This window comes from Nicotiana tomentosiformis, chromosome 5 (genome assembly GCF_000390325.3).
Source record: "Nicotiana tomentosiformis chromosome 5, ASM39032v3, whole genome shotgun sequence".
NCBI classification, from domain to species: Eukaryota; Viridiplantae; Streptophyta; class Magnoliopsida; order Solanales; family Solanaceae; genus Nicotiana; species Nicotiana tomentosiformis.
The window spans coordinates 22,649,696-22,793,874 of record NC_090816.1 but is presented as its reverse complement, the minus strand read 5'-3'; the positions used below and the strand labels follow the sequence as shown (position 1 = coordinate 22,793,874).

At 36.9% G+C, this 144,179-nt stretch overlaps 5 protein-coding genes across 13 annotated transcripts; 4 read left to right on the top strand and 1 right to left on the bottom strand.

The window, feature by feature from the left end:
* Positions 1-29,454: 29,454 nt before the first annotated feature.
* Positions 29,455-38,760, top strand: LOC104106837 (probable polygalacturonase). Of its 3 annotated transcripts, none has more exons than XR_011415969.1 (9): positions 29,455-29,665; positions 29,786-29,822; positions 32,019-32,120; positions 32,837-33,752; positions 34,805-34,925; positions 36,700-36,874; positions 37,316-37,386; positions 37,699-38,495; positions 38,626-38,760. XR_011415969.1 is itself a non-coding variant. In XM_009615480.4 (9 exons), the coding sequence occupies exons 5-9, from the start codon at positions 33,297-33,299 to the stop codon at positions 38,331-38,333; spliced, it is 1,458 nt and encodes a 485-aa protein (XP_009613775.1). In that variant the 5' UTR covers positions 29,455-29,665; positions 29,786-29,822; positions 29,941-30,011; positions 32,019-32,120; positions 32,837-33,296; the 3' UTR covers positions 38,334-38,760. The 3 variants fall into 3 exon arrangements, 2 of the variants coding, with proteins under 2 accessions (XP_009613775.1, XP_009613774.1); XM_009615480.4 differs by adding an exon at positions 29,941-30,011 and having other exon boundaries at positions 37,699-38,760; XM_009615479.4 differs by having other exon boundaries at positions 37,699-38,760.
* A 15,633-nt stretch (positions 38,761-54,393) lies between these two features.
* On the top strand, positions 54,394-59,763 carry LOC104106838 (uncharacterized). Of its 2 annotated transcripts, none has more exons than XM_033658812.2 (5): positions 54,394-54,707; positions 55,659-55,839; positions 58,410-59,002; positions 59,188-59,273; positions 59,367-59,763. In XM_033658812.2, exons 1-3 carry the CDS (start codon positions 54,501-54,503, stop codon positions 58,559-58,561), a joined length of 540 nt encoding a protein of 179 aa, XP_033514703.1. In that variant the 5' UTR covers positions 54,394-54,500; the 3' UTR covers positions 58,562-59,002; positions 59,188-59,273; positions 59,367-59,763. The 2 variants fall into 2 exon arrangements, with proteins under 2 accessions (XP_033514703.1, XP_070058176.1); XM_070202075.1 differs by having other exon boundaries at positions 55,659-55,844; positions 58,418-59,002.
* Positions 59,764-87,490: 27,727 nt separating this feature from the next.
* On the bottom strand, positions 87,491-95,769 carry LOC104094395 (cysteine desulfurase 1, chloroplastic). Its single transcript, XM_009600324.4, has 10 exons — positions 95,477-95,769; positions 94,398-94,531; positions 93,945-94,104; positions 93,498-93,684; positions 91,672-91,817; positions 91,526-91,598; positions 91,266-91,329; positions 90,411-90,510; positions 88,195-88,353; positions 87,491-88,020 (listed from the first exon to the last, which is right to left on the bottom strand). The coding sequence occupies exons 1-10, from the start codon at positions 95,711-95,713 to the stop codon at positions 87,850-87,852; spliced, it is 1,431 nt and encodes a 476-aa protein (XP_009598619.1). The 5' UTR covers positions 95,714-95,769; the 3' UTR covers positions 87,491-87,849.
* A 20,838-nt stretch (positions 95,770-116,607) lies between these two features.
* LOC104094394 (small ribosomal subunit protein bS6m) lies at positions 116,608-122,313 on the top strand. Of its 3 annotated transcripts, none has more exons than XM_009600321.4 (3): positions 116,608-116,786; positions 120,314-120,544; positions 121,866-122,313. In XM_009600321.4, exons 2-3 carry the CDS (start codon positions 120,362-120,364, stop codon positions 122,115-122,117), a joined length of 435 nt encoding a protein of 144 aa, XP_009598616.1. In that variant the 5' UTR covers positions 116,608-116,786; positions 120,314-120,361; the 3' UTR covers positions 122,118-122,313. The 3 variants fall into 3 exon arrangements, with proteins under 3 accessions (XP_009598616.1, XP_009598617.1, XP_070058174.1); XM_009600322.4 differs by having other exon boundaries at positions 116,652-116,786; positions 120,336-120,544; XM_070202073.1 differs by having other exon boundaries at positions 116,655-116,786; positions 120,333-120,544.
* Positions 122,314-132,185: 9,872 nt separating this feature from the next.
* LOC104094393 (serine/threonine protein phosphatase 2A regulatory subunit B''beta-like) lies at positions 132,186-143,526 on the top strand. 4 transcript variants are annotated; one of them, XM_009600319.4, is made up of 13 exons: positions 132,186-132,725; positions 134,033-134,275; positions 134,394-134,499; positions 136,945-137,044; positions 137,646-137,751; positions 137,958-138,048; positions 138,775-138,916; positions 139,426-139,573; positions 139,773-139,882; positions 140,847-141,003; positions 141,667-141,792; positions 141,895-142,057; positions 142,972-143,526. In XM_009600319.4, exons 1-12 carry the CDS (start codon positions 132,579-132,581, stop codon positions 142,033-142,035), a joined length of 1,617 nt encoding a protein of 538 aa, XP_009598614.1. In that variant the 5' UTR covers positions 132,186-132,578; the 3' UTR covers positions 142,036-142,057; positions 142,972-143,526. The 4 variants fall into 4 exon arrangements, with proteins under 4 accessions (XP_009598614.1, XP_009598612.1, XP_009598613.1 ...); XM_009600317.4 differs by having other exon boundaries at positions 134,391-134,499; XM_009600318.4 differs by having other exon boundaries at positions 134,391-134,499; positions 142,979-143,107.
* The last annotated feature ends 653 nt before the right edge of the window (positions 143,527-144,179 follow it).

The window sequence follows — 144,179 nt, the reverse complement described above, 5'->3', positions numbered from 1 at the left end:
AAGACTCCAAAGGACTGCGACGGCCAAGCAGCTCTACCTTGAACCTTTACGATCATGCTTTAACTCTGCTCAAGTCTTATATCTCTAATAACTGGCTCTGCACAAAAATGTGCAGAAGTGTAGAGCTAGCACGCCATAGCGGTGCCCAGTAAGTATCAAGACTAATCTCAATGGAGTAGAGACGGGGTACAGTCAAGACACTCACTAGTCTAATAACATGTGCGATATAATATACAAAATAATAGGAAACAAATAACAACAGAGCAACATGAAACAACCATTGATATGCACAACTGACAACAAGAATACCATTAATATCACTCAACTATTAATAATTATAATTACACCCAATTAAATCAAGTACTTCAAATAAATGTCTTTCACATATAATTCTTCCAAATAATTCTCTTTCAAATATAATTCTTTCAATAAATCTTTTCAAGTAAAATTTCCTCAAATAAATATCTTTCAAATACAATTCTTTCATATAATATTTTCTAAGTAAAATCCTTCCAAATAAATATTTTGAATATAATTCTTTCAATTAAAAAGTCACCATGTGACACCTCATTTCAAAATCATAAAAAAATACGGCTCTCAGCCTATTTTCATATTTTTCATAAACACGGGTCTCAGCCCATTTTTCATATCTCCACGGCATTTCATGCCCATAATTAAATCATCATATTTTTCCGTCACCTCGTGTCCTCATTTCATATCTCAACTGCACGGACAACTCACGTGCCAATATCCTCAATGTATATAAGATCCACGTGATCAATTTATTTTCAATAAAGTAAGGTTAAAATTATTTAAATCAAGTAAGAAATCAACAAAAGGATAAGTTTATTTTAGAAATCGTTTAAGAGAGGAAAAATGTCATTTCCTTTAAAATAAAGCATTAGATAAATTACTGATTTGGATATAAAATTTATTAAATTAAACATACTGGAAATTTTCTTTTATTTAAAATAACTCAATGATCAAAGACAAGTACAACCCAAAATATACAAATCCTCAAAATCTCGTACAAAATAAATCAAGGTCAACACAATACATCAAGAAATATAAAATACTTAGTATTAAGTCAAATAATACATCACGAAAAACATAAGAATTTATAAATTACGAAAAAATAAAATAACCAAGGGCAAGTGCAAACATAGTCCCGAAGTAAATGCTCAACAAGGGATCTCCCGAGGTACCGCCTCGTAGTCCCAAAATAAATATGCAACAACAATAATGCCTCCAGGCCATCACAAATCAATCCCCGACATAGCCCCCTTGTCTCGCCACGTGTACAATAGTAAAGTAAATGCCCGCTTTGTCTCGCCACACGTGCATAATAATATTCTCACCTTTTCTCGTCACATGCGCAAACCCACACATATATATAAATAACCCGCCTTGTCACACCGCATGTGCATAAATCAATAGTAATAATAGCACGGTAGAAATCTCGTGCAAACACCCGAACATAACTTCCACAATATAATGTGCCAATATCACATCTCATAAACTGCACCTCAAGTGTTCAATATTACAACATAGCATAGATTGCACATCAAATGCTTAATTATTACAACTTATCACAGTTTGCACATCAAGTGCTCAAATATTATAAATTATCACAGATTGCACATCAAGTGCTCAAATATTACAACTTGCCACAAAAATCAACAATACCTTATTTTCCACAATAAGGAGCCCATGGCTCGACCATAATGCGCACAAAGAATCTTAACAAAATATCCGGAAGTGAACAACTCAACAAAATAATATTTCACATAAGAATCAAGGTGGCAATCACACCAAATCATCATGTAAAAATAATTTCAACAAACAAGGATCTAGGCATGACAAATAGAGGATTTAATGAGTGCCAATAATTTTTAATTTAATACATAAGGGCGTCTAAGGATTTTTAATCAATGAAATTTGCACATATAAACCAAGTACGTACTCGTCACCTCGCGTACATGATTTTCAATTACACAAATTACACATAAGACTCAATGCCTAAGGGGAAATTCCCCCACTCGAGGTTAAGCAAGACACTTACCTCTTTGAAGTTAGGCCGATATTCCAAAATAGCCTTCTTGCTTGAATTGGCCTCCGGACAGCTCAAATCTAGCCAAATTAATTGTATAACTTTATTAAAATTCATCGAAAATAATTCCGCATAATAATACGTTGACTTAAAATTTTATTCCAAAAAGTCAACAAAAGTCAACGCGGGACCCACCCCTCGGAACCCAGCAAATTTTTCATGAAATCTAAAGACCCATTCCGATACGAGTTCAACCATACCAATTTTATCGAATTCCAATAACAACTCGACTTCCAAATCTTAAATTTTCGTTTTTGAAAGATTTTACAAAAATCTTGATTTTTTCTCCATTAAATCCGAATTAAATGATGGATTCAAAGACATAATCATGAAAATTAATCAAAACTGGATAAGAATCAGTTACCCCAAACACCCACATAAGAATATCTCCAAAAATCGCCTTCTACCGAGCTCCAAATTTGATTTTGAGTTATGAACTCAAACCCCCATTTTTGGGACTTTTAATTCTGCCTAGATAGGCCTTCTTCGCGTTCGCGAAGCACAAAAAAAATGTGCTGCCCAGATTCTTCTTCGCGTTCGCGATATCCTCATCGCGTTCGCGATGCATTCCGACCTCTGCCCTTCGCGTTCGCGAGACACGAGTCGCGTTCGCGAAGGCTTAACGCCAGGCATGCCCCCAACTCCCTTTCCTCTTCGCGTTCGCGTCTGCCCACTCGTGTTCGCGTAGGCTTTCCTTATCTATTTCTTCGCGTTCGCGGCTTCTTCATCGCGTTTGCGATGGGCAAATCCCAGCCGTCCAAAATCCTTCTTCGCGAACGCGTGAGACCCTCCACGTTCGCGAAGAACAATACCAGATATCAGTTCCAACAGTTGCAAAACAAGGAGAAATGATCTGAAACCATCCCGGAACTCACCCGAGCCCCCCGGGACCTCAAGAAAACATACCATCAAGTCCCAAAATATAACACGGACCTGCTCGAGGCCTCAAATCATATCGAACAATATTAAAACGACGAATCATACCTCAAATCAAAATCTATGAATTTTGAACTTTCAAATTCTATGTCTTGTGCCGAAACACATCAAATCAATTCGGAATGACTTCAAATTTTGCACAAAAATTATAATTGACATAACGAAACTATTCAAATTTTCAGAATCGGATTCCGACCTCGATATCAAAAAGTCAACCCCCCGGTCAAACTTTCCAAAAATTCGACTTTCGCCATTTCAAGCTTAATTCCACTATGGACCTCCAAATAATTTTTCGGACACGCTCCTAAGTCCAAAATCACCTAACGGAGCTAACGGAACCGACGGAACTCTATTCCGGAGTCGTCTTCACACATTCCCGATTATGGTCAAAATCCTAAGATTTAAGCTTTCGTTTTAGGGACCGAGTATCCCAAATCACCCCGAATCATTCGGTAACTGAATTCAACCACGCACGCAAGTCAATACACATAATACGAAGCTGCTCAAGACCTTAAGTCACTGAACGAGGCGTAATTTCTTAAAACGACAAGTCGGATCGTTACAATAAATTGAAAATCAAGTTTTATAAATACATTTACTCTTCTAACAGAGGTAATCAATTTTGTAAGCTCAAGGGTGTACTGGTTTAGCAAAACAGAAACCAGACCTCCATTAGTTTGGCGACTAGAAAAAGAAGGGTCCAGTTTTAAAACCAGAGAAATTTTTTCACATACCGTATTTTGTCAAATCTAATAAATAAATGACATATCTATACATAATAATTGTTTCTCCACTTAACCAAGGTTAAATAATACACTCGGTGTCACCCCTCTATTTTTTAGTTGTGACCATGATACAAAAATGCAGTTTGACGTAAACGCCAATGTAAGTAAGCTTTTTCGATCCCATCTTTTTTGCATTTTTGGTTCCTACATTTTCCAGCATTTTTTAATTATTTTGCTTATTTAATTAATTAGACTTCTTTATAACAATCATACTTATATAATTAATTAGACTTCTTTACAACAATCATACTCTGTAATAACATTTTATTATAACAGACAAGTTTTCTTCAATATTCTTCTTAATGTTACCAGAAGACTGAAATTGGATCCCTCCTCAAAGTATTGTGAACCTGAAGCTTTTTCATGGCCTCAATCTCGTGAGATTAGCTTCTCAAATAGCATCATCAACTAGATCAGAAATACCTTTGTGATGACATTAAAAAATATAACTCAATTGTATCTTTTATTCCAAATGAGTGGTTAGTTCATGTTTTCATTAAAATTGCCAGTTAATTGTTGTTGATGTATACTATGCAATCGATCGGTTGGTTTAATTTGACGCGAGGTTATTCAAGATCATAATTGGAATTTGGAAAGATCACATATTTACTGCAAACTTTAAGGGTCTGTTTAGAAAGCTATGTGTAATTACCTGGCTGTGTAATTACTAGGATAATAATTACACTCTAGTAATTGTATAGTATAATAATTACAATGACATGTTTGTTTATCAAATTGTAATTACAGTGTAATTCTCACTGTCATGTTTGGTTGGACAAGTTGTTTGACCCAAAATCTAGATCCGGGTTCAAGCAATTAGATTTAAATAAAGTACAGTCAATCTTAGCCAATATTAATATCCAAAAAATAACATAATTGATTTTGTAGTAGATAATGTGTAAGTTTGACCGAATGACAGTAAATGTGGACAACACTAACAATATTCAATGACCCCAAAGGTAGAGATAGTATTAAATAATAATAATAAATAGCAATGAATGGTATTTGTGTAAATAAGAGCGTGCGAGTCATCCCGTAAAAGGGGTGAGGTTTGTGGATATTACTTCTGACAATGATGAATGATTGATGAGCCTTCGAATGTTCAAGTAGTTCTTGGATCCAGTGGAAAACCTATGCAAGAATCTTAGTGAAAAGGTATTTCTCGTGTGCTTGCAATAAAGCCAGATTCTCTCTATAAAGTCAATGTGTTTTCTTACAAGTGAATATCTTGTGCCCCCTATCATTGTGTCTCTTTATATTTATAGGGAACACATAACTAAAAACCCTAATATTACAAGTATAGAGAATATTCACTAGAATATTCTCCTTTGTGTCTTGTCCTGAAACTAGTCGTTATAACTTTGTCTAAGATGCTCGACCTCGATCTTGATCTACGATGACTTCTCGACCTTGGTCTTCACTGATTCTTCAACCGCACCCTTCATCTTTTAAGGGATCACTTCGACCTTGGGCAGGTCTTTATCGAAGTCGTAATAGTGACACGTAGCAGTCCGGGAGTGCCTCCTCAATATTAACATGCTTTCATTATATCAAAGGTGACTTTTTGACCTATACAGTTAGTCCATAAGCTTATTGAGGTCGTCCACGCAAGTGATTTCAATGAGCGGATAATGTCGTTTGTGGTCGAACTTATCAAGTAGACTGCAAGATTCGTAGTTGTCGTGGCGAATAGGCAACGTGGCCTTTTGCGGGCCGCATATTTCAAATACTTCAGGTTTCCCGGGCAATTTGCCGGAGTTATCTTGTCCAAGGGTTAAAGTGACGTCATGACATCGTGCATCATTATGACTCGTATTCCCGATGTGTTGCTTAGAATCGTGCATGACCCTTAATTGGATCTGCCTTTTCGATATTGGTGTCAATTATGACGAGCCGTTTTTGGGTTTAGTGCCATGATCTTTATAAATAGAGGTCTTGGACCCGTATTTGAAGTTTGTTTCTTCTAACTTTTCGGAGCACTAAACTTCTTCTCTTCATTCTTCTTCTTTGAACTTCCTTTCCTTGTTTTGTTGCCTTACATCATTTCCCATTCTTTCCCGTTTGTATTCTTCTTTATCACCTTCAATCATGTCAAACTTGCCCTCAGATGCTGGTGAAGGGAGTCGTGTTTCTCTTTTGGCAGTTGTGTTTCCCTCCCATGGGAGAGCATTTCTACCATTGCTGAAGATGAAGCTTTTCCGTTGGTGGAGAAAATAATCCCCAGTTTCCCCGACGTCAGGTCTGATCTCACCCGATCACCGGACGCTGCACACGGGATTTTTCTGTCGACGATAACGTGCAAAGAGTTGGCAGAATTTATGGCCAAGTTCAGTCTTCCGAGTCACGTCGAATTAATCTCGGCCGAAGGGGACGTGGTGCAGGTTCATCGCCCTGGATACTCTGATCTATATGCCTATCTATTCCTCATCGGTTGTTCGTTCCCCCTTCTTCCATTGGTGAAAGCATGTTGTCGTCAATACGACGACTGCCTTGCTCATCTTGCGCCATACGTCTACAAGATTATTAGAATGCTGACCAAGTTTGCCGAGCTGGCCGGAGTCAAACTGACGCTGCAATATTTGGTGCATCTATTCGCCCCTAGCTTCTATTAGGGAACAATACTGAACGTTCTCCATCGTGGAGGCAAATGCTTGGTGGTGAAGACGGACGACAAGGCCAGTCGTCAGTTCTGGCTCAACTTCTTCTATATCAGAACTGAGGACGTTGTGGCTAACTTTGATGGCTTTCCTAAGGCTTGGAACTATACACGTAAGTGCCCGGTTTCTATTTTTATTGTTATTATTTTTTATTTTTATTTTTTGCTTACCCAGAATTAGTCGAAGGATTTTCCTTTTCTTGCAGCTAACAACTAGCCCCCTTTTTTAGTCATGTATATTTCTAATTGGGTCGAGCAAATCCTCCCTCATATCGTAGGAATCCGCGACTGACCGAGCTTTTTCAATAAGTTCAGACCGCCTTTTTTTTTACAGGTAAATCCTACTCTTTGGCCGTGGTCGTTTCACTTTCCTTGTCGATTCGTTCGACTAATTTGGCGTTGTCTCTTTCCCAGGAAGGGGGTTTTCTGGGAGGAGCCGAGCGCCGGTGCCTCTTTTCAGAGGAAGGATGATGCGCCTTCAGCTTTTGCCCCTGTTACGACTGCTGCTCCATTCGTACCGGCCCCTACCTTGGTTGTCGCAGCCCGAGGTCCTGTCTTCGTTCTGTCTGTTACTTCTGCTTCTCAAATCTTTTTGCTGATTGATGAAGATGGCGACGTCTCCCCTGATGATGGTGGTCTAATACCCCATAAGAGGAGAGCATAGACGGGGGGAAGAAAGGCCGATAGCCATCGACTTAGAAGGGGGAGGCTTTACTCTTCGAGCGACGGCTGTAGTGCATGTTGGAGAGAGCACTGGGTGGACTCCGAGACCCCGTACTTATAGGAGATGAACGTGGATGCATCAGCGTGTCCCGCGGGGGATACGGTCGAAGTGGGGATGCCTGACGACGGCCTCGCACTTCATAGACAAGAGGAGGCTTTGTCCTCTAAGGCTGTAGTGTATGTCCCATCATCTGCTAGGGAGAGAGGAAAGACCGTTGCTAAGGAGGACACCGGGTCTGATAAATCTGATATGGACCTGGACGAGTTGAAGATGATCGATGAGGGGCTTGCTCGACTTGAGGTGAGGTTGGAAGGGGGCTCCAGGACTATTACGATCCCAATGGATCGTAATCTACTTGTAAATACCGAGGAGGTAGTCCCTGCCCTCGGGCCTCTTTGTTCTGATATTGAGTGTATGACCCTCGAGACGATAAACGATAGTACTCTATCGAATAATATTGTTGGTCTCTCTCTTAGGGTAAGTACGGCTATCGTCTGTTCGTATCCTTATTCCTTAGTTTCTTTGCAAGTTCTAACACTTTTTCTTCATTTTGTAGATGGTTATTCTGGAGATTGAAAGTGCTAGGCAGGAGAGGGGACGTAAGGAAATTTACGTGAAGCTAAAAGATAAGTATACAACGTGCTTTAGAAAGTACCGGGAGCTCCGATGTCGGTTTCGTGAAGGCGGCGATGTAGGTGTCCTGAGAGAGGACTTGAAGAAGAGGGACGAAGAGCTAATGCAGGTCGTGGAGAATATAGTGTCCTTGAAGGGATGTTGAGGAGCAAAGAGGATGAGCTTGAGCTTAATAGGGGCGTAGAGGCCCAATGCAGCGATCTCCAAGCCCAAGTGGTTCAACTATGAGGCAAACTTGAAGAGTGCCATTTCAAGGCAGAGGCTCTTAGTGGCGAGGTCGCCGAGAAGCACGTGGAGCTTGATAAAGCAAAGTCTACTCAGTCGGAGGCTCGGAGGAGGGTAGAGTTCCTTAAGTTGGCGAACAAAAACCTTCATTCTGAGCGAGATAATGACATGTCGACGGTGAGGGACAAAGAGGAACGACTTGATCAGAGGATTAGGGAGTTAGAAAAAGAAACCTCTTATCTTTATGATCGAGTTGTTGCTTTGGGGGCCAAGAAGGCCCAGCTTCTTACACGAGCTTCTTCGTCTACTGCTTCTGGCTTCCCCAACGTCCTCGGTAAGTTGTATGAAGAATGTATTCATGCCGAGGCCCGACTGGATGTGCTTCGTGCGTTGCATGCGGCGGGCTCCATTTCCGGGGATGCCTTTGAGGATGCTCGGATTAAGGCTCGCGAGGCTCATATTGCTTGTGGCTACGACCCTACTACGCCTCGTCTTGGCGAAGAAGAGTAGAACGGGAAGGATGCCATGGATTATCTTGAGGAGGATGCATGGTACGATGATATTTACCCTTAGGGAGAGGATGGAAAGGATGCTGAAGGTCGGGACGGTGATGGTATCGACAGTCAAGGAGGCGACGTTGATGAGGATCGGGCTGGTGAGGACGTTGTGGGCAGTGATGGCAGTGGCCAGTAGTTCCTTAGCATTTTTTGTGTATTTTTACCGGCGTCTTCAAGAGCCTTTGTAAAAAACTTGTCTATGAATATCAAAGTTGATTTTTGCTTTCATCTATGCTTTTCTTATTTGCCGTGATTTGTTTTTGTACTTGTATGTTTTGCTCCTTCATATTTTTGTTGTTGTCCTTTAGCTGATCGTAGTCCTTGGGTTGAATAGCCATAAGCCAAATTATCCCTTTGTCTATATAGATCGAGTATTTCCTTAGTTGAGGATTAATAGGTTAAGTTTGAACTTGGTCGGACTTAGCCTTTTGTTTGGCTGAATTTGACCTTCTATCGAGACGTGGCCGAGGGCCGGTAGGTAGGACTGTTCAAATTTGAACTGAAATTGTTAACCGAACTGAACCAATCTGATGGTTTATTGGCTTATTGGTATCAGATTATCAGGGTAATAGACGGTGAACGGATTGAGATTTTATTAGTTACGGCTTAACGGTTTGGGGACGGATTACTCAATTTTCTTATTGAATAAACCGTTAACCCATTAAGAATTTTTATATTTACACCTTCCTATAGATCTTGAAGTAGCAAGAACTCTTAAGATTCGATGTCTATTCCAATTTATAAATTTCTCACCTGAATTTTCAATTCTATTGAGCTCATCAGGTTTGTTAGGATGCGTACATGAATTTAGTCAACAAAATCACCCATAAAAAAGAATCCATTTCATTATTATACCAAAAAAAATTTAGTTGGTTTAGCTGATAAACCGCCCGATAAACGTTAATCCGATACCAATCCCCTCGTTGTCTTATTGGATGGCTAATGGATTACTACATTTATAATTCGATAACCGATAAGCTGAACCGTTAAGCGTAATTATCCGCCCGATCCACCCTATAAGCACCCCTACCGGTAGGTGTTGTTTGAACTTGGTCAAACTTTAACCTTTAACTAGATCACGGCCGTGGGCCGATAGATGTTGTTCGAACTCGGTCGAACTTAACCTTTAATTAAATTGCGGCCGAGGGCCGGTAGGTATTTTTCAAACTTGGTCAACTTAACCTTTAATTAAATCGCGGCCGAGGGCCGGTAGGTGTTGCTCGAACTTGGTCGAACTTAACCTTAAATTAAATCGCGGTTGAGGGCTTATAAGTGGGGATTTTGACTACTTATTAGCGCCATTTTGCTTTTGTTAGTCTAAAAGTATTGAATTGTGTTCCCGAAAATAATGAAATGTGCAAAATTGCAGGAATGCTAGATGTTGGACTCCCGAGATGAAATCCGACTCAAAAAGAAGTAGTCTAAACACAAGGCAATAAAAGGCACAGAAGCTTACAATGTGCGGTCTGCAGAATTCCATCTGCGGCCGCAATCAAAGAACGAAAACTCAGCAGACTTTTGAGCAAATTGCGAACCGCACATGAATTGTGCAGCCACAAAAGCTGGGCTAGGTTCCAAGATTAGAGAGATGAGAAAAAAGTCAATTCCAGAGCTTTCTCTAATTGCGGTCCGCACAAGATTTGTGCGGTCGCAATCATACTATTGCAGAATGCAAAATAGTGCCTTGTGGCTGCCGTTCAGAATTATGCGGCCACAGAATCCCAGCTCCTTCCAGATGAATAATTCTACGGAATGCATATGGAATTGTGCGGCCGCAGAACCTCCCGAAGGGCATTTTTGTCTGAAATTTTCAGTCTTGTATAAATAGACGAGTTTCACAAAATTAGGTCAAGTTTTGACATCAGCAAGTACTGTAGCCATTTTTCTTGGCCTCTTTTGAAAGTTTACTATATTTTGGTGTATTTTACAATAAATTTTATTATTTTAAGCTTACATTATGATTTTAATTAGTCTTTCTTCTTCTTTTTCTTCAACCTCAAGCATGAGTAGCTAGATTTTTACTAGGGTTGTGACCCAACTCTAGTGTGCAAATCTTATGGGTATCTAATTTAGTGCTTGTTTATGATTGGGTATTTATTATTTAGCCTAGTTCATATTTTTTTTATTTTTGGAATTAATGGTTATAAATATTAATTCATGCCTATTTAACTTAGTCTCTTCTTTAGAAAGAGAGACTTAGTCTAGAAAAATTTGGCTAATAAGGAATTGGGTCAATCGAGAGATTGATTAACCCAATTAAAGGGTTCAACCTGGAGATAATAATAACCCGACTTGAGCTTTTATCAACCGTTTTGTGTGATACCCATTTGGTCTTGAGTAAGCCAAATTGGGCAAAATCACTCTCTGGCCGAGAGGTATTGAGTGTTTAATTAAGAGTTGATAGTTATAATACACCCTGATCAACAAAACAAGCATTAAAGTTTGTATTCCATTAGGCAAACACCTAGGTAATGGTCACATCCATAGGCTTTTTATCAATTTGAAAAATATCAAAAACAATTATTCCTAGTTTGCTTTCTTTATTCTGCAAATTTTAGTATAAAATTAGAAATAGAAACAAAACCTTTTGGTGGAAGTGCAAATTAAGATACTTCAATCACGCATATTAGAATATATACTCCTAACTCCCATCTTAACTTCTTGTGGATTCGATACCGACTCTTCTTTGGGTTACTATAATTACAATCAGTCGTTTCATACCTTGTTTAGAGGTGTGCATTTGGACGAGATCAATTTTTGGCCCCGTTGTCGGGGTGTTAAAAACGGCGCTAGCTATATATTTTGGTGTGTTTTTCGGAATATCCTCTTTTTCTTTCGTATTACTAATGTGTTTGAGAAATCGTAGGTACAACCATGGCAAACAATAAGCTCGGATATATTGCTTTGGGGGATATGGACATTGAGGATGACCAAGTGGATGAGGTTTCTCTTGAACCTCAAGCCAATAGAAGAGGCTGAATGCCTCATGACAATGTGTCTGTTCCACCCCCTCCTCCTACACGAGCGGCTCCACACCGGGTATTGCCCAATGAAGGATATGCAAGTGCAATAGTCCTTCCCCGTATTAGGGTGGGTAACTTTCAAATAACCAATGTGATGCTCACTTTGCTAGAGCAACATGGCTTCTTCACCGGTGCTCCAAGTCAAAATGCATACAAACATTTAAAGGGATTTGTGGATACGTGTTGGGGGAGTAAACAAACAAATGTCTCCGAGGATGCTTTGAGGCTAAGGCTTTTTCCCTTCTCTCTATGAGGGAAAACTTTAGATTGGTTGGAACGTTTGTCGAACCATTCCATTCACACATGGGATGAATTAGCGGAAAAATTTATTTCAAAGTATTTCTCTCCGGGGCACATGGTTGCACATAGGGATGAGATTCTAGCATTCAAACAAGAGCCCAATGAACCACTATACGAGATATGGGAGCGATATAGAACAATGGTTAAAGAATGTCCCAACAACGATGTGACGGAAAACATGATTCAACAAACATTCTATCGTGGGATCAACACAACCAACCAATGTGTAGTGAATCAACTTGATGGTGGGAACTTCATGACTATGCCTTATGCGAAAGCATGTGAGATTTTAGATGAAATGGAGGACACATCATCGGCATGGCAATCCCGGACTAATGTTCCACTAGGTGATCCCAACGTGATTCACCTCCACAAAGAGTTGCATGACCATGGGCAAGCCATAGCCGAATTAACTACCACCATGAATCAACTAGCAAAGGCTCAACTTCAACAAGTGCAAAATCCTATGCAAGTCAATGTCATGGAGGGAGTAAACATGATGGTGAACAAACGGAAAACCAAGGGTCCCCAAGTGCAACAACGGGTGGACCATTTTGTGCAAGTTGATAGTGGGTTTGATCAAGATGATTCTTACAATGACCAAGAAGAGGAGGTGCAATATATGAAAAACTTTCAAGGGCAATGAAATAATTTCCAAGGCCCAAATCAACAACAATGGCGACCTCAAAACAATCAAGGCAATTGGAATTCTAACAACCAAGGTAATTGGAGTGGTGGAAACAATCAAGCGAATTGCCATAACAACAACAATCAAGGAAATTGGAATGGCAATAATCAAGGTAATTGGGGAGGTAACAATCAACGTGGATGGAACAATAATCAAGGTAACTGGGGGTCGGGTTTTCAAAGTCCCCCGATGTATCAACAACCGAGCAACCCGCCTCCTTATCCTTCCCATGGTCCTAGTTCTTCCAACAATGAAATGGGGTGTATTGAGAACATGTTCAAGCAAATGATGGAAAAGAATGCCGATTCCGATGCCCGACTTGCCTCACACAACACATTGATCCGCAACTTAGAAGTTCAAATGGGAAAAATCTCTCAAGCTCTAAATTCTCGTCCTAAGGGGGTACTACCAAGTGACACGATGGTAAACCCAAAGGGTGGGAACAACACGGGGCATGCCATGGCCGTTACTATAAGAAGTGGAAGAAGTGGGAATGCACCTACCTCAAGTCAAAGGCAACTTGTGGATGATGAGAAAGTGGTACAAGAAGAAAAGGTCCCGAGCAATGTGATGCAATCAAATGATGAAGTTCGGATTGATATTGATGACAATGTGGAAGAGACTCAAGAGGAGGTGAACCTGTCTAGGGATCACATTATTGACATACCGTAGCCGGTATTGCAAAAGGCTAAGGCACCATTGCCTAAGCCTCCACCTCATTACCCTTAAAGTCTTGACAAGCAAAATGGCGAGAATCAATTCAAAAAGTTCATTCAAATGATGAAGAGTCTCTCAATCAATGTGCCAATAGTGGAAGATTTGTAACAAATGCCCGGCTATGCAAAGTTTATGAAGGATCTTGTGACAAAGCTGTGGTCAATGGATTTTGAAACTATTAAGGTCACCCATCAAGTGAGTGCAATTGTGCACTCAATGGCTCCTAAATTGGAAGATCCCGACGCTTTCACAATTCCTTGTACAATTGGAAGTGCCGAGTTTGCTAAATCTCTTTGTGATCTTGGGGCAAGTATCAATTTAATGCCCTATTTTGTTTTCAAGACATTGGAAATTGGGAAACCACGGCCCACCTCTATGAGGTTACAAATGATTGATCGTACCATGAAGAGACCGTTGGGAGTTATTAAAGATATATTGGTTCGTGTTGATAAATTCATTCTTCCGGCGAATTTTGTCATTCTTGATTGTGAAGTGGATTATGAGGTGCCGATTATTCTTGGAAGACCTTTCCTTGCTATGGGGAAGGCTCTTTGTGATATGGAAGCCGAAGAATTCTCTTTCTGGGTGGGTGATGAAAAAGTAGTATTCCATGTGTGCAAATATATGCAGCAACCAAATAGCAACGAAGTGTGCTCTTTTGTGGACTTGGTGACCGATGTGATTGTTGATGATACAAGTGCCACGATCAATGTGGGTGATATATTGGAGGCCGTCTTGCTCAACTTTGATGATGACGAGATGGATGGCTTCATGGAATATTTGAATTCTTTGCAAGGAACGGGGTCGTACAACTATGCACCCCGGAAACTATCCTTGGATCTTGAAAATAGGAAAACACCTCCTACAAAACCTTCCATTGAAGAGACTCCTACTTTGGAGTTGAAGCCATTGCATCCACATCTTTGGTATGAATATCTTGGCCCTTGTTCTACTTTACCGATTATTCTTTCCTTTTGTTTGACTAACGTGCAGGTAGACTCTACATTGGCGGTGCTACATAAGTGGAAGAAGTCTATTGTATGGACATTAGCGGATATTCGGGGAATAAACCCCGCATTTTGCATGCACAAGATCAACTTGGAGGAGGACGCCAAACCATCTATTGAACATCAAATGAGACTCAATGAGGCTCTGTAAGAAGTGTTCAAGAAGGAGATTATCAAGTGGTTAGATGTAGTGGTTTTCTACCCCATTTATGATAGTTCGTGGACTTCTCTGGTACAATGTGTCCCAAAGATTAAATGCCGGGGTTGTCTACCCCATTTCCGATAGTTCGCGGACTTCTCTGATGCAATGTGTCCCAAAGAAGGGGGCATGATGGTGGTCACCAATGACAAGAATGAGTTGATTCCCACAAGAACGGTAACCGGGTGGAGAGTGTGTATGGACTATCGCAAGCTTAACAAAGTCACAAGGAAGGATCATTTTCCACTTCCCTTCCTTGACCAAATGCTTGATAGGTTGGTCGGTCGTGCTTTCTATTGCTTTCTAGATGGATGTTCGGTCTACATCCAAATCCTTATTGCTCTGGAGGATCAAAAGAAAACAACTTTTGCATGTCCCTATGGTACTTTCGTCTTCAAGCGGATGCCATTTAGGTTATGTAATGCACCGGTGACTTTTCAAAGGTGTATGCTGGCTATCTTCACGGACATGGTGGAGGACTACCTTGAAGTTTTCATGGATGACTTCTCGGTGGTTGGGGATTCCTTTGATGATTGCTTGGCAAATTTGGATAAAGTATTGGCAAGATGTGAAGAAATGAATTTGGTGCTAAATTGGGAGAAATGTCATTTCATAGTCGATGAAGGTATTGTCCTTGGCCACAATATCTCAAAGAATGGCATTGACGTCGACAAGGCAAAGATTGAGGTGATTTTAAACTTCGACCTCCAACTTTGGTGAAAGGCGTGGATAGTTTCTTAGGCCACACGGGGTTTTACTGGCGCTTCATCAAGGATTTCTCTAAAGTGGTGAACCCGTTGTGCAAGCTTTTAGAGAAATATGCTAAGTTTCACTTTAATGATGATTGCATGAGAGCCTTCGAATTGTTAAAGTTCAAATTGACAACCACTCCCATTATCACAGCTCTTAATTGGGGTATTCCTTTTGAGCTCATGTGCGATGCTAGTGATGTAGATTGGGGCTGTTTTAGGGCAACGCATCAACAAGATTTTTCATCTGGTCTACTATGCTAGTAAGACCATGAATGGTTCCCAAGTCAACTATACCGTTACGGAGAAAGAGCTCATTTCCATTATGTTTTAAATTGAGAAGTTTCGCCCGTACTTGATGGGTGCGAAAGTTATTGTCCACACGGATCATGTGACACTTTGTTATCTTATGAGCAAGAAAGATTCTAAAGCTAGGTTGATGAGATGGGTGCTTTTGTTGCAAGAGTTTGATATTGACATCCAAGATAGAAAAGGGAGTGAAAATCAAGTGGCGAACCACTTGTCTCGTTTGGAGGAGGAGGGGAGACTACATGATGTCCTTGAAATCAATGACTCCTTCCCCGATGAGCAACTCTTGGCTATTTCAATGAAGGAGGTGCCATGGTTCGCGGATCTAGCAAATTTTCTTGTGTGTGGAATCATTCCGGATGAGTTCTCTTCAAACCAAAGGAAGAATCTCAACCGGGATTGTCAAGATTTTATTGGGATAAACCATACCTTTTCCAGATTTGCACAGATGGGGTGATTAGAAGATTTGTACCGGAAGAAGAACAAGGTGAAATTCTTAGGGCTTGTCATTCTTCGCCATATAGTGGTCACCATAGTGGAGCAAGAACGGCGGCCAAAGTGCTAAGTTGCAGTTTTTATTGGCCCACTCTTTACAAGGATGCAAGTGAGTTAGTGAAAAGATGTGATGAATGTCAAAGGGCCGGTGGAATCTCAAAGAAGAATGAAATGCCTCTCACTACTATTTTGGAGATTGATATCTTTGATGTGTGGGGTATTGACTTCATGGGTCCTTTTGTGAGTTCTTGTGGAAACACCTACATCTTGGTCGTGGTTGATTATGTGTTTAAATGGGTTGAGTCCACTGCTCTACCCAATAATGAGGCGAGAAGTGTGGCGGCGTGCTTGAAGAAGAATAGTTTCACAAGGTTTGGTACTCTGAGGGATATCATAAGCGATGAGGGGTCACATTTTTGCAACAAGGCTTTCGATACTTTACTTAGCAAGTATTATGTTACTCATAAAGTCACGACTCCTTATCATCCACAAGCTAGCGGTCAAGTGGAAGTCTCCAACCGAGAGATAGAGAGTACTTTTTCCAAAATAATGAATGCTAACCAGGCGAATTGGTCAAATAAGCTTGATGATGCATTATTGGCTTACCAGACGGCTTACAAAACATCTATTGGAATGTCGCCATACCGGTTGGTGTTCAGAAAAGCTTGTCATCTTCTGGTGGAACTTGAGCACAAAGCCGTGTGAGCTCTAAAGAAGTTGAATCTTGATTGGGATGTAGCCGCTAATTTGAGGGTTGCACATTTGAATGAATTGGATGAGTTCCGGTATCATACTTATGCAAGTTTGTCCTTGTACAAAGAAAATATGAAATATCTTCATGGCAAATACATTTGGAACAAAGATTTCAAGATGGGCGATCTTATGTTATTGTTCAACTCACGGTTGAGGATGTTTCCCGGAAAGCTAAAGTCTAAATAGAGTGGTCCCTTTGAAATTGTAGGTGTGACGCCTTTTGGTGCATTGGAATTGAAGAACAAAAACAATAAGGTATTCCAAGACAATGGTCACCGAGTGAAACACTATTTGAGAAAAGTTGGTGCTGGCGATTAATTTCAAATGATGGTAATTTGCGTCGTGTCGCGACGTTAAATCAGGCGCTTCTTGGGAGGAAATCTATGTGTTTTTTTATTTTCTTTATTTCTTTTGTAGTTACGAGTCATTTTTGTGCTAACTTGATTTGAAATGTGTTGCAGGAATGAGTATGCCTTATAGGAATGGTGGACAGAAATCTGGCTAAGTGTGCAAAATTGTGCGGACCGCACATTTCCAGTTGCTGCAGCAAAAGTGCTCTGCAGTCGCACAATAATCTTACGGACCACAGAACTGGAAAGTGAAAAATGCCAACTCTCTGAAGTTGGTCCGTCAGAAAAAGGGTCAATTTGCGGCCGCAGCAACAAATTTGCGGTCCGCATCAAGGATCTGCGATCACACACATAATTCTGCGGACCGCAAAACAAAAGGGCAACTAAGCCCCTAGGTAACAGCGTGCGGACGACAATTGGAATTCTGCGGCCGCACTCACTTCTCCTTCCCTTGGCAAAAATCTATAAGTATAAATAGAGGGGTTGGGGTTATTGTTACCCTTCTCTAAGAACAAAACTTACACCAATTTGAAATCTCTTCTTAAATCAACTGCCCACACGCCTAGCAACTGTTGATCACTCATTTCTTGCACTCATTCATATCTGGTATGCTTCAATTACTTGTTAGATTTATTAACTTTTTGTTTGATTCATAGCTTTTTAATTAATTTTAGGCCAGTTATCTATTGAATCTAATTGTACATACTTGTGGGGGTAAATCTGTAGTGGGTCAAATAGTACTTAATAATTGGGGGCTGGGTAACTAGATTTTCATGCTTGTATGCTGTTTCCATGTCAATTTTTTGCAAAAATTACAAGCCCTAGATAAAAATGCTTTCTTGTTTGTAATTGTTTGAAATCTGCGACCGAACAAGAAATTGTGCGATCCGCATAAGTTAGGTCTAGGGAACCTGTAGTCAAGCATGAGTCTGCGGCCGCAAGAAAAATTATGTGGACCGCAGAATTTCCATTGCGGCCGCAAAATAGCTATTTTACTGTCTTCAGAGAGTGTGCATGTTAGTACTTCAATATGCGATCGCAAGACCAAAATGTGCGGTCTACAGAAAACATGTTGCGGACGCACATCATCCAATTCTTTGTCATCATAGAGTTGGCATAATTTAGGTCTTTGCTTTGCGGCCGCAACAGAAAATGTGCGGACCACATTCCTCATCTACGACCATAAGAGAATATTTTGTGGTCTGCAAGGACCATTCTGCGGCTACAATGAAATATGTGCGGACCGCAGTTTCAACTGTGTTTCCTCACCATGTCTTCTGATGTGTCCTTACATATCTCATTGCATGTTTGAACTTGAACTGCAACTAACAATCACCTTTTCTTGGTACAGAAAATGGTGCAATCTAGAGGCAGAGGCGCCACTTCGAAAGGGAGGGGTGACCCTTCTCGGGGACGAGGGAAGAGACCCTTACCTAGTGCCCAACAACATGAAATCAGAAAGAAAATAGTAGTCGGTAGAGGGAGAGGTGCAAACCTTTCAGACACCAGTTCTTATGCCCCATCTAGGGACGCATCAGAGGGAAACTCAGCCTTTGTACATGAGTAGTCGGTTGTCCAGTCAAAGCCGCCAGAGAGGTATCTGCTCAGGGACGAGTCGTCCATATCTCATAGCACTTCTGAGGGCTCAGAAAGTGCTAGTCAGGCTTCTAAGCCATCTACTACACCTGCCCCTGAGGCACTAGAGACATCAGTGCAGGACATCCCCGATAATGGTAGAAGGGGAGATGCTACTGTTACCGGCCTCGAGAGGTCGAAGAAGAAAGATATATGGGAGGACTATTTTTTCAGTTTGGCCGCCTTCACCAGCTTTCGTGAATGGTGGCCAGTGAGGTCACTCGCTCTTGAGTGGTAATTTCAGTTGAAAGATCTTGAGAGGTATAACCAGGCAGTGTTGAGACAGTTAAGATAACGTAAAAGATGGATGTGGTTTGCAGAGTGTGGTGGATGCTAAGGAGTACCTTGTCCGGGAATTCTATGCCAATATGGTGCATATTAAGAAAAGGACAACGGTGACAAAAGTGAGAAACCTCAAGGTGAAATTGATCAGCACACATTGAACACCTACTTGGGATTTGATGATGTCGAGCCCACGAAGTACTTACAGAAGTATGCACTTGGGGATGCAGCTCGTCTGTGGCTAGCAGAGATCCTAGCAGCTCCTGGGCCACCACCACCATGGATCACAGCTAAGGTTTCTATTCACAGGAGCACTCTGAGCTTTGAGTCAAAGGGGTGGTAAACCTTTGTATGCAACAGACTAGACCCATGCCAGAATGAGACATATCTTCCGATCCCTCGGGCAGTTCTAGTTGCTTCTATCATGGTCGGGTACCCAATAATTGTGGGTGCTGTGATGTCGGCAAACATCTTTGTGGTTGGTCGGCAAGCTGACACGTCCTACCCGTATCCAGACACCATTACAGAGTATCTCATGAATGAGAGGGTAGAGCCGAGGGACTTTGATACAAAGGTGCGGCCGAAGAAGCTTTTCTTATGGTACTCACTGATGGATGCACACAACCCTAAGAAAAAGGGTCAGCCATCTACCACTACAGGCCAGTTTGATGAACCATCGGTGGTAGTTATAGAGGCCGTTGATGTTCCATCCACCTCGATCGAACCTTTATCAAGTGCCGCAGTTTTGCCTCCACCACCATCCTCGATTCATACAACAGTTCCTGTCACAGATTCTACCTCGGCTTTGAAGCCGATGCCCATGCCTACTACTCCACTTTCTGCGTTGTGAGTCTCCCATGCATTGGCAAGCCTCAACAGATTGATGTCGACAATCACTGTAAATCTGTATGATTGACCCACACCATCCAGGACCAGATCCTATAGCACCGGTGGCACCAGCTGGCCAGTTTAAGGAGCCATACTTTGCTGCTGACACTGTCGAGGCAGTGCGTCAGATGTTCACCAACCCAGTCACTGCCAGAGTTGAGGATGATGAGATCCAGTTGGATGAGTCTGAGGTTAGTGACATTGCTGTGGACACAGAGATGTCCAAGGAGCCATTGGGAGTTCTTCTTCACTCTTACCCTTCCTTTACTCTTATTTTGTTAAGCATTGGGAATAATTCTTATTTTTATTCATGGGGTGGAGTTTATTTGATCTTATTTATTGATTCTAAGACATTTGGCTTGTAATAACTTGATACTATTTTCTTCTTCTTCTCTCATTATGTATATATCTTCTTCTTCTCCCTCATTATGTATATTCGTTATGCTTTCGATAGTTTTTTGCTTTGTAGCTTCTTTATGTTTATTTCTTATTGGTTAGTGTTTAATTTAGTAGCTTCTTTTTGAATTAGTAGTTTCGTTTTGATTTAGTAGCTTCTTTTTATGTTTTAGTAGATAATAAACCTTTGGTTTTCTTAATGCCACGGTTCTTTCCAAGGGTAGGTTTTGAGTGAACCGTGTGACTCTTCCCAACGATGGATAGTGTGACAACCTTCTTAAGGGACTGAATTTTTGTTGTTTAAGTAATAACAGTAGTAGTAATGAATAAAAAGACCTAATTAAGTCATGCTCGAAGAGTCAAACATGCTTCACTTGGTTCCAACATACTTAACTACGTGCTTATGGTTAGAAACAAAGTTTTAGAAAGATATAGTGCTAGTTAGTGACTTTGTGACTCTAGTGTTGACTTAGGCAATCATCAAGTGGTTTAATCGAACCATATTGACATTAAATCTTGAATGTGGTCATTATGAGCCCGCGACTCCATCCTCTTTAACAATCCAGTTGCGTTAGGGGTGAGATGCTTTGTTGCTAGTCCAAGTACCCGTGCGAATGGTCTAGAACTTGCCCAAAATGTGTTTTAAGGCGAAATCTTAAGTTTTTCTTGGCTTGAGAAGTGATTGTAGGCTTTCCTTGCCCCGTTTGAATTTTTCATTGCCTACCAATATTGTTATCTCTAGTCAACCCATTTGAGCCTCGTACCTTTCTCATTTGATAAGCATGTTACAAGCCTTTACCCATTTTGTCGTGACCCTCTCTTGGCATCCGAGGTTTCCTTAACACTCTTGTGAAACAATTGGCTAAAATGCAAGTTTGGGGGAGAGACGAGGAACTTGAAAGAGGTATCAAGGCACAAAAAGAGAAAAATAAATTATGAGAAGGAAAGACAAGAAGAGAAAAAAACAAAAACAAAAATGCAAAAAAATGAATAAGTGGAAGAGTTGAAGGGATTCAAAGAGAGGTAATGATCCAAAACATGGAAAAATCAAAGAGGGCAAAAATGAATGTCATGATCAAGAAATAGTGATGTTAAGTCTCTCTAGTTCCCCAAGAAAAAGAAGGTGCCTCAAATAATTGGCAAAGTGTGAGTCGAGAGTAAAAAGAATTGAGTGCTTAAGGAAAGGTGAACCCACTAAACTGTAGTGTATCCAACCCTAATCCAAAAGCCTTCATTACATCCCAAAAGAAGCCCTACTTGATTTCAAGCCGAGTGAGTTTACATTAGTGGCGATCTACATGAGGGGCCATTAAATGGTACTTGAAGCCGCACTTGCGACATTCACTTGAGAGAGATGAGTGAACCTTTCATAAATCCTTTGGACTGAGTGCTAAAATTCTTAAGTGAGACATGCAAACGGAGAGTAGAGGAGGACTTTGGGATCCACAATGTCCTACATGAGAGAGAGAGCTTCCGTGATGAATAAAGTCAACTCTTTATGCTCAAGTGTCATATTAGAACTATATGTGCATGAATGTTTAACTTGTCGCCTTGTTGATAATACATAAGTAGTGTGGATAATTGCTAGTCCCAACTGATGTGTGAATGGCTCACCTTTGACTGGCTGAAATGACCCTTAACTTGTGGAGGTGGGAACTACTTTGTTTGCTTGAGGACAAGCAAAGACTTAAGTTTGGGGGAGTTGATAAGTGGGGATTTTGACTATTTATTAGCACCTTTTAGCTTCTGTTTTAGTCAAAAAGCATTGAATTGTGTTCTTGAAACTAATAAAATGTGCAAAATTGCAGGAATGCTGGATATTGGACTCCCGAGGTTAAATCTAACTTAAAAATGAGTAGTCTAAACACAAGGCAGTAAAAGGCACAGAAGCTTACAATGTGCGGTCCGCAGAATTCCATCTGCGGCTGCACTCAAAGAAGGAAAACTCAGCAAACTTTTGTGCAAATTGTGGACCGCACATGAATTTTGCGGCCACAAAAGCTAGGCTAGAATCCAATATCAGAGAGATGACAAAAAAGCTAAGTCGAGAGCTTCCTCGAATTGCGGTCCGCACAAGATTTGTGCGGCCGCAGAAGATTATCTTGCGGCCGCAATCATATTATTGCGAACCGCAAAACAGTGTCTTGCGGCTGCAGTACTAAATCTACGGACCTCAGAAATATTGCCTCGCGGCCGCAGTTCAGAATTATGCGGCCGTAAAATTCCAGCTCCTATCAGATGGAGAGTTCTGCGGAGCGCACATGGAATTGTACGGCCGCAGAACCTCCCGAATGGCACTTTTGTCCGAAATTTCCAGCCTTGTATAAATAGACGAGTTTCATAAAATTAGGTCAAGTTTTTATATCAGCAAGTACTGTAGCCGTTTTTCTTTGCCTCTTTTAGAAGTTTACTATATTTTGGTGTATTTTACAATAGATTTTATTATTTTAATCTTACATTATGAGTTTAATTAGTCTTTATTCTTCTTTTTCTTCAACCCCAAGCATGAGTAGCTAGATTGTTATTAGGGTTGTGACCCAACCCTAGTGTGTAAACCTTATGGATATCTAATTTAGTGCTTGTTTATGATTGGGTGTTTATTATTTAGCCTAGTTCATGTTTTAATTTGTGGAATTAATGGTTGCAAACATTAATTCATACCTATTTGACTTAGTCTCTTCTTAAGAAAGAGAGACTTAGTCTAGGAAAACTTGGCTAACAAGGAATTGGGTCAATTGAGAGATTGATTAACCCAATTAAAGGGTTCAACCTAGAGATAGTAATAACCCGACTTGAGCTTTTATCAACTATTTTGTGTGATACCCATTTGGTCTTGAGAAAGCCAAATTGGGCAAAACCACTCTCTGACCGAGAGGTATTTAGTGGGTATTTGAGAGTTGATATCTATAATACACCCCGATAAACAAAACAAGAATTAAAGTTTTTATTCCATTAGTCAAACACCTACGTAATGGTCACAGCCCTAGGCTTTTTATCAATTTGAAAAACATCAAAACAACTATTCCTAGTCTGCTTTCTTTATTCTGCAAACTTTAGTATAAAATTAGAAACAGAAACAAAACCTTTTTGTGGAAGTACAAATTAAGATAATTCAATCACGCACTTTAGAATATATGCTCATAACTCTCATCTTAGCTCCATGTGGATTCGACCCTGACTCTTCATTGGGTTACTATAATTGCAATCGACCATTTCATACCATATTTAGAGGCGTGCATTTGGACGTGATCAAGGGCCGATAGGTGTTGTTCGAACTTAGTCTAACTTAACCTTTAATTAAATCGCAATCGAGGGCCGGTAGGTGTTGTTCGAACTTGGTCGAACTTAACCTTTAATTAAATCGCGGCCGAGGGCCGATAGGTGTTGTTCGAACTTGGTCGAACTTAACCTTTAATTAAATCACAGCCGAGGCCCGGTAGGTGTTGTTCGAGCTTGGTCGAACTTACAGATTTGCTAAGGCGGTTTTGATAATCATAAATTTCTATTACTTTGACATTGTTGCATTGATTACATAATTAGAGAAAGTTACAACTTTGGGCATTGGCTAGCATTTTAGTCCCACTACTGGTATATCTATTCCCTTCATTGTTCGACTTGGAGAGTATTGAGGAGTCGGGCAATGAAAAGAAACCAGTCCGTTCTACACATACTTTGACTCGAAGTGTCCTTTTTGTCGCCTCATTATAAACCTCCTTGAGAAAACCCTAATGGGACAAAACTCAAGTGAGGTAAAAAGAGTACGACTCGGGGGTGCTTTTTCCTTTTTAGAAGGTGAAGTATTTGAGTTGGCTGATGTTCCAAATGTTTGGCAGTTGTTTTTCTTCCATTATCTCTAGTTGGAATGAACCCTTATTTGCTTTGGATGTAATTTTGTACGGACAATACCAGTTTGTACCCAGTTTGCCTTCTCGTGGATCTCTACTTGCTTGGGTTTTGGCTTTGAGTACGTAGTCTCCGACTTTGAGCGGCCGGACCTTTGACTTCTTGTTGTAGCAACATTCCACTTGCTGCTTTTAGGTGACCATCCTTATGTACGACATATATCTTCATTCGTCGATCTCATCAAGCTCTTGCCTTCTACTCTCGCCATTGCTAGTGCCGCTTTCATGGAAGTACCTTAGGTTGGGTTCTCCGACTTCGACCGGTATGACTGTTTCAGTTCCGTAGACCATAGGATATGGCATCTCTCCTGGGCTTGTCTTCGGGGTAGTTCTATATGCCCCTAATACTTCTGGGAGTATTTCTAGTTATAGTCCCTTGGCGTCTTCGAGTTTTTTCTTCATGATGTTTACTATGGACTTGTTGGAGGATTCTGTCTGCCCGTTACCCACTGGATAATAGGGGGTTGATAGTATCCTCTTAATATTATATTTTTCGAAGTATTCAGCGGTTTTCTTTCCCGTAAATTGGGGTCCGTTGTCGTAGTTGATCTCTTTGGGTAGGCCTAATCGGCAGATGATGTTTTTCCATATGAAGGCGATTAGCTCTTGTTCGCATATTTATGCGAACGCTCCTGCTTCCACCCATTTAGAGAAATAGTCAATTAAAACTAAAAGAAATCGTACATTACCTTGCCCTGCCGGGAGGGGGGCCATGATATCCATCCCCCACTTGATGAACGACCATGGAGAGGTGAGTGAGTGCAGATGTTCGCCTACTTGGTGAATTATTGTGGCGTATTTCTGGCATTATTCATATTTCTTCACAAATTCTAAGGCGTCTTTATTCATGGTGGGCCAGTAGTATCCTGCATGTATGAGACACCTAGCGAGCGCTCGATAGCCGAATGAGCATCGTAATGGCCTTCATGAACTTCTTCGAGAACGCGTTGGGTTTGGTTTGGACCCAAACACTTCGCCAGTGGGCCACCGTATGTTCTCTGGTATAATTCGTTATGGAGAAGGTTATATCTGGTTGGCTGCATCTCAGTTTTTTGGCTTCATTTTGGTCGTTTCGGAGCGTGTCGTCCTACAAGTAGGTGACAATACAATTGCACCAATCCCAAGTTAAACTTATAGATCTTACCTCGATTTGGTCCAATGATAAGTTGAGGAGGTGGACTATACTTTTATCCCTGGTCGTGATGCTTTTGGTGGCTGCGGCCAATTTGGCGAGGCCGTCGGCTTCGACATTCTAGACACGCGGGATCTGGTTGAGCTGGAATTTGTCGAACTTGGGTAGCAGTATACAGATCTCGATCTGATATTTTTTGCAACCTTTGTTACTTAATTAGGAAAGTCCATGTGACTTGGTTGACTACGAGCTATGAATCACAGTGGGGCTTCAACCGCTTCACCCCATATTTGAGACGCTCAATCCTGCAATTACGGCCCCATACTCAACCTTGTTGTTAGTCATATCTGGGCATCATATGGACTGTTGAATTACTTCTCTGGTAGGGACCTCGAGTAAAAGCCCCAATCAAGATCCGGAAGCATTGGATGCCTCATCGTAGTGTATAGGACCCAGAGGTCTTGTGTTTGGAGAGAAGCTTGAACAACTTCATTCTCGACCTCGGGAATTATCTTTGCGCTAAAGTCTGCGACGAAGTCGGCGAGCACTTGCAACTTTATTGATGTTCACGACTGATATATGATATCGTGCTCGCTCAGTTTGATGGCCTACTGGGTCAGCCTCCCTGACAATTCGGATCTATGTAAAATTCTTCTTAGAGGGAATGTGGTAACGACCGAGATAGGGTGGAACTTGAAATAAGGTCTAAGCTTTCGTGAAGCTACGATCGGTGCCAGGGCCAGTTTTTCGAGGTATGGGTACCTCATCTCAGTGACGATAAGTGTTTTGCTAATGTAATAAATGGGAGATTGCGTACCTTTACTTTTTCGGATTGGGACTGCACTTACTTCCACTTCAGAGATAGTGAGGTAGACGAGGAGGTATTCCCCGAGTTCGGGCTTCGAGAGCAGAGGTGGTGACGACAGATACACCTTCAGCTCTCGCAGAGCTTGTACGCAATTGGGCATCCACTCGAGGTTGTTATCCTTTTTTAGTATGCCAAAATATCTGTGACATCTATCAGATGAACACGAGATGAATCTCGATTTCGACCAGTCAACCTTTGGACTTGCTTCTTAGTAGTTAGGATCTCCGATATCCATATGATAAATTTAATTTGGTCTGAATTGACTTCGTTCCCCTGTTGTGACACTAAGAAACCCAAAAACTTCCCTGAGGCTACGCCAAACGCGCATTTCTCTAGGTTTAGTTTCATTCCGTATCGTCTTAGTATGTCGAAAGCTTCCCTCAAATAGTCGTTAAGGTCCTCCGCCCTTATGAATTTGACTAGCATGTCGTCGATATATACCTTCATGGTCTTGCCAAGATGATCCTTGAACATTTTTGTGACCAATCTTTGGTAGGTGGCTCCTGCGTTTTTCAACCCGAACATCATGACCTTGTAACAGTATGTTCCCCGGTGGGTGATGAGCGTAGTTTTCTCCTGGTCCTCTTCTTCCATAAGTATCTGGTTATAGCCCGAGTATGCGTCCAAGAAACTCATCAGCTCGTGCCCGGCTGTCGTGTAGATGAGTTGATCGATATGTGGCAATGAGAATGAATCCTTCGGGCATGCTTTGCTTAAGTCTGTGAAGTCTCTACACATCTTCCATTTTTCGTTTTTAGTTTTGACCATCACTACGTTGGCCATCCACTTTAGGTATTTCGACTCCTTGATGGAGCCATTTTCTAATAGCTTCTCCACCTCCTCATGGACGGCATCATTAATGGCGGGGTTGAATTTTCGTCTAACCTACCTTACCAGGGTATAGAATGGATCGACGTTCATTTTGTGAGTGGCGATATCCTTGGGGATGCCCGACATATCTGCATGGCTGAAGGTGAATAAATCTGCGTTAGTTATTAAAAATTGGCTAAATTTACCTGGTTCTTGGAGTTTGCAGCCCATGTAGGCCTTTTTGCTGGGGTTGTTGGAATCTAATTAAACGGGGTCGAGGTCCTTTATAGTTGAGTCTGCGGCTTCGATGGTTTTAGGGTCAATGATGACGTCTCTGGTCTCTTCTGGCATCGACCTCGACCCTGTTGATTGCTATGCCTCTTTTTCCTTGTCTTTCTTTTGTTGGGTTGTCGCGTTATCCAAGGCGATGCGGTAGCATTCTCGGGACATGCGTTGCATACCTCGTATACTGAATATTCCCCAAGGTGTTGAGAACTTGAGTACTTGGTACAGGCTGTAGGGGACGACTCTCATGGTATATATCCATGATCGTCCTACTATGGCATTGTAGACGGTGTCCTGGTCCTTGATGTGGAATGTTGTCTCCAAAGTTATGCTGTCGGCCAAGACGGGGAGTGTGATTTCACTTGATGTACATTCAACTACATTATTAAAATCGGTTAGTGTGATGCAATGTTGTACTATCTTATCCTCGAGTCTCATCTGGCCGAGGAATCGAGGATGGATAATGCATGCTCCACTCCCATCATCTACCATACATTTGACATCAGTACCTAAAATTTGTAAAGTAATGACGAGAGCATCGTTGTGCAGGAAAGTCAAACCGTCTACATGTGACTCGTCAAAGATAATACTTTCTTCGAGTTTGTCACATCGTTCGTGGGTGATGGATCTTTTGAGCTTGTGAGGGGCGGTGAACGTAATGCCGATAATGGAGGCATCGTTGCTTCAGCCGATAATCGTGTTGATGGTACGAGCTGGTGATGACGGCTTCGGTGGACCTTGGAGTTCATGACCCCTGGCGAAGTTATTCCTCCACCTGTCGCTCAACAGCTCTTTGAAGTGTCCTTGCTGCAACATGTTCACAACCTCTTGCCTTACGGCAATGCAATCTTCTGTCTTGTGTCTGTGTTCTTGGTGGAATTCGCACAGACCGTCGAACTTTCTGGTGCTTGGGTCGGAACTCATCTTTGGTGGCCACTTCACCTTCATTCCAAGTTTCTTAAGGCATAGACTATTTTTGTAGGTGACACACAAAAATTATGGGTAGATAACAAGGGGGCATACCACTCTCATTCCTATGAGTCCCCATTTTCTGCCTAGATGGGCCATCATGATAGCGGAGGGCAGGAAGGGACAGGGGCCCTGACGTATGGCTGATGTCGTTCCCTGTTTCGCCGTGAAACTGGGTGATCCCTCCTTATGTTATCTCTTTGTTCTCTCCTTGGCTCGTCTTGTACTTAGATGAGTCGTCAACTTGAGGTCATCATTGTCTGCTCGGACTTCAGTGCAGTAAGCATTATGGATATCTTCCTAAGTGGTCGGGGTGCTTCATCGGTCGGCTCAGCAAAGTGCGTAATACTATGTGCCCCTGCTTATCTCATAAAATTTTCAAGTACATGCAAAGATCACACTTATCTAAATAATAGTCAAAGCAAATTGGTCACGAATTCCTGAATTAGTTATTGAATTATTCCATTGCTATCTTCCACACAGAGACGTTAGTTGCAAAAGAGAGACAAAAAATCAAGTCACGCCAAACAAGTGATTTGCAACCAATCAAGAAACGAGCGAACCGAAAATGTTCAAGCAAATATATATCGGCATAATTTGATTTAACAGTTGCAATAAATAAAAATGGTATAATTAGAATTTTACGGTGTATATTAATTCAGCTATTAATACCAATTTTTCATAGATGTCGTACACCAAAAAAATAGACTATAATTTTTCCAATACAAATGATATAAAATAGTTAATTTCATATTCATAATACTAAAATATTATCTTTTCAATTATAATTTCAATATCAATATTGTTAACTGTAATAATATTTCATATCATAAATAAAATCGTATTGCTAAAAGAACAGCCATATGAAGCGCAGAGTAACGCGTAGTATCTATATAATTACGGTAATATAACAGTAAGGTGCCACGTCTCTTAATATTTATCTATTTCCTCATTTTTGTTGGTATTTTAAAACTATTAATTCATCAGTTCCGTTATAAAAATTTTAAAAAATAAAATAAAAAACCTCAAAATTCACTATAAGGAGTCGTTTGGTTCAGTTAAACAAATCACAAAAGACGCTTATGTGTCGTGTTAAAAGAAAACTCTAAAGTTGTCTTCCTTTCTTCATCTTCTTTCACTCATTTTTCTCCGTCTTTTTCGGATCCTAAATCAGGTCATCAGTAATCTGGGCCAGGCGGAAATCCACTAGTTGCAAAAAAATTCTTTTCTTTTGTTCTTTTTTGATTTTTTGTGTTAATAACGAAAACGATCTTCAAAAGTGGTAAAATTTCTCGTTATTATATATATAATTGGGATTATTATTGTTGGTGTTAAATTTTATAACATTCTCCCTATTTGTCAGATTATAATTCAATTTGATTCTTCGTTTTTTTGTTTCCAGTTGTTGCTCTGCTCCAAGTTCAGGTTCTCACCGCCAGGTAATGGAGATTATTTGCTCATTGTTTCTAATTTCTTACCACTGAATTTAGATAGTTTTGTTTTTGGTGTTTTTTGTTATCATTATTTTTGCTTTAGAGTTTGTGTTTCTTTTGTAAGTAATCACATAACGGGGCGGAGCTAGAAGCCGGCTACGGGATCGGCGAAACCCATTAGCTTTTGTTCAAACGGTACATTTTGTGTTAAGAATTTTATTAAATATGTACAAATATTAAATTTAAAATTCAGTTATTAGCACTTAAGTCGTCGTTCTAAGATTCAGAACTCATAAAGTTGAAATTCTGGCTCCGCATCTGAAAATATTTTGTAATGGATGCATGATAAGCAGGGGCGGATGCACGTGGAACAAAGCAATGTCACGTGACACCGCTTCATCGGAAAATTATACTAGATGTATGTAGTAATACGGTGAGGAAATAATAAGATAAAGGAAATGACAATATATTGTTGCTTAGCACACTGGTTAAGTTCCTAATTTTGCTCTAAGAGGTTCGAACCTCAACTAGATCATCTTTTTGGCAAATATTTGAGAGAGCCTCTATTGTCAAAAATTGTAGATAGGTAGAACTGAACTCACGACCTCTTCTAACATAAACCTCAAAAAACTCCAATGGACTAAGGCCAGGGCGACTCAAGCTCATATGTGGCCTAAAGCCAAAGTTTAATATGAGGCCTAAATTTTTTTTAAAAGATTATAATATATATTTTTATTTGAAGTCTATTCTTCTAACTTTTTGAGATGCAAAGTTGTTAATAATTTTTTTATAATCGATTTCTTCCAATAATTCCTTTTCAATTGATATTATAGCCAACCCATTTAATCTTTCTTGAGATATTATTTATCTTAACTAAGATTTATCAATTTTAATTTTGAAAAACTTGTTATCACTTAGGAAACTGTTATTAAAACTAATAACACTATTCTATAAGCAATATAAACATTTGAAAAAGAATCAAGCCGTTTTATTTGATTGAGTGTATAGTATCTTCTATTTGTACTATTTTTTCTTGTCAAATCACACGTTAGAAAATATTTTCATACTACCCATTTTTAAGTAAGCCAAATGATTACTTTATTTACATATCTAGAAAATTTTCTTTTGTTTTATATGAAAAAGTCTGCTTTTGTACTAAAAACTCTAAATTTTATTTTATTTAAATTATTATATACCAATTATTTCTAAAAAATGGGGCCCCCCAAATTTGGGGGCCTTAGGCACACGCCTTATTAGACAAGGCATTAGAGCCGGCCCTGACTAAGGCTATTTCTTCTTAGGTAATGTGATAATTAATATTATTTATTCTCCACTCTTCTGTAAATATTGACACCGCTTACGAAAAATCATGCGTATGCCCCTGGTGATAAGAGTCAAGAGTGTTGTTAAGAACATGAATTGTACAATGGTTAATCTTTTTCAAAAGTCAAAACTATAGCTTTCTTTTTTAGTACAGGAAAAAGGGCTTTTGAAAGTGAATTCCAGAAATTTTTTTCGCTTTTTTGCTTTAGTCCAAGAGTGTTAAAATACAACTCCACTTATTTTGATTCTTTTCTCCAAAATGAAGAGATCCAAAGCAATTAGGACCGATTGGCAGTTTTGAGGCAAGTCGTGACGGGATCAAGACTGTTAATATTTTCTAGAAAGCCTATGAGTTATTATGGATTTCTGATATTTGTGTTTGTTTCGTCACTTAGAATGTGAATGGGCAGGTAATTTAGGGAAAACATGTTTAGACGATCCTGACCTGCCGGTTGAAAATTTTTGTGGGTTTCAGATGAGTCCTTTTTCTTGGATAAAAGGTCGTCCATATAGAGCATGGGCCAAAGATCTTATGAATATTCGGCTATTTTTGCATTTACTGATTGATGTGGTTACTTCTCTCTATCTGTAGATCCTTCTAACTTTTTGCATACCAGGATGTTCTTGATCATGCACTTCCTTGGTAACCATCTTTTATAAGATTCTCTTTTACCAAAAGGGCTATGCAAATGAACTTACTTAGAGTTTGTCGTGTCATCTCTTATCTTTATTTTCATCCGTTTTATGATGTCTAATTTGTAATTTATCCACTTAAAAAAAGATGACGCTTAATTGGTGTCCTTATCGTACCCAATTGAAATTCTCTTGCTTTGGTGTTTTGCTATTATTTCATATCTTGTTACACTTTCATTTGTATAGGTTATATTTAATGAGCTCTGCAAGATATTAGACTGTGGGAAGCCTTCCTTTACACCAAACAAAAGGAAAAACTAGTGATGATGTGTTTGTAGATTTATAGAGGTGCGTTCATTCAAATTTCTACTTTAGGTTTATTTTATATTTTAACGTGCTAATACATGAGCAATCTTTGTTGGTTTGCAAGTTGAATTTGTTGAAGTTTCTAATTTATGATTGTGTTTTATAGTATTTTAGCGAGTTAATATAAATATTATTGCTGCTCGAAGGTAAACAACGGTTGCATTACTTTTTGCACCTTTTGTGAGTTACACGAAGGAAACTTCATTGAAAGGTAGTTGTATCAAAGATACAACTTCCTATGAGACATCTTTTTTGAGTTCCAGTTGTTGCATCTTCATTTGTTACATTTAAGGTATTTCTTAGACTAAAATTTATGTTAAGGAGTCGATATTGAAAGGCATGTGAATCGATAGAGGAAGCATTCATCATACAGAGTTAGGAGTTTTGTGTGCCGTTTTAGATTTTCATAAATTTTCGTAATGATCTTCTGGAATCAAGAAGTTGAAGAGTAGTTACGGGTGTAAGCATTTGTCGTTCCTTTTTTCATATTTGTGAGAATTTCGTGTTTAATTTGGATCTTTTTTCATCATGTGAAAATTGTAATTATGCATTGCTCCTGTTCTTTATTATTATAATTATCTTGAGCTCTCGTGGTGACTTTCGTGGTGATTTTCGGGTGCTTTTTCTTTCTATCTTAATTAGTGTCCGTGGGTACATTATTTCAGTAGTTTACCCTTTGCTTTTGAATTTCTCTTCAGGATGTGAATAGTGGGATCGATCTCTCATTCTTGCTACTTATCCCATTCAAAAGTGTGAGGAAGATAGCAATGGAATTGAAGACAACAATTCAATAACTAATTCAGGAATTCGTGACCAATTTGCTTTGACTATTATTTAGATAAGTGTGATCTTTGCATGTACTTGAAAATTTTTTGAGATAAGCAGGGGCACATAGTATTACGCACTTTGGGCGAAATGCCACCATCCTCCAACCTCTACTCCAAAATTTCATCAATAAGACAAAGACAAAGACAAAACCCCAACCACCCTCAAACCCCCTTATTCTCTACAAGTTTTTCATGCATGAATGAATAGCCCAGTTTGTTGACTCAAATCAAAGAAACCTAGTAGGAATCTATCTCTCTGTTTGTGATAGGAGAGTTTATTTCTCTTTTTCTCTGCATGTAGACATAGATTGTGTCTACATGCAGAGAAAGTATGGAAGGACAAAACCAGATATTGATCAACAGAATCAAGGGAAACTTAAGAAGGCCTTCATGGGCATCTCTGCTGCTTCTATTCACAGTCATCGCTCTAATTAGCCTCCTACAGATCAACAGGGAATATTCAATCAGCTTGTTGATCCCCTTGGATTTCGGATTAATCTCGGGCTCTCGGTCCGGCCCTCAGATGAGCAGCAGCTGCTCTGACTTCTTCAAGCAGGTACCGGCAAGGAAGGTGGTGAAGTCGATCAGGGATTTCGGCGGGATTGGGGATGGCAAAACCTCAAACACGGATGCATTTCAACGGGCCATGGAATTTATGGCACGTTTCACGGATAGTGGTGGGTCCCAGCTAGTTGTTCCCAAAGGCAGGTGGCTTACGGGAAGTTTCAATCTCACTAGCAATTTCACCCTCTTCCTCGAACAAGGCGCTAGCATCTTGGGCTCTCAGGTCATTCTACTTCTTCTACTAATCTCTTTTAATACTTCTCAATCTTCTCTTTATTTTTCCCATTTACTACGTAGTGCCAGGGTCAAAACTCTGGAGTACTTCAAAAAAAATTAGATTAAAATTTACTCATTTGAAAATTACTCATATGATGATTCAAAATATTTGAAAAGAGTTTGAGAAATTGGTAATCAAAGAAAAAACCTGTTTTACTTTCCAAATGGTAATACTGTTTATGGAACAGAGGGAGGTATCTGTTATTAATCTGTGCATCCATGTTGTGATGTGCTCTAATAAATAGCTCAAAGTTTTACTTTTTATATGTTCATTACATCTTCGTTTTACTCATCTATCACTACTACTCCTAATATAAAAACCATGTAGAAAATATTACTCCACTACTTGATGGTGGATTTTAACTATCTTTTGGGGTGGGAAAGAGGAATCTTGGTGTTTCTTACTGCCAGAAAGTGGTTGGAGGGATATTCCCAAATTTTGTTTTGCTACTTTCTTTTAATTAACTGGGATAAAAGATGGTGAATTTCAGTACTATAATGGGGTGAGTAAAGTGGACAAAGAACATACAGGGAAGAAAATTACTTTCCAGCATAAAGATGTAACTGTTACCTTAAGACTGCAAAAGAAGGGATTGGATTCTTTGTAGAGCAAATTATGTTGGGATTAACAAAGAAATTATCTTGCCCATTTTAATCAATTAAATAGATGTTTGCCAGTGTCTGTCTATTTGGTAGTATCAATAAAGCTAAGTGTTAATTTTACAATTTCTGTCCAGTGGATCTGATCCCCAAGTGCTGGCCTAGATCCAGTTACTAGTCAAAGAACTCGTGTTATTTTATCCCCTGATGACTAAGGGCAGCCCCTCCTTTGTTTAATTTAGGGTCTAAGGTCTTACTTTGTCTCACATGGCATTCCAGTCCAAACACATGTTTATTTTACTACTCTTTTCTTTCTTTGGGAAGGTGAAAGTTACTGTGGTTTTCTTGTATAGTTTCATATTTCACAAAATTCTGAATTTCTTTTCTGTTTGTTAAAAGGATCCAAAGGAATGGCCATTAATCAATGCTCTGCCTTCATATGGAAGAGGGAGAGAAAGGCTGGGAGCGAGACATATTAGCCTCATCCATGGAAATGGTCTCACCAATGTTGTAATTACAGGTAATTAATTACCCCATACGTTCACAAGTCATTATTGATCTTGCTAAGTAAGTAACAACTTGATAGTTGTGCTTAAAACTTATAAAGGATACTGTAATGACAAAATATGTATTGATTAAAAGCACTCAAGATGTTCAGCATTAATAATTAACTGTTTGTTTTAGTACCTTGTAGAAAAGATTTTAGTGCTCGTCTTTATCGACAACAAAAATTAAAACATAATAATCTGTGGTGCTTGCTTTTTTTGCTGATGTCCTTTAATTGAAAATATATAGGTTCTGAGATTTAAAGTATTCATTTCGCAGCTGGAAATGCTTAGCCTCAATTTTCTTTCTGCCGACACTATAGGCAACGTACACATCTACAGGAATGTGTGTTTAGAATATAGTGTGCTAAACTAAACATGCTAGGAGGGACCATAACAAAAGGTGGAATTCTATTCTAGTGTTGAAGTTCCTTGAATATTATGTCTGTAAGGTCTAATACGTTGGAAAGTTCAAGTTGTTAAGATTTGTTGCATTTTGGTTTTTAGGCATGTGATGGTGACAGAATGTAGAGAACCTAACTCTAGTTCCTACTGGGTTGTTACATTGGAACTGCTACTCTAACATGTAATTAGTTGATAGATTATGTCAATTGAGGATTTAGTGTTGAAGCTGATAGTCAGAATTAGTGAATGAGAACACAAAGAAATAGAATGGAAAAGGGGGAATAACTAAGAAAATAGACGCCAAGATGATTATTATCCATGTTTTCATTTGGATCATGACGAAATCATAAATGTTTAGATGGATGTTAACCGTTAAGGTTAGCTAGTACCTGTCAAGAACTCTAGCTCCACTTGAAGCAACAACAACTTCAGAGTGTATTGAATTACACGATGTATAACTAGTAACTTATTTTTAGGATTAGAAATATCTGCCCATGCTCGAAATTCTAAGGCATTTGTTTTTAAATCGGTATAAGCTCTTTAAACTGATCCTTGGTATTCTTAGAGGTGATAACATGGAGAAGGGATTCAGATTTTGTTTCAAGTGTTTCCTACACCCCCCCCCCCCTACCTGTGTTAGAGCTGCTAACATGCGACTTAAAAGATTGAGTAGAGTTATTGAAGAATATATATATGCTCAAATTTGCCAGTAAACAATGTGTCATATGCATTAAATGCTGAAGGTCCTTTGCTGGATAATTTTGGTGGATCAACACAATTTGGAATATGGTGCTTAGATTAAAGATCTCAACACAAAAGCCACAAAAGTAGTCTCCACTCTCCAAAAGTAGTCGAAAGATTTGTTTAGGGGATAAATTGATTCAATAATTACTTTATTTGTCACATTTAGAATTTTCTTCTATTTTCTTATGTTAGCAGAAAACTTAATCCTTAGAATTAGAAATAGAAGTTTTGCTTTCATTCATTTCTTTCATATGACGATTGTGTACACACTTGCAAACAATGACCATTCTACTACTAAGGATATAAATTGAATATTAAGTACTATTGCCTCATAAATAATGGTAGCTAAACTTTTTAACCACTTCACCTGTATCGTAATTTGTTAACCTGCTCATAGTATATAGTTTTAGAAGTAAGAGTTCTATTAGTCTACTAACTTAAAAGACAGACTCTAATGAGTTTGCAATATTATATGCCTTTATAGTTATATTTATCTCAGTGATCATTCCTTTCTTTTCCTTTTGATAAGTTCATCTCAGTGATCATTGTTTCCTGCTATTCCCCTATTTCCTTTCTTCAATTTTCTCAGCTTAATTTCAGGGGAAAATGGAACTGTAGATGGTCAGGGAAAGATGTGGTGGGAGCTTTGGTGGAATAGAACACTGGTCCACACCAGAGGCCATCTCGTTGAGCTGATTAACTCCCAGAACATCCTGATCCATAATCTTACATTCCTCAACTCCCCGTTTTGGACAATTCATCCTGTCTATTGCAGGTCCCTACTCTCTTGATAATTGCTTTATCAAATTTTGGATGATACTACTTGCCTCTACTTGTTTGGTTCCCGGTCTTTAGGCAGCTAATGAATGGAGAAGTAATTAGTTTTACTCGTGGAAATTGCTACTCATTGCTGCATAGTATTTTCTGAAAAGTTGATATTATGATTCAATTAATCAATCAAATAACTAGACGTCTATAATTAACCAGTATATTTAAAGGATCCATTGTTGCCAAAGTAATCCTTCTTGCTAGTCTTGAATGTTGAGGGCAAGAAAGAATCTTTAAAGATGTAGAGTTCTATCATAAAACTTTGTTAAATAAACATGTTCTCTCCTCCTTTCATTGGCTTTCCAGTTTCCTCAAGATAACTACTTTTATTCACCAAATTATCCCATATTAGCTGGTAAAGTGACACTTGATGTTGCATTTGCTTCAGGAATATTGTAATCAGAAATATGACTATTTTGGCTCCTTGGAATGCCCCTAACACAGATGGCATAGACCCAGGTATATCCTCTGTATGTAATACTTGAAATTTGCCACTAGGAGAAAGAAGAATGATCTTGAAATTTCTATATTGTAGTTTATCTCCTGTACTCTAAATTTTTAGCTAACTAGAACGGAGGGAAGAATAATCACCTCTGTTTCATTCCCACTTTCGATTTGAACCAGAGAAACTTATATCTCCTTCCATCTTACCAATGGTATCTCAGGCATACAGAGTTGCCCACTCTATTTTATACCTTATGTCAAACTAGATTGTCTGATTAAGAGTATTAACAACTTTTTATTTTATTCGCATAATTGTTTTGTTAGCAGACTCCAGCGTGAATGTGTGCATCGAAGATTGTTACATCGAAAGTGGTGATGACCTTGTAGCAGTGAAAAGTGGTTGGGACCAGTACGGCGTGAAAATGGCTCGCCCAAGCTCAAATGTCATTGTAAGGAGAGTGACTGGCACAACTCCAACATGTTCAGGAGTTGGTATTGGCAGTGAGATGTCTGGAGGTGTTTCTAATGTCATCATAGAAGACTTATATGTTAGAGATTCAGCAGCTGGCGTGCGGATTAAAACTGATAGAGGAAGAGGTGGATACATTACCAACATTACGATAAATAACATGAAAATGGAAAGAGTGAAAGTGCCGATTAGGTTTAGCAGGGGAGCGAATGACCACCCCGACGAGAGATGGGATCCGAAAGCAGTACCTAAAGTAAGAGGTATTCGTATCAGTAACGTGGTCAGTCTGGAATCAAAGAGACCGCCCTTGCTAGAGGGCATTGAGGAAGCACCATTTTTGGACATACACATGGAAAACATAAGTATATTTGGGCTAGCCCCAACTATGAGGTGGAACTGTGAATTTATCTCTGGTTCTAGCTGCAGTATTTTCCCTGCACCCTGTTCCCAATTGCTGAAGAATGAATCCACATTTCAGTGTTCAATTCATTAGACTTGGTGTTCCTTTGGTCATTTTATACGAGTTATACTTTGGCAAAATTCAAAATGTGAACTTTTATCCCTTGAAACTTGAAAGTAGTCATATTCTGGTTTTAGAGTTTTAGGTAAGGTGACCTCTCATACATATACCACGCCAAATAGGAAACTGGTGAAAGTCCTTTCTTTTTACTGTGGTTTTCACAGTCTCAATTTTCTTCAGACTAGATTGAGCTACATTATTGTACCTTAGGAAAGCTTTTACACATTTTTTATACCACGCCAAATAGGAAACTGGTGAAAGAAAGTCCTTTCTTTTTTACTGTGGTTTTCAGTTTCAATTTTCTTCAGACTAGATTGAGCTACATTATTGTACCTTATGAAAGTTTTTACACACATTTTTTATTGACCAATTGAATAAAAATTTACTCTCAATGCTAGAATAGCTTGGCATGCTAGAATAAAAAATAAAGGATATTATATTATGTACAGAAATGCTCATAGTTTCAAATATATGTTGTCTTTAAAATGAAACATGCATGATAGAACGTACGAACTACACAAATTAATGTAATGGTATGAAATTGGTGAAAATTATTCACTCTCTGTAAAATTTGGGACCAAGGTTAAGTTGAGTTGGACTAAAAGCATGAAAATTGCGATCGCGAAAAGCTGGTATCCTTAGACAGCCTAAGAAACTTTTAAACTGCTAATTCACCTTTTAGTAACTAGAAATGGACTAGCTTATTCATTAACATTAGAGATCTTTCTTGCATTCAATCACTTGTCAAGGTCGATGAAAAAAGTGAATTCATCAGATGCTCTTTATGAATGTCAATCAAGTAGCGCAAGTAAATTGCTCTCGATTGTTAATCACTTGATTCAGTAAAATTTACAAACTATATGATAGAAAAGAAATATATCAATCCCAAGGATCTGACGTAATTTAAGATCTCCAAGCTTTGATCAATAGACGTATTCTCTTCCTTGAGGTTTTGGATTATTTTAAACAGAATTCATTATAATTTTTTTTTAAAATTATTTGTTCGATTCCTTTCTTTTTTTCTTTGCATTCTTTTTAATTAGTAGTTCTAGTAAAGAGTTAATTTCAGGTATGGTTACTGAAATTTATCTGTTATAGTAGTAAAGTTTTTTTTTTTTAATCAATATTAAGTAACTGAATTTGTACGCACTATAACAATAAATTAAGTAACTAAACTTTACATACTATAATAATAAATTACAAAACTATTTTACCTTATTAAAACTAAATTTTACTCGCCATAATAGTAAAGTCATTAAACTTTACCCAATAAAATTGTAAAATCACTTTGATGACCAGGTTTTGTCGTTATAGTGACCGGTAATGTTTATTGGCTTTACTATTATCTATATTATATTAAAAGCACGAAGACCCTTAGCAAAATGTTGTTAGCCTTTTTTACCCATTGTAAGTGGATTTTAAGTTGGATAATATTGTAAATATCAATAAAGTATTTTTGGGAGAAAAAATGGAACTAACGTATGACAAAAAAAAGGAGAAAGAAGAAGAGAATAAGTGAAAAACAACTTCTTCAATTAATATCCATCACAAAATATTATATTAAAAGCACGAAGACTCTTAGCAAAATGTTGTTCGCATTTTTTACCCATTGTAAGTGGATTTTAAGTTGGATAAAATTGTAAATATCAATAAAGTATTTTTGGGAGAAAAAAATGAAACTAACGTATGACAAAAAAAAAGGAGAAAGAAGAAGAGAATAAGTGAAAAACAACTTCTTCAATTAATATCCATCACAAAATGTGATTTTCCTAGGTTAAAAAAGGAAAATAGAACTTAAAGGAGAATAAGTAGGAAACATTTAATATCCTTATTAAAGAAAAGTCAAATTTTCGGTGGGTTCAAAAGGAAAACATTTAAGAGAATAAATAGAAAACTTATTATTGGGCATTAGAAATGTATACCAATTTTCATGACTCTAGGGTTTAGTTTCTGCGTCGGTTAAAAATTTTATTATTGCTTTAAGAGTTAATTTTGTTGTCTGTCTTTCATTTTTGATTGTTGCTTTAACTTGGAAAGACTCTTGCTTTGAATTCTATTTTATGTTCTTTTTAGTTTGCCCTATGCGAAGTTTGATATTTTTATTAGGGTTGTTTAAGTGTTAACCGTTGATTGTGATTCAAACTCCTTTATTACTTATTAGTGCTTTTGCTTCGGTTTATCATCTCTTTTTATGTTCTTAATTTGGTATTGTCTAACTTTTGTGCTTTCTTTGTCCCAATTTAAATTGCCGGTTCTAGATCATAGAAGCTTTTGGATCCTTTGAATTAACACAACAAAGTATATCGAGGTAAATTATTATTTATTTTGTTCCTCATCGAATGAGATATGAATTATGCTGCATGTGAGTCCCTTAATTTTTTTTTATTTTTTCATTTTATAGAATATTATTGTAACCTTTGGCAGTTTTTCTTAGTTTAATTTGTTGTTACTTTTGTTTTTAATTCTTCTATAGGATTTTGGAAGAGATATTTTCCGTTTAAATCTTTTTCTTTTCACCATCCAATTCAATTTTTTAGGATAAAAGATTATGTTGGTTAATACTTTGGGTTAAAAGAGGGTTTATGTTTTAAAAAATATCTAAAAACTAACGTCGCATCAATATGAAATTTTGCTACTAATATTCAAGTTTTCTTTCTTAGCAATAACTCCTATCAAAATCTTTAAGGCTAACGTTTTTTTCTTTTTTATTCCCGATCCAGTTTAATTTTCTTTTATGAATCACACTTAATTTTTACACAAAAATAATAAATTTTATTACATATAATTTAGTACACCATCTTTTATATGAAACAAAAAATACAGCATAAAAAATATATTTATAGAATAATGAAGGTGACAAACATCTCTTAGATTAAAATTGTGATTGATTGTCTATAAATGAAGTCAATCTGTTTAGAAAAAAGATTACTAACTTTTACTTACATCTAAAGTAATTATTCTCTAATTTCTTTCTTTTTTTCTTTAAATTTTATTTTAAAACTCAAATATACTATTTAATATTATAGTTGAATAATTTTAAAATTTATATATTCATTAAATTAAGGTTCGCGCGCAAAGCGCGTACCCAAAGACTAGCTATATTAAAAGGACGAAGCCTCTTAGCGAAATGGTGTTTGCCTTTTTTATCCTTCGTAAATGCATTTTAAGTTGGACAAAATTGTAAATATAAATAAAATTTATTTTTACAAAATTAAAAATTGAGTATGGCAAAAAAGAAAAAAGAAGAGAACAAGTGAGAAACTCCTTTTTCAATTAATATATCCCTAACAAACATGATTGTCGTTGGTTTAAAAAGGAAAAAAGAATCAAAAATTTTAATATTTAATATACCCTATTAAAGTCAAGTCAAAATTATCGTAGGTTCAAATAGAAAAAATAAGAAGAGATAATAAGCAGGAAACTATTATTTGATATCATCCATTAACCTAATTCGTATTTTGGTGAAGTTCTTAAATTAGAATTTCAAAACCAAAATTACAAATCTCTTAATTTTATGTGTGAATATTGAAACTGGGAAGCAAGAATGATAATTTTTGAATTTGGAGTGATAGAAATTATCAAACTAAAATAAGTTTATTATTGAATATATATCAACAGATGATTGAAAATTTTTATGTGGTGATTTTTTTTTTATTGAGTAAGTACACAAGATCAACATTTATCATTTTCACAAACATATACTTTTATTTTATAAATCAAATGTAATATTTTAATATGATATTTATATATTATTTTAATATTTTTTTCCATTGAGATAGTGTACACGCGCAACGCGCGTATCATAAGACTAGTAATAAAAAAGTTCGACTACTTCGGTGCGATAAAAAATAATTTTGTGACTTTATTTTTATGATGAATAAAGTGGAGTGACCATACATAAAATTAACCACTCATTAAAATGCATCAGAATGAAAATTCCCATGAATCAAGTATTAGAGTACTGTTGAATTCAATTAATATACAATATCGCATTCAGTATTTAGTATTTTCATTTGCACAAACTACACCAAATTTACGTTGTAATTAATTCAGTCCTTTTTGTTTTCTCTATAAATAATTAAATTTGAAAAAGATAAAATTGGACTCTATCAACCGCCTACCAACTACTATTTTCTGTATTTATAATTTATGATGGTTATAGAATTCTCACCGCGTTAGTTCATCACTGCATCCTTAACTTAATCAATTTTGTTATGTTGAAGTCTAATACAGTTTGAGAAGTATTTATATTCTTTCAAAGATTGAACTTTATCAATTGATCGTGTACAAAAAATAAAATAAAAATAGAATTGACTTTATGAATTCTCTATAATAAAAATAATGTTATGGTGATGGTTATATATAATTTTCTTTTAAAAATCTCTGAACGACGGTTGGATGGGGAGGGTCCTTTTAAGTAGATGACTCGTCGGGCTGTTGGAGCAGGACTTCTTTGGAAAAAAGAACTTGAATAAGTTTATTTTTCTGAAGGAGTCGTCATTTTCTATCATGAACGCTATGTCATTTTCAATCCCGACGTATTTCGGATGCTTGAAGGCCCCGCTGACACGAAATGATTTAGAAAGATTCTTCTTTGTCGGTGGTGATCAAACATAGCCAAGGTTCTATAAAGCCCATGCTCGTCGTTACATTGACATACAAAACCTAACTAAAAGATTCATAGTAAATCCCGAATGTATTATAAGTGTATGATCGATATTACTCAATTGCTTCCATTGCGTTTTGGTTTTCAGCTGAATAATTGTTTAAAATATTGTAATTCTTTTGAGACAATTTTATCTGTTAATTTACTTTGTATCGTTTCAGTTTTAGTAAGGTGAAGTACACAAATAGCCTCAAAGCAGATCTTAATGAAATGACACCTAGCCACTTTAAAGGGTTGCTATTTAGGATTTAGCTAATGTATCCTGAATTTCAGTTTTTCAACTTATTTTTCTAGGACAAAAATATCTCGCATTATCCTGAAATTAAGATTCTTAGTTTAGACTTTTTAGACAAAATTACTGTAACGACCCGACTTGTCGTTTTAAGAATTTACGACCCTTTCAACGACTTAAGGTCCCGGACAACTTCATAATATGTATTATGACCCGTGGGTGTGATCGAGTTTGATTTTCGGAAGATTTAGAATTTAATTGAAAGAGAAATTCTCATTTAAAGCTTAAATGGAAAGAGTTGACCAAAGAGTTGACTTTTGAGCAAACGATCTCGGAATAGAATTTTGATGATATCAATAGTTTCGTATAGTGATTTTGGACCTAGGCGCGTGTTCGGATTTGAATTTGGAAGTCCGTAGGACAATTCGACGCATTTTGGCAAAAGTTGGAAAATAGACGATTTTCGGAAAGTTCGATGGAAGGTTGAATTTTTGATAACGAGGTAGGAATCCGATTCTGAAAATTGAAATAGGTCTGTTATGTCGCTTATAACTTGTATGCAAAATTTGAGATTAATCGGACTTGTTTCGATAGGTTTCGGCATCGAATGTTGAAGTTGAAAATTTCATAATAGACTAAAGTTTCATGTGAGTTCACACAAGACCTAACTTCAAATGAGCATACCTCTCTTAATATGAAGAGTTATATGGTGTGTTACCTATCAAAAGAAAGGTCTATGTGTCTAGTTTCCAACGCTTCAAACCGTTCGTCATTTGAATACTCCTACAAGAAGTTATGATCAAATTACCAAAGGCTGGAAAGAATGCGACTATGCGACCAATTATGCGATCGCAGAAGTAGTTATGCGACCGCAAAATGGTCGCAAACCTGTCCAGTGAAGGCCATTTCTGGGCATCGATTTTTGCGGTGCATTTTGCGGCCCGCATACCCATTCTTCGGTCCTTTATGCGACCGCAGACCTAAATTCGGAGGGTTAATTTTTCTATTTTCATAACCCAACCTCATTTTGATAAATAGGCTTTGGGGCTTATTTTGGGATGTTTTTCTGAGGGTCTTAGAGAGAGGTAAGAGCATTTTAGAGAGAGAAGGAGGGAACCTAACATTCTAATCATCCAATCTTCAAGAATCAAGGAAGCTAATTACAAGATCTTCATCAAAGAGGTAAGATTCAACCCCTAGTCTTCAATTTCGAGTTTGGGGTAAAAGATTGGTGATTGGGAGTATGATTCTTGGGTGTAAGAGTATTATGTATATATGCTTATACCAATAAGGTTTGTGGGAAAATTGTTGAGATCAAATAAGTAAAGATTGAATTTTGGAATGAAGGAAATCTTGTAAAAGAACCTTGTAACCAAATTTGCACACCGAGTGTTTGGTAAAATGCTCAAATGAGCTGAAACCATGAAAATCTTCCTAATTATGGTTCACTTTTGTTATGCTTCTAAATAGATTGAAGTTGCTAGAATTTTTGGAACCTCGTAGTAATGTAAGGAAGGCTCAAGAAAGATCGGAGTCGTCCGGAGGTCAATTCAAGCAAGAAGGCGATTTTGGAATATCGGCCTAACTTCAAAAAGGTAAGTGTCTTGCTTAACCTCGAGTGGGGGAATTTCCCCTTAGGCATTGAGTCTTATGTGCAAATTGTATAATTGAAAATTATGTATGCGAGGTGATGAGTACGTACTTGATTTATAGGTGCGAATTTCATTGATTAAAAATCTTTAGATGCCCTTATATATTAAATTAAAAATTATTGGCACTTATTAAATCCTCTATTTGTCATACCTAGATCCTTATTTGTTGAAATTATTTCTATATGATGATTTGGTGTGATTGCCACCTTGAATTTATGTGAAATATATTTTGTTAAGATTTTGTACACATTATGGTCGAGCCATGGGCTCCTTATTGTGGAAAATGATGTATTGTAAATTTCGGTGGCAAGTTGTGAGATGTGAGCACTTGATGTGCAGTTGTTAAAATTATATTTACTTTGGGACTAAGGAACGGTATTCCGGGAGATCCCCCTGCCCTGCACATTTACTTTGGGACTACGGAACGGTATTCTGGTAGATTCCCCTGCACATTTACTTTGGGACTACGGAACGGTATTTCGGGAGATTCCCTTGCACATTTACTTTGGGACTACGGAACGGTATTCCGATAGATTTCCCTGCATATTTACTTTGGGACTACAGAACGGTATTTCGGGAGATTCTCCTGCATATTTACTTTGGGACTACGGAATGGTATTCCAGGAGATTCCCCTGCACATTTACTTTGGGACTACGGAATGGTATTCCAGGAGATTCCCCTGCACATTTATTTTGGGACTACGGAACGGTATTTCGGGAGATCCCTTTCCTCTCTTGCATATTTACTTTTGGGACTACGAGGCGGTACTCGGGGAGTGCCCTTTTGTTGATATTTTCTATGGATGCACTTGCCTTTGGTTATTTTATTTTTTCGTAATTTGTAAATTCTTGTATTTTTCGTGATGTATTATTTGACTTAATATTAAGTATTTTGTATTTCTTGATGTATTGTGTTGACCTTGACTTTTTCGTACAAGACTTTGAGGATTTGTATTTTTCGATTGTACTTATTTTTTATGATTGAGTTGTTTTAAATAAAAGAAAAATTTCTAGTATGTTTAATATAATAAATTCTATATCCAAATCAATAGTTTAGCTGATGCTTTATTTTAATGGAAATATTATTTTTTCTCACTCAAACGATTTCTAAAATAAAGTTATCTTTTTGTTGATTTCTTACTTGATTTAAAGATTTTTAACATTACTTTATTGAAAATAAATTTATCATGTGGATCTTATATACATTGATATTTTGGTACGTGAGTTGTCCGTGAAGTTATGAAAATAATATGGGTATGAGGTGCCGGAGAAAAATATGATGATTTTATTATTGACACGTGAGTTGTCGGTGTGATGGTGATAGAAATATGGGCACGAGGTGCCGTAGAAAATATTAAAGTGGGTTGAGACCTGTAATTTTTATGATTGTAAAATGAGTTGTCACATGGTGAATTTTACTTGAAAATATATTTATTGAAAAGAATTATATTTGAAAGATAATTATTCAAAAGAAGTATATTCGAAAGATATTTATCCTAAAGAATAATATGTGAAGGATTTATATTTGAAGGACTTGACTTGTTGATTGTACTTGTGTTCCTTATTCGCCTGAGTAATAATTATGATGTTCTTATTGCCTTGTTGTTATATCACTGGTTGAGTTTGTTGTTATCATTGCTAGTTGTTTTCCAGTACTATTGTATACTACTATATTGTACAGGTTATTTGACTAGTGAGTGTCTTGACTGTACCTCGTCTCTACTCCACTGATGTTAGTCTTGATACTTACTGGGTACTGACCGTGGTGTACTCATACTACACTTCTGCATATTTTTGTGCAGAGCTAGGTATTGGAGGTATCGAACCTGGACAGAGTTAGAGTGTGATCGCAAGGATTCAAGGTAGAGCTGCTTGGTCGTCGCAGTCCCTTGGAGTCAGTTCATTTCATTGTACTGTTAATTTTTAATCAAACAGTATTGAGTATTAGATCATTGAGATCATTTCATGTATTATGTTAGAGTTCGTGACTCAGTACTACCAGTCTTGGGAGGTTGTTATAATTATTTCTATTGTTGGTTTCGTTTATAAAAAAACAAAAATGGCTTCGAAATGTAATAAAAATCGGCTTACCTAGTCTTAGAGACTAGGTGCCATCACGACGCTTGTGGTGGGATTTTGGGTCGTGACAATTACACCGATTAATCCCTAAATAATAGCCCTAAGAATGTTAGTTTGTGCATTTTTCCCATTTTTTTTCTCCGCTTCCCTATGGACAAATCTTCAAACTTACAAGTGTTGCCTCATGCTTATCCTACGGAAGCACTTTTAACTTTTGATATTAAAGTTCTACTCATAGCCTATAGGACAGGCAAGACTTAAAAATTAAAGATCACCCCAAAAGTGTTATATTTAGCACATCATCATCATCATCAACAATAACAACAACTAAGTGTATTCCTACAAGTGGGGTATTGAGAGGGTCACATGTACGCAACCTTACCCCTACCCTTGACGAGCATAGAGGTTGTTTCTGATAGACCCTCAGCTAAAGAAAAGATGAAAGAAGCACTGATATCAAGTAATAACAGTACAAGATATTTAGAAAACTAAGACTAAGATAGTAAGATACAAGATGAAAGAAGTATTGATAGCAACTAATACAATATAAGATATGTAGTAATAGTCATCTAAGGGTAAAATAATACCATACTAACACTAATACCACTGAAACTAGAAGACAAGGGAAATACTCGACTACCTACTAGCCTTCTACCCTAATCTTCAACCTCCACACTCTCATATCATGGGTCATGTCCTCGGTTAGCTCAAATTGCGCCATGTCCCGCGTGATCACCTCTCCCAAGACTTCTTTGGCCTACCTCTACCCCCTCTTCCCTCTCAAGGACAACATCTCACACCTTCTGACTTGGGCATATGTGCTTCTCCTTTTAACATGCCCGAACCATCGAAGCCTCGCCTCTCGCATCTTATCCTCCACGGGGGTCACTCCCACATTGTCCCTAATAATTTCATTCCTAATTCTATATAATTTAATATACCCACACATCCATCTCAACATCCTCATTTCAGCAACTTTCATCTTCTGGACATGAGAGTTCTTGACGGTTGAAATTAAAAAATAGTCAGTTTTATAAGTGGTAATTGAAAAATTGCTACAGTTTCAAAAGAAATCAAAAGTTAGCCACTTTTCATGTAAAGATAAATCTGAACGAAAATACTGTTCAAAATCCGAAAAATATTCTAGTATAATATATTGGAGTTCGAATTTTTTACATGTGAACTTCCAACATAATATACAGGTCCAACATAATATGCTGAAAATTCATACACAGGTGCTTCAATCTCCAGTATATTATGCTGGAACTTTCCGTATTGCAGTAAAATAGTGACTATTTCTCAATGACTGTACAAACGCTGGCTATTTCTCAATTACCAGTCCAAAAAATGGCTAGCTCGTGCTATTTTTACGTTCTTGACTGGCCAACACTCTGCCCCATATAACATAATCGTTCTAACCAAACTAATTCGGCCCAATTAGTATGGACTTTTAGCCCACTTCTCCACCTACATCCATATTCGTAATTTATTTCTTTTTTCTTTTTTTATTCCCTCAAATACATACACGTGTTTCTACTTTCTATAGTTCTCTCCTCTTTTCCATTTCTGGATTTCTCTTTTAAAAAGTATATTTCTAGAACTCTCCTGACTATCCGCGAATCATCTATTTATAAATAATTGTTGATTGTTATAAAATATAACTCAAAGTAATAATATGGAATAAGAAAAAACAAGCTAAGAGATATATGGAGAAAGATAGAAGAGATTCTTATCTCTTCTTCAAATGTGTGTATTTTTCTATCTATTACAAGGCCTTTATATAGGCATGAAAAGTGAAGAAAATATGTCATTAAACATAGAAAATATGTCATTAAGCATTTGAGATGAAGATCATGGAGGAAGAGTAGACATCCACCATAATTCGATATTTCTTATAACACTCCCCCTTGGATGTCCATAGATAATGTGTCTCGTTAAAACCTTATTAGGAAAAATAATTCTAGTGAAGGAAAAAGAGTACACATGTTTAGGAATATACTTTTTGGTTTTCTCATTAAAAATCTTGCAAGAAAAACTCAGTGGGACAAAATCTTGTAAGGAAAAAAGAGTACACCGCGTATTAACTCCCCCTGATGAGAGCATCAATTCACATCCTTGAGCCTTCGCATCCCAATCTTGTATACTAGTTTCTTAAAGGTTGACGTTGGTAGAGATTTGGTGAATAAATCAGCCATATTATCACTTGAACGGATCTGTTGCACATTGATATCACCATGCTTTTGAAGATCATGTGTGAAAAATAACTTTGGTGAAATGTGTTTTGTTTTATCTCCTTTTATGAATCCCCCATTTAATTGAGTTATGCATTCTGCATTGTCTTCATACAAAATTGTGGGTAGTTTGTCACACTTCAAACCATATTTGTCTCGAATTAGGTGTATTACAGACCTCAACCATACACATTCTCGACTTGCTTCATGAATAGCAATTATCTCAGCATGATTAGATGAAGTAGCCACGATTGATTGCTTAGTCGATCGCCAAGATATTGCAGTACCTCCACATGTAAACACATAGCATGTTTGAGATCGAGCTTTATGTGGGTCAGATAAATACCCAGCATCGGCATAACCAACAAGATCGGGACAGTAATCATTGCCATGAAATAAGCTCATATCGGTAGTCCCTTTTAGATACCGCAATATGTGTTTGATTCCATTCCAATGTCTCCTTGTAGGAACAGAGCTATATCTTGCTAAGACATTAACTGAAAAAGTTATGTCATGCCTTGTAGTATTAGCAAGATACATTAGTGCACCAATTGCACTAAGATATGGTACTTCAGGACCAAGAACCTCTTCATTCTTTTCTTGAGGTCGGAACGGGTCCTTATTCACATCAAATGATCGAACAACCATCGGAGTACTTAATGGATGTGCTCCATCCATGTAAAACCGTTTTAATACCTTTTCTATGTAGGCAGATTGATGAACAAAAATCTCATTTGCCAAATGTTCAATTTGCAAACCGAGACATAATTTTGTCTTTCTGAGATCTTTCATCTCGAATTCCTTCTTTAAATAATCAATTGCATTTTGGAGTTCTGTAGGAGTTCCAATAAGGTTTATGTCATCAACATATACGGCAAGTACAACAAACTTTGATGTTGTTTTCTTTATAAAAACACATGGACAAATGGCATCATTTATATAACCTTCCTTTAATAAATATTCACTAAGGCGGTTATACCACATTCTTCTTGATTGCTTTAGACCATATAAAGATCTTTGCAATTTGATTGAAAATATTTCCCTGGACTTTGAATTATGTGCGTCAGGCATTTTAAATCCATCAGGAATTTTCATGTATATCTCATTATCAAGTGAGTCGTAAATATAGGTTGTAACCACATCCATTAAATGCATGTCAAGCTTTTCATGGACAGCAAGATTAATGAGATAACAGAACGTTATAGCATCCATAACAGGAGAATACGTCTCTTCATAATCGACATCAGGCCTTTGTGAAAATCCTTGTGCAACAAGGCGTACCTTATATCTTTATACCTTATTTTTCTCATTCCTTTTACGTACAAAGACCCATTTATAGCCAACAGGTTTAACACCATTAGGTGTTTGGACTACAGACCCAAAAACTTCACGTTTCGCAAGTGAATCCAACTCAGATTGGATTGTTTCTTGCCATTTTGGCCAATCACGTCTTTGTCGACATTCTCCAACAGATTGAGGTTCAAGATCCCCATTATCTTGCATAATGCTAGATGCAACATTATATGCAAATACATAATCCATAATTATATTCAATCGATTCAAATCTGTCTCAATATCGATTGGGTTTATTGATAGTTCCTTATTTTCTTGAGTCTCAGGCTCATCGATATCCTCATGAATTTCAAGATTGGTTAAATCATGGGTTTCTTTATGAGACTCTTTCATAGTGTCATCTTGATCATTTATTTTCCTTTTTCTAGGATTTCGATCCTTAGAACCCAATGGTCTGCCACGCTTTAGGCATGTTTTTGAATCATTAGCTATGACACTAGAAGATTTTCCAATAGGGACATCAATACGGATTGGAACATTCTCTGCAGGGATATGTGATTTCGTTATCCTTTTTAGATCCGTAAATGCATCTGGCATTTGATTTGCTATTTTCTGCAAATGGATAATCTTTTGCACCTTTTTTTCACAAATAGAGGCACGTGGATCAAGATGAGATAAGAATAGATTTTTTCACGAAATTTCCCGTTTGATTTCACTAATTTCTCCCCCTAATTTTGGGAAAAATGCCTCATCGAATCGACAATCTGCAAATCGAGCAGTGAACAAATCTCTCGTTAATGTTTCGAGGTAGAGAATAATGGAGGGCGATTCAAACCCACACATATATTCCTAACCTTCTTTGGGGGACCCATCTTGGTGCGATATGGAGGTGCTACAGGCACATATACAGCGCATCCAAAAATTCTTAGATGTGATATATTAGGTTCATGACCCAAAACTAATTGCAATGGGGAATATTTATGATAATTTGTCGGTCTGAGACGAATTAGCATTGCTGCATGCAAAATGGCATGACCCCAAACAGAAGTGTATAATTTCGTTTTCATGAGTAACGGTCTTGTTATCAATTGCAAACGTTTAATCAAAGACTCTGCAGGGCCATTTTGAGTGTGAATATGAGCTACAGGATATTTCACTTTTATCCCAATTGATAAGTAATAATCATTAAATATTTGGGATGAAAACTCAGCAGCATTATCAAGTCGAATAGACTTAATTGGATTATCGAGAAACTATGCATGTAATCAAATTATTTGTGCCATTAATTTTGCAAACGCCAGGTTGCGATATGACAATAGGCACACATGAGACCATCTAGAAGATGCATCTATTAAGACCATAAAATATCTAAACGACCCACTAGGTGGGTGAATAGGTTCACAAATATCCCCTTGTATACGTTCCAAAAACGCAGGGGACTCAATCCCAACCTTTGCTGAAGATGGTCTAATAATCAACTTGCCTTGATAAGAAGAAGTGCAAGAAAACTCATTATTTAAAAGAATCTTTAAATTCTTTAATGGATGTCCATTTAAGTTCTCTATAATTCGTCTCATCATAATTGATCAAGGGTGTCCCAATCGATCATGCCAAAGTACAAAAGTATTGGAATTAGCAACCTTTTGGTTTACGATAGAATGTGCCTCAATTGCACTAATTCTTGTCCAATACAGGCCACAAGATAAAGATGGGAATTTCTCAATAACCATTTTCTGGCCAGAGACATTCTTGGTAACGATGAGATATTCTAGATTATTCTCATCTATTATCTCAATATGAAATTCATTTCGGCGAATATCTTTAAAACTCAACAAGTTCCTCTTGGACTTGGAGGAGAATATTGCATTCTCTATGATAAGTATTGTTCCCTTAGGTAGAGTTATATTAGCTCTTCCAAAGCCTTCAATTAGATTACTACTACCAGAAATTGTAGTAACATCTGCCTTACACATACTTAAATGAGAGAAATATTTCTTCTCTTTGAATATTGTATGTATTGTACATGAATCAATTAAGCAAATATTTTTACAATTGAACTTTGATCCAAGTTTGTTTTGAAAGATATCCATATTTGTTTTCCATGGTTTGACATACAAAAGAAGTATATGAATAAATATTAGTATTTTTAGAGAAAAAGAAAAAGAAATAAAATTAAACCAATAATTCAATAGTGACCTTTTAATACATTTTCTAGCAAATTCTAATTATTATATAAATAATTACGCAACAAAAATAATACAATTTTAAGTACATGAAAAAAAAATTAAGGGTGAAGTAACAAAAGTTGTTCCAGTATGCTTGGAAACCTCTTCTTAAAGAGAATTAAAGTAACGTAAAGGAAAATCAAAAGGAATTAAAAGATTAGTGAGACTAGGACACTAATTACTAAGATATTAATCCTTGTTTGTGAAATTTATGAAAATTAGGAAATACATATATTTTTAAAAATTACATAAGAAGTATTACTAAGTGTAATAAAAATTACAAGATGTTTATTCATTAAATACTACGAATAGGAAAACATAAAAATCAAAATGCTCAATCATCTTTAACAATAGATCCATCACCGATCGAGTGGTTTATTTTTCCATTAGGGTGCTCAAAAGATTTTGCCACATCCAAGTGGGTGATGTCAAATTCATTGTCATATACAAAATTAGTTTCAGGAGCTTTATCCTTTAGAGATACTTGATAAAGCTCAACCAAATATTTTGGTATGCGACAAATATTTGCTCAATGCCCTTTTTCCACCGCAACGATAACATTCAGTTTCTGAATCATTTGCCCTTGGCCCTTTCCACTTTTGGTGGTTATTTTTCTTTGGGGGTGATTAACACCAGGAAAATTTCTTCCTTGGCCACGACCACGAACAGGGCCATGACCTTTTTCACGCTTAGAATAATGGGAATACACCTCATTCACTACAGGCAATGGTGTAGACCCAGTGGGTCGATTTTCGTGATTTCTCATGAGCAAGTCATTATTTCGTTCAGCCACAAGGAGAAGAGAAATCAACTCAGAATACTTCTTGAAACCTTTCTCTCGGTACTGCTGTTGCAAGACCATATTGGAGGCATGAAACGTTGTGAACGTTTTATCAAGCATATCATAATCAGTGATAGTATCTCCACAGAGTTTTAATTTAGAAGTAATTCTGAACATCGCAGAATTATATTCAGAAACAGATTTAAAGACTGGGAGCCTCAGATGAGCCCAATCATATCGTGCTTGTGGAAGAGTGACCAACTTTAAGTTGTCATATCTTTCCTTTAAGTCATTCCACAAAATAAATGGATCTTTGACTGTGAGATATTCTATCTTCAACCCTTCATCAAGGTGATGGCGCAAGAAAATCAAGGCCTTAGCACAATCTTGGGTAGATGCTTTATTTTTGTCTTTAATGGCGTCTCCGAGACCCATTGCATCTAAATGGATTTTAGCATCCAACACCCATGTCATATAATTCTTGCCCGAAATTTCAAGGGCAACGAACTTTCTTTTCATAATATCAGTCATAATTAAAAGAAAAGAAAAGTTATACCTTAGTTTTCTCAAAGAGCTTCTTGAGACGGTAGAGTCTCGTGTTGATAACGTGTTATAAAATATAATTCAAAGTAATAATATGGAACAAAAAAAAACAAGCTAAGAGATATATGAAGAAAGATAGAAGAGATTCTTATTTCTTCTTCAAATGTGTGTATTTTCCTATCTATTACAAGGCCTTTATATAGGCATGAAAAATGAAGAAAATATGTCATTGAATATGTTATTAAACATAAAAAAATATGTCATTAAGCATTTGAGATGAAGATCATAAAGGAATAGTAAACATCCACCATAATTTGATATTTCTTATAACACTGATTGTTTAATCAGAATAATCATTTGAAAAATAGCACAAACAGACCTTAATTCACCGATCGGAAAATCTCCTCTCTCTGTTAACTACGTCCCCCGGTAATTGCTATGTCGACGGTGACATCAACGCCGGCCGCAGCCGCTTACTCTTCGTCGCAATACAATTACTTAAACGGCACATACTTTCCGACGCCGTTTCATCTCCAACAACAACCGTCTCAGCCCTACATTGGCCCTGCTCTTCCCGTTGTTCCTCGTGTCTATTCTGCCCCGGCGTCTGTTCCCAGCGTTTACACTTTACATCAATATCAACAAGTAAGCATTCCAACGATTGGAGCTTTTGTTTTTGGATTTTCTTTTATCATTGATAATGACTTCATTTTCAATTTGTACGTTTGGGCTGTGAAATTTGCTTTTGATGAACTGACTTGGATTTTGATAGGGAGGGAAAAAAATATAGCTAAATTGTGAGATGAATATTTTATTTATTAGTGGCTCGTATGTAAGAACCTTAAATGTGATCATGTGTACACATGAATATACAATAGATACATGACTTATGTGCACACGCATACACATGCATGCATGCCTAAATGTGCATGTTATGATATTTTACGCAGAGTTTAAGTAGACTGATAGTGTAACTGTATGTGACTTTTTTAAGTAATGGTTGTTAACCTAAAATAAATGGTAAGTAACCTGTGAGGCGGGGCAGGGCGGGGCGAAGCTACCTTGTCCACGGGGAGTCAATTGACATCATTACACCGTATAGATGTATCAATTTTTTAATGTATGCTATATGTTGAGTTCATTATTATATATGTGGTATGACCATGAGACATGAGCGGAGCTTAAATGAAAACTGAGGAGTGATATAGCCGATCGCGACTTATTTGGGGCCGAGGCGCATTAGTTGTTATAAACTATATGATGAATCACTTTGGCTTCTTGGTGAGTTTACTTCTTTATATTTGAATTCTCTTAGTAAATATTTTGGTTCCGCCATAGTAGGTTAAATTAGATTGATAGTGTAAAAATTATTTGAAGGGTCACTGTGTATAACTTTTAAATCCTTAAAAAAATTGCATGTTTCTTAGTTCCTGCTTCCCATTAACAAGCAAATGGAAAAGAACCCTCTTGAAAGTATTTGAAATAGAGCCTCTTTGCATCTTTATCGATGTTGTTTTAAGCTTGGAATTTATTCTCTCAAAAAAGAAGATTTATTTGATAATGTTACTAACGTACCTAATTGTTGTGGATGTATAGGCGCAGCAATTATTTCAAAGAGTTGCACAAACTATCACGCCCGAAGCAATTGAGAATGTGAAAGCTGCGCTTGCGAGCAGTGATATTGAGCAAAAAGCTGAGGCCAAAAAGAAAGCTGTGCCTCGAAAGGCAGCAGAGCAGACTTGGGAAGATCCTACCCTTGCAGAGTACTGGCCAGAGAGTAAGCTCATGCCCCATTTAATTTTTTCTTCCGATTTGGTTTTGCGTCGAATAGTTGATTCTATTTAGTTTATTCTTTTCATGCTCTGCGGTTGCTCCAGCTTGTTGTCCTTACTGTCCCAGATGGCTTTTGACATGAATTGAATTGGGTACAACCTTGTTTGAAGGGTTCTGGCAGTGTTTATAGGAAATGTCACGGTTGTGATGTCCTGGATAACCATGCAATTGTAGGGTCTAGAATTTGGGGAAGCAGTGATGAAAGTCAAATTATTTAGGCGCCATGCAATTGTGGGAGTTGGAATTTAAGGAAGTGTGAATTAGTCACATGTGCAATCATTTAGGAAATAAAAAATAATTTTCATCTTGTATTTTGGCTCAAATTTCCTTGAAAACTAGCTATATTTGGAGATTAGTGGCACAATATTTGGATTAAGGGGAGATGCTTGTCCAAAGATCAAAATTTATGCAATTTAACAGGCTTGAGGATTGAAAAATATTTTGCCACACACTGCAAGTGTTTAGAAAGTGGGAAGGACTGTGGTGTATGAGGTCCTCAAATAAGGCCAGCATGTTTATCCCACCCCCCCCCCCCCCCCCCAAAAAAAAAAAAAAACAGGAATAATGTAAGCTTTCATTTTGGTCGGTGAGGAAAAGAGAGCAGAAAAAAAACCTCTTTGAGGGAGTTGGTCTTCTTCATGATAATCTTTTTGTTTGAGGGAAATTTTTTGGTTGAAGGAAGTGAAGGTCTTCCTTGTAAGTAATGCATCAGTCTAAGTAACACCTATCATGGCTATCACCTTTATCTTATGTTTCCTCTTTTTGCAATTGGGAAAGGCTGGGGTAGTTAGAGCTGGTTTAAAGTAAAACAATTTGCCATAATGAATATGTAACTACTAAAAGTACAACCTGGAAGAAGCATAAATGGTCAGATAAAGGTGTTGAATTAGTTTGTGCCTGATAAGTTTTTTGTACTGTGTTTCTAGTCTTTCTGAATATTTTTGGTCCCCCCCCCCCTTCTGTGTGCAGGTCGGGGGTGGAAAAGGGATTTCAGGAGTCCTAGATTGTTGGTTAATATATCTTGTGTGTTTGACTATTATGCTTTACTGATCCTATTTAACATGAGCTACTGTCCTGCAAGTGGTTATGTCCAACTTTGATATGATTTTCTTATTTCTTCATCTTTTTCTATATGCTTACTTGACTCTTGGAGGCGACTCAGAGTATTTCCCGGTTGTTATGGGGTTACATCAAGGCTCTGCGCTTAGTCCGTTCTTATTTGCATTGGTGATGGATGCACTGACACACCATATTCAAGGGGATGTGCCATGGTGTTTGTTATTTGCTGATGAATAGTTCTAATTGATGAGATGCGGGACGGTGTTAACGAGCGGTTGGAGGTTTGGAGACAGGCTCTCAAGTCTAAGGGTTTCAAGTTGAGCAGGTCTAAGACAGAGTACTTGGAGTGCAAGTTCAGCGCTGAGTCGAGGGTAGTAGGCAGGGACGTGAGGCTTGGATCACAGGTCATCCCCAAAAGAGGTAATTTTAAGTACCTTGGGTCGGTTATTCAGGGGACGGAGGGATCGACGAGGACGTCACTAACCGTATAAAGGCGGGCTGGATGAAATGGAGGCTAGTATCTGGAGTCTTGTGTGACAAGAAAGTGTCACCGATACTCAAAGGTAAGTTTTATAGAGTTGTGGTTAGACCGGCCATGTTGTATGGGGCAGAGTGTTGGCCGGTTAAAAACTCTCATAACTAGAAGATAAAGGTCGCAGAGATGAGGATGTTGAGGTGGATGTGCGGGCACACTATGATGGATACGATTAGGAATGAAGTAATCCGGGAGAAGGTGGGCGTGGCCCTTGTGGATGACAAGATGCGGGAAGCAAGACTCAGATGGTTCGGGCACATGCGGAGGAGAAGCCTTGATGCTCCGGTGGGGAGGTGTGAGTGGTTGGCTGTGGTGGGCACGAGAAGAGGTAGAGGGCGGCCTAAAAAGTATTGGGGAGAGGTGATCAGGCAGGACACGGCACGACTGCGGATTTCCGAGGACATGGCCCTTGATAAGAAGGTCTGGAGGTCAAGCATTAGGATTGTAGGTTAGGGGGTAGTCGAGCTTTTCCTACTTCATACCGGAGGTGAGGCGGGATTGGATAGGGTTGATCTTAGACGACTTGTGGTTAATATTGAGCCCACACTATCCTTTCTGTTTTTCTTAGCCCCGGGCCTTAATTGTTGGTTACTGTTATTGCATGTCATCTATTTTTTGGTTTTAATGCTTCTGCTACTTTTTCTATGATTTCTGCTAACGTTACTGATGGATTGCCTCTTCTTGTTTTATTCCCGTCTTCCTGAGCCGATAGACTCCGAGGGTCTATCGGAAACATCATCTCTGCCCTATCGGGGTAGGGGTAAGGTCTGCGTACACACTACCATCCCTTCCCCAGACCTCACTTTGTGGGATTTTACTGGGTTGTTGTTGTTGTAGTACTTGACTCTGGGCTTTTTCTGTAAGATGAGTGGTAATTCTATTACAGTTGAATGATTAAGTCGGCTATTGGGATCTTGCAGATGATTACCGTATATTCTGTGGTAACCTTGGGAATGAGGTGAATGATGATGTTTTATCAAAAGCATTTTCAAGATTTCCTTCATTTAACATGGCCAGGGTAAGTTGTCTTGAAGCACTCATATTTTCTCTATACTTTAATTGTCATAGATGAACTTGTGTTCTGACATGAAGGGGCTGGGGTCTTTGTCTCTAGAACTTTACTTTCTTTTATATCTTATATTTCCATATCCTAAACATTTATGAAGTTGGGGAAAGCATTGATTAATTAAAAGAAAAAATGAGAAGATTTGGGAAAGGCTAGGAATTCTTCAATTATATTGCTCGGACTATCCGAATCCTTTTGTAAATCACCAGACCGGAATGGTATGGGGAGATAACTTTCATTTGGATCTGACATTTTACTTGTTATGCTGTTTGTTGATGCTTTATATGGGTTTCTGTCTTTCCCTTGTTTGATGTCAAAAGGTCAAAAGATCTGCCTTGCTTGGGAGAGTGTGTTATCTCAACACCCTTCCCACCCAGCGCCAGAAGACTAGCTGGATGATCCAGCAGCCCAACAACTAGAAGGATGGTGCTTTTGAAATCGAATTAGGTAAAGAAAAAAATAAGATACGGATACTTTAGCGAAAGGAGTTGAGCAGTGGTTCCGCTTAGGCTTTGTAAAATGAAGACTGGTCACTGCTGTTTGAAGTTGTTTTAGTTGTTTGACTGGATATCATATTTTTACTTGACTTTTGTGTCTTGAATTCCTGAGTTGACAAGGTACAATAATTTCAGGGAAATATGTTGGACACCGGCCAGTTCAACTTCGGAAGAGTAAGTGGCATGACAGGATTGATTATGAAGCTTTGGAAAAACAAAAGGTAATCATGCTTTCTGAATGATCAGCCCACATACGATTTCACATTCTAAAAGTGGACATTTCACTATATATTTCTTGTTGAATGTTTTGGCAGAATGTCTCTCTGAAGAAACCAAAGTTACCAAAGAAGAGTGTATTGCACAAGTGAGCATCAAATCATATGATTATGGATCAATGGTAAGATATTGTGGATCTATTTCTATGGCCATTTGGAAAAAGAGGAAAAAGTGGCAAAGTCATTGAATAGAGATGCTCCTATTCAACTTATGTAGTGCTTTATGTTTCAGTTGATGATAGTTCTTTTCTCCTGCCTTTTATGGCCAATAGAGCTACGATTTTCTCGGCAATAATAGATTGTCGAATGGAAGCCTAATTCTGTGAGATATTTGAATGTATTAATAAATTAGTCTAATTGAACGAACGATGAAAACTTGTTCCAGTGTTTAGTGTGATCAAAATAATCTTTATAGAACTAAACTATGGCTGCCCCATGTGAGTTACCTCCTCTTGCATTGACTTGCTCTTATATGTTGGTTAACAACAACAATAAACTCAGTGTAGTCCCACAAGTGAGGTCTGGGAAGGTTAGAGTGTACGCGGATCTTACCCTCCCTTTTAAGAAGGCTCTTATATGCTGGGGCTGAGTCGGGAATTTATGCAAGGGGATATGAATTCTTTATAGAAAAACTCATGTCTTGCTGATGGATTGGTGATATATAATTTCTCATTAAGAATCACTAATACGTAGTAAATTTCATATTTAACACTATATTCACTAGCATCGCCGCTCGTCAAACTCATCTACCGTAGACGGAGACCTTGTAACTCCATCTTGGTGCAAACTTCCGTCTCTCTGATCCTCTTTTCGGTATGCTACTCTCCTCTCTCTTCCTCCTTCCGTCTCTTTTGCTGCCATAAGATTTGGTCAAAACGCGACCCGTGACCCCCAAAAAAGCCAAAGTATCTTCCTCAGATTTCTCTGGACGAAGAGGATCAATGTTCAGAGATGTGATGTACTTTCTTTCTTCCAGGGGCGGATGTAATGTGGTAGATGCGGGTTCAATTAAATTCATAACTTTCGATGCGGAGCAGAATTTAATGTGTAAAATTCATTAAAATTGCAAAAATAATGGATATGAACTCATAACTTTAAAAATATAATGAGTTGAATGTTAAAAATCTTAAAAATTAAACTCATATAGTTTAAATTCTGGATCCGTCTTCACTTTCTTCGTGACATAAAAACTATGGCTGGAGGAAATCTTTTCTTTTGTTTTTACATGAGTTGAATGGGATACATGTGTGAAATGTCACTGTTTTAGATATTAAAGTTACTGATTAGTTTTTTTTTTTTAATCTCCAAGGATTACAACACACTGATATACATCCAACCGAGGTTGCTACATTAGTTTACGCCTCTATTAAAGTACAAGACATTTACTACTTAGCTAACAAAAAAATCTGCTTTGTCATATTTAAGCCTAACAGTAGGCATATGGTGTTTGTCAAGCACAAAAGAACCTTTAGTTCCTTTTGGGAGTTTAGATATTAAAGTTACTGATTAGTTCAAATATTAATTTAGAAGCGATGATGTCGGAGCATTCTTTCACGTTTGAAATACCATGCTCAAGTTAATTTATTTAGTTTTAATATTTGCCCTATGTGCTCATTTCTGGTTTGCTAAGTTTATGGTTTAAATGTGATCTTCTTCTCTGTTTCATGTTTTAAAGGTTATTAGTTAGTATTTTAAAGAGCCATTACAATAACTAACAGGAGATTACGCCGGATGAAACCTTTTTAAAATTACCGTTTTGTTATAAAATAAAAGCAACTTAGTAAAACATGAACAAAACATATTGTTATGAAATAAAAGCAATTTAGTAAAACATGAACAAGAAATGGAGATAGAGAGAAGAAAGAGATTTTTTTCTTCAATTGTGTGTATTTTCCTATCTATTATAAGGCCTTTATATAGGCATGAAAAGTGAAGAAAAATATGTCATTGAATATGTCATTAAGCATAGAAATATGTCATTGAATATGTCATTAAGCAATGGAGAAGATCATGGAGGAAGAGTAGACATCCACCATAATTTGATTTTTCTTATAACACTCCCCCTTGGATGTCCATAGATAATGTGTCTCGTTAAAACCTTATTAGGAAAAAAAAACCTATGGGAAAAAAAATCCTAGTGAAGGAAAAAGAGTACACATGTTTAGAAATACGCCTTTTGATTGCCTCGTTAAAAAAACCTTGTAAGGAAAATCCAGTGGGACAAAACCTTGTAAGGGAAAAAGAGTGCAACGCGTATTAATTCCCCCTGATGAGAGCATCAATTCACATCCTTGAGCTTTCGCATCCCAATCTTGTATACTAGTTTCTTGAAGGTTGACGTCGGTAGAGATTTGGTGAACAAATCAGCCATATTATCACTTGAACGGATCTGTTGCACATTGATATCACCATTCTTTTGAAGATCATGTGTGAAAAATAACGTTTGTGAAATGTGCTTTGTTCTATCCCCTTTTATGAATCCTCCTTTCAACTAGGCTATGCATGTTGTATTGTCTTCATACAAAATTGTGGGTAGTTTGTCACACTTCAAACCACATTTGTCTCGAATAAGGTGTATTATAGACCTCAACCATACACATTCTCGACTTGATTCATGAATAGCAATTATCTCAGCATGATTAGATGAAATAGCCACGATTGATTGCTTAGTCGATCGCCAAGATATGGCAGTGCCTCCATATGTAAACACATAGGCTGTTTGAGATCAAACCTTTTGTGGGTCATATAAATACCCAGTATCGGTATAACCAACAAGATCAGGACTGCAATCATTGCCATAAAATAATCTCATATCGGTAGTCCCTTTTAGATACCGCAATATGTGTTTGATTTCATTCCAATGTCTCTTTGTAGGAGCAGAGCTATATCTTGTTAAGACATTAACTGAAAAAGTTATGTCAGACCTTGTAATGTTAGAAAGATACATTAGTGCACCAATAGCACTAAGATATGGTACGTCGGGACCAAGAAGCTCTTCATTATTTTCATGAGGTCGAAAAGGATGTGCTTTATCCATATTTTAGTGTATGCTGATTGATGGACAAAAATTTTATCTTTCATATACTCAATTTGTAGACCAAGACAAAATTTTGTTTTTCCAAGATCTTTCATTTCAAATTCTTTCTTTAAATAGTCTACTACTTTAGGAAGCTCTACTGCTTTAGGAAGCTCCCTAGGAGTTCCAATGATATTTAAATCATCAACATACACGGTGATTATAAAAAAAAAATTAGATCCAGATCTTTTTTTTAAAGACACAAGGACAAATTGAATCATTCTGGTACCCTTCTTTCAACAGGTACTCACTCAGGCGATTATACCACATGCGCCCTGATTGTTTCAATCCGTATAAGAATTTTTGAAGCTCTATTTAATAAATTCCTTGGTAACCTTAATATGCTTCAGAACAATTTAAATCATTCAATGATTTCCATTATACGCATATCACGTTTTTCTTGTATTGCCAGATTAAAACATGAAATAGCGACATCCACCACAGGAGAACATGTCTCTATATAATCAATGCCAGGATATTTACAAATCTTCTTGTGACACAAGTCGTCTTTATGTCTATCGACTTGACCTTTTTTTCGCACAAGAACACATTTATACCTCCATTGGCTTTATACTTTCAGGTGTTGGGACTATCCATCCAACTTCATATTTTTCATGTGAAATCAATTTTCATTACGTATTTTTCATTTGGCCAATCAATTATCTGTCCAAATTTCATGACAGATTTGAGCTCAAGATCCTCGTCAATATTAATAATATTGAGCGCTACATTATATTAACAATATCGTCGACGATCATTTTATATCGGTTCTACTATTACCCAATAAAGACATAACTTATTGAGATCTCTTTATCTTATTATTTTCAGGTACCTGAGCCTCTCCCATGAGGTCTTATGAAGTGTTATGTCGTGGTGCTCTTCTAGAGCACTTGCCTCCTTATTATGACCATCTTGAAACATTTGCTCATCTCCTTCTTCAAGGAGTTTTATCTTTGGAACCGATTAGTCTATTGTGCTTTATGCATGCCATAGACTCTATTCATTATGAACTTTATTTTATTTGGAGCATTAGCAGCTGAATATGACATTTAGCTTTGGGTCAGCAAATACATCTGGCAATATTTTGCAAATGAATTATCACTTGAACTTCAAGTTCACATTTTCTCGTACGAGTATCTCGATGTACTCATAATAATTCATTACATTTTTCCTAGTCTTATTTGGGGATCCATCTTTATGCATTGTGGTGGAACAATTAAATTATATAGTACATTCATATTTCTAGATGGAAATTATTTGGTTCCTGACCCTGAACCGATTGTGATAGGGAGAACTTATCATAACTTGGTTAGATGTGTACAAGTGCTGTTGTATATTAAATAATACATCACATACCAAATTTTATTTTGGCAATTTTGTTCTCATAACCAATGGTTTAGATATAATTGGAGGCATACAATTTCTGCTAAACCAACTTGGATTTAAACCAGTATTATCAAGATAAATCATTATAATTTATTCTGGAACTGTGTTCTAATAATTTGAGTAATCAATCTTGCAAAAGTCAAACTACAAGTTGATAACAAATGCACATGTGACTATAGAATAGATGCATCTATTAAAATTATATAATAGTAAACGGTCCACATGGAAGCTGACTGGGCCCATATATTTATCACCTTTTACTCGTTCCAGAAATCAAGGGATTCAATCCCAACCTTAACTGGCATATCATGAAAATAAGCAGCACTAGAGAATTCTTGAAGAATCTTATATTTCTTCAATATATGCCAATGTAATTCTCAATTAATTTTTTTCGCATCATAATTGAACCGAGATGGTCAACCGGTCATGCCAACTAATATTTGTTTCAGTAAACCTCTAGTTTACTTGTGGTTTGTGATTGCATCATCATGTTTATACTTGTGTAGTACAAATAGAAGAAAAATCAGATAACCTTTCATATTTACCCGGTATGATTATAGTAATATAAAGATATTCAATCTTCTTTTCATTTATAGTCTCAATATGCCAACCACTTTGGCTAATATATTTGTAAATCAAAATATTTATTTTGAGACTTACTACAATATTAATGTCATGAACAATTTCATTCATTCGGGTAGTAACAAATTAGTTCTTTCAGAGCTCTTAACTGCTTTTGTACTACAAGATCTTTTGTCACATCATCCATATAATGAATGTCTCCTTCACAAAGAAAATCATATCATAATAATTGTCATGTTCAAAATCATCACAAGCAAAATAATTTATTTGCTTTAATTTTGCTTTTAATAACTTTCATAAGGCATGACAAAATATTTTTGGCGCATCACATGCATGCGACCAATGATATATTCATGTAACTACACAATAATATTCATTATCTTTCTTTGTCTCAAACCTCCCTTAGAGGTGAGTTGTAGTATTTATCCAACTATGCACAAATATATTATTATGCATAATCTTTATCATATATATATATTTTTACATTCACTTTTATAATCTTTATCATATATATATATTTTCACATTCACTTTCAGGAATGAGTATGCAATCTCAATGTTTATCACAAGTCATATTCTCTTCAAAGAATTTCTCCCTTTTTATAATTACCATAGTGATAACTATTATTATTTTGGCCTTTCGCACGCCCACATTCATTGGTCAACCACTTGTCTTTATTTAGACTTATCATGCACTGCTATCACATTCACTTCAAAAATAGAGCAATTCAAGTGGGACAAGCTTCATGTTTTTTCATGAAAATTACATTATTTTTTATTTAGTTATTATTATCGATATGGTGCATTAGGACTCAAACCCAATGTCTTACCCATATAAAGGCATGCTAGGCCATAATGCGTTGGAACTTGAATCCAACGTTTTTTCATCAACATAGTACGTTGGGACTTGAACCCATCGTCTTACCCTCAATCTTTGGCATAATAGGCCAAAATTCACTAGGACTCGCACTCGAACCTTTAAAATATTATTACTTCATAATTATAAGCATAAGTAAATTAACTTTCAAGAAGACATATATAACTATTTCAATCTTGAAACAATTCCTCTGCAACAAAAATACTAGTTAGGATATATGCCAATTTTGCTTTCAATGAAATACATCATGTTATGGTAAAAATATTATTACTAAATTACCTTAATAATTATCTATCATAGTATGTAAAAGGTCAGAATATATATATACGTTGAAATATTATCTTTGTCATATAAGAGATGTAGCAAATAAAGACATGCCTTTCCAGTTCTTTATTTTACTAGATACAATTGAAAAAAATATTTTTACTAAATACTGCACATAAAGTTAATGCAAAGATATGAAAGTATGAATAGGTTGCGTACATGTGATATGCTCAAATATTTCGCATACTAAAAGAAACCTATAAAATTAGTTGGTGAAAGAATAAATACAACCTCATATTACAAGTGCGAAGCACATGTATTTAATTACCATATGAATAATTCCGCGAGATGACATTAGCTCAAATAGAAATCAAATTACATGTGTTGCATTTTGATCGTTGTGTTTAATAAGTTTGGTAAAATAAAGTAATCCAATACTTTCTGCAGAGAAACCACCCAAACAATGAAAGCTATAGTTTTTATGTTAAATAGGTGCCTAACTTAACAAAACCTTTTAGAGAGGATCAATTTATCTAAACTATATAAAATTATAGAAAATACATTTAAATTATTACGAGGATATCATCATGTAAGCGACAACCTAACACACTTTCATGAATTAGTTTTAAAACACAAGCATGATTTTATAGTAAATATAGCTAGTCAATCAACTGATATTGTCCAATTGAAAAGTATTAATTCTAGAAAAATTACTTGGTATGTTGATCTTTCCACCATCATGTATCACCAAGTAACTAAAACGGGAGTTAAAGGTGAGAACATGACAGAAAGAGCATACTAATTATAAACCATAATTATAATTTATACTAGGTGTACATACCTCATCTGACTTATTTATTAGAAATGTGCATACCTTGTTTGTACGCTTAGAATGATCAGTAGAGAGCAATTCTTACTGTTTGATGGCCATATAAGTGTGGTATAAGAAAAGTCTCAAAACATGAAAACTATTGAAGGATGAACTCTATATAACACACTAACAAAAGTCAAGACCTCAACGAAGCTAAGTCTACAATTCTGTTATCTTTTGTAGGAAGTATAGATAAAATAGCAAATCGTGCTGATAACGTGTTATAAAATAAAAAGCAACTTAGTAAAACATGAACAAGACATGTTGTTATGAAATAAAAGCAATTTAGTAAAACATAAACAAGAAATGGAGATAGAGAGAAGAAAGAGATTTTCTTCTTCAATTGTGTGTATTTCCTATCTATTACAAGACCTTTATATAGGCATGAAAAGTGAAGAAAAATATGTCATTAAATATGTCATTAAGCATTTGAAAAAATCATGAAGGAAGAGTAGACATCCACCATAATTTGATTTTTCTTATAATACGTTTATATTTTAGTCTCGTTAAGAAAATTTTGGTGAGATAGCTCCCCCAAAATTTTAAAGTTCTCTGTCAGAATTGTTTAATGGGTTTGAAGCTGCACAAGATAATCGATGACGTGGACAGCACAAATGCAAGATTGAAGCAATCCACTGCATTGGTGAAGTGATGTGCTGTTATCACGGTATTATAAAAAATCTCAAGAAAGCAGTGAACTCAAAACTCCAAAAATGATTTTTGGAGTTTGAACTATGGCTGTCCAACGGGACGGGTCCCGTCCCGTCCTGGTCCCGTCCCGCGTCCTGTTCCGTCCCACTTAATTTTAAACGGGATGGCCCCATGTTAAACGGGATACGGGATGGGACGGGATGACCATTTCGTCCCGTTTATCCCGTCTCATTTCGTCCCGTCCCGTCCGTCCCGTCCCGCCCATCCCGTCTGTCCCGTCCCGCCCGTCCCGTCAGTCCCGTCCCGCGTCCCTTTTTTTATAATTATAGCCGTTGGACAACGGCAATTGCAAAAATAGCCGTTCCCAACGGCCAAAAACGGCCATATTTGGGCCCCACTCCCACCAAAACACCCCCTACCCCCAAACTTTTAATATAATCTCTAAATTTATTAAATTATACTTTGACCCTATTTTCTACTATAAATACCCCAATCCTTCTTCATTTCTTCCCACCAAAATAAATTATTCTCTCTCAAATCCCTTTCATTCTATCTATATTATTCTCTCAATTTTCTCGCAATCAAGTGATAAGTTTCAAGTATTTGGACAAATATTTGGAGTAACTTTCAAGCTTCAAATTAATTTATCAAGTATTTGGAGCAATAGTTTGGGCAATTTCTTCAAGTTTCAATATTTAATCACGGTGCACTCGTTCCATCTCCTAATTTTAATATATATTTTTTGCGCATTATTTTAGTGCTTAATTTTTGTGTTTACTTTACGTGTTCTATTTTCGTATTTCATTTGTGTTTTTAATTTTTGTGTTAACTTTTTAAATTTAATTTCGTATTTAAATTATGGCACCTAAAAATGTATTTGGCGTATTTAAAAAAACTAGTAAAAAAAGTAGTAAAGGTGAAAGTAGTAGTAATCCTAATCCTAGTCCTAATCCTAGCCCTTCTCCTATAATTAGAAAATATATAGATGAAATGACTCATGTTGATGAAACTTCATTTTTCCAACCCCCGCATGTTATAATATTAATTTCGGAGAACAACTAGATCATGAAACTTTACAAAGACAATTTGGCAAGGATATTTTTATTGAGGACGAAGAAAATGAGGATGAAGAAAATGAGGAAGAAGAATTAGATGAAACACCCACTAGTCCCGCAACACAAGCTCCAACTCAGAGTCAATCTCGATCTGGAGCTTTACCTCCTGTACCTCCTGTAAGGGGTAAGCTTAAGGGTGAACGTCCCAAAACATCACTTGTATGAAAATTTTTTAAACATGATAAAGTCAATCAACGTGCTACATGTGAAATATGTAAGCAACGATTTGTGCACACCAAAAGTGGTGGGACGGGGGGTTTATCTAGGCATTTAGGTAGGGACCACAAAGCTTTATGGATACAAGCTAAAATAGAAGCCGGGCAAATATCGGATCCTAGTACTGGTCGTAGATTGTAAAGTGCCTATCACATCTGATATAGGTCGTAGTCCTAATGGTTGTGATTATTTAACTGTTATATGTTATTGGGTTGATCATCACTTGAACATGCAAAAACGTATTATTGGTTATAAATTTGTTGATTCAAAACACACTGGAGCATATATTGCAACTACTGTTCTACAAATACTTGATTTTTATGGACTCATTGATAAAGTTTTAACTATCACCTTAGATAATGTTTCTGCTAACACAACTGCAGCAACTAGCTTAAGAACTAGATTTTGTCCAATTAATCCGGTAATTTTTCATGTTAGATGTGCATGCCATATTTTTAACTTGGTTGTAAAAGATGGTATTAATTTATTTTCTGATACTTGTAGTAAAGTACAACATGCTTGCGGCTATATTTTTCGGGCTAATAAAGCGAGTAGAATTTATGAATTTTCTCAACAATGTGCTAGTGCTAACCTTCCATATAGAAAAGTTCCAAAAGATGTTTATACCAGGTGGAATTCTACTTATGAAATGCTTAAAGTTGCTTATGATTATCGGGTGCCTATACAAAAGGTATTTAATATGCATAATGGTATCCCCGCTGATCAAATTGTTGATTCTGATTGGGATCAGATCAAAGAGCTTACTAAATTTTTAGAAAAATTTTATTATGCTACAAAATAATTTTCTGGTATATATTATCCTACTATTATACAAATATTATGGTATATTTGTGGAATTTCTGTTATATTTGGTAAGTATAAAACTAATCCAACTTATGCACCGGCCATTAATGAAATGATTACAAAATTTAAAAAGTATTTTTTCCCTATTCCCTAAGTTTATTTAATTTCTACTATACTTAACCCATCTTTAAAATTAAGAGGTGCAAAGGGACTTGTTCGTAAAATTTATGAGAATTTAGCAATTCAAGAAAATGAACAACCATCTCTCGAAGAATGCCAAGCAAACATATATTCTTATATTAGATCAATGTTTGATAAATATAAATCTATGAAAACAACAGGTGGTGAAACTGCTCCTTCTACTTCTAAGTCTAGAGTAGAAGTTCTATGGGAAGATATGGATGATATAACAGGTTTTGATTCCTCTATTGATGATGAACTTGATTCTTATCTTAATCAAGGATTGGAAAGTATTAAAGACGAAGAAGGCAACGAACAACTTTTGGCATGGTAGAGGGAGCGTGGCAAGGCTTTTCCAACACTTTCCATAATGACCCGAGATATCCTTGCTATTCAAGCATCATCAGTAGCATCGGAGAGTACTTTTAGCGCGGCAAGATTTCAAATCGGAGATCATAGATATTCATTAGCGGAGGACAGCCTAGAGTTTTTCGTATTATTCAGAGATTGGATTAATTCAGAAAGAAGAAATCTTAGTTTTGAAAAATTAACCACTAGGGAAGAAGAAGAATACAATGAAATACTTAGCACTGGGAGCGATGACGGCATGGAACTCATGGAACATCAATCAACATTGCCAATTCCAGAATAATGTCCGAGAGAAATTATAGATAAGTTACAACGAAGTTATATAGGAGCTTACAAATATTAGTATGATATTTTTTTATTGACTACTAAGAGGCCTAGTTCAAAGTTCAAACAGAACCCTTCCTAGAAGGTGGCTGCATAGATTAGGTGCTTTTCAAAAGAATTATATTTGTATGTGAGATTTGAAAGTTCTATTAATAAAATAAAAGGCTCTAAGCGTTGAATTTATTTTATGAATTCTCTTACACTCTTACTTAGTTACTTAATGGATTGAAATTATATTAAATAAATTATAACTCTATTATATATTTATAATTGCTAGAATATTTTATTACAAGTCTTTTATTTTAATATTTTATAATTCTTTACTTAGTTTCCTAATTTTTGTTTAATTTTTAAATTTATTGAATAAGTCAAAAAACTAGATGTTGCAAACTTTAAAAACTTAGTCATTGCCAAAAGAATATCCGTTGTCAAACTCAATGCTTAAATAATTTTTTTTAAAATGGTACTTAAGGCCCGCGAACCCGTCCCGTCCCGTCCCGTCCCATCTCGTTTGTTAGCGGGACGGGATGAGCCTATCGTCCGTTCCGTCCCGTTCCGTCCCGTCCCGTTTGTTAGCGGGACGGGATAGGCCTACCGTTTTGTCCCGTTTGTCCCGTCCCGCCACCGTCCTGGCTAAATGTTGTCCCGTCCCGTCCCGTTAATTTTGTCCCGTCCCGTCCCGTTGGACAGCCATAGTTTGAACTGTTAATGGTTTAAACTCCAATAACTCCAATAATCCTTTCAACTAGTAAAGGTTTAAACACTAAGAATCTTTTGGAGTTACAACTAGTAAAGGTTCAAACATTAGCAATCATTTTTGGAGTTTGAATTACAATACTTTTTCCGTTTCAATTTAGATGATGTAGTTTGATTTGGCATAAAATTTAAGAAGAAAAAAAAAGAAGATTTTTGCGGCATGTGGTCCCAAAAAAATTAAGGCATAAAAGCATTGTGGGGCCATAATATTTTTGTATTATGAAAGCTTATCACTAAGGGTAAAGTGGGTAAAATAAAAAATTTAAAGTTAAATTATTTTCAAAGATGTAAATGTGTCATTCTTTTTGGAACTGACTAATAAGGAAAGTGTGTCATTTAAATTGAAACAGATGGAGTATATTTTACTAGATTTTTACTTGTAAAAGTTTGATTGATGGAGTTGTTCCGTGTGTTAGTTTGGAGTTGTTTAGTGTGTTAGTTAGGGGCAAAAATGTTAATTATAACTGAATCAATGGCTACTTTGTTAATACATTCGAAAAACTTGCTAACCTCTAGTTGCCAGCCCAAAATGTGGCTAACTCAGTTTTGCTAATCCCAAAAGGGCCTTAGAATTTGGACCATCTGAAGCCCCAACCCATCAGCCATAAAAATATTGTCAAAATAGCTTTTCTCGATTGATAATAATTAAAGAATAGTCAGTATTTGTAAAGTTATTAAAAGATAGCAACTATTTACTGCGATTCTAGACAAAAATATTCTAGATGAAACACAAAAAAAGGTCCAATATAATACGTTGAATTATGGAACTTCCGCGTATTATACTTTATCATATTATATTGGAATTTCAACACATTATGAATTTCAGCATATTATATTAAAATTTCATACGTGAAAAATTCGAACTTCATTATATTATGCAAAATTTTAACTGGAAATTTTTTTGTTCGAATTTTATTTTTGCATGAAAAAGTAGTTACTAAGAATAGTTTCAGGTTAATCCTGAATTTCTTTCTAAAATATAACCAAACGGTCCAAAACATTCGGTGTTAAAAGGGGTGGCAAATGGGTTGTTTGAGCTGAAGTTGAGCGGGTCTAGATGGGCTGAGTAAATAAATGAGCTAATGCCCAACCCTGCCCAAAGTTTATTTGGATCAAGATGGGTTGGATCAAGATGGGTTAAACAATGGGTCGTAATTTAACCCCGCTCAATTTGATCCAAATCTTTCCAATATTCTCAACTTTTAAACAAATTAAAATTTAATTTTTTTAAAAAAATTAAAAATATATTCACAATAATTTTCTCTGACTCAAATAATGATATGTTGTGAATTATATTGTCGTACCTCAAAATAGCCTCGTGCTCGTCCTTTATTTTATTGATATAAATTTTATTTATTATTTTTTTGGTTACGTAAATGTATTTCTGCTTTATTTCCAGACTTATTTTATATTTGATGATTGTTTTTGTTGACAACAATTAGTTAAACAACCATTCGACGAATTCTTTTAGCAAGTTTGTGAGGAAGATTTGTACATGCGCCAACACCAGGAAGTAGCTAATCTCATTTATGGGACCCATCTAGTCGTGCTGTCACGCGCCTGCTGTTTGATTTGGTATTTCTCGCTTGTCTTCTTCTATTTGAAAGTTTTTCAGGTTCGTATATTCGTAGTCAATATTTGCATAGTAGAGTCTTTTTAGCAAATTGACTTGTGCGTTGTATAAATAATAAAAAATGTTAACAGAATAATTTAAATTTTGTGTGTCAATCATGGAGTGAAAGTTGAATATTTTTTATACGTTTCAAATAGAAAATATAATAATAATTTAAAATGAGAATACAAGATATAACATTTATAAATGTTTGTTCATCTAGTTACTCGTCCCTGGTTACTATGATAGTATATATGTATATAAGTTAATGCACTAGTCTTGCTTTTTTGGTGAATATAATAAAATAACATCTCATAAAAAATACGGAAAAGGGTCAAAAATGTCCTTGAACTATTTGAAATAGCTCAAAAATACTCTCCGTTTATTTTTGGTACCAAAAATATCTCTGTCGTCTATGTTTTGGACCACAAATGTCCCTTAAACCGTTAGTCTTGCCATTGAAGTTGACATGACAGTCCAACTGGGTTAAATTTGCTTATATGGCCATCCACCTAAGCAATCCAGCATGGCAAAATTATTTTTTCGGAAAAATTATTTTTTCGAAAATTTTTATTAAAATACAAAATCAACACTTATTCCGAAAAAAGTAAAAAAAATCTGAAAAACTTATTTATTTCGGAATTTTTTATTAAAATATAAAATCAACACTTATTCCAAAAAAAGTAAAAAAAATTCGAAAAATTATAAGATCTTCGGATGAACCAATTGATACTTACAGTAGAGGTGTACCTTTTGTGAAGCTATAACAGATAAACATCTAAAAATTTAGATCAAACTAATCATAAATTTACAAAAGAGAACAATGGAGTTTTTTAATCAAATCATAAATCCCAATCAAGAATTATTTTTTCGGATTTTTTTTTTACTTATTTCGGAATAAGTGTTGATTTTGTATTTTAATAAAAAATTTCGGAAAAATAATTTTTCGGAAAAAATAATTTTGCCATGCTGGATTGCTTAGGTGGATGGTCATGTAAGCAAATCTAACCCAGTTGGACTGCCATGTCAACTTCAATGGCAAGACTAACAGTTTAAGGGGCATTTGTGGTCCAAAACATAGACGGCAGGAATATTTTGGTACCAAAAATAAACAGAGGGTATTTTTGAGTTATTTCAAATAGTTCAAGGATATTTTTGGCCCTGTTTCCGTAATATATATATATATATATATATATATATATATATATATATATATATATATATATATATATATATATATATATATATATTTGGATAAACAAAAAAAAAATTACTAATTACCAAGTGGTTGAGAACGGAAAATGAATTATTGAACAAAAAATTGAAGCTATAATATGCATCAAGATAAAACTCTAAGATTGAGCATTTCTATGAGTCAATGTTGGGCATCATTATGGGTCCATTCGGTTTGGGCTGATGATTTGTGATGTGTTAATTTGGGCTAGCTCAAAATAGCCCATCTTTAAAATTGTTCCAGTCCAAACCCATTAAAACTTGGACGGGTTGGACGGGTCAAATGGATTAGTTTTGCCACTCCTAAATTGTAAATCTCTCTCTCACGTGACAATTGACCAAAACATGAGAATCTTTCCATTTTCACACTAGCTTCATCTTCGCCTTTATAATGAGCAAGAATGCTTTCGCCATTGGAGACACTGAAATTTTAACAGATCAAGATAAATCCTAAATTCAAGACGACTCTTGAAATATTAGGACTCTATTAGGCTTACTTGGTGGCTACTCCACACAAACTCTAGTTCATGCCTATAAATAAGGCTACATATGTCCTTCAAAGATGATCTCAACAATCCCATAGTGCACAAAGAGATCACATATACGATCTCGAAATCTAATGAATATTCATGGAATATTCATTAGAGATCAAAGACATGTCAAATATATCTTGCTCAAAGTTCTAGCAACATTCAAGATCAAAATGGAGGGTTGCTATATGCTTCTTGATCATCAAATATATCAAGGAGATGTCTATCATCCTATGTTCGAGAAATACGCCGCTAAGGCCCTCGAATCACGGATAACAAATCGGAAGGAAGAATCAAGGGATAAACAGAGTTGTAACCTGCAATGTTTATCAATAAAATCTTTTTCTTTATAGTTGTTTGTGATTGCAGTTTTATTTTTCTGCACAAATTTATTGTCTACAAATTCTGGCACGCTCAGTGGGACCATCTCTACCTCTCATCTCAACTTTTCAAATCACCAAAGTTCAAGAACGTTGAAATGGCTTCAAATAAAATTAACTCCATTTCAACTTCCACCAAGGCTTCTAATTTCGGGTTCTATGCTGATGTGGAAAGCATCAACGATGTTACTTTTGGAAGCTTTGGACCAGTTACGAGGAACAAAGCAAGCTCGTTAGGACAACAAGCACCCCATGTGTAGCCCGCATCAATCCCCATTTTCGGATCTTCATCCTCAAAAGGAGCAAGATCTTTCACAAACGCACCCGAAGGAGGAAGCAATGTTGCTAAAAAGATCAAGAAAACTCTTGCTCTGCTTGACCTCTCTGGATCCAAGCACTCTGCTGTGAAGGAAAATGATGATGCTTTAAGTGATGGATCCTCCCCACTTACACCACATAGCGTGAGCCAATCGAGGATCAATATGTGTGACAATCCATGCTACTCTCCATCGTCCACGACAATCATGTAAGCCATGGTGACAAACACTTTATCTGTGGAGGAGCAGTTGACAAACTTGACGGAAGAAAATGCTGGCTTGACCAAGTGCATGCAAAATCAAGATGCTAGAATCGACAGGCTAACAGATAGGGTGGGAATCTTGATGGAAGAAGAATCCACCTACGCACCTGGCAATCTCCCAGAAGTTCCATAGAATGATTCTCCCCCAAGACAAGTAGCATCCGCTAAGGCTATCCTTGTCTCATCTGAAGGGATGATTCCAATCTATCAACTGAAGGAGTTCATTGAAGGAACCATTAAGAACAAGTATGAAGTTGCTACCAAGTCCTCCCTTACATATGCAAAATCATACACTGCAAGGGTCGATATGTTGAATATGTCTGCTAGCTATCAACCTCCAAAGTTTCAACAGTTTGATGGTAAAGGTAATCCAAAGCAACATGTGGCGCACTTCGTTGAGACGTGCAACAATGCTGGGACTTATGGAGATTACCTCGTCAAGCAGTTTATCCACTCGTTAAAAGAAAATGCTTTTGACTGGTATACAGACCTCGAACCGGGATCTATTGATAGCTAGGATCAACTAGATCAAGAGTTACTCAATCGCTTTTATAGCACAAGGCGCACTGTGAGCATGGTGGAACTCACAAATACTCGTCAACGGAAGGGTGAACCAGTCATTGACTTTATCAATCGTTGGAAGAATGCAAGCCTCAACTGTAAAGACATGCTTAATGAAGCTTCCGGCATAGATATATGCATCCAAGGCATGCATTGGGGATTGCGCTACATCTTGCAAGGTATCAAGCCTAGCACATTTGAAGAACTTGCAACTCGTGCCCATGACATGGAATTGAGTATGGCCTCTGCTGAAAATGAAAGGCTGCCCATCTATGAACCTCATAAAGGGAACGACAAGCAAGAAGTCAGGAAGTGGGGCAATTTCGTACCCAAGTCTGAAAGCAAAGAAGCTATGAATATCAACACATCACCTGTAAAGTTCACGACGAAAGTGAGCAAGAAGCAGAGTATGAAATCCACTTCTTTTCAAGATAAGCCAAGTGGAAAGTTGACTCTAAAAGAAATGCAAGAGAAAGAGTACCCATTTCTGGATTCTGATGTGCTAGCTATTTTTAAAGAACTCCTCGAGTTAAATCTCATTGAGCTTCCGGAGATGAAGTGGCCAAATGAAGCTGGGAAAACAAATGACCCGAATTACTGCAAATACCATCGACTTGTGAGCCACCCTCTAGAGAAGTGCTTTGTCTTCAAGGACAAAGTTATGGACTTGGCTCGTAAAAAGAAGATCGTTCTTGAAGATGAGAAAGCAAGCGCAAACCAAGTCTCTATCACATTTGGCTCATTCAGTCCGGATGAATTATGTGGTTTTAAAGAAAGTAAAGATGAAGAATTACTAGAGAACGACAAAGCTGAAGTCAATCGACCTGATGATGATGAAGGTTGGACGTTGGTGACTCGTCGTAGGCACCATAGAAGGAGCCTACGAAAAGAATCAATAGAACAACCAACAAGAAAAATGATGGTAAAAAGACCAAGAAGATGGAATCCAGTTAATCACTAAAGAAAGCAAAAGTGGAGGTGCACCGCCCTCAAAAGCCACGACATCCAGTGACCTTGGAGGAGTTTTTACCAAGTTGGTTCCGCACGAAGATTTTCCATGGGGGTATTGATGCCTCTTGTTGCCATGCTGATGAAGGGGAAGAAAAGAGTGATGACCTACCATTGGCACCATCTTCGGAAAACCTCATCGAGTCCACTTCTCAAGAAGTTAATGCTTGTGAGGAAAAAGTCACATTCACAAATAACGATCTTCTACTAGGTGACGCTCTTCATAACCGCCCATTGTACCTAGTTAGCTATATGCGTGATGAAAGGGTAAATCAAATTTTGGTTGATGGAGGATCCTCAGTGAACATTTTTCCAATTCGTACTGTGAAAGAACTTGGTATTCCCATGAACAAACTCTCAGAAAATTGTGTGATGATCCAAGGATTCAACCAAGGGGGCAAATAGCCATAGGCGCGATCAGGCTGGGAATCACCATTGAAGATATGCAATCAAGTGCATGGCTGCATGTGATCGATGCAAAGACTTCATACAATGTCTTGCTTGGAAGGCCTTGGATACATGAGAATAGTGGTTCCATCTACCTACCATCAATGTTTGAAATACTATGAAGGTGAAGTCGAGAAGAAGATAATTGCTAATGACGAGCCATTCACCGAAGCTGAGTCACACTTCGCCGATGCAAAGTTCTACTTGAAGAACCACATTGTGAAGGAGCTAAAAGCTAATGATGTCATGAATGACAAGGATGACGAGTCCACGGCTAAGAGAGCTGAGGTGGTTGCCGACAAAACCAAAGTTGTTATTGAGAAGGTACACCCCAACCCAAATAAGTCTCATAAAGAGAACATTGTGTCTCACAGCAAGAAAGTAACTCTTCCACTCCAATATGTCCCTAAAAAGAAGAAAGATGAAGGTGAATCATCTAATCTCCAAACTAACATTCTAAAGGGGTTAACTCTTCCTGTCAAACGAATTGAGGCAGTAAAGTCGTCCTCAATACCGCTTGCAGGGTTTGTGGCACAAAATCATTTGCAGGATGTGGCACTCCCTACAAAGCGAACGGATGAAGGTTTTGATCCTAATGCTTACAGGCTATTTGCAAAAGCTGGATACAATCCTAATGAGCTGTCAAAGTTAGGGAAGCTACCATCAGAAGCTGCGACGAGACAACCACATGAAGGTTTGAGATACAAGCAATCGTCACCAGTGCGCATCTCCATAAGAAGGGCGAGCAACAATTATATCATTGTAGAAGATGAATCGGCTGCTTCTAATAAGCCTTCTGTCTTTGATCGACTTGGAAAATCAACTGTGAGGACTTCTGTGTTTGAGAGATTGGGTCCATTAAAGAAGGGGAATAAGTTCCAGGGAAATTTTCAAAGCATAAGAACACCCGCTTCGCCCAAAATCCAGAAGATCTCTAAGGATTTCCAAAGTTTGGTTCCTTCTAGAATGAGGTGACAAACAAAACTTGTGGTTTCATGCAAAGAAGTACTGAAGATAAAGCCATATACTGTGACTTACACTAAGGAACATGACGAAGATGAAAAAAGTGTGGGTTCTTCGTATCATGTTATTGTACAAGGCGAGAATGGTGTTCCATCTTTAATGGAGGATAATGCAGAATTGGAGGATGTTTCACCGTGTTATCACAGATCCTTCAACGATGGGGACTCTCAAGAAGATAAAGATGCGGAAGATGCTCCACCTGAACTTGAAGAAGGAGTGAAGACTACAGTTGATGCCTTAAAAGAAGTTAACCTTGGCACCGATGAAGAACCAAGACCCACCTACCTAAGTGCTTTACCAGAAGTTGATGAAGAAAGCACTTATATTGAGTTACTCAAGGAATTCAAGGATGTCTTTGCTTGGAGCTACAAAGAGATGCCTGGCTTGGACCCGAAAGTATCAGTCCATCACCTTGCCATCAAGAATGGTGCTCGCCCTGTTAAACAAGCCCAAAGGCGCTTTAGGCCGGACTTGGTTCCCTTGATTGAAACTGAAGTTAACAAACTCATCAAAGCTGGATTTATTCGTGAAGTTAAATACCCAACATGGGTTTCAAGTATTGTCCATGTAAGGAAGAAAAATAGCCAGATTCGAGTGTGCGTTGACTTCAGGGATCTCAACAATGCGTGCCCGAAAGATAAATTCTCGCTTCCTATTCCAGAGTTGATGATCGATGCTACTACTGGGTATGAGGCAATGTCGTTTATGGATGGTTCGTCATGCTATAACCAAATTCGCATGGCACCAAAAGATGAAGAACTTACTGCATTGCACACCCCCAAGGGTATTTATTGCTACAGGGTAATGCCTTTTGGCTTGAAGAACACTGGTGCTACTTACCAAAGGTCTATGTAGAATATTTTTGATGATTTTCTCCACAAGAATGTCGAATGTTATATTGGCGACTTGGTGGTAAAATCAAGAGAGAAGAGCGACCACTTGAAAAACTTGAGAATGGTGTTCGAGTTGCTCCGGAGGTACCAACTTAGGATGAATCCATTGAAATGTGCCTTTGGAGTTACTTCTAGAAAGTTCCTTAATTTCATTGTCCGACATAGAGGGATCGAAATTGATCAAGCCAAAGTGGATGCCATTTTGAAAATGCCTAAGCCTCGCGATATTCACGAATTGAAAAGTCTGCAAGGAAAGTTAGCGTACCTTAGGAGATTCATCTCAAACCTAGCTGGGAGGTGCCAACCATTCAGTCACCTTATGAAGAAAGGCGTCCCTTTCAAATGGGACCAAACATGTAGCAGTGCCTTTGAGAGCATTAAATCCTACTTGATGAAGCCTCTAGTTTTGGCAGCCCCTATACTTGGAAAGTAGCTGATACTATATATTTCAGCACAAGAAAGGTCTGTTGGAGCGTTGTTGGCCCAAGAAAATAGGGAAGGGAAAGAAAACTCTCTTTACTACTTGAGCAGGATGATGACACCAAATGAGCTAAATTATTCGCCAATTGAAAAGTTATGTTTGGCGCTAGTCTTCTTAATCCAAAAGTTGAAGCACTACTTTCAAGCTCATGTCGTTCGTTTGGTTTTTAGAGCAAATCCCATCAAATTCGTGATGTCAAAACCTATCCTTAGTGATTGACTAGCAAGGTGGTACCTCCAGTTTCAATAACTTGAAATCGTGTACATCCCTCAAAGGCTATAAAAGGACAAGCGTTAGCGAACTTCTTGGCACAGATCACCCTATACCTGATGATTGGGAGCTAACTGACGAACTACCTGATGAGGACGCAATGGTTATTGAAGTTCAGCCTCCATGGAAGATGTACTTTGATGGTGCTGCACATCGCGGGGGAGCTCGTGCTGGTGTAGTATTTGTCACTTCTCAAGATGAAGTTCTGCCCTACTCTTTTACGTTGACGCAACTCTCCTCTAACAACGTTGTTGAGTATCAAGCACTAATACTTGGGCTCGAAATGGCTGTCGAAATGAAGCGATTGCAATTGTAAGTCTTTGGTGACTCTCAGTTAGTGGTCAATCAGCTTCTAGGTAGTTACGAGGTCAAGAAGCCTGAACTATGCCCATATCATGATTACGCTAAAAATTTAATGGGCTGGCTTGGTGATGTGACTATTCAGCATGTGCCAGGGAAAGAAAATAAGAAGGCTGATGCTTTAGCTGCCCTAGCCTCGTCGTTAACCCTGCCTGATCAAGCGCAAGTTACTGTCAGCCAAAAATGGGTAGTACCGCCGCCAAATGAGGCTGAAGGTGAAGAAAATGAACTCAAGCATCTTGTCGCTGTTTCTGAAGTTGAGAAAGAAGAATGGCGATAACCCATTATCGACTACTTATGCTATGGGATACTTCCAGAAAATCCGAGGAGAAGGACTGGAATCCGTCGTCGTGCACCTCACTTCCTTTACTACAAAGATACTCTATACAGAAGGTCATTCGAGGGAGTACTCTTGCGATGCTTAGGGGAAGAAGAAGCACTCCAAGCTTTGCAAGAGGCACATTCTGGGGTATGTGGGTCACACCAGTCTGGACCAAAGTTCCACTTCCATATAAAAAGGATGGGATATTATTGGCCAACAATGGTAAAAGATTGCTTGGACTACGTTCGAAGATTCAAGGCTTGTCAATTCCATGCGAATTTTATTCATCAACCTCCTGAAGTGTTGCACCCGATTGTGGCATCTTGTCCGTTTGGCGCTTGGGGATTGGATGTTATTGGCCATTGCCAAAGTGCTCTGGTGGGCACCTATACATCTTGGCTACAACTGACTACTTCTCAAAATGGGCTGAAGTTGTTGCTCTTAAGGAGGTAAAAAGGAAAATGTTACAAGTTTCATCCGAGTAAATATAATCTATCGCTTTGGCATTCCTCGTTACATAATAACGGATAATGGAATGCCATTCGATAATAGGTTGATGAACAAGATTTGTGATCTCTTTGGCTTCAAACAATGTAACTCTTTGATGTACAATGCTGCCGCCAATGGTCTAGCTGAGGCATTCAACAAAACTCTATGCAACTTGTTAAAGAAAGTCGTCTCCAAATCCAAAGGAGATTGAAATGACCGTATGGAAGAAGCTCTATGGGCATATAGGATGACACACCGCACGCCAACACAAGCGACTCCTTATTCGCTCGTTTATGGAGTCGAAGCTGTCTTGCCACTCGAGCGTCAAATACCTTCATTATGATTGGCTATACAAGAAGGGATCACTGATGAAGAAAATGCTCGACTTCGATTAGTAGAGTTGGAGGCTCTTGATGAGAAGAGGTTGGAAGCTCAACAGAGTCTTGCATGTTATCAAGCTCGATTGTCTCGCGCCTTCAATAAAAGAATCTTATTCAAGTGGGGCTTACAAGCTAGTTGATGCAGATGGCATGAGAATCAGCCCTATCAATGGCAAGTTTTTGAAGAAATATTATCCTTGAAGTTGCAACGCTCCTTGACGCATGAGCCTAAACTGTGTACGGCCCACCTAAAAAAAAAGTCCGCTAAGTTAAAAACCTCGAAAGGGGCGGCCTAGTCAAAAGTTAGAACAAAAAAATAAAAAAAAAGTCTGCTAGGTTGAAAACCTCAAAAGGGGCGTACTAAGCAAAAGTTAGGACATAATAAAAAAAATTCACCAATTATGAACTACGGTATGACTTGGTTCTCTTCACCGAGGTACGTAGGCAGCTTAGAGTTTCATTCTGAGTTTAGTCGCATAAGTTCAAAAGATACATATTGCCCTAGTCGTTGTCCAAATGAAGTATGAACGAAATAATTCATTCAAACAACACTTGAAAATCAGGCTGAAATTTCATTCTTCTTTTGAACTTTGGATCTCATATGACTTAGAGGGGGCAAGCCTTCATGATAAACCAGTGTCTTCAATAGGGCGATTATAGTCTTTTAGGAGGCTACCAAGTATTTGCACTGAAGTTCAGGGATTTACTATGTCTTCATGTTCACCAAATCTTTAAGTCCTATGGTATTCAAGTTTGCTGCTCTTCAAGTTGAAATGTTTAAACCCTCCAAGTCTACAAGTTGAAGTCTTCAAGTCCGTCGATCTTCAAGTTGAAGTCTCCAAGTTGAAATCTTCAAGTCTGTCGGTCTTCAAGTTGAAGTCTGCAAAGTTCGCCAAATCTTCAAAGTTTCCAAATATTCAAGTCAATGTCGTCAAGTCCACGAAGTCTTCGAGTTGAAGCTTTATAATTTTTCAATCTTAAGGTGGGCATATAAGTCCCTTTGCACTTTAAGTTGGCTTCTGCGTGGGTTTTTTCTTAAAAGGAAACTATAACTTTCCAATCTTAAGGTGGACATATAAGTCCCTTTGCACCTTATGTTGGCCTCTTCGTGGGTTTGTCCTCAAATGGAAACTATATTTTCCAATCTTAATGTGGACATGTAAGTCTCTTGAGAGTAATATCTTCGATAGTCGGGTCATTTTGAGAGTAATCTCTCCGATAATCGAGTCACATTGAAAGTAATCTCTCCGATAGTCGGGTCATTTTGAGAGTAATCTCTCCGATAGTCGGGCCATTTTGAGAGTAATATTTTCGATAGTCGAGCCACATTGAGAGTAATCTCTCCGATAGTCGAGCCACATTGAGAGTAATCTCTCCGATAGTCGGGTCATTTTGAGAGTAATCTCTCCGATAGTCGAGCCACATTGAGAGTAATCTCTCCGATAGTCGGGTCATTTTGAGAGTAATCTCTCCGTAGTCGAGCCTCATTGAGAGTAATCTCTCCGATAGTCGGGTCATTTTGAGAGTAATCACTCCGATAGTCGGATCATTTTGAGAGTAATCTCTCCGATAATCGAGCCACATTGAGAGTAATATCTTCGATAGTCGGGTCATTTTGAGAGTAATCTCTCTGATAGTCGGGTCATTATGAGAGTAATCTCTCCGATAGTCGAGCCACATTGAGAGTAATCTCTCCGATAGTCGGGTCATTATGAGAGTAATCTCTCCGATAGTCGAGCCACATTGAGAGTAATCTCTCCAATAGTCGGGTCATTTTGAGAGTAATCTCTCCGATAGTCGAGCCACATTGAGAGTAATCTCTCCGATAGTCGGGTCATTTTGAGAGTAATCTCTCCGATAGTCGGGCCATTTTGAGATTAATCTCTCTGATAATCGAGCCACATTGAGAGTAATCTCTCTAATAGTCGGATCATTTTGAGAGTAATCTCTCCGATAGTTGAGCCACATTGAGAATAATCTCTCCGATATTCAGGTAAGAATGAGTACTCATCCCCTCACACCCCAAAATTATTTTCTTCATGCATGGATCATCTCGTTAAACAATAACACACCTTTCTTGCTTGACCTACAAAAAACCAAAAAGGATTACAAAGGAAGAAAAGCACAAGAAAAAAAAATTACCTTCGCGTCAATGCTTTCAAGTCTACAAAATTAGACTCAAATGGCTTGCAAAATACTGCGAATTGATACTCAACAAATACGAGCACGCGGGTTTATATAGATGGCAAAAGAGAACATTGAGAAGCCTGTTTCTCGATGTGGGAACGAGTACTAGGCGGCAGCAGCAATTTGACTCCAACATGGACTTGGATGAATGTCAGACTTCGAAACAGATTCAAATAGGAATGATTAGCTTCAAGTCTGTACGAAAAACATGGAATCCGATTTAATAGGGAACAACAAATACAAGGGAATGTCTCCAATTCCTACATGTACTATGATAAAGAAGTCGAGTACTTTGACTTCAATAACAACTCTAAGAAGATTTTCCTTTTTGAAAAGTGCTATGAAGTTATCTTACACTTTAACGTGTAGTAACAAGGAAAAAAGGCATACATGTCATCACTATCTTAGATGAATCATATGTAGTATTCAATACTCCAATCCATGAAGATCATTATTTAATAAGCCAATGCCAAACATTTTCATGGCCGTGGGGACTAATCCTTATGTTCCGAAAAGCCGGAGAAGTATTTTCTTACCATTACTTCAAAGTCTTGTCTTCAAAAGTTTAAAAGACGCTACAAGTCTTGAAGTAGGGGCATTTGTAAGCGTTTAAATTTTGTCGAATTTAAATCGATAAAATAACATGGACTATATTTTAATATATTAGTCCAAATAAATATTTTGGGCTAGTATAATTGGATTAATTATATAAGTCCAATATAATTGGGCTACAAATGATGAGCCCACTTCATTAGGCCCAAGATATTATCTTCCTAGAGGCCTAGTTTGGTGTCACACGTGAAATGACATGGCACGCCAAGTCAAACGGAAGAGCCAATAGGATCGGGCCACATGTCAAAATGACAAGGCATGCCAAGTCAAATTAAATGGCCAATGAAATTGCGCCACATGTACAAGTGACATGTTCTGGCCAATCAAATGAGGCCTTGTCACTCTTCAATTTGATTGGTCAGAAAAAGTTTGTTCTCATCACAAGTCTCTCCTCCCACAACTATAAATAGGGGTCTTCATAACCCAGAAAAGACATCAGAAGTTATAATAAGAAGCAAGAGAGGGCACGTGGATCAAACGCCGCAAATTTCTCTACAAGTTTCAAGCTTCAAACAATCAAGTTCAAGTTCAAGAAATCAAGTCCAAGCTCAAGAATGAAAAACAAGTCAAGATTCAAGGAGTACGAGTTTAAATCAAAGTTCGTGATAGTTGAATTCAAGATCATCGTTCGTGGAAACAAATATAGATTCAAGATCAAGCTCAAAGGCCCTTGAATTTATTTACTATTGGAAAGAATAATCAGAGGATTCATCGAGATTGTACACTCAAATATTTAAAATCAAATACTACGATTATTGCAATATTTTTCAGTCTCGATTATTTTCCTGACGCAAATTTATTGTCTACAAATTCTGGCAAATTTGTAAGCGTTTAAATTTTATCGAATTTAAATCGATAAAATAACATGGACTATATTTTAATATATTAGTCCAAATAAATATTTTGGGCTAGTATAATTGGATTAATTATATAAGTCCAATATAATTGGGCTACAAATGATGAGCCCACTTCATCAGGCCCAAGATATTATCTTCCTAGAGGCTCAGTTTGGTGTCACGCATGAAATGACGTGACACGCCAAGTCAAACGGAAGAGCCAATAGGATCGGGCCACATGTCAAAATGACAAGGCATGCCAAGTCAAATTAAATAGACAATGAAACTGCGCCACATGTACAAGTGACATGTTCTGGCCAATCAAATGCGGTCTTATCACTCTTCAATTTGATTGGTCGGAAAGAGTTTGTTCTCATCACACTCTCTCCTCCCACAACTATAAATATAGCTCTTCATAACCTAGAAAAGACACCATAAGTTATAACAAGAAGCAAAAGAGAGCTCGTGAATCAAATGCCGCAAATTTCTCTACAAGTTTCAAGCTTCAAGCAATCAAGTTCAAGTTCAAGAAATCAAGTTCAAGTTCAAGAAATCAAGTTCAAGCTCAAGAACGAACAACTTCAAGCTCAAGAAATCAAGTTCAAGCTCAAGAACGAAGAACAAGTCAAGATTCAAGGAGTACGAGTTCAAATCAAAGTTCGTACTAGTTGAATTCAAGATCATCGTTCGTGGAAATAAATATAGATTCAAGATCAAGCTCAAAGGCCCTTGAATTTATTTACTATTGAAAAGAAGAATCAGAGGATTCATAGAGATTGTACACTCAAATATTTGAAATCAAATACTACGATTGTTGCAATATTTTTCAGTCTCGATTATTTTTCTGACACAAACTTATTGTCTACAAAATTCTGGCACGCCTAGTGGGACAGTTCTTCCCTTCATCTCTTCCTCGTGTAAATCGAAAACTCCAAGTTTCAAAATCATCTGTTGCGATGGTCGAGTACTTCAAGTCTCGTCTTCAAGTTTCGGCAAGCCTACACCCCGACAAACCTTGAAGTAGGGGGCATTTGTAGACACTGAAATTTTAACAGATCAAAATAAATCCTAAATTCAAGACGACTCTTGAAATATTAGGACTCTATTAAGGTTACTTGGTGGCTACTCCACACAAACTCTAATTCATGACTATAAATAAGGTTACATATATCCTTCAAAGATGATCTCAGCAATCCCATAGTGCACAAAGAGATCACATATACAATCTCGAAATTCCATAAAGATTCATGGAATATTCATTAGAGATCAAAGACATGTCAAATATATCTTACTCAAAGTTCTAGCAACATTCAAGATCCAAATGGAATGTTGCTATATGCTTCTTGATCATCAAATACATCAAAGAGATGCATATCATCCTATGTTCGAGAAATACGCCGCTAAGGCCCTCGAATTACGGATAACAAATCGGAGGGAAGAATCAAGAGATAAAGAGAGCTGTAACATGCAATGTTTATCAATAAAATATTTTTCTTTATAGTTGTTTGTGATTGCAGTTTTATTTTTCTGCACAAATTTATTGCAAACAGCCATTTTTGTAAAAAGATCCTACCATGGTCCCGTGGCAAACTCAGAATTTTGTGCAAGCGTTCAATCTTAGAAGTACATAACTTTAGTCATAAAATAGTAGTTGTCAAGTGGGTTCAAATAAAATATTTATACAAAATTTACGCAATTTTAATCCTAATTTATACATATATACAGTATTATTTTTTGATGAAGCGGCCACCACGTGCGTCCGCCACTGCCATGGCCAGAGTAAGCTCAACTGCCCCCATATAATTCCTTTTTTCCAGTTTGGTTTTGTGTCAAATGATTTAATTCTATATAGTTTATTGTTTTGGTTTTTTCCCCTCTCACCTTTTCGTGCGAGGTGGGGGTTGGAAAATGGATTTCAAGAGACCTAATCTGCTGCTATACGTGTTTGAATATTATGCTTTAGTGATCCAATTTAACATGAATTATTTAGCATTTCAACATATGGAATTTGACATTCTTAGCGCTTTATATCAGTTGATGATGGTTTCTTTTCTCCTACCTTTTTATGGTCAATTGCAATAATAGATTGTCTAGTGAGATGCTTGAATGTATCAATAAATAAGTTTAATTAGAAGAACGATGAATTTTTCCCAATGTTTAGTATAGTCCAAAATAATCTTTATTGGTGGTTTCATGTGCTTTTTAGTTAAAACAACCAATAAGTGGCTAATTGTGGAAAGAAGAAAAAACAGCAGTGATAAAAGATGAGCTACGCAAAAGGCCACATAAAGTTTATAATCATTGGAAAATTGTGTATTATCCTTTACCCTAAGAACGGATTTTTATCACTCGGGAAGTCAAAGATTTGGTGGAAAATACTCTTTTAACGTATCAGCAAAAAGTAAAGCCAGATTTCTCTGGAAACAAGCAGCGAAAGCGAACACAATATATGAAAAAATTAAGACGTACCAATTTATATGAACTCGGTATTTAAAATATCAAACTGCGATTAAAGAAAATAGTTTCAGTGTCCAATACACAAAAACGGAGAATTATTATATCGACTTCTTTGCACCAACTAATATCAGCATTTGACATACAATAATGATGAAATTATTCAGCTTTTCGTTTGGATCACTTTGTGTGCCATTGTCAGAAGCGTACATTTCTCTAGAACACATGAAACAACAATACATCGATTCGCATGCTTCTCGTTCAAGTAACAAAAGCAATGGCTTCCAATAACATTACGGGTAACATCGAAAGCTTTAAAAGTAACTCATCAGCCACACAAGTTGAGATGTTTCTGCTTATATTACACATCCAGCTGGTCCTGCAGAAAGTACCCTCATTTGAAAGAAGTGAAAAAACTGATCGTGTCCTTGAGCGCCTCGATGAATCGATCAACATCATCTTTAGTATTGTAAAAGTGAAGGCTGGCACGTGCGCTTGAACTGATTCCCAAATGCCGATGGAGAGGCTGAGCGCAGTGGTGACCTGATCTAATAGCTACACCATGCTGCAGAAAACATTGTTATTAAGTAAAAACCTTCTCAATTTACGTGCTCTCTTAAACTGATTGTACGCATACCCTTGCTAGCTTACAACCGCACATAGTTACAGATCCCGCCCTCATTTTCGTAAGAGTAAAATCATATTATGCAAGAGCTAGCATGAAGTTTTATTTCCATACCTGCTGGTCAAGGAAAGTTGCAATATCTGTTGGGTGGACATCTTTCACATTGAAAGAACAAAGAGCTGCTCGCTTGACAGTTTGTGAAGGTGCAGGGCCATAAATACGGACATCAGATACAGAAGAGAGGCTATCATACAGGTAATTAGCCAGCTCCATCTGCGGAAGGATATGAAAATGGGAAGAGTCATTATATAATTAAGAGCATTCCCTTTATGAACGTATATTACGCAATTTTGTCGTTTCTTTCCTTGATGCATCAGAACAAACCATTTGTGTATAGTGAAAACACCTCTGCCTGCCAAAAACTTGAGATGAACTCAAATATCATAGTGACACAAAAGCCAAAGGAACATATATAGATATGATTGATTCATTTCACTTAAGTTCTAAATGATTCTAAAGATAGAGCACTAACCTACATGAAATGGCAACAGCCACCCCCCAAGGAAGTGAGCAGACCACCAAAGAGGTAGTGATTATATATACAGATCCAACTTCCACTCACGCGGAAGGTGCTAAACTAATGATACAACACTTAAACTAAAAAAACAAAGGCAGCCCGGTGCATTAAGCTTCCGCTATGCGCGGGTCCGGGGAAGGGCCGGACCACAAGGGTCTATGCATTTCCGCAAGAGGCTGTTTCCACGGCTCACACCCATGACCTCCTGATCACATGGCAACAACTTCACCAGTTACGCCAGGCTCCCCTTCAGCACTTCAACTAATTATGCCCAAATAAAGGTTTTGACTGTTCACGAAGAATAATTCAAAATCTTTCTCCTTCATAGCAAAGCATTTATCCTTGGTAGCAAATACACGGCCAAAAGCCCAGGAAGATTACTTCTCAATGCCTTCATTCAAGCTGGAACTTGAAAACTAAAAGAAGTGAAGAATAGTAAACAAAATCCTACTGCTACATTAGATCTCTTCAGTATAGTGCAAATGTGTATCATACATCTTTCTCCTAATTCAAATTTAGATGCTACCACATTTTTCTCCTTTGGGATGGGTAATTTAGATGCTACCATTTCTTAGAACAGTGCTATTGAGTATTAAGGTAAAGGGGTGTCCTCAGTATCAGCTAAGCACAATTCAGGAAATTAAGCAAAAGACAACCATCCGATTGGAGAAAGAAATATTGATTGGTTTTTCCGAAGAAGCAATCACAGAAAAGGATAATTGAATTTCATTGATAAGGCAAAACTAGAAACAGAAATAGATGTGATGCTTCTTAGCCTGTGTAGTAATGCAAGTCATATACTTTCTTCATTATTTAAACAGTTAGGCTGTAGAAGAGAGGGCTTCTGCTAATAAACTATCCAAGTCAAAGTCCTAGAACCATCAGTCAATAAAACAGGGCATGTCACGCAAATTATCTTTAATAGAAGAACTTAAGGGGAATGAATAAATATATCCAAAGCCTTTTATACTTCCAGTTGCCAACATCTTTTTCTTTCTTCATTGTGGTTTCAGTGTTTGGTAGGTTCTTGGGGGCAGGACAATAAGAAGCTTCAAAGTTGAACACCTAAGCTTTACAATACCTCAATTTGAATCCTTGGAAACACATAAAGAATGGTTGCAACAAAATGAAAAAAGAGACACAGATGCAACAAGGCGTTGCACAAATAATGGGGAAGTATATATACAAAAACTCAGAAATTGTTTGCAACCAAATGCGGACTTTTTTTTTTTGAATTATCAAAATGGGGAAATTGAAGGAAAGAAACCTCAATTAAACGCTGTGTGATGCCAAAATCATTTAGCCAAATGAAGAAACATGGACAGTGAGGATTCATAACCATCTCAATACTATGAATAAAAATAGCAGATCTTACCTTTTTTTTTTATAAGTAAAAAAATGAGTTCATAAATTTAGCCGAGGGTTCTAGAAGCAGATCTTACCTATTTACTGATCATACATTCTAATCTTTCTCTCTACCTCACCAATACAGTCACATAAAGTAATTAGTTGTCTTTTCTAACTCCCTCGCCTTTTTATTCATTTTGATACTACCTTTCCTAATACAAACAAGCCAGTAAACCTATTTAAGTTGGAAGCTTCTTCAACATCATCATGACCCAATCCCACGATGCAGGTAAATAAGTGTGTCCAACGAAAGAATTAATTAGCAAAACAGAAAGTGCAAACTTATCTCTTTCAATTTCCCAGAAAGTAGACTTCATGAATACAAGGTTAAGGGATATAAACTCACCTCATAATCATGAATCTGTTGCATGCCAATTTCAGACAGATAATCGATTGCAGCTCCAAGCCCAATTGCTTCTCCAATTGCTGGAGTCCCAGCCTCAAATCTGATCCCAATTACAAAAGAGAACTTAGAAGAGCACTTTGATTTAAAAATCAGATGCTTGACCATTAGTGAAAACATTGAAGTTCCAAACCTATGTATCACTTTTCTTTTTCAAACCTATGTATTATTTCCTGATCCAATATAAATTTTAAAGATACTTAAGATGAGAAGTTGTAATCAAATTCATTGACGTAGAACCTGCATTAATTATGAACGTCTCATATAGAATTCAAAACTCTTCAAAACCAAAAGGGACAAAATTATATAGGAGAAAACTAAGACGTAAAAGCATCATATAATGCTCAGAAATGATGAGGAGGAGAATGAATAGCTTTAGCTTTAGAAGTACGGGCATCTTTGCATAGATCTAAATCGCAGAATCAAGAAGTAAAACCAATCCCCAATGGTAATAAGAACCAATGACAATAAAGGCAAGATGGAGTTTCCAAATTGAACCATCTTGAAGATGGAAGCGACAAGTGCTATTATATTTAGAGGACGGTATTCTATTCAATACAAATGGAGCAAGAAAGGGGTCCAAGGAACACGGCCTGAGGTTAAAGGTAATGGTATTAATAACTAGAGATGATAAAAATGGACAAGTAGAGAAACTAAAATTATTACTGAATAAGACTTCGGGATCATGGTTAAAGGCACGCATTGGAAGCAGATAAAGCTTGAAATAAAAAAAAAGTTAAATAGTTGTCAAAGTATTGCCAGAAAATTCTAATAGGAACACGGGAAAAAGCAACAAACCTAGAAGGAGGTTCAGCATATGTGGAATGATCCAAATATACATCAGCTATCATTTCACCACCACCTGTAATTCAAGGAACAGGAACACAACCTTAAGAACCGGCTTGATTGAAACCACAGTTAAATATGTCAAATCCTTCTAACAGCATGAGATTTATCAGGCACAAGACCTCAGAGCTGAAGAAGCAGAATGTTAATCAAAGATACTTGGCTTTAATTTTCTTTTTCCTAATAAAGTTAAGAAAAAAAATATTACATACCAAGGAAAGGAGGCATGGCAGAAAGGATCTCGCTCTTGCCATACAAGAACCCGACGCCTGTAGGCCCACACATCTGAAGAATGTTTATCCTCAATTTCAAATACTCAATGGAGAACCAATTGTATACTACATGTCATTGTCCTCACCTTATGAGAGGAAGCAACAAGAAAATCAGCATCCAGATTCTTAACATCAACCACCATGTGTGGAACACTTTGACAAGCATCTACAAGCACTTTTGCTCCAACATCATGCGCCCAACTTATGACTTCATCCATTGGAAGAACAGAAGCTGCATGATATGGGGTACCACTAAGAAAAGACCAATGGACAGGAAATGGATAAATAGAAATATGGGAAAGTGAATGCACAAAGAGGAAGTGTATCTGGATTTGTAATCAAATAACAATGAGCAGGTCGAAATTTAAGCCACGAGATCTCCACAGTTGACCCCAAAAATAAAATCTAAAACATTGACCAAGAACAGTGACTGTTATCCACTAGGTTACATTGTCTAAGCATACTACATGGTTAGACATTAGGATCACAATAGTTTTTGATATCGTGGTGTCCGGGCCAGCTTGCACACACCTCGACTAATTCAATGGGATACCTGCTACATACCACTAGCACTAGTATCGGATAACTCTGTCCACCAGGCTTTGACATATGGGAAGAAATCACCGACTGATTTTGCCTCTAGCTGGGATCTGAACCTGAGACCTCATGATTCTCAACAAACTTCATTGACAACTAGGTCACACCCTTGGATGCTATCACAATAGTTAATATTTAGGGATGCATTATAATAATTCGACTCATCCGAATGTATGATACCGAAACTAAGCTCGTCCCCAATCGAGAGAATTAACCCTGGACAGACTCAAATTGAAGATCCACATGATAACATTCTCTAGTAAAGAAAGAAGCATCTGATTGGAAAGCAGGATTTGAGAGATCACTAAGACAGAATATATGTTTGGGCCGATGATCTCCAGTCCCCCCCACCCCCCACCCCAAGGTCAAGTTCTATCATGAAGTACTTGCTGGGTTCCATTTTCTTATTTCACAGGTCAAGTCTAAAGTATGACACTTATTTCCTTGCTTCTATTATTTTGTCACCAAGTTTTGCCCGGGGTAGGGGTAAGGTCTGCGTACACACTACCCTCCCCAGACCCCACTAGTGGGATTATACTGGGTTGTTGTTGTTTGTTGCAAGTTTTGCCAAAAGCAATAGAAAATGATAAGTAAAATGGAAATCCCTCCCAGAGTTTAGATATATATCAGAGAACTACTAGACTTTATCTTCCAGTTGCTCTGTTCCCAGTAAGCATTCAGTTGAGCAATAGAAAAAAGGAATGTCAAAATGAAAAATTCTTTTAAGAATATCATTGGAATCACACAGAGAAAAAAACTTGAAAATTCTCAAAAGCAGGTGTAGCCTGGACAAACCAGATATAGAATAGTTCCTGCAGATTTTACGCAATGATCAAATCCACATTTAAAAAGACCTCAATTTGTCAAAAAACAAATCTAGACAAATTTGGTTCATTTCTACTAAATTCTATCAATATAAGAAGTAGCGAGTAAGTCAATTACTCTGCAACAGTGACTAGCAGTGATGCATGCAATGGAAAGAGCAATATGATCACTTTTTCCTTTAAAGATCAATACAAATGCAGAGACAAGAGTGTTATTACAAGTTGGACTAAGAGCGTCATTTATATCTCTAGTGTTGCATCAAACTGAGATGAGATTGAATTGTGGGTCCACAAGGTTCTTCTATTATCTGGAAATCAAAATTAGTGGTGTTCCTCAAAAAGACGAACCTCTCTTGATAGAATAATTATTCACAACCTAAAGAAAAAATTGGATAAGGTACAGCGTCTACCTCAAATACACGAACCTCTCTTGATAGAATAATTATTCACAACCTAAAGAAAAAATTGGATAAGGTAAAGTGTCCACCAACCTAACATATTTGAGACATGATGAATGACCAGAAGTTTTGTCCTCCTTGAGATAAAGCCTCTTAATTGACCTACGTCTGGAACTTCATCCTCTGTCAAATTTACAAACCTCAGGACAGCACCAGTCTTTTGAGCGACAAGTTGCCAAGGAACAATTGCACTATGATGTTCAGCTATTGTGGTTATAATCTACAAATTAAGAAGACAGCAATTTTGTAATCAAGTACAAGCAGCACATCTAAGTACTTCAACGACAATTGCCAGAAAACTTTAAGAAAGTGTTAGAATAAGGATCGAAAGTTCAAAAATCTGATGGGGAGAAAAGGATAACAATAGATATGTGTTCGTTAAAGATATGTATAATTAACATAATTAAAAAATCCTCTCAAATAGCTATCTCCAGACATTAAAATGTCAAATAACAAACTCTAGGAAGAAAGAAAATATACCTCATCTCCTGGTTTCAAGTTTGAGAGTCCCCAAGAGTAAGCCACTAAGTTGATAGCTTCGGTAGCATTTCTTGTAAAAACAATCTCTCTAGCTCCGGCCGCATTAATGAAATTTGCCACCTTTTGCCTAGCTGACTCATACTCATCTGTCGCCTTTGCACTTGATTCGAAATTATAATACAAACTAGTCAATATAGGATATCTGAAAATCAATCAACCAACTACGCCTCAATCCTAATTTAGTGTGTTGGTTCTATGTATTATGTATCTATTCCGCAATGTTCAAGTTTACAGTGTACATAAAAATAATATGTAAAAGAAGTCCCTAACCACAAGCCTATGAAATTTGAAATGAATTTTTTTATTGATAGATAAAATTGCGACGAACTTCTAGATTTCATAACAATTGAAAGAAAAAAAAAAGCAGAGTATAAATCATTTTAAGATGAGTACCTCAAATAATGAATGCCCCGGTGGACGTTGGAATTGTAAGATTCATAATAATTCTGCAAAGCATTGATTACAGCTGTTGGCTTCTGGGACGTTGCAGCATTGTCCAAATATACAAGCTTTGAGCCATTTATCTCCTGCAAATATCACTATGATATCATTCCAAGTAATATCAATTCTACACCGCTAATGCCACCCCCAACCCAACATTAAGGGAACATTTGGCAGGGTGTATTAGAAGAAATAATCATGGTATAAAGTTTTCTACTTAGTTATTCAGTGTCTGCTATTCTTTTTCAATTTCTGTATAATTTAATCTTTATACAACCTATACATCAATTTATGTCATTGTTTTTTACTAAGACCAATGTGGTATAATCGATCATATCGATTATATATGGACAAAACACTCAAAATGGCAAAACTACCCCTCAGGCCTCCTCAAACCCTTTTTCAAACCATTATACAATTTTAAACCAAACAAAAGTTTAAGTTATACACCGTATTATCAAAATTTTAATACAATGAACCAAATGGCCAATAAAAGATAATCCTGCATTATTGATCATGTATTACAATCACTGCATGACTTGTTTCTAAACCAGCGACCCCAAAGAGTTATCAGATTATTCCACTTAGCTCGTTATGTCACTCAAAAATCAATATTTCAGCTAGCATTTCCATAAGAACTTAACTCTACTATGTGCAAAGCACAACCGGTCCCAGATTCGGATAAAGAAGAATGGATGCAGTTAGCTAACAGCGAGCAGTATAGTTAGATTACAATAAACCCTCAAATAATACATAGAATTCATCCGTATAATCTACTTCGGTTATTAGCGAAAACAGTTCTGGCAAAACTGAGTTTTTGAGTTTTTAGAAAAGAGAAGATTTTGCGCAAAAATAAAAATACGAGGAACTTTTTTTGAAAAGTTTGAAGATTTCAAAAGGTCAGCTTACTTTTCAAACAATTTATCCAAAGACAAAAAAATACTGTTTTGTGAAAAGTCAAACAAACGCATAGAATCTTCCACGCCGCCAAAAAAACTTAATCAAAATTTACAAGTAGCAAGAGGAAGGACCTGGTGAAGTATTGGGAAGTCGGACCGGGTGATATGCCCGAGCGAACCGGGTCCAATTTTCGTGTCGTTTATTAATGGAGGAGAAGAAGCTGCTGAAGCTGAAACATGTAACGGCCGGGACCGCCACCGGAGAGAACCGGAGCTCCGATTGGTGATATTAGGGTTCCGGCTTACCGTTCGGAGACACGGCAGTTTCAGAATTGCGCCTTCCATCGTCGTCGACGTCGTTGTTATCATCGTCGGCTGCGTCAACTGCAACTACTACAAACCGTATCTTTTCCTTTTTCATATTTATATATTTTTTTTTCCCTGTTAATTTGTACGTATTTGGTAGTTGTACCATACTTCTTATTGAAATTACATTGAACACCTTGTTCACATGGCAATGTTCGAGTCTTCGAGATTCGATCCCATGTGCTTTCTTACCAGTTTCAAAGGGCGTGCGCATCTTAATAATTTTAATTTGAGCCTTAGTTGGTAGTAATATTTTCCCAGTATTGATCAAAATACTATTTGTGCAAAAATTATTGTAAAAAAATACAATAATGCAAAAGTGTAATACTAAAATAAAGAATTACCTTTACTAATTCGTATTCATGTGAAAATTTAGTTTTAAAGCAAAATTTAAAGTATTATGCATTATTACCGAATATGAGAGGCGTTTATTTTATTCTTTAATAAAAATGTATTCATACCAAAGTAACACTAGCTTATGTTCTGACCCGAATAGCATGGGGCATGCGCAATCCCGTGTGAATCAGCAAAGTCCACCTTGCAAGGATAAATACTCATGGATGACCGATAGTGAAATAGAGGAAACGGTGAAAAGAACCCCCATCGTGGAGTGAAATAGAACATGAAACTGTAAGCTCTCAAGTTGTGGGAGGAGTCAAGGCTTTGATCGCATGCCTGTTAAAGAATGAGCTGTAATTGACAATTCGAAGTTGCACATTGTCCCTTTCCTGTAATGGATCCGGTGGAAAAAAAATTGATAAATTTATACCGTGCGTTATTGCGCCTTGATTTATAGTTATTAAGAAATAAATGCCTTTAACATGTTCCATATCACTACATACCTATTTTTTCATATTTTCATTTCACACCAAATAATAAACATGCTTTTCGCATAAGTTAACCCATATTTTATTATTATATTAACAACTCATTCAGTACAAATAGGATGAGTCGAAAGAAGATAATGATATCGAGATGACTATAAGTGAAAAAATCAAATTCTCTCACAACCTTGCAGTTATCCAAGTTAATTGTACAAGTTAACAGAAATTTGTTAAAATTAATGCGTACCTCAGCTTATCATATCAACCATGATGAGAAAGAAAATGTTGAGATTTTTACTATCTTGTGTTTGATTTCAATATAACAGTCATGTTCAAAGGTTCAAACTAAATTGCTAATCTTGTTTAGATCACAACCAAGTTAATTGATAAATAAGTGTTTACCCGTAAAATTGTACAGTTGAATTTATACGTGGTTTCTAGACAAGTAAACTAATTTGATCCTGAAATAATATGATAATCGAAGAAATACGTAGTACTTAGCCTTGTGTAGATGAAATAGCATAGATAGTGATTCCGTGAACACGGTTTCCGAACACAGCAATGATAGGATCAAAAGGCAAGAGAGTGAATTGTATAAAGTTTTGTATAGAATATAATATATGTTTTTGCCAGAAATTTCATATCATTTATAATGGTAACTGAGCTCACTATTTATAGCTATGCCTAGGGAAAAAAGTTCTATGAGCATGCCCTCCTTTAATGTTAATTATGAGGGTCATTGATTGAGATGTAACGTTGAGTATAAATGCCAAATTATCTGTAACAGACCGTCGCTCTTAATATTGTAGAATATTCCTTAGTAAATGCCACCGGGCGTAGAGCTTTTAATATACTTTTATGAACATTATACATTCTGGTGACAAGCGTAATTGCTGCGTTCGGTCCTCAACCATCCCATATTGGATTCCACGTGTCCTCATTTTAGTCAGCCACGTGTCATATCATATTTTACCCTATACAAATAGTCCATCTGCTTTCCTGTGACATAACTTTGTATTATCGGAAAGTTGGTAGAAACACTTTTTGGGCGAGAATTACTATAACTCCATCTGAATGTCTCTGACAGCTGATTAGATGCACGTCTCTCCGCATTTAATGCCCCAAACACGCATCATCCCATGATTCAGTACAGCTTTTGCCGATTATCGAGGTAATTATGGCCATGAATTTAACCTCCAGAATTTTGCTTATACGCAACTTTCTTTTCCTTTACGCTTCACAATTGCTTGAGTTTCTGATTTGCATTTTTCCATCCTTTTCCTAATTTTCTTCAAACACAAACTCTTTACCTTCTTATTTTCCAATGGCTTCTTCTTCCAAACGTGGTGGTTCTTCAAAGAATAAAAATGAAACCGAGGATTTCGTTCCTCCAACAGTGGATTTCATCATCCCAAGAAGGCTTAGTACTTCGAAGGATTTTGAAGAGAAAGTTCCTACCGCTAACCCTCGTACATGGGTTGTTAGTAGGTACCCTTCTTCCATTCGTCCTTCCAGTATTCCTGTTGTGAAGGAGGATTGCCGCTGCAATGAGTTGGAAATCATCGCTCCTGATCTATCGGAGCGAGTGACCCTTCCCAAGGAAGGTTTCACATACTTTTTCATGTATCCATTTACTTCGGGTGCATTTTCTTTGAGCGGAGAGCTTGATACTGTGATTGCGGAGTTTTTCCTTCACTACCAGGTATGTTTGGCAAATGTAAGTCCTTCAGTGTGGAGGACGATCGCCTGCCTCCGACGCTTGTGCCAAGAAACTGGAGAGGAGCTAACCTTAGCTCATGTGATGAATATTTATTCCCCCAAAATCTTCCGTAGGGGAACGATAAACCTTTTACAAGCGTGGCCACCATGATCTATTGTCTAGCATGGATGATGACAACGACCGTGGGAGGATGGAGCGGTTCATTGCAGTTTCCACCAACGACATCATTCCAACAACATCTTCATCCTTTCCGGTTGCTTGGAACCGCACTCGTAAGCTCTTTGTATAATATTCCTCTTACTAGATGTTACAACCTATGTTTCTGTACGTACGAGTACATCGCAAGTCAATTGATGTAATCTCATAAATGAAATCATATTTGAAAAGTTTACAAAGTAAGTTAATCATATTACCTTGGAGTTTACAAATATTGAAGATCATAAACAACACGTACAAAGAGGGTTGGAAGGTTCAGAAGCTAAAGTAATTGAAGAAAATAATGTTTCGTCGAAAGTCGACAAGTTGGGAATATTATAGTATGTACTTTTAGGGTGAGACCAGAGTATTTAACATGATAAGGAGGTTATGTTATGAGTCATGTTAGTCGTATGATAGTTGTGTGTTATATTTTGAAGTCAAGCGAGTGGTGGAACAAAAGTCGATAAGAGTCATCAGAAGTTACGTCCATAAGTTTTACTGAAACTTTGGGTCAAATGTAACTGCCATTTTCTCCCAATATACTTAGAGTTATGGGGTGTTCTACACATCAAATTAAATATCTATGAGTCTAGTTTCTAACGCATTAAACCGTTTTGTCAATACGATATAGGAGTAGAGAGATATGAGCGTTTTTGCGAGACTGCGCAGACTGTCACCTACTTGCTTAAACGAGAATCCAAAAATAGGCCAGTTCGGGTCGTCCAAAAATGGGCCAGTTCGGGTCGTCCAAAGAGGTATTTTTAAAGGCATATCCTCTTCATATATTAGACTGATAATAGGGCAAAATAACCAGACATAATCTCTGCAAAAATTCTCCCAAAAATTGCCCACAAACCCCAATTGATTTTCTCTCCCTTTCAAGTCCTAATTGGAGGTAAAGCCTAGAGTTTGAAGAACCAAGATAGGAGCTGAGTTATCCAACAAATAAGGTAAGTTTAATGATCTCTTTCATCTATTTTTTTCTATTGTAGATGCATAGTAAGTCGTTCTATATTTGTAAGAACTCACGGGATGGTGATCGAAAGCCGTGAGTTCGAGTTATTCACTTGTAGCGGACTGTTTTGTAGACTGTTTTGTAGTGCTGTTGGGCTGCATGTTTTACTACTATTTTATGGAGTTTTGGAGGGGGGAAGGGTGTGGAGAAACACCACATAAATGCAGGGTGGTGGGCTGGTCATTCGTCGTAACATTTTTGGGTTATTTGACACTACTACGGTGGTCGTTTTGTGTATGAAAAGATTGGGGTGTGTTGGGCTGTTTTGTAGTATTTTGTGGTGTATATAAGGTTGGAAAATAATATATTCATATTGATATTGTTGTATTCTTGTATTGTTGGTGTTATCTTGAATTTGGAGGAAGTAAGGATTATAGGGGAGATGCTGCCCGTTTTAATACAAAATAAGCTTGTCGTTCATTGTGCGATAGTTGTACCTTTCGTAACTTAATGATAGTATTATTATTGTTATTGTGGATTAAGGTACGAAGAGGCGAGTTCAACTTGGTGATTGTAAAGATTATGATAAGGTATGTTAAGGCTAAACTTTTTCATCATTTTAGCATGATCATGTAACTACATATGTTTGATAATGAGACATAAAGAGAAGTTCGTATTCATGAATTTATTCACATTATTCTAGTCTCACAAGTTACAGTATTATCCCTTATCGAGACTTTTATGTTCAATTGAGTATTGTCTTCTTTCAGTCAAGAGAGCAGAGGGTATATATATATATATATATATATATATATATATATATATATATATATATATATATATATATATATATATACAGTATTACAGTATTTTCACCACCATCGAGCTATAATCGGTGGGCAGGCCCCTATTGGGCAACCTCTGATCAGATGGTAAGTTATATACCGAGCCTACTATGGCCGAGCGCCTATGAGCGAGCCCAGAATGGCCGAGACACAGAGCCTAGTATGGCCAAGCACCTATGAGCGAGCCTACTACGGCAGGGCAGTTACACATACCGAGCCTTATAGGACCGGACAACTATTTTACATACTATATGGAGAGAGTTGAGTCAGTATCAACAGGTAAGCATATCTTAAGATTATTTTTGACTCCTAGTTACATTCAGTTATTATATCATCAGTTCAGTTTCAGCCTTCAGTTATTCTGTTGCCTTACATACTCAGTACATTATTTTGTACTGACGTCCCTTTGCTGGGGACACTGCATTTTATGTCTGCAGGTCCTGATAGACAGCTGGGTAGACCCTCCCAGTAGACAAAGCCAAATATCAACTTGGTTGGTAAGCTTTACTTCCCCGGAGTTACCAGGTCTATACCTTGGAGTCCGTTTTATATATACAGGTTTGATGGGTAGGTCGGGGCCCTATCCCGACTATGATACAATTCAACTATCTCTAGAGGCTTGTAGACAAGTCATGTATAGTTTGTATATCAGTAGATGTTCATGTCGGCCTCGTCAGTCTGCACATTTTATATATATATATATATATATATATATATATATATATATATATATGAGTATTTGGGTATGTTTACCCCTTAGATGAGAGAGACGATTTTTTCAGGTGATTCAGAATATGGCCTCATCGGCCTAGGTTGAAGGTTACCCCTCTAGAGTTCACAGTTACAGAGTGGTACACTCGGGCCGAGTATGGTACCGGGTGTCGGCCACGCCTCTTCAGGTTTGGGGCGTGACTAAATTGGTATCAGAGCAGTTCTATCCTAGGGAGTCTACAAGCCGTGTCTAGTAGAGTCTTGTTTATGGGTGTGTTGTGCACCACACTTATAAGCAGGAGGCTACAAGGCATTTAGGAGTCTGTTACCCTTTATTCAAATCCAAATCGTGCTATAGAGCCGAATCATAAGAGTTCGAGCCAAAGCTTATGTTTGCTAATGATATAGAGATTCTTTCAATTAGAAAAATTATAGCTAGCTAGAGGGCTAATACAACAGCATGTAAGGGCATTAGTAGAGAGATAATTTGTGACTACGTGGCCCGTTTGAGACCCTATTAGATCGTGCTTACCATATGTGTGAATTTCCCATTTACCCTAAGACGGGAATATTCTAACATACCCCGTGAATAGCAGGCCATGGGAGTATCAGAAGGTAAAAGTATATGTTTCAACAGGTAACAGAAGCAAGGTGAAGAAGGGTACGAGGTACCTAGTTAATGAAGATTATCTGATTTCCACGTCAGGTAGAGAAATAAAAGGATTTTAAGTTACCTTCAACAGAAATAGAGCACCCATCTCAGTTATGCCCTATGAGAGCTAACATATATAGTTTAAGAGAAGGATGGGATATCAAGATCCATCTTGGGTTAGAGTAACCCGAAATGGTGGATTGAGCCAAGGGAGCTAAAAGCGAAACAATATTTTGTTGAAGTTTTCAGAATAATGCGATAGACAGAAGTATTAGCAGGAGAATAAGAAGAGAGTAAACGAAGTATATGAGAAAGATGTGACAAATGGGTGATAACGGTAAATCAAAATATGATATGATGACAGAGTCTATAGTCAAGTGAAAGAAAAGACAAGAGGTGACATGCCTTGAGACAATAAAAGAGTATAGGCCAAAAGTCATATCCTTATTTCGAGAAATGAGTTGGTGCGTCCAATGTGATTACCAAAACAAAAAAATTAGACCCCCTGAGTAATAGAAACCAGCATGGGCTAGTAAACAAGATAAACTGAATATCAATTAGGAATCGAATGAGGTTATGATAGTAGACATCAAGAGAATTTCAAAGATCGCATTCCAGCAATAATACAATCAACAACAGAAGAATAACCTTTAAAGGTCACTCAGGAAGACGCTTCCCTAAAGCAAGCACTTTGAGCAAAGTTAAGCTTAAGGGACTAAGTGTTTCAGTTATACTAGGTATCTGATACCATCGTGTGTAAGATATTCAATTATCCTTGGTACATAAGGGTTACTGCAAGACGAGTAAGAGTCAATAAAGACGTGAAAAGACGTCGAAGATGAAGAGGTAAAATATTTACAAGTAAGTCTTCATAGCATTAAATGTTAATACCCCCTAAAGGGGGGAAGATGGTGTAATATGGTATTAAGTTGGAGCTAAGTGGTTCAGGTAACTATGGAATAATAAAGGAAGAATGCAGTAAATGGTGAAAGGAATGATATTGCATTTATTCAAATCCTACATACATGATACGACTCCAGAATATTATGCAAGCACGATGCCGGGGAGAGGCAGTAAGGGTTCCCACACCAGATGTTATTGATAAATAAGTGCGTATGAACACTTGATACATTAGGAGCCAGTGCAAAAGTTAAGTTAAGACAGAATACATAACTTAAGAGAGGTTACCCAGAATGTAAATATGAGCATGGACTGACGAGTAGTTAGTAGTTCATTCAGGAATTCAAGAAGAGCCTAGTCGTGGCTAGACAGGAAGTCTCGGATAAATTAGTAGATCATGCAAGATAAACAAAGTGAAACCCAGCATAGGAAATTCGGTCTCGTAGATACGACATTGTAATCCTTGAAAAATATTCTGATAGGAGTTAGGGTAGTAAAAGGTACCGTATAAGTGTTATGGAAATAAAATAGAGAGTGCCACTAAGGAGATAATAAAAAATTGAGTGCAGAAGTAACCCTACGAGCATAAGGGCGCAGAGATAAGTAACTAAGGATAATTATTGGTGAGTCAGTACATCAAAATTTTCGTCGGGTATACGATGTAAAAAACTCCCTGCTTTACAAAAGTCAGAGGGTCTTCCCTAAGTGCTACAACAAAAGACTAGCTGAGGAAATAAGGAAGAAGGCTTCAACATAAGCATAGTGACCTAAAGAAGAAATGATCTTGTAACAATAGTCTCACTACAATATTGTATACACTCCATAAAAAAGTGGCACCTATCGTGGCTAATGAATGGGAAGTAAAGATCAAAAGTAATATTTGAGATCATATGAGTTGCAGGAAATTCCAATAGGTGTGGGCACAAAGATAAACCAAGTATTCATGCAACAAGTGGCAGGACGACCAGGAGAAGTAATTGCGCACTTTTAAAGAAAACTGAGAAAGCACGAAAGGAATTATTCAATCAATGACCAGAGTTAGTTACGTTATGACCGCACTTAACATTTCAGAGTATTATCCATGCAACATATATGTTGACATTCCTACAGCTATAGGAGACTCAGGTATAAAGTTAAAAGAAAGAATTGAGTCCACCTCACAGACAAAAGCTTGAATTGTTAGAAGATTATATTATGGATGTTCCATGGCGTCCACCAAAGGCGAAAGTAACAATACCCTGAGCAACAGATCAGAAGATAGTTTAAGCCTACTTAAAGGCTGGGAGAGAAGAGGAAACTAACAAGTTACATCAGGTAAGTGAATTCAGGAGTCTGATTATTAGACCAATATAATTATAGAAATCATGATTCTTAACATTAGAGGGACAAGAAAGATAGTAAAGCAGCCATATTCTATAACGGCTCTACAATAAAGGCAGGAAAAAAAAAGTGCCAGCCTCATAAGGAGTAAGTATGAAGCTCCCACCCGATTGTGTACGCACTAGAGGTGCAAGTTTATAGTAGAGCTTCAAGTTGTGGATGTGAATTCTACCTATGTGGAAGGGAGGTTATGAAAGAGGCAGAAGATACAATGTGATATTTAAAGCTAAGTAAGGTAAAGGTTAAGAAGGTATGAGATGCTCAAGTGTAAAAGGTTGTGAATAGTCCATACATCAGATAGAGGGCTAGAAGTGTCATGATTCAGTATCCACAAATGATAGTGGTGTTGTCAGTGACATATCTTCTAGCCTATAGTTTCCAAGTACCGAGAGGTTTAGCTAAGAGAGTAAATAAGAGTTAGAGACGATTTGATGTCTCGCTCGAAGTTCCAAAATAATATAAGAAAATATATGGTGCTAGAAAGTTAAAGGAAGGTTGAGAGTACTATAAATATATATGTGTAGGTCGCAAGCTAAAGTATGGTAGAGCAACAAGGTTTTAGGTGGACAGGAGTAAGAATAAGCAGAGGTGATTGAGAAGGTGACGAGAATAGGTAAGGCCTCAGAATTAAGCCCATCAAAACAAGAGAGCTGATGGTTTCCGTAAGTTATAAAAAAAACTCAGTATAGCCTGAATGAACTCAGAGGAGTCTAAGACTATGAGCAATTTGAAGAGATGAAATATTGCCCTGGTAGTAGAATAAGGGTGTAATTGTGATAGATAAAAGGATAACGTTAAGGCCATTGATTGATTAATGATTCAAAGAGAAGGGATTTCATGAATTGCATGAGATTAGAATACCCCTCAAAAGATGAATCACATTGGGATGCCATGAAATATGTATAGTATCAACCCTAAGTGGATCAAGCAAATAACTTCATATGTTCCCTAATGAGACGTGATCCTTAAGGACAATGTATTACGTAAGAGGTTTCAAGTTATCAATCGTAGATTATAGATCAACATTAAGGTGAATCAACAATAGGTAGATAAAAGTGTCAAAGTATGAGATGATATTAGGCTGTCATTCTTAAGATGAACAGTAATGAGGAACAACTAAAGGACTTAGATTTATACATATAGGATAAGCAGCGAGAGGGTAACATGGAGTTGGGTAGGAAACCTTGGCAATAATAAACCGAAGTAAGTGTGATGGTGTAGTATAACCTACCTAGATGTAGTAAAGCCATAAGGATATATTTACAAGGCTACGAAACAAGATATCGCAACAATCGTAAGTTTGACAAAGTACCGAGCGAAGAACTTCACTATACCTATAATACACTGGGAGGAACAACTTGTCATAATTCTGTATATGCTCCCAAACTGAGGCCTAGAGATTGGCTAAAAGCTGGAGGAAAAGGAACAAAAGGTTCGCATAGGCGCACATACAAGTACAAAGTTGAACATGCTGCATGGCAGAAGGTCGCAATAATTACGAGGTTGGAAGGATTCCGACCACAAGTCATGGTGTGACAAAAGAGGCCTAAATGGGAGAATGACTTGGCCTATGGATTTATTCATAGAACAATTACCTATATGGAAAGGCCATCAATAAAGTATTTATAAGAGCTATAGGTTATGAGACTGATAAGTGCACCAGTCAACATTCGAGAACGAATGTTCCAATGGGGGGAATGATGTTACAACCCATGTTTTCGTACGTACGAGTACGTCGTAAGTCAATTGATGTAAGCTCATAAATGAAATCTTATTTGAAATATTTATAACTTAAGTTGATCATATTACCTCGGAGTTTACAAATAGTGAAGATCATGAACAACAAGTACAAAGAGGGTTGGAAGGTTCAGAAGCTAAAGCAATTGAAGAAAATAATGTTTCGTCGAAAGTCGAAAAGTTGGAAATGTTATAGCATGTACTTTTGGGGTGAGACCAGGGTGTTTAATATGATAAGGAGGTTATGTTATGATTTATGTTAGTCATATGATAGTCGTGTGTTATGTTTTGAAGTCAAGCGAGTGGTAGAACAAAAGTCGATGAAAGTCATCACAAGTTACGTTCATAACTTTTACTGAAACTTTAGGTCAAATGTAACTGCTATTTTCTCCCAATATACTAAGAATTATGGGGTGTTCCACCCATAAAATTAAAGATCTATGAGTCTCGTTTTTAACTCATTAAACCGTTTATCAATACGATATAGGAGTAGAGAGATATGAGCATTTTTGCGAGAACGCGCAGACTATCACCTACTTGCTTAAACGAGAATCCAAAAATGGGCCAGTTCAAGTCGTCCAAAAATGGGCCAGTTCGGGTCGTCCAAAGAGGCATTTTTAAAGGCATATCCTCTTCATATATTAGACTGATAATAGGGTAAAATAACCAGACATAATCTCTGCAAAAACTCTCCCAAAAATTGCCCACAAACCCCAATTGATTTTCTCTCCCTTTCAAGTTCTAATTGGAGGTAAAGCCTAGAGTTTGAAGAACCAAGATAGGAGATGAGTTATCCAACAAATAAGGTAAGTTTAATGATCTCTTTCATCTATTTTTTTCTGTTGTAGATGCATAGTAAGTCGTTCTATATTTGTAAGAACTCACGGGACGGTGATCGGAAGCCGTGAGTTCGAGTTATTCACTTGTAGCGGACTATTTTGTGGACTGTTTTGTGGTGTTGTTGGGCTGCATGTTTTACTACTGTTTTGTGAAGTTTTGGAGAAGGAAGGGTGTGGATAAATACCACATAAATGCAGGGTGGTGAGCTGGTCGTTCGTCATAACATTTTTGGGTTGTTTGACACTACTACGGTGGTCGTTTTGTGTATGAAGAGATTGGGGTATGTTGGGCTATTTTGTAGTATTTTGTGGTGTATATAAGGTTGGAAAATAATGTATTCATGTTGATATTGTTGTATTCTTGTATTTTTGGTGTTATCTTGAATTTGGAGGAAGTAAGGATTATAGGGGAGATGCTGCCCGTTTTAATACAAAATAAGCTTGTCGTTCATTGTGCGATAGTTGTACCTTTCGTAACTTAATGATAGTATTATTATTGTTGTTGTGGATTAAGGTACGAAGAGGCGAGTTCAACTTGGTGATTGTAAAGATTATGATAAGGTATGTTAAGGCTAAACTTTTCCTTCATTTTGGCGTGATCCCGTAACTACATATGTTTGATAACGAGACATAAAGAGAAGTTCATATTCATGAATTTATTCACATTATTCTAGTCTCATAAGTTACAGTATTATCCCTTCTCGAGACTTTATATTAAATTGAATATTGTCTTCTTTCAGTCAAGAGAGCAGATGGTGTATATATATATATATATATATATATATATATATATATATATATATATATATATATATATATATATATATATACAGTATTACAGTATTTTTACCACCATCGAGCTATAATAGGTGGGCAGGCCCCTATTGGGCAACCTCTTATCAGATGGTAAGTTATATACTGAGCCTACTATGGCCGAGAGCCTATGAGCGAGCCCAGAATGGCCGAGATACAGAGCTTAGTATGGCCAAATGCCTATGAGCGAGCCTACTACAGCAGGGCAGTTACACATACCGAGCCTTATAGGGCCGGACATCTATTTTACATACTATACGGAGAGAGTTGAGTCAGTATCAATAGGTAAGCATATCTTAAGATTATTTTTGACTCCTAGTTACATTCAGTTATTATATCATCATTTCAGTTTCAACTTTCAGTTATTTTGTTGCCTTACATACTTAGTACATTATTTTGTACTGACGTCCCTTTGCTTGGGATGCTGCATTTCATGCCTGCAGGTCCTGATAGACAACTGGGTATACTCATATATATATATATATATATATATATATATATATATATATATATATATATGAGTATTTGGGTATGTTTACCCCTCAGATGAGAGAGACGATTTTTTCAGATGATTTAGAATATGGCCTCATCGACCTAGGTTGAGGGTTACCCCTCTAGAGTTCACAGTTACAGAGTGGTACACTCGGGCCGAATATGGTACTAGGTGCCGGCCACGCCTCTTTAGGTTTGGGGCATGACATAGATATACTTCTATGGTTGTATCATCTCTTTACCCTTCGCATATTTCAGCAACTCGGTGGCTCCCACCGGTGGTGGAAGGCTTGAACCGGCTGGTTCGAAAGATTTTGGACGTCACAATGGCCGAAACTCGTTCGTGTAAAGAACTAGTCGTTAAATATGGATGGAAGGCAAAAAATAATGGTAACTCTAATTTACCTCGCTTTCATTTTTGTATATGAAGAACTCGGTTGAACCCTTCTGACTTTGTTCATGGAATTAGGTCTACCTTCGGGCTCTGTTGCTGTCCTAGAGGAGGACGTTCTGGCTGATCTTGTTAATGCGACGAGGCTGCTTCAGGAAGCACTTACTCGAACATGTATCTTTGGGCCTGTTTCGGGAGCAAATATTTCTTTACGGAGCCCCTAGATGGAGGATAAACAAGCAAAGAGAAGACACTCATCCATGACCGGGGAAAAGAATACAAGGGCAAAGGTTGATGCCCCCGAATCATCTCCGGTGATGATGATGACTGGTACTCCTTCTGGTCCGGTCGTAGATACCGTGATGATTGATGATGATGATGAAGCTATTGATGAGGGAGCTTCTTTACACAGAAGGAGACAATCCTCATCACCTCAACCAGATGCTCGACCTGTTGAGACAGTTACACCGACGGAAGAAGAAATCTCGGCACTTTGGGGAGAGTCTGATTTGGTAGAATATGCCAACTCCCATTTTCGGGCCCCAATTGATGCAACCGGTGTTGCGGGGCTGAGTACCAGGTCTTTGTCGTCTTTGGTTTGTGAGCATCAAACAATCAGCACTGCATTTGATCCAACTGCTTCTCACTCTTCAACTCTATCAGCTTCATCTTCACCTTCACCAACACCAACAATTGCTACATCATTTCCATCTTCGTCTACTCTTCCACCAGCGGTTGCTACATCATCTCTATCGCCCGCACCTGGCCATGAAGAAGGTGTTCCTCTTCCACGGTCCGTAGTTCATGGGAACTTAGGGCAAAATTATGATGCTCCTTCTGAAGATCCACAAAGGATGAGGAATACTACTCTTTCGGTCTCTACCGAGTGCAATATGCTATCACGGTCAGTGGAGCTTGCTAATTACCTGAAGCCTTTGGCTTCAGAAAAAGATTGGGAAAAGATTCAGACACTCTAAGGCGAGTGTTTGTTGAACAATGCTATGCATAACGCCGAGGCGGTACATGCCTTCTGTCCTCTGTTATTTATTCTACTTTGGAACGAATGTATTCTAAGTTTTTCCTCTTATTATTTTATAGGACAACTTTCTTGCCTCCGAGGGCCTTCAAAGTTTGATTCGTGAGAAGGAAGAGCTTACTTTTGAATGGGATCAACTTTTGGCGGAACGGGACCAGACTGTTCTCTGCCTTTTGCAACTGGAAACTAGATCTACCGAGGTCGTTGTTTTGGAGGCTCGTTTGCAGCAAAGTGAGCAAGAAGTGATAACCCTCAGTCAAGAAATTGGGCCACTAAGGGTTAATTTTGATGAGGCCAAAGCCAAATGGGCAGAAGTCCAAAATGTCGTTCTTGCTACAACCGACCGTGAGGCTGCCTCTGCTGAAAGAGTGATTAGCTTGGAGGCAGCCTTGAACAACAAAAGTCAAGAGCTTGCTGTTGGGGAGGCGAAACATGCCAAGCTAGAAGAAGTACAGGAAAACTATCGAGCATAATAGGCTATTTAGTTCAACTGTCCGCTAGCTTGACATCAGCCTTAAATCTGCTAGATCCGCCGGGGAAAACCTTTCCGCCGAGGTTATTCAACTAAAAGAAGAACTCAAGCGTTGATCGGCTTCCCTCATTGTTGAAAAAGTTTATTCCATGTATAGCATGGGGAGGAAAACCTTGGAAGAGGCCAAAGCTGGTATAATTGATGTTGATGCCAAAATTGCTAAGGCCCGAGAGCTTGAGTTGACTGCAAAAAATTGACTCCTAGCGCAGTCTGATGCTCCATGTTCTTCTAATTCCGGTTCTGAGTTTTCGAAAACTGAAGAAGGTTCGGAAGGCGATGAAGTCAAAGACCAAACTGGGGAAAGTGTTGAGCCATCGGCGGAACCACCTACTCTTTCCGGCAATGCGGATACTTCTCTTTCTCCTGGTTTCGGAGGCGCCACAATTTAGCTTTTTCTTTTCCCATTTTGCACTTGTAACGTTTTGGACCGTTCTTGTAAATAAAGATATATTTTCTTCTTTTTGTTCAAGTGTCATTTGAGTCTTACTTTCATTTGAATATCCATGCAAGCCTTTAACTTTTGCATTTGCTCAAGAATTTTGCACATGTTGTTCAATTCGCGCTTTACTATGTGTAGTCTCAGATGCCTTTTCTTCGAAGCATTGTGGTTCCGAGTATTATTCCTTTTATGGATATTTGCACAAGTTTGCTTTTTTGCTTCCTTTCAATACGCGACTTTGGGTGTATTTTTCCCGGATAGAGTTTTGGATTCTGGGCATTGATTCTCCTGAAACCAACCCTTTAACGTGAGGGTTTTTATAAGAGAGAGTCCTCTTATGTTTACGGTGCTCTTAAAAAGGACGTCTCATGTTCATTACGGCACTAACATTTGAAGTACTTGTTTGACTTTCAAATGACAAAGTTAGCTCATTGTTCAGACAAGAAACAAGATAAAAGCAAAAGGATTTCATTTTATTCCTTCTATTTTCAGAAATTACATAAGCATTTTCCTATGCATAAAAGAAATTTCCATTACTACTTGTGGCTATCTTGTACAACTTATTTCTATGGGACTGGCTGCACAGTCCCTAGTCCCGATGATGTGAGTCGCATTTGATTTCTATAACCTCGTAATCAAGTCCCTGGGGCAGTTCTAGCCCTGCAATCAAAGCTTCATACTCTGCTTCATTATTAGTTAAAGGGATTGTGTTGATGACTTGCCTTAAGGTTTCCCCCGAAGGCGTGATTAAAACTATTCCGAGCCCAGACCCTTTTACGTTCAATGCTCCGTCCATAAATAAGGTCCAAACCCCTTGTGCTAATTCCGACACCATTACTGCCTCCTTGGTTGCCAGAGGTAGCATAGACTAAAATTGGCCACGAAGACAGCCAAGACTTGTGACTTGATTACAACCCTCGATTTATATTCTATGTAAAATTCACTCATTTTGACGACCCATTTGGCCTTTCTTCCCGAGAGTTCGGGTTTATGAAGGAAGTTCCGCAAAGGGAAAGTAGTCACCATAGCTATTGGATGGCATTGGAAATAGGGCCTCAGCTTTCGAGTGGCGACTACGAAATCTAAGTCCAATTTTTCCAAATATGGGTAGCAAGTTTATGCTCTCGTTAAAATTTTGCTAACGTAATAAATAGGAAATTGCGTACCTTCGTCCTCCCGGACTAAAACCGCACTTATAATAACTTCTGAAACCGCGAGGTAGACTAGCAATATTTTGCCTTCTTTCGGTATCGAGAGCAATATAGGGCTTGATAAGTATTTTTTTAGGCCCCTCAAAGCATGCTGACCCTCTGGCATCCATTCGAAAATGTTCTTTTTTAGCAATGTAAAGAAGCGATGACATTTCTCCGAAGGTTGGGAAATGAACCCGCTCAAAGCTACTAACCTTCCCGTGAGTCTTTGGACTTGCTTCACGTTTGATAATTGATCCAGGATATCGTCTATGGCCTTTATTTTATCGAGGTTTAATTCAATTCCCCTTTGTGAGACCAGAAACCCCAGGAACTTACCAGAGCTGACCCCGAACGCGCACTTCTCATGGTTAAGTTTCATGTTATGCTTCCTTAGGATATCGAATGTTTCTTGCAAATTCTTAAGGTGGTCACCTGCATTCAAAGATTTAACGAGCATATCGTCTATATAAACTTCTATGGTTCTTCCTGTTTGATTTTCAAACATCTTATTTACGATCCATTGATAAGTGGCTCTGGCATTTTTCAACCCGAAAGGCACTACATTGTAACAATATATACCGAAATTTGTTATAAATGAGGTTTTTTTTTGCTGATCTTCTAGGTTCATCTTAATTTGGTTGTACCCGAAATAAGCATCAAGGAAACTCATCAGTTCGTGCTTGGTCGTGGCATCAATCACTTGATCGATATTGGTAGTGGAAACGAATCTTTCTGGCACGCCTTATTAAGATCTTTATAGTCTACACTCTACACACATATGAAATTTATTGCTCTTCTTATGAACTACTACTATATTGGCTAGTCAGTCTAATATCTTACCTCCCTGACCGAACCAATTTTAAGCAAACGGGTTACCTCTTCTTTGACGAATTTATTCCGGGCCTCGGCAATAGGGCACTTCTTCTATCGTACCAGTGTACGTTGGGATCCAAACTCATCATGTGTACGGCTATTTCCGTCGGGATACCTGTCATATCCTCGTTCGACCATGCAAAGCAATCAACGGTAATTTTAAGGAATTCAATAAAACCAGACCTGAGCTCAGGGTGCAATCGTGTTCCCAAGTAAAATTTTCTTTCTAAGAGTTCTTCAAATAATGAAACTTGTTCTAGTTCCTCTATCGTGGATTTCGTTGTGTCCGCTTCTTTCGGAACTTGGAAATATCTCGGCACCTTATATTGTTCTGACGATTATGACCCTGGAATAACTTCTTCTAACTCGAGAGTAGGCATTGGTTCCTGTAATTGCTATGTCGTGCGCTCCTTCCCTTTGCTACTAGAAATCGAGATTGGATTCATCTCCCTCGCTGTCGGTTGGTCACCTCTTATCTTCTTGATTCCTTCGGGCGTCGGAAACTTCAGTAATTGGTGATACGTCGAAGGTACAACTTTCATCTCGTGTAACCATGACCTTCATAAGATGATGTTGTATCCCATATCACCATCCACTACTTCGAATAGAGTTGTTTTCATTACTCCTTCAGCATTCGTGAGCAGCAAGATCTCTCCCCAGGTCGTCACGCTAGCAAAGTTGACTCCAACGAGGAGTTTTGTCGCCGGAATAATATTTTCGGTGAGTTTAGCTTGTTCCAATACTCTCCATTGTATGATATTAGCCGAACTTTCTGGATCCACTAGAACATGCTTAATTTTAAAATCTAACATATTTAAAAAAGATTACTAGTGCATTGTTGTGTGGTAACAACAATCTGTCTGCGTCTTCCTATGTGAAACTGATATCGTCCTCCCAAAGTCTTTTACTATGAGTTATCGACACTTTAGTCTTCTTTGCCACCGAAAAGGTGACCCCATTAATCTCGTTCCCCCCAAAGATCATGTTGATCATTTGGTATGGGATTTCTTCTCCTGCTTTCGAGGATTCCGTGTTTTCTCTATTGCGACCATAATTGTTCTTAGCTCAATCACTCAAGAATTTTCGGAGATGACCATTATTCAATAGCGTTGCCACCTCCACCCGAAGATGTAGGCGGTCTCATGTACAGTGACCGTTCGTCCCATGGTATTCATACCATAAATTAGGATCCCTCTGGCTGGAATCGGACCTCACAAGTCTCGGGAATCGTGCTCTTTAATGTTCCTCGTGGCTGACACCAGTTCCACTACACTAACGTTGAAGTTATATTCTGATAACCTGGGGTATGGAAGATATTGATACCCGGATGTTTGTTTATCTTGAAGTTATCTATTATTTAGACCATGGTCAGTCCCTCCGTCAACGGTGAACTTGTTTGCTGCTCGAAAATTTCTGCCACGGCCTTCGGTACGCTCGTAGGGCAAAAACCGACCCCTCATAGTCCGCCTATCCGCGTTGTATTCATCATTTTATTTTTCTCTGTTCTTCTCCCATCCTTTGGCCGATGATGTAAAACCGACCTAGTCATCTTCGATCATACTGGTTGTGAACATCTGCCTAGGTTGTTGCTTGAAACTCAAGCAGGCACTCCTTCAGCTTCCGGGAAGCATATGAAATTCTTGGATTCAATCCTTTGGTTAATACTTCAGCTTCCCATTCATACGGGATGATTGGGAGCAACATTCTTTCTTTCTGGAAACGGGTGACAAACTCTCGTAACAATTCTAATTCTCCTTGCGCGATTCTGAATATGTCGGCCTTCCGGGCTTCCACCTTTCTGGCCCTGGCGTAAGCTTTAATGAAAGAATTCGTGAGTATCTCAAAGGAATCTATGGAATGCTCCAATAGTAATGAATACAACGTTAGGGCTCCCCTCGCGAGGGTTTCGCCGAATTTCTTTAGCAACACATATTAAATTTCATGAGGAGCTAGATCATTTCCCTTCACCATCGTTGTGTAAGCGGTAATATGTTCCTGCGGGTCTAAAGTTCCATCATACTTTGGAATTTCAGGCATTTTGAAATGCTTCGGGATCAGTACTGTTGCCGCACTTGACTTGTACGGTAATTGAACATACTTCTTCGAGTTCGGGCCTTTCAATACTGGTGGTGCGCCCGGGATTTGATCTATGCGGGCCTTCACTTCCCTCATGAACCGTAAAAGCCCATCTTTGAATGAATCGTTCTCGTTATTAAGACCTGATCTGCTCCCCCAGCCCCATCAGAGCCAACTTCACCCCTAGGGGTGTTGTTATCGATCCTCTGTGTTATTTGGTATGCGAGAACAATGGGAGTAATCGGATCGCGCATGTTCGCATTATTCGAAACACCTAATAGCGTCTGCTTCAGTTCTATCATAATATGATCCTGCCGTGTGAGATGGCTTAGAATGATTGCTTGTTGCTCTTGTAGGATCCTCACAGCATCCGCTACTTGCTCCTCGTCAGCATCATCAGGAGTTCTTTCCCGAACCTGTCGAGGGTACCGTCTGTCATGCACCGATGTGGCGTCATTCCCCTTATTGCGGGTGTCACTGATGAGTCCTCAAAATGAGGTTGATTCCCTCAAATTTTGGGGTTGTGTGCATCGTTAACAATGTTATCTGCCATTTTTTGCGATTTTTTCTAAGACAAGAATAGTCAAAACACGTTAGTAAAAGAAGCAAGGATCAATTTAATTGCACGACTGTCTAGGCCCTACGGTGGGCGCCAAACTATTTATTGTAAAATGGTACAATTAAATTTATACGTGATTTCTAGACAAGTGGACTAATTTGATCCTCAAATAATATAATAATCGAAGAAATATGTAGTACATAGCCTTGGAATGTAGATAAAATAGCAAAGATTGTGATTTCGTAAACACGTTTTCGAACACAACAATGATAGGATAAAAAAGCAAGAGAGTGAAATTGTATAAAGCTTTGTATAGAATATAATATATGTTCTTGCCAGAAATTTCGTGTCATTTACAATGGTAACTGAAATCACTATTTATAGCTATGCTTAGGGAAAAAAGGTTATAGGATCATGCCCTCCTTTCATGCTAATTATGAGGGTCATTGATTGAGATGTGACGTTGAGTATAAATGCCAAATTATCTGTAACGGACCGTCGCTCTTAATGTTGTAGAATATTACTTAGTAAATGTCACCGGACGCAGAGCTTTTAATACACTTTTATGAACGTTATCCATTCCGGTGACAAGCGTAATAGTTGTTTTCGGTCCTCAACCATCCCATATTGGATTTCATGTGTCCTCCTTTTAGTGAGGCACGTGTCATATCATATTTTATCGTATACAATAAGTTCTGTCAATTTGAACGTCTGAATTTGAGATGGTCAATAAGTTATATTTCTACACATCACATGACGTGATCTAACTGTTAATAAAGTTGAAATAAATTATGAGAGAAAAAAGTATAAACTATAACAAATAAATAATATAAAATATTAGGCAATTTCTTAAAAAAAATTATACTTAACATGCTAATGGTGTCAATGAACTGATGTTACTAGTATAATTAAAATAATTTTAAAAACATATATTGCCTGAAATTTGCTTCTCAATGTTTTACAATCTAGTTATCATTCTTATCACGTTGCTCAAATATATTTTCTTACTTATCATTTGATACTACCTCCGATCCATAATAAGTGATATTTTTGTCTTTTATTTTGATCTAAAATAAGTATTATTTTACATAATCAAGAAGGTATTAACTTTTTTTTCCAAATTTGCCCTTATTTACATACTTATACGTGTCAAGTTAACAATATATAAATTTTAATTAATGATAATTTAGTCAAAACACCTTTGATTTTTCTATAAGTTATTATTTTCTTAAGGTGCGTGCCAAAAACCAAAAACCATTTATTATGGACCAAAGGAGTAACTTTTTACCAAATTTATGAATAACTACCGCTACTCCCTTTGTTTTATTTTATGTTACACCATTTTATTTTTAATCCATTGTAAAAAGAATAATAACTTTTTAAATTTAGAAATAATTTAACTTTAAATTATTATTTTATTCTTAAGAAGCTTTTAAAGCCATACAAATAATTATTGTCAAAAGTCTTCTTTTTTTTCCGTTAAACTCCGTACCAATTCAAATTTTGCTATGTAAAGTAAAACGAAGGGAGTAGTATTTATCACTGAAAATAGTAAGAAACAATTACTTATTTATTTCAAACCCAATTAAAGTAAGTTAGCATATAAATATACAAAATTCATACTTTGAATATTTAAACAAAAATTATATTCATTTGGGCACATACTTTTGGCATAAAATATTTTAACTTATCAAAAAATAAGAAAAAAACATTTGGATGTCGCGGGCACAATTTCAGATTTAGCAGGACGAATTGCACCTTTGCTAAAAGTTTGAGGGTCAATACGACTTCCGAACGAGTAGTAAAACCTAGTAGGCCGAATACCCCCTGGAGTCCGACTTTAAGCCAACTCAACTGAATTGACTGAGTTAATCTCCGGCGATCTCGCAATCGCACTGACATCCGTTGCAGGTATTCCAATTATCATTCTCTCTTATACTCTATCTAGTAGTAATACATATAGGCAACCAACACTTGTGCAAATGCCAAATCCTGAGGTTTAAATTGCTGCATTTGATAGAATTTAAAGCTAATATAGTTCGATTAGCGATGATATGAAGTTACTGACCGTTAAAAATTAGTATGTGTGAGCTGCCAGTATGAAGAAGCTCCTTTTTTCTGATCTATGTAACCATGTTTTTAAAATGATATGTTCAAAATGGCATCACTTGAAAGGATGCGGCTTTTCATGAAAGCATGGTTTATTAAAATGACTGTTCATAAAAATGTGCCTTCGTTGGTTTATAAATAGTGGTAGTAAGGACCAATCCACAATTCATGTTGTTTTCAATTTGTAGAGTTTGCAGTGAATATCTAGAGGAGATATAAAGTGAATCCTCAAAGCCAGGATGAGAGAATTAGGGAATTATTTGGTATTTCTAACAACAAAATTCATAAGTTTTTGATGTATCGTCGGGGAGTCTTTCCATTTACCTGTCATTAAACCTTGCGGCGGGGCAACAGGGCAACATCTTGCTAAAGAAAGCCTTGTGCACCTAAGCATTAACTCTTTTTTTTTTCTTCTATGAACCATCTTCTTCCAAAACTTTTGACCAACAATATTCACTTTAATAGATTTGTTTCTTTCATTGCATACCTTGATATCTTGGTGATGTCTGTAAGGGGTAGCAAGTTTTAGATGGCCTTCTTTATTTGTTAAAAATCGTGTTCTTCATGTCCTCCCTCCCCTAGTGAAAATTACCAATACCGGAAGAACGCATTTTTTGTTTTAGAAGGTAGGTCTATTCTCGTCTAATTCAGGTACAGCATCGACGCTCATGAAATATGAGCTGGAGTTCTGGATGATATCAATTGGTGTGGCAATTATCTTTCAAATTACTTATGAAAAAATATTCAGACTCCTGACTTATTGTCCTAGTGACGACATACTAGAGTGCTTTAGTTGGACACCACACAGGCACTATATGTGCCACTTTTTCCTCAATTGAAAATTTTAGAGTATAATTTTAGAACGGAGATGGGGTGTTATAAAATTAGAATCACATTCATTTAGTAGAACTCGGACCAATGAGAGGAAAAGTAGTTGCCTTGTGCCATATGCTGCCAGTGCCAGCCAACGACAAATGTTTAGATTCCTTTTTATTGGTTGATGTGAAGATAAATTGCGATTCTTTTGTATCGTTTAGTAGTAGTACTTATATACTTACTACTAGCTAGCTCCAGCATTTATGTGGACAGTTTGGAGGGAAAAAAATAAGAGAGCGTTTGAAGGAGTAGAAAATGACTTTGTATACTTTACTACTTGAGGAGTAGCCTCTCATCCCTTATCGCTTTTTGGTGCACCCACGAGATTCCCATTTGTATAGAAGATTGGGTAGCTTTTGTAGAAAAATCATTTCTTTTTGTAAGGTTTTCTACTTTTTGGTATACTTATTGTATAATGGTCTTTTTGCGCCCTCATCAATAAAATTTGATTGCTTAATAAAAAAACGTCATAGAAGTGGTTTAATAGATAAGTGAAGGCATCAACTCTTGCAACTTATGAAGTTGATGGAATGTCTTCTTGCTAGTTGTCAATGTATTGTGGTATATATTTAGGATATGTTTAAGATTATGTGTACTATAAATATAACAGAAGGAGCTGAAAAAGATATGGAGGTCCAGTCCGAGTTAAGGTTTTTGGACAATTTGGAGAGAACGAAAGCAGATATGTTTTGAGAGCAAATCTATATCTATTCATACGTTGAAGTGTAGATGCTTATGTAACTTAGCTTCATGGTGTAAACTAACTGATATGTACTAGGGTAATCTGATAGAATATATTAGCTCTGCAGGAATGACTATGCTATATTCTTTGAAGTTGTATTGCTCAGCACCATCTTAGTGTTGGTGGCTTTTGATTTCAACAAAAAAGTTTAATTTATAAAAAACAGAACAAATATTATGCCCGCTAAGTTTCATAATTTTCATGCCTCCCCATTCAATTCCATATTTTATTTGATAAGGTAAATATTCTTGATGGTGGGGAGGAAAAACTTAAGTATACAAGTTGTATACAAACAAGTGGACAACCTGGACTAAAACTTGGCTTCACATAACACACCCAATCATCTATGTTTACATGAACCACTTTGGTGCTCAAAAAGTTTAGCAAAGTTAGAAAGTTAGTTTTGACTGGTACAACGTGCAATTACATATTGTACGCTGCGCTAGTGTTTTTTGGTCCTAGGTTTTGAATATTCTATAGAATTAGAGATCGAATCAAATCTAGGACACTGATGGTTTTATTGGTTTGAGCAGTTTTTCTTTTATTCCATGAACCCTTTTTCGCTGAGGTTTCCAATGTCAACCTTTGCTACTGATGAGTATATGCAGAAAACTACGTTCTTGGGTATTCATCATTGGTATTAGGAGATGGTAACTATAGTTTGACTTGGTCATTTTTTAAGCAAAAAAGTGAGAAAATTCGTGTTATATTCTGGCGCACTTGTAGTTTGTCACCTTCTATTCGAGGTAGTTCATAAAAAAGAAAAGCTAGGTAAATCAGAATGAAATAGAAAGATGTCATAAATTATTGTCATGGATCATTTGACCCATTACTAGGAAGTGCATCCTAAGTTAACCAAAAGCAAGAGCAAGGTGTAGCATTTTGAGCTTTCCCTATATTAATGTCTCCACTCATCTCGTTAGTGCATGCGAACCACAAAACTTTGCTCACTTCTTGGGGGGAATGAGAGATTTTTTGACCACCTTCGAAATTGAGATAAGTTGAAAGGTCAAATATGGAAATTCAGACTTTACAGAGAAGAATGCTCATATTCTTACACTTTAAACTTTAGAAGACGTGCAAACTTATTCTTCTTGTTTATGCTCTCTCTCTCTCCCTCTTGTTGACTTTATCTGGGTATACTTGGCTATATATCTTTCACAGAAGCTTTCCAGAGGTCATTGCGTTTATTTGCTGTTTCCTGGATGCTTAAGTTAGATAATGTTTCACTTAATAAAGAAAAAGAAGTCCTTATTGGAAGTTGGTATCTTTTGCTTCTTTAGTTCTTTATATGTTTGTTCATATTTCCCTCTTGTGCATCTGTCATACTCTTTTTGTCTCGGGTGCGTGTCTAAAGAATGATTCAGATTTGTCACGTTGAGAATTTCCTTTGTGTTGCTTATCAGAAGAAAGAACATCGTTTATGTTTTCCTATACATTTCTTACTAGAATCCTTCTTTGTTCTCCTTCAAATATTTACGAATCTCGTCTTGTAAACCACTTGTATACCATGGGGATCCTTGGAATATTAATAAAATATTACTTTTATCTGAAAAATGTTTCCACTTCAGTTGTGCTATGTGTTACAGAGTTTCGGACTATGTTTTCTTTCAGTGGGTAAATTTCTTGCTTGAGTTTGCTTTAATCATCTTGTTGGCATGTTGCGGTCTGCATGTTTTCTTAGCTTTGCATGTTCCATGGTTTGATGCAGTTCAATTTTGTGTTTCAAGAAGTTGGTTGAATCAAGAGGACACAAAAGATGCCACTTTACGACTGTATGCTTTTACTAAAACCCCATGTAAAGAAGGAGGCTCTGATGGACCTTGTTGCAAAGGTCGGGAAGCATGTTTATCGAAGAAATGGTGTGCTTGCAGATTTAAAGTCATTTGGAACTGTTCAACTGGGTTATGGCATTAAGAAACTAGATGGAAGATACTATCAGGTGTGTCTTTCTGCCTATCCTCTCGGTAATGTTATATCAGCCCTTTTTTTCCTTATAGGTAAATGATTTATCAGAAAGGCCCATAACATTTAACTGTGGAGCCCCCAGAAAAACAAAAGGTTTTCTGCAAAATTCCCATAGGACAGCCCTGCAGAAAACTATTACTATATCATCACTGCCATATTTACCTTATCCTTTTCCGTGTATCAAATTCCGCCATTTATCGGAAAAGCCCATTTGATAAAAAGATGATAAATTTCTACTTTTAATTTCTATACTCTGCAGTTGACAAACTTGCCAGGCTCTCTTTTTGCACTATCTCCCTCCCCTTGCTCAAAAAAGAAAAAGAAATTTTAAGATGGCTGCAATTTTTTTGATCGTGAAAAGATAAAATTTCAAATGGCTGAATGTGAAGAGTAGAATAATATTTGTGTACATTTAGATGTAAATTAACTCAGTCTCACATAGTACACATGCACATAGGCAACTAACATAGGTTGTATGGAGGGAGAGAAATAGGACAGTGTTTGAGGGGATTTGCACTTTTGAGGAATAGCCCCTTGACTTTGATTGCTTGTTGGTGCACCCTTGAGATTCCTATTTGTATAGATGACTGGGTGTCTTTCGTAGAGATTTATGTTTTGACGTAGATTCTCAAGTTTTTGATTTATTTCTTGTATACGGGAGCTTTTCCCATTTTAAAAATAATTATTTTCTGTATCAAGAATAAAAAACATAGGCAATCTTGCTAAATGAAACCAGTATCAGATTAAGACTGAAAATCAAGGTACGTGGCAAAGAGATTTAAAATCAAGATATCAGATCAAGTCAAAGAACCACTACAAGTAATAGTCTGTTGGAGAATCTGTCATTTGTTTTGTTGGTTAGTAAACATTTAATTGAATCTTGAGCATTTTTAAAGATAAATCCTTGAAAAAGCATTTCATTCATGCTTGTAATTTAGACCTTTAGCCGTTCCAATTTGTTTCTGTCCAGCACTTTCAAGAGTTCTTCCCTTGTAGCAGCTTGAGAGAGAGCTATTTATCCCCAGCCTCATTTCTGCTGCTGCTTTCCATTATTTTGGTGCCTGATAAAACAAACTCCAAAGTAGTTTTAGGGACTGTTGCAATGACCATTCCTCTGCAATCTTTTCCGGTGATGCACACATGACAATGCACCTCTGAGAGCTTAAGGATTGGCCTTTCTATTCTGCATTTCACAAAAGAAGTTAAATTTTCTTTGTCAAACTTCACATTAAGTGCTGCTGTCCTTAGTGTTTGATTATTTTTTACTAAATTTAAGGTTATTGCGTGTTTCTTAGGGTCAACTGATGCAAATGACAGTGATGACACCACCCAGTTTAAACAATGAGCTGCATTACCTGAACAAAGAGGACCGCTTGCTCCGCTGGCTTTTGGTTAAGCATCGAGATGTCAAATTTGGATCGGACTTTTTGAGTGAAGATGATTCCAAGGCTGAACTAAGTAAGTTCAGGAGCAACTTGTATGAAGATGAAGAAGAAGAAGATGACGACGACGACGAAGAAGAAGAAACAGAGAGAAACAAAGTCTAGAAGGCTGATGAATTTCACTATCAGCTCACACCTTTTTTGCCTGTTCGTCAGCAATCATTGTACCATGTCAATGAACATAATTATTTGCGAAGAAGCTACGTGGAGTCTGGCTGAGAATTTTGTAGTGCATGGCTTTTGTTGCCTGGAAACTAGTTATACAGTTTAATTTTCTCAAATAATCCAAATTGTAAACCAATGAGTCTCTGTTCACCGTACGATTTCAAAACTCGCAGCACATGGAAATTTGCATGGATGAAAAAGATGGTAAATTTTGGTAAAAACTTATCGGGTGTTTACACCAAGTTAATAAAAAAATGACACTTGTTATTTAATCTAACGACAATTATTAGTGCTTAATCATAGTTAGCTTTTATTTTTTTTGTACATATTCTAAAATAATAATTAAATATACTTAGTAATCTAGTCAGCTATTCTGTTACGCTCCTATCGTCAAGTAAATCTGGAAAAAAATATTTTACCGTGAGAGAGCAAATATAAAATCTAAACTGGGATGCACAAATTTTCCTTCTTTCTTAGAGTCCATCCTGACCTAACAGTGTAAAATGATATTTTATGTATAGTAACGATTAGTCAATATTGGTAAGACTATTTTCAAGGATTAAAAATTTTCAAGTTATGGTTTTTACTGTTTTTGTGTTTATTCGTATAAGTTATAACTATGTATGGAAGAAGAAGACAAGAATCTTCCTAAGTATTTGCCAAAGAAATAAGATTAGAACTTAGAAAAAGTTAGGGAGGACTATGAATTTCTACACAGCAACAACAACAACAACAACATTAACCCAGTATAATCTCACTAGTGGAGTCTGGGGAGAGTAGTTTGTACGCAGACCTTACTCCTACCCTACGGTAGAAAGGCTGTTTCCGATAGACCATCGGCTTCCTCCCTCCAAGAACTCTCCACCTTGCTCTTGGGGTGACTCGAACTCATTATAAATTTCTACACAGTGATCACTAAATTACATAAGATTCAAGTCACAAAATGCAGCAAGAATGCAGAGGATGAATGCAAGGAAATAAAAGAAAGATGATGACAGTAACCATAAGAGTTGTAACATTAGTTATTATGATTCTACTAGCCTTTTTTTAATTTCTTATTTATTCAAAACAAAAAATCCTAAGTAGTTTATCTCCTATGGTTAATTTAATTAGACTTGGTGTAAACATCCGGTGCAGGTAAGTTTTTATCGTAAATTTTGCTTAATCAATAAAACCCAACTTGGGAGTGAGTTGATCCATTGTAGTCAAATAGGAAAAAAGACTTACTCGAACTTGCGTATTTATACCAAATAAATGAATATATAACACACATTTTTAATATATACTTTTCACTTAATCACGATATCAATATGTATTTTCATATATTTATCACTTAATCATGTGATACATTTTTGTAGTTTGGTATAAATACTGGACATGGATGAGTTTTCCCCTAAATGATAGGATCTTTTCGCTCTTTAACTAGAAGTTTCTGGATCGAGTGAATGAAAATAATCTGGCATGGGGCATTTTTTCTTTTACGGGCATTATGTAGTGCAAATTCAAATTAGTCGGGTATCCAAATGATAGGTCTGAAACCCAAAAAAATAATTGTCAAATTTTGTTTACCCAGTACTCACCGAAGGTTGGTGAAGGTTGTTGACCATGCAACTTGAGAGTGAATGAACGAACAGATAATAGAGACCAACCTTAAGCTTCTCTAATTGTAGAGATTATCTTTTTAGTTTCTGAAAATGCACAATTTATCAATTTCAATGCCAAAGGGGATGTACATCTATATGCTAGTACTACATTTTGGCTAGGACATAAACGGGTGATTTTTTTTTTTAATTATACATAAATACTAATCTTTCTAGCATTGCTTCCATAACTATATAAATATTGAGTTGTCAAATAGGTCTAAACTTGATCAAATTAGATAATCTCTAAACTAGAATTTTTAAATTAGGACATTATTTCATTCACTGATTTGAAGTTACACTCTCTTGGTTTGTTTTGCGAGATTGTGGTTATAACATGATGATTGTAACTTCACTTTGCATAATGTATTGTTCGAAATTCAGAAACCTTTTATTTTTCTCCTTTCAAATTAGTTAATTCCTGCTGACAAAAATATTCAGAATAAAAAATGTCAGCAAAATGAAGCAACATAAATATTCGAATTCTTGATGAAGCACCTTATAAAACTCCACTCATTCTATTTTTAATCATCTTGAGTAGATCGTCACCATAAAACAAACACTTAAATATATAATGGTGCTATGAGTATAACCATTGTGAATTAAGCAAAATCGATTGTTAATGATATTTAAATAGAATACAAGGTTAGTTGATCTTGATTCTGATCTTTCTGTGTTCAAAAATAAATTCTACAACCTTTAAAAGAAAACAAAAAGAGAAATGTAGAAGAATAAAAATAAATTCGTGCCCACTAATTTTACAGTGTGTTCTTAAGAAACTTAATCTCCTCCTAGTACACGAGGTTTAAGATTATTTTTTTCATAATAGAGCGAATTAACCTCATCAGTATAGCCGTACTTCAAACACCAATATTCAACGAACTCAATAAGGCATTAGCAAATCACATTTATTTTTTATTTGTTAAAAAATAATGCAGAAAAAAAAAGGAAGAGAATTCAAAATTTTCGTAAGTGTAATGAAACAATAAAAGAAGAAGAATAATATTGCAGAGAAAAATGGAGAGAGAATTCTTATTGATTTTTGGGATGAATTACAATAGAATAGAACTCCTCTATTTATAGGGAAAAAGTGACTTAGCCACCAAGTAACAAACCCTAAAATCTCTCTACAATATAGACATTCACCTTAAATACAATTCTATTTATAATACTCCCCCTTGAATATCTATTCAACAGATAATGTGTCATGTTAAACCTTAATTAAAATAAAACCTAGTGGAAAAAAATTCTAGTCAAGGAAAAAGAATACACATATTTATAAATACGACTTTTGGTTGCCTCGTTAAAAACCTTGCAAGGAAAACCCAGTGGGACAAAACCTTATAAGGAAAAAAGAGTACAACGTGTATTAACTCCCCATGATGAGATAATTAATTCACATCTTTGAGTCTTCACATTCCAATCTTGTGCACCATCTTCAAAAGATTGTTGGTAGAGATTTGATAAACAAACCAGACATATTAACTTGAATGAATATGTTGTACCTTAAAATCATCATTCTTGATAGATATATAATATCTTCATATAATGTCGTGGAACGGCTTTTCAATATCTCCATAGACGTAAAAATTCTCGTTATCATATTATACATATATATATATATATATATATATATATATATATATATATATATATATATATATATATATATATATATATGTACAAATTACACTCAGGATGTGATAATTCAGGAGTAAGAAATTCTCCAGGAATTATATATGCCATAAGTATTTTAAATCATTCATGGATTGTCATATAAGTATAGTCAAATAAGCCATATAAATAGACTTTAGATGTATATCAAGTTTTCATGTTATGCCAGACATATAAGATACATGAAAGTGATTGCACACACACCATTGACTTTATACGTTTGAGTATTTGAACTGCATGTCCAAAACTACATGTGTTTCATATGAAACCAATTTTATTCGAATTGTGTCTCTTTCATTTGACCAATATTTTTGTGTCTGTATTCGACAAACTTAAGATTCTCATCTATACTTAGCGATATGATAACTGTCGTCAACGAACATTTTATATCGATTCCAATATTTTTTTCATAAAGACATAACATAGAGATCTCTTCATTCATACTTTCATATATCTAAACCTCTCCTGAGATTTTATGAAGTATTATGTCATGTGATCTTGTAGATCACTTGCCTCCTTACTTTGATCATTTGCTCATCTTCTTTTATCAAGAATTGTATTTGAAACCGATTTGTCTATACACTTTAAGCGTATCGTATACTTTGTCCTTCTAGGACTTATTATAATAGGAGCATTTACAATGAGAATATAGTTACTTTCTTTGGGTTCACAAATGCGTATGGCATGCTTTGCAATATATTGCAGATGAATTATCTTTTTATGAATTTCAAATTCATATTATCTTATTCGAGAATCTAGATGTAAAAATGATAATTCATTCTACGTTACTTTTTCTCAATTGTTTATCCTTTCTCCCCCTCATGTTAGAAAAACTAACTTTCTTCCTCAACTTTTGAAAACTCACATTTATGCGTTATGGTGTTAATCAAAATATATACCGCATATCAATAATAATAAGATGAAATTATTTGGTTCCTAACCCTGAACCACTTATGAGGGGAGAATGTAATATACTTTCGTATATAACGAATATCAAACTGATATAGATAACTTTGTTCTCATAAACAATAGTTTAGCTATTAAGTGGAGGCACTCAATAAATCATATTGCTAAACCAACTGTGATGTAAATCAACTTATCAAAATGAACTGTTTTGAATAGAAAATCTAAAAATTATGCTATAAATTAAATTATTGATCAAGTTACCTCACAAACACTAGGTTGCGGGTTAATAATAAACGTACATGTAACCATCTCATAGATGCATCTTTATAAGGTTTATGTAATGACTTGGCCAGTCGTTTTAAGAGTTGTAACCCCGTTTCCCCCATTTACCGCTCATTCTGTACTTTATAGTTGTTATGTGACTTGTCGGGGTAGTCAGTTCGGGTCCGGTGAGGTTTTGAAATGAATTGAGACACTTAGTCTCCAAGATGAAAACTTAAGTTGAAAAGATTAAGCGGATATTGACTTATATAAAAACGACCCCAGAATAGAATTTTGATGATTCCAATAGCTCTGTATGGTGATTTTGGACTTGGGAGCGTGTCCGGATAATTATTTGGAAGTCCGTAGCTAGATTAGGCTTGAAATGGCTAAAATAGAAATTTAAGTTTGGAAGTTTTTGACCGGGATGTTGACTTTTTGATATTGGGGTCGGAATTCAGTTTTGAAAATCTTCATAGGGCTGTTATGTCATTTATGACTTGTGTGCAAAATTTGAGATCAATCAGACTTGATTTGATAGGTTTCAATATCGAATGTAGAAGTGGAAAATTCTTAGTTTCATTAATCTTGAATTGGAGTATGATTCGTGATTTTAGTGTTATTTGATGTGATTTGAAGTTTTGACTAAGTTCGTTTGATATTTTAGGACTTGTTGGTGTATTTAGTTGAGGTACCGGGAGCCTTGGGTGAGTTTCGGAGGGTTAATGGATTAATTTTTAGACTTGGAATGTTGCTGGAATTTTTCTAATGTCTGCACCTGGTTTCCTTCTTCGCGTTCGCGAGAGGGGTCTCGCGTTCGCGAAGAGGAACTGGAGGCAAGTGAAGTTGTTCATTGCATTTGCGATATGGGGCTCGCGTTCACGTAAGGCAATGAGGTGAGGCTACACGTTCGCAATTGGGCATCGCGTCCGCGAAAGGGAAAATGGCTGGTGAGAATTTTTGCCTTTCGCGTTCGCGAAGGTTCACCTGGTAAAGCATCGCGTTCACGACTTGGGTCTCGCGTTCGCGAAGGGAAATTTTTGGGTAGCACAATTTTGTGTTTCGCGAACGCGAGGGACCTGTGGCGTTTGCGAAGAAGGAATACTTGGAAAGAAAGTTTAAGTTCTGATTTTTGACTAATTGGAGCTCGGGAAGAGGTAATTTTCGGGAGATTTTCAAGAAAAATAATAGGGTAAGTATTCTTAACTCAGTATTGATCAAATTACCCGAATCCATAGTTGTTTTTAACATTTAATTGGTGATTTGAATTGGAAAATTTTGAAAACTCTATTAGTTTAGATTGAAGATTTGAGGGTCGAGTTGATGTCGGAATTTAGTAATTTTGGTATGGTTGGACTCGTGGTTGAATGGGCGTTCATATTTTATAACTTTTATCGGGTTCTGATACGTGGGCCCCACGAGCGATTTTTGAGTTAAATTTCGGATTTTGTTGAAAAAATTGTATTTTCATATGGAATGAATTCCAATAATTTGTATTGATTAAATAAAAATAATTGTGACTAGATACGAGACTTTCAGAATCCAATTCGCGAGGCAAAGGCATAACGAAGTAAAGAATTACCCGGTTCGAGGTAAGTGACTTGTCTAACCTTGTGTGGGGGAAATTTTCCTTGGGATTGGTATTGATATGATAATTGTGATGTGGTGAAAGTCGTGAACGCGAGGTGACGAGTGTGTACACGGGCTAAATATGAAAAACTCTGGTTTTAAATTGTGTATATCTCTGTTACACATTAATTAAATTATTTTATCCGGTTAATAATTTTGTGAGTTCGAGTCACCCCAAGAGCAAGGTGGGGAGTTATTGGATGGAGGGAGCCGAGGGTCTATCGGAAACAGCCTCTCTACCCCAGGGTAGGGGTAAGGTCTGCGTATACACTACCCTCCCCAGACCCCACTAGTGGGATTATACTGGGTTGTTGTTGTTGTTGTTGTTGTTGTTGTTGTTGTTGTTGTTGTTGTTGTTGTTGTTGTTGTTGTATCCGGTTATATTCATCATCATTTATCTATTTTTATATTTTAAATTTGCCTGACATTTTTCGTGCTAATTGCTTTACCTGTTTAGTTGAAACTTTATTTCTTTTATTCTGTGCTCAATATTTGAAAATTAAATTTCTTAATTGAATTATTATTAATATGAAATATTTGACATTAAAAAATTTGGTATTGAGGCAATGTGTTAAATTTGTGAAATATTATTTTTATTGAGTTATTCACTTTCGAATATTTTGTGAGATTTTGTATTCATTGTATTGAGACGTGAGCTCCTTATTGTGGAAATAATATTGTTGTTGATTTATTTTGGCAAGTTGAAATATTTGGACACTTGAGGTGTAAATTGTGATATATTGTGATATTGATACGAATGCGGTGGTATAATGTCTGAGTGTTGAAACGCATGCGGTGAGAAAATGGTGGCTTGATACGCGTGGCTAGTATGGGAACTACTAGAAGCCATGTGGTGTGATAAGGGTGGCTAAAACGCGGGATGCTATTTCGAAAAAAATAATTTCTTTAAAATTAAATGTGAAAGCTCCCGCGGTGATATAAGAAAATGAGATATTGTGAATTCATTTATGATTTGGGACTATTAGGCGGTACCTCGGGAGTGCCCTTGTTGATATTTTTTTATGGATGCATTGCCTTCGATTATTTTTGGTGTTTTTCTTAAAGTTATAAATTTTTGTTTTCCTTCCATGAGGTATTATTCGCCTTTATTCTGTGTAGTTGAATTGTGGCGTACTACTTACTTGAATTATTTTTATTGTCATTTATTATTATTATATTGTTAAACTTTCACAATATCTTTTATTATTTCTAGTAGGGTTTGACCTGACCTCGTCACTGCTCTACCGAGGCTAGACTTAGCACTTAGTGGGTACCGATGTGGTGTACTCATACTACATTTCTGTACATCTTTTTGTGCAGATCTAGGTACTTCCTATCAGACCAGGCATTGGTGAACTAGCCGTACGCGGAGACTTCAAGGTACATCTGTCAGCGTCCGCAGACCTCGGAGTCCCCTTCTATCCTTATTATGTTGTTTTCCTTATTCTCTTTAGACCCTGGTGTATAGAGATACTTAGACTAAATTTTTAGAAGCTTGTGACTTATTTCTACCGGGTTTTGGGAGTTGAACTATTTGAATCACGTTTTGATTTATTTTATATGTTGGTATTTAAGTTTCAGTTTTGACTTCCGTATAATTGATAGGCTTACCTAGTCTTAAATACTATTTGCCACCATGACATCTTACGGAGAAAAATTGGGGTCGTGACAGTTTACATGGCAGGTGAATGAGCCCATATTCACATTTGATAAATTCCATAATTCAAGGAATTCAATCTCAATATTAGTTGGTATAATAATCGCGAGAACAAGCAGCACAAAAGAATTCATGAAGAATCTTCTTCAATATTTACCCATGTGAATTCTCATTTATTTTACACATCATACTTAAATCAAGATTGCTCAACGGGCCATGCTTGAAAAAATTATCTGTATCGGTAAACTTCAGGTTTACATCATGACATGTGCAATTATTAATTAAACTCCCAGTTTATTATGACACAGGTTTTTATATCAATAAATATCCACTTCACTGTATTGTGTAATTTTATCATATTTTTTTATTTGCGTAGTACAAATCATGCAATAAAGGGGGTAGTTTTCATATACATATTACCCCGCTACAATTGTAGTAATATAAAGATATTAAATCTTCTCATTATTTATAGTCTCAATATAACCGACCGCTTTTGTGAATACTTTAGAAACTCAATAAGTTTCTTTGAGACTTACTACAACACAATGTCTTATTGTAAAATCAATTTTATTCCTCTAAAATAGTAATAATTGGCTCTTTCAAAGGTCTCAATTAATTTTGTACTACCACATATTCATCGACATTCATATGGTGAATATTTCCTTTAAAGAGAAAGTGATACCATTATGGTCATGGTCACAATTATATGCAAGATCTGTTACTTCTATTACTTTTGCCCTATAATAATCGCACTGCCATAAAATTTTGGCATAATCACAATAAGTATATGATCAATGACCATTCATGTTATAATAATAAAATTATTTTCTTATTTCATTTCAAACCTCCTTCTAGAGTCGAGTGTGGTATATTTTCTACCGCTAACATGTTCATATTCTTCCAAGAATGAATATGTATTCATAAATAACATGTTGTCACATTCACACTATGAATAGACCATAATCATCTATATGTGTTTTACAAAATCTCATGTCAAAGCAATGACAAACATTACTTTTACAGAGTGAAGGATTATTTTGAGAATTCTTATTATTATCATTACCATAATGATGACGATTATAATTTCGTCTATTGCCACGTCCACATCCATTGATACATTCATGATAATAATTTTGTCTTCTTTCAGACTTATTACATATTGCGACCACATTCTCTTAAGGGAACTAGAATGAAGCAAATTTAATGGGACGTATTTTTACTTCTTGTGCTCATAATCATACATGAATTTGATCATGGCAAGACATAGAAATTTTATCACTTCGGGTAGTTATAATTTCTTACAAACTCCATTAGAGTTATAATCAAAATTTATTGTCTTTGCTTGTATTTAAAATCAAATTATAGAATGTCAAGAATTTAAAAGAAAAAAATAAGGTAAATTACTTACCTTAAACTCAAAATTTATTCGTGAGGGAAGTTCATGGAACAATTGACAATCATTATGCTCAATATTATGTATAAGTTGAGCACCACGCACGTATCCCAAAGCCTCTACTCAATTGGTTGGAGTCTCGTGCTGATAACCTGTAATGAAACAATAAAAGAAGAAGAATAATATTGCAGAGAAAAGTAGAGAGACAATTCTTATTGATTTTTGGAATGAATTACAATAACAAACTCTAAAATATCTCTAAAATATAAATATTCACCTTAAATATAATTATATTTATAACGGCAAGAGAAATATAAGGAAATGACATTCGGGTCGATAATGGTCTCTCCCTCATCACCTAGCAGTTTCGTGTTCAACGTTTGGGAAAGAAAAATCTTTGCTTGGGAGTGTTTTATTCCTTTAATGCCTTTTCAATGCAAATCTAACTTCAAATGATTTAAAAATAAAGTTACGAGTGGTCAATAATAAAAAAGATAATAACTATTGGATATCAACATATTTAAACACAATTACAATATATTTGAATTTTTTCTTATATACCTATGTCTTAGTAGATAAATTTACCTATACATACAAGTGCGATACAACAACTTTATAAGAAATCAAATTCTAAATTATAATATTTTTTATTCTGTTCAAAAAAGAATAGCATATAAGTTAACACACTTTTATATTTGAAAAAAAGTTTACTACCGTCATACTTAAGGCCAACAAATGTTTTGGTATATTTGAAACTTTTAAGTTTTTTGAATCAAACTGTAACAAATTAAAGAAAAGTGGAATTGGAGGAAGTAACAAATTAAAGAAAATCCCAGATTAGTTTAGTGTTGAGACATCACATTATTACACTCTTACACACACACACACACACACACACTCTACTTGGCTTCAAGGGTTTCGACCTTCTGTAAATTCTCTTTCTCCGATCTGCAAATCCAAATCAATTCCTACAAACCATTTCTCCTCATACAATATCCTCTCAGATTCAGAAAATCCACAACGATCTAAAACAAATTCTCAATTCAGAAAATCATTTTTCACTTTCTCCAAAAAATCAGAATCAATACTTCATATTCATCCAAAACTGTGGTGATGTGAGAGCTGCTATTTAAGAGCTCGTTTTGGTTCATTTTTAGGGTTTGTTTGAATGATAAAGAAAGTTCTAGAAGATCTAAGGATTTGGATTTGGATTGATTTCATTGCTTAGTTAGAAAGTCACTATGGACGTTGATTTAGTTGTTGATATAGCGAGTCTCGATGCCGAATTATTGCAGCTTCCTGAATTTTCACCTTTGGCTATCAAAGATAATCCGTATGCTCGGAGGCTTTTTGATCAATGGCTCTCGCTCCCCATCACGACTTCTAAGGTAGTTCCACAGTGCCCAAATTTTGATAATATTTTCTGTATTTTTCTGTATTAAGAACTAGATGTTGAAATTGCAATGAGTTTAAGTTCGGTGTTAAAAAATATTCACGCATTCAGGTCATTTATTAGGTAATTACGGGTAAATATTTTGATAAACATTAGTTGGTAATCAGTCAAAAATGGTACTTTCTCCATTTCAATTGATGCGGCATAGTTTGAATTGGTACGGAGTTTTAAGTAAGGAAGAAAGACTTTTTAAACTTGTGGTCTTAAACATGGCTTAACATTTGTGTGGCTATAAGATTTTCTAAACTTGCGGTATCAAACATTTCGCAACATTTGCGTGCGTGCGATAAAATTTGTGTGGCTATAAAAGTTTATTATTAAGTGTAAATTGGGAAGTTTACGTCTTATTGCATCATAATACACTGCTATATGATTTATCTTATTCTTATACGCATCTCAGAAGTGATTTTAACAACTATAGTACGTTTTGTTTCATGAGAATGTCAATTACTTTGTGTTGAGCGAAGTATCATGTTGAGTATAATGTATTATCAAGTTCCCTAGGGTGAGGAATGATTAGAAGGTGCCATGAAGATGTGTGAAGTGAAGAAGAAAGATTTCAATAGTCTGTTGCAAATTTGAGTTCTTTCTCTGAGTTCCTTTATCTACTTTTTCTTTATTGACAAAAAGTACATGCCTGGGCTCTCTGGGATCAATTGTGTTGCTTTTGTTTGAGCTTGCTCTTTCTCTTTACCAACAAGAGTCTAACATTGCTCACTCTCAAAAAAGAGTCAAACGATGCTCGAAACTTGACAGTATGCATATAGGACTGCAACAACTTGTTGCATTCGCTGGAAATTAATTCCATGTGTTCATGGAACCTGTCTCTAAGAAGCTTTCCTAGGATGATGGAGATGTGCTGGTGCTTTGGTTTAATGGAAACTCTTCGTGAAAGTTTTATACCACTGGTGATGAATAACAGTGATATTATGCTTGAGGATGTTCAGCTGGGAATCCAATGTATTTTTGAAAAGTTACTCTGCTAGGATATTGTTCTGAGCCAGCATTACACGAGTCTGAGGTTTTAAGAACGGAACATCGGACCTGATAGTTTATTGAGCTTACATGTTGATTTTTCTTAGTTCTGGGAGCATATGATGTTTCGTTTTGGAAGAGCTCTCTGCCCTGCATTATTGCAAACATAAGCGATGATATGTGCATTTTTTCTGTTTCTGATAAACATTGTTGTTGATCTCATTTGATTGGCAAATGGAAAGTAATCTATTTTCACTATACATGCAGGTGAAATCTTTGCTTGATAATGCTAAGGCTGGTGGTCCCTTGAATCTGACTGGAACTTCTTCTAGCACAAATGTTGCTTCAAGCAGTTCTTTGCCGTCTATGTTTCCAGCTGGAAGTACCCCTCCACTTTCACCGAGAAGCTCATCTGGTTCACCGCGAACAACAAGACATAGGGCAGGCCCCTCTATATTAGGTTCTCCTCTGAAATTAGTGAACGAGCCTGTTAAAGAGCAAATACCACAGGTATGGAAGTGTTGCAAAACTAATTCAGAGTGATGCTTTTTCTTTTCTTTTTTCTTTTTGAGCACAGGCAGATTGTGACGATTTCTCCCTTTTGATCAAATGCATATGATGATAGCAGTTTTATTTTCAAAATGGCCGTCCACCTCCGAATGAATTGAAGGAACGATGCTTGTTTAGAATAAACCAATTTTTCTATGGCCACATGGATGGACTACAAATGCATGGTAAGGTTCCTTTTTTTGGGGGGGGAGGGGGGGGGGTGGGGCGATTTGCTTTTTTATTGACTTTGAGATGAGTATAAATATGAGTATACCCTTTTAGGTTTAATATGAGAGTTTCTATGGTATCTCAATATCTTCCAGAATATGTGCCTTTTTGTTTTTTGAGGCCTTTTACCAAATTCCCTTATCATTCTTTTGTCGGCTCTCCAGCAAATGCTATAAGATCTGTAATTATGGTTTTTAATGAAATAAATTCTTATTAAATGCATAGAACCTACAGAATTTGATATGGTCAACCTTCTTAAGATTTGAAGTGAGATTAGACAGGATTGTGATACCTAATGCAGGGAAATCTGATATGGTCTGTTTGTTTTTAGAACAAAATGTTTTCTTTTCTTGATCAATAACTTTTGGTTTCTTGTCCAAACATATTTTGGTTTGTTTTACTTGTAACAAGGACACATTTTGTTTTCAAAAATATAAAAAGAACAATCAAAATACAAAATAAATTCGCTCACTGCTCACAATTATCAGAAAACTATTCTACCAAATCCAAACACTCACAGAACCCCCCCTCCCCCCCCCCCCCCACACACACACAACAAAAAAAACGAACAAAAAGAGATGACACCAAAATGTTTTCTAGTACAGACACCGGGCTAGGCTCAGTGGGGAATGACATGGTAGTTGAAGATGTAACACAGAATTGAAATGGAATGGTTGAAATAGAGGAGTAATGTGTCCTGATAAAAAAATAGAGGAGTAATGTGAGTGATATGTGATAGGAAAGTACCTAACAAAGTGAGACAAGTTTTATAAAACGGTTGTGAGAACTGAGACCAGCAATATTATATGGGAAAATGTTAGGGCTCATAGGATGATTGTTGTAGAATCCAGATGTTATCATGATCATACAAGAACTTATTGTAAAAAATTGGTCATACCAAATTTGATAATATTAGAAACGATCACATCCAACGAAAGGTGCAACTGCAGTTACACAAAGATTGCTTAATACAAGAAACTCTTTAGAGAAGAGATTGTAATCTTTGCAGCAGGTGGCAGATGCTACCATTGTGAACAACATAGTCAATTAGTTAAATATCTCCTTCTGCACTGCAGACATACATGGAAACTTTACAATGTTTTTGAATTTATATGGAGTCCAGTGATCCAAAATAGACTTTGTTAGCTGGTAGGGGTAGAGGTTATGAAAAGAAAAACAGAGGTGATATTGGAAGACTATTCCTCATTGTGTAGTTTGGACGATGTAGAAAGAAACCATAGACGCTTTGTGAGGAAAATGAATGTATCTCTTATGTAAAGTTAAGATATCCTTCACAATTTGTAGTTTTGGTGTATGAAGAATGTTTAGACTCCTTACACAAATAAAAGGAATCAAGTATACAAAGTTATGTACATTTCCAGTACTTTTGTGGTACTGTTTCTTTACTAAAAATTCTCTTTTTCTATCGTTAACTTCTTTAGTAAAACTTTTTGTAGTGGAAAAAATGAGAGTACGCTGCCTGATATCGTTGTCTTATATAGTCTTCCAAATAGACTGGTCCATATGTGCGATATTATTATCGTTAAATATGCTAAAAGGGGATGGGATAGACCTAAGATAAGATCCACGGAGGCGAACTCAGCGTGCCTCAACTAAGAATAGAATAAAATGGAACGAAGTCCATGGGAGAAAATGGTTCAAATTCCAATCCAGTAGAGACAATGATATTAGGTGATTTTTTCTATCTACCTGTAATGGAAGCAAACAATCCATATAGGCTATTAAAGTAGCCGGGACTAATGCTTTACTATTGTTGTTACACTTATATTAGGTCCAATGTTTGTCTGTAGATGTCACGAAGAGAAGTGACCTTTAGTTTAGAGAACTCTCAATTCGCCTTAAAGACACATTATTTAGTATTGCAATGAAAGAAGCCTAAATCTAGCACAACTTACGTAGAAGATTCATGCATTTGATTCTGACTAGTTTGGGATATAGGCACAATTGATTGTTTGATATTAATTGAGGGCGATTATTTTCAATATCTTCCTTCGCGGAATCCTTTGCCTTGAGCAATTTGTCTTTAAATTTATCACCTGAAAGAATATTGCTCAGTGTAGAAAAATCTAGTTTGTTGGTTTTATTGCATTATACTTACTGTCCCGTTAAACTTTTTAGTTTTTGGAACTAATTAACAGCATATCTGAGTCAGTTTAGTGCTTGATATTCTCAATATTGTTTACAATTTGTGAGTGGGGGGCCTGTGGTTGGACTGGAAACCAAGTATAGGCTTAAGACTAAGCTGGATCATGTATAAATGTAGAAAGAGTAGTTTATCATTATTTATGCTAGTTATATGGGCCGTCGGCCTACATGATGCGATTTATTATTCATGCTTGTGTTTGACGTTCCATGTAACTTATTTTTCCTTGGGTTGTTAGAATTTAAACCAATTACTAAGGAAATATGCAAGTTGCCGTCATTCTTCTCAAGGGCTCTTTTTAGGAAGATTGATGTTGATGGAACGGGCATTATAACAAGGTATTCTTTCTTGTTAATTCTCAAGATGATTCGTTTACTGTTTTTGGGTAATTCCTAGAAGGTCATCTGCACCTTTGGAACGTGGATGAAAATGTTGGGATTAAGGGCATCCTTTTCTTCCTTTCATCCTTCAATATGTCTTTTCGACCTCCGGTAACGTCCTTCTATTTGATATATAATACAGTTCCTTGAGTAGATATATCCTTCTATATATTTGATAGTTTGAGTGACTTAATACTATTGTAGTAAGCTCCTTTCAGAGGAGTTTTGTGTAAGGGAGGAATTATTTCATAGGAGTTTTATTTCTCAAACATTTAAAGTGTATTAACTTAATAGGTTTGTCTGTTGTTTTCGATAGTTCCAGTTAAGACAGCTCCTTTTGGTCTGTATCTGTAACTCTTTGCTTTGTAAACTTATAACCTTTTCCCGTGTTTATTTGTAACTACTAACGCTTGAAAAGAGAAACTCGGAAGTGACAGCAGATATAGGGTACTAGTACTGCAGAGTATACCTGAGCATTTAGTGTTAATTCATTTCTGACAATGTCTGGAACTCTTTTTTCAAGTAGTTTGCTGATGCTATTTGCTTAACATGGCTGTAGGGATGCCTTTGTTGATTATTGGGTCAACGGAAACATGTTGACAAAAGATATAGCAACCCAGATTTACACAATCTTGAAGCAGCCAGATCTCAAACACCTGACGCAGGTGCTTTCTCTACTTTGTTTGTTATTTGTTTGAGTGACTTGTTACGATTACTTTATAGTTTCTTACTCATCCTATCCAAAAGAGCTAAAGATTTGGTCTGATTCATGATTACATGGAGATTATTTTTCTGCAACAGAAAGGTTTTGTAGATTGCTAGATCTGTTTTTTCCTTGTTCCAATTGATACTTCAACCAATTTGATTGTAGGATGATTTCAAGCCTGTTCTTCAAGAGCTTTTGGCAACACATCCCGGGTTAGAGTTCTTACGGAGCACACCTGAATTTCAAGAGCGATATGGTACCTTCTCAATGTTATACTGTATTAATCGCTGATGCCCTCAATTAATTTGATATTTCTTACGTCGTTAAAAATTTGCATGCGGAACTTTGTGCCCTTGAATTTGACAGATGTTTTGTGGGATGTATATTACCACTGTCCTACATGAGCTGTTCTATTAGACATCCCTATCAACTTCTATCTTGAGAGGACCATTACATTTAACCAAAGCAAATAACTAGAAGTGCTACAGGTCCCCCAGTTTGGTGTAGTTTTTTTGTTTCAGTGCTAGATTAATTCGTGAGGTGTGAGTTTCTCTGATGAACTTGACAGTATTTTTTGAGGCAACTATATGTTGAACTAAGTATGCTGTGTTACTCATCCTTCTAACGGTTTCTAGCTGTGCCATCTCGCATCCTCAACTACCATTTCTGGCCTTTTGGTACATCAAGCACGAGAACTCTAATTCCTCGGCAAAGCTTTCTCGTCTAAGACTTGAAATTTCCTTTAGTTGCTCTTTCTAAAGGAGTCCCATTCAAACTAGATTAGCTAGCCTTTTTACCCGTCACCCTTTTTGCGGGGCTCTGTCAGCATGCTTGGTTTGGGACCATTAGGAATGGAGTAGATAGTCTTTTTTTCTATCTTAACAGTTGGAATGAACATTGTATTTAAATACCTGTTTGTAACATAGAGGGGTTACAAACTATTTTACTCTGTCTTAACAGTTAATTTTCTTGCATTGGCCAGCTGAAACTGTAATATACAGAATATTTTTCTACGTGAATAGATTGGGTAATGGTCAACTTACCCTCAGGGAGCTGAAGCGTTCAGACCTAATTGCTGCAATGCAACATGCAGATGAAGAAGAAGATATTAACAAGGTCCTTAGGTAAATATCATTGCAACGGGATTGACTTAATATAGAAATGATAAAAGTTCACTGATTTCTTCTTTTTGGGAAGCTTTAGAGATTCACTTCTGCTATGTCACTTGATGTGATCTGTTCTTTTTTCTTTGCCTTGTAAACATCCAAATGTCTATGTCACGGGATTTAATGACACATGTTTATGTGGCAAATGGTGGTGCGAGGAAATTGTACTTCTTTGACTAGTCATAGAAAGAAGATAGAAAAAATGCATTATACATCACATGGTTAGCAGATCCATTTTGGGAGATAAACATTACAAAGCACATCACAATTTTTGCAGATTACTTTGAAACTCTGGCTTCTCATGAAAACTAAGTCAAACATTCTGCTACTTTCTTTACCTTTTAGAGTTTGTTCTACTGACTTTGGCTCGCATTATACTCCCTGGTAACGTCGGTCAAGTTCTTTTTACTTCTGCCATTCAAGCAAATACATCTGCCACGTCATTGAGCATCTTATTTTTGCTCCAGGTATTTCTCTTACGAACACTTTTACGTGATATATTGCAAGTTTTGGGAGCTCGATACGGATCATGATTTTCTGATTGATAAAGAGAACCTCATTCGATATGGCAACCATGCCCTTACATACAGGATTGTTGATAGAATATTTTCTCAGGTTGGAGTCTTCCTTGTACTCTGTTCGTCACTTATCAATTTGCCTTGCCTGATTTAATGAATAAGTTGTTGTACTTTTAGGAATGCTTGTTTATCACGTTATAAGGAGTTCATGTTTTAATTTTCTTTCGTCCCTTAGGGATATCCAATAAAATTGGAACGGCACAGAGAGGATTAGCATGTTGTAATGTTTTTGTCAGGTTCCAAGGAAGTTTACAAGTAAAATTGAAGGAAAGATGGGTTATGAAGACTTTGTTTACTTTATATTGTCGGAGGAGGATAAAACATCAGAGCCTGGTCTTGAATACTGGTAACTTTCAGAATTAACATGAAACTCTTTTTCAAGCTCCATGAAAATTTGAACTTTTTCTCCTGATTCTTTTATAGTGGAGCATTTGGATCTTTTTTGATGAAGATGGAGCATTCGAGTCTCTTTACATCATTACTGTGATTTTTTTTCCTTCTGAGCGGAGATTATGTTACTAATGTTCTTTCTTGATGAAGGAACTGATTTCAACTATCCATGTCAATTTTATGACTGCAGTTGATTAGTGGATTCCTTCTGTATTCTGCTTCCTAATTTATTGAGTGAAAAGAGAAGGGGGAGTAGATGTTGGTGAATGTTTTCAAAAAGCACTTTTGTTTAGGAAATTAAATTGGCTCTCCAATAATTAATAGCATTAGGAACACCAAATATGCTGGTACTTGGAAGTATATGATATTATTATTGTTCGTAAGACTAATATGCTTGTGCTAACCAGGATATCATGAGTATGAACAAGGTTTTGCTTGCAAATTACCTACTTCTAGTTCTATCATATATTTGTTGCACTTAGATTCTATGCCCTGTTTGTTTTCAGCAGTTGTTTTGTTCTGCTAACTTTGTTAGTGGCTCTTTAGCTTTTCTTGGTTTATTAGACAACTTATTTGTGTATGCAAGCATTGCTGTGCTGTCTTGTTTCATCATAGGTGGCGAGATAATATGGATTATTACGGACTGGAAGTCAAATTGCTGGTTTGTTGTATGTTGAAAGTTAAGAGTATTTCTATCAGGAATTATCGCGACAGTCAGGGAAGGCCATTTAGTTGATTGTGTTTTGCATTAGTGTTGCTTGAATTCAGTTCATTTCAGCTAAGAATTTAGGCAAAGCAATGTCATTATAGAATGACGAGTCCCCTTCAGAAAAATAGTCAATCGTATTGCTGTGGGACATGCACAAACTCACAGATGACACTGCCTTTCTTTTCTATATCTCAATTTATTTTATGGGCAGGTTCAAATGCATAGATTTGGATGGGAATGGTGTTCTGACTAGGAATGAAATGCAATTTTTTTATGAGGAGCAGTTGCATAGAATGGAATGCATGGGCCAAGAGCCAGTGCTTTTTGAGGATATATTGTGCCAGATGGTTGACATGATTAGTCCAGAGGTAATCTTGTTTTTTCACATGTGATGTCTTTATCATGTTGTGTCCTTTACATGCTGTGACATATTCATCAGATTAATGCTTTTCTTCTCTAATGAAAGAAAACTTCTAGTTGACCTCTTTTGGCACCTAACTTGAAGTTTGTAAGTTGCATTCTCTGAATGGTCTTTTTTGTGAAAGAAGGTGATGCATAAGTTAAAGTTAGTGAACTGTATTTCTTTTTAAGCTGTCTGGTGGGAGTTTGACAGTCAGATTTTATCTTCTTGATGGTGAAGTAATTAACCAATGTGCTGAGTAATTTCTTAGTCAATGGTCCTGTGGAGATTAGAAACACAACAGATTTGTTTCCTTCCGTAAATGCATGATTAATTTGGGAAAGAAGTTGTCGTTTTCTTTTCCAATTGAAATAATTAATGCCATTCTTCAACTCTGTATTGTTTGACTTGATGCATGATATATAATCTGCACCTGTTTTAATTTGTACCATCTGGGTAAATTTTCAAGAAGGGTTTTTCGGAAACAAGCTCTCTACCTTCATAGGTAAGGGTAAGGTCTGCGTACACACTACCCTCCCCAGACCCCACTTGTGGGATTCTACTGGTTTGTTGTTGTTGTTGGGTAAATTTTCAAGAATGATACATAACACTGAATTTTCCTTACTTGCAGGATGAAAGTTATTTTATGTTACATGACTTGAAGGGTAATAAATTATCCGGCAGTGTTTTCAATATACTCTTTAACCTCAATAAGTTCATGGCATTTGAAACTCGCGACCCATTCCTAATACGTCAGGTAATTGAAAAGTTAATGTTTGATTAATAAGTAAATGTGGCTGTTCTACATTCCTTCATCATTCTTACCAATGTATTAACATGATTTTTCTTTTTGTTCCAGGAGCGCGAGAACCCGAATTTGACTGAGTGGGATCGCTTTGCACACAGGGAATATATTAGACTCTCAATGGAGGAAGATGCAGAGGACGCCTCCAATGGAAGTGCAGATGTCTGGGATGAATCACTTGAGGCTCCTTTTTGAGTTTAGTTGGCAAGGTGGAAAGGTATGGACAATCCATTTATCTGCATCTCCTTCAACTGGTACATATTGTAGATTGATAGTTCTGTGAATCAGTATCTCTCTGGTTGTTGACTCCATGTCCACTCTTTAATATTATGAAACTGCTATAAGAAAATATTAGACAAGAGTGGGTTGCTCTAGTGGTGAGTACCCTCCACTTCCAACCAAGAGGGTGTGAGTTCGAGTCACCCCAAGAGCAAGGTGGGGAGTTCTTGGAGGGAGGGAGCCGAGGGTCTATCGGAAACAGCCTCTCTACCCTAGGATAGGGGTAATGTCTGCGTACAAATTACACTCCCCAGATCCCACTAGTGGGATTATACTGGGTTGTTGTTGCTATAAGAAAGTCTAATACTTGACTAAACTTGCAAACAAATGGGATGACTAGCCCATTTGGATGATACTAAATCATCGCTGAATTAGCATAATATGTTAGGGCTGGTAAAAAATTTTAAGCAAGCTGTTCTAGTTTTTCCCCTCCTGGGCCATAAAGTATTTTACATAATGCACTTTAGTGACGTGAGCCTGTTCCTTCTAAAATACTTGAGAAGATGAGAAAAATACATTCTTCTGAGCATCACATATAAAATGCTGTCTGGAACTGAACTCATAAAAAAACTGATAGACTCCCCAGGTGAAAGCAGAACCCTTTTTTATCAGAGATTATTTAGTAGCCAAATGATGGGATCCTGATCTCATTTTTAGTTGCAATACAAGTACATACCTAAGTTTACCGTTCATTGTAGCTTAGCTAATTTGGCCACCTATTATTACGTGTAGTCCTCCACAAATTCTAATCACTTTCATTTTATTTATTTAATATGAGTTGGAATGCCCTAGACATAATGTGACTATTGCTACACCAGAAGGCTGACCTCTTGCTTTTAAAATTTCTACTAGTTTCCAGGAAGGTGTCTGCCTCGAACTTTATCTCAAGCTAAATTTTGAGCTGCAAAAGTGAATTTTGCACAGAAAAGAATCATGTGGGACAAGCTGCTCTCTGTGTTCCACCAAGATGTTCTCTTTGAGATAGCCACAGAGGAATTTTTGATTGGTCTGCACAGAGCATGCTCTCGAGATGTTTCTGTCCATGCTAGTCTGAAAGCTGCCAACATGAATTATCAAGGGCTTGGCAAATGGACGATTGGTGATTGACTGTCAAATGTACCTTCTGGTAATTCGGAACTTTCACATTTGTTTTCTCTTTAGCTGTAAGAAATCAATGATATTAATTATTTGTTGTAGTTCCAATTTTTAGCGGTTGCAGATACCACACCTTGTTTTCTAGATGAGGTTTAGTGTAGCGAGGGTCAATGCGCCATGTTATCTGCTTTTTGTTCCCTTTTTGTGGTCTGTGAATCTTGGTAGCTGTGTATGAGCTGCAATGATATTCCTCTCTTTCTTTGTCCTGCTACTTAGATGTTGACCTCAAGGATGTATAATTTTGCTGACAAATGGCATTGTTGATTTATTAGTCACAGGTCATAAACTTGTTCTAGTATCATCATGCATTAGCCTTTGAATTTGGTTAAGCAAGAATGAATTGAAATGCATGTCCTTTGACTTGGAAGTCCAAGAGAAGGCAATAAAAAGGATATCCACATGCTTGTTTCCAATAAATTCAGGTTTAGATGAGGTTTTCGTAGTTGGTCCTAAGTTTGAATAAAAAATAGACGGTCGCTGTAAGTTGACCTTCAATTGGAAATACTCATGATATGATAAATTCTCTTAGACATTGAATGAAATCGGTGTTGTCAATGGCGCGCGCCTAAAGCACGCTTAAGCCCTGAACGATGCACAAAACATGTTTAAGCGTTTCGCCTCGCTTGGCGGGCGTTTCAATTTCGTCATCAAGGCTCTAAGGTATACCTTTCTTTGCTAATGAGTGTAACCTTGAGGAAGCGACACTAAACAATTGATATTTCACTTTATCACAATCTTTTCAATTTCTTTGTCCATATGTTTTGTTATTCATGCTTATAATTATTAATCTTGGATTACACATACATATTTGTATTTTTGTCTCTCTTTGTGACTTTCTTTGTTAAAGCCCATGCTTTATTTGCGCTTTTTACTTACAGCGCCAACCGGCTTTAGAGCCTTTTTTG

Excerpts from the sequence above, each read along its gene's own strand:
- LOC104106837 (XM_009615479.4), top strand. The coding sequence starts at position 33,297 with ATGGAAGGACAAAACCAGATATTGATCAACAGAATCAAGGGAAACTTA. Across the intron at positions 33,753-34,804 it reads CTAGCATCTTGGGCTCTCAG|GATCCAAAGGAATGGCCATT; the intron begins GTCATTCTACTT and ends GTTTGTTAAAAG. Across the intron at positions 36,875-37,315 it reads ATTCATCCTGTCTATTGCAG|GAATATTGTAATCAGAAATA; the intron begins GTCCCTACTCTC and ends CATTTGCTTCAG.
- LOC104106838 (XM_033658812.2), top strand. The coding sequence starts at position 54,501 with ATGTCGACGGTGACATCAACGCCGGCCGCAGCCGCTTACTCTTCGTCG. Across the intron at positions 54,708-55,658 it reads CTTTACATCAATATCAACAA|GCGCAGCAATTATTTCAAAG; the intron begins GTAAGCATTCCA and ends GTGGATGTATAG. Across the intron at positions 55,840-58,409 it reads TGCAGAGTACTGGCCAGAGA|ATGATTACCGTATATTCTGT; the intron begins GTAAGCTCATGC and ends GGGATCTTGCAG.
- LOC104094395 (XM_009600324.4), bottom strand. The coding sequence starts at position 95,713 with ATGATAACAACGACGTCGACGACGATGGAAGGCGCAATTCTGAAACTG. Across the intron at positions 94,105-94,397 it reads CGGGGCATTCATTATTTGAG|TGCAAAGGCGACAGATGAGT; the intron begins GTACTCATCTTA and ends TTTCGAATCAAG. Across the intron at positions 91,599-91,671 it reads TTGTTGCTTCCTCTCATAAG|ATGTGTGGGCCTACAGGCGT; the intron begins GTGAGGACAATG and ends AACATTCTTCAG.
- LOC104094394 (XM_009600321.4), top strand. The coding sequence starts at position 120,362 with ATGCCACTTTACGACTGTATGCTTTTACTAAAACCCCATGTAAAGAAG. Across the intron at positions 120,545-121,865 it reads TAGATGGAAGATACTATCAG|GGTCAACTGATGCAAATGAC; the intron begins GTGTGTCTTTCT and ends CGTGTTTCTTAG.
- LOC104094393 (XM_009600317.4), top strand. The coding sequence starts at position 132,579 with ATGGACGTTGATTTAGTTGTTGATATAGCGAGTCTCGATGCCGAATTA. Across the intron at positions 138,049-138,774 it reads TGAATTTCAAGAGCGATATG|CTGAAACTGTAATATACAGA; the intron begins GTACCTTCTCAA and ends TGCATTGGCCAG. Across the intron at positions 139,574-139,772 it reads TTGATAGAATATTTTCTCAG|GTTCCAAGGAAGTTTACAAG; the intron begins GTTGGAGTCTTC and ends TGTTTTTGTCAG.